Genomic DNA, 144,179 nt, shown 5'->3' with positions numbered 1-144,179 from the left:
TTAATTATCGGGGAAACTCGTGTTTAAGTGCCGGATCAAAAGTATTCAAGCTGGTTGGTTTAGATTATATTTTCTTTTACTGCAAACACTACATTGCAGACAGCCAACACGGTGCTATGCCTATACGATCGACAACAACTAACCTGCTCTCGTTCACAACATATGTACGCGATGGATTTGCTGACGGATTGAAAACCCACAAAATCAACATATCACAATAGCGAAGCTGGACAAACGCAGACAAAATAGACAACTCCTACCTCGCTAGAAGGCACCTCCAAATCCGCTGTCTATCTGTCTATCTGCACCATTCTTCTCTACATCCGGCATCCCACAAAGAAGCCATCTTGGTCCAGTAATGTTCCTCCTCTACTTTAATGATGTCAACATCACATTACAAGGACCCTTTCTTTTACCGACGGCATGAAATTTTTTGACAAAGGTGTGACCAAAACAGAATCGCTTCAAACCCGGGTAAATTCTCCATCGTTACATTCACGCGGAAATGCCATCCGACTCAGTTTAACCACAAATTCTTCGACTCGAGCATTCCAAGACACTCTCACGTCGAGGATCTCGGGGACATCATGGGCTTGAATCTAAAAGTGCTGCTGGATCGAGAAGCAATATCATAAACGAGTGGATCATGATTATGAGCTTAGTGCATTGTTGGATGATTGCTCGTTGACACTCACGTTGCAGAAAACTATTTTCATATTTTGTATCGCCAAGACCTCCGCTGATAATTTGACTATTTAGATCGACACAAAATGCCGAAATGTACTCTCTAGAGAGAAATAGTGATTTTTTTCAAAAACGGTGTGTCTTATTGAACTATTCGTCACATTAAAAATGAATAAAGAAATTGGTTTCTGACTTTTCCAAACTTCTGCGACTAAAATATAGGCGCCGGAAGACTAGACCCGCCCATGTAAATAATGTTTAGAACAGTGGTACTCCTGGTTATAATCTATTTCACAAAACAAAGAAGTATTTGTTTTCGAATTTGTAACAGCACTTCGTATGGTTCCCGTTTGGAAAAGTCCATGGATCCTATGTGAAAAATTGGGGAAGCCTGGTTAAAATACTTCTTCAGAACATCTTAGTTCTAAACATAACTTAAACTCCCCTCAACCACATAATATGCACTTGTAGACTTCTATAGATAACATCTAACTGCCTTTCAAATTCGCATAAAGATGATTTATATCGTCCCAGGTACAGGCGGATCCGGTTTATTTATTTTTTTTTTGACGTCACCATCATCAAAGACTCAATGCTGCCGCCACGCCACGCTGAAACAAGTGTGTAGTACCTACATCAAATGTAACGCTCTTGAAAGCGATACGAGAAAAGAGTCTATATATTTTCTTTTCAATTTTCGCGCCAAGCGATAGCCGGAGCCGTATGCCACTTGCAATTCCGGTTGCGGTTTAGAAGCTTTTGCTCGCCCATATAGTTGGCGGAAAATCTCCGAAAAGGTACTCGATGCACTCGAAGGTCTAATACAGACACAGCCAATGCAAGAAGGAAGGCCGCAAAAAAGAGATTTATTGGCGTTGGATTCTTGATGGAGGTAGTAAATAACCTGCGAACAAGCATTCACCTACCGGCTGAGCATTGGAGTCACATAAAAATTGATTTTATTGCACCTTAAACAGGTGTTGTTTATAAATTTCTTTGGCACTATATTCAACGGGCCGCGCTACCCGTGCTTCTACTAGTTGCCTGTGGTGTGCCTACTAAAAAGATGCCTACCCCTGTTGAAGCAAACACTTGAAATGTGATACAGCACTTATGGGCTTGCCGCGCTCACCGCACTACCGTCGGACAGCGTAGAACCTGTTCGTCGCACCGTTCTAATGTTCATTGAAAGCGGCTCCGTACCACAAGAGTCTGTGATGGATGAATCATTTGGTTGAATTACTGATTTATAAACATTATAGAGGGATGTTGTTGATTTGCGGTAAAATAGATCTGTTCTTAATTTGAATTATTCGCATGCCAATTTTCGCTCTGTGAACCCTGAGGTAGTAAAAACGTTTGTGGTGAGTTAGAACAATTTCAATTTACAATTGAAATGCAATCTTAAAACGAAATATTTTAATACCCTGGGTATTTTAAGATTTTGCATTGACAGAGCTAGCACAGCCAGCGTCACTGAAGCTACTAAATTCAGCTTAGATTTGTACAACTCTCGTTCACTTGGAATTGGTCCGAGTTCAAAACCGTAAGTACCTTTTGAAGGCAAAGCTCATCTGTGTGTGAAGGGCAATTACAATGAACTAAAACTGAAGGGAAAATCGGTCTTCCAACCAAAAGTTTCCTTTGCTATGAAAAAAGAAATCGCCGCATGCAGATAAGAGAACGCGTGAACTACAAACATACGCCGCCGTCGCAAACGTCGTCGTTGTAGTAAACGGAGTATGAAATATAAATTCTACAAGACACAATACGCAAATAAATTCAATCGCAATAGATTTATTGGTGTTCTTCGTTCAGCCGTTCGATTTGTGGCATAGTCGCAACAGAGTCCTAAATCAAATTGGCTGCTGTTTGAATGTCTTTACATATTGTGGTCACGCTTTTATCCGGCAGCCGCCTGCATCATATACATATGTGGGAACGGAGGTAAACGTACTAACACTTGCGCGATGTATTTTCCTATTTGGGTGGGTGTTGTAATACTTTTGAGGCTGGAAGGGTACGTAGCAAAATGATCCTTGCGTTTTCCAGAACGTTATAAATTATAATATTATACCAAATTATTCGTTATATTTCAAGACACACGGAAAAAAATAGTTCCCAAATTAGTGAATAAAGTGTGATGCATTCGGGAACAATCACGTTTCAATAGTTTTCCTGTACGTTCTTAGTTTAGGCACATTGTTTATGATCCAACTATACGACGCACCGTGGCCGGAGGCCGGACAAAACCAAAAAAGTTATGTGTTAAATATTGATATTTTCTATTTTTCTTGGGTTTCTTGTGTATTGAGTAACATCTTCTTCAAATTTTGTGACCTCTGGAAGAGAATTAGATTTTTAATATCATTTTAAACGTCGCTCAGTCAGGAAATTTTAATGATTTGCATTTTCGAAATCGCAGCATCTATGCTTATTATTTCAAATGACACTCTTTCATTTGTAATGTTATCATTAACTTATGTCGTTTTATTATTACGAAACTCTCGCCAGTATTTATCAACCATATATGAGCGGATGTGGGCAATTTGCTGCATGATGCTATCAACATCTATCCATTGCTGATATTGTGATTACGAAAATGGTGAAGTTTAAAAAAATTTCCTTCCATTTTCACCAATCGCCGACTTCTCTGGTTAGTGACCTGGGCTACGCAATTCATAATCACCTAGAAATGAGAGTGTTAAAAAGAAAACTAGACGTTAAACACTCCTGAACACTTATCCAACAGCGGGGTCACCCCTGAACACCTCATAGTTTTAGCGCAAAGGCAAAGACACTTCAGCTTGATACTATAATTTTGTCACGTTTCCCACTGTCCGCCTATAAATTTACTTTCACACGGGTGGACTGCTGTCAGAGCGTTTCGTTGGTGTGTCACCAAAGTCACAGGAACTTGTCCTCTCGCCACAAGGACCAGTGGGCTCGGTGGGGCGACTACAGGTACCTATAGTATCAAGCCGGAGGCAGCTAGGTATGCGAATGGCTACAAGTATAGTAAGAACAAAGTTTAGAATTAATAACTTGTTGTCGTTCCTCTGAGACACCTCGGGAAGAAAATAGCGTTTTAACCCTTCCCTGGATTAATTTCAATTATTAAGGCGAGGGTAAAGTTAATTCAGAAGAAAGGCACTTTTTCTTTAAATGAATATTCATTCAATATTCATATCAAAATGCCCCAATTCAACAATATTTTCTCAGATTGTCATTGCAAAATACTAATAATGAAGCGAGTGACAGTGAATCGCTGGAGGTGTCTTGTCGAAAACTTGTTTTGCGTTGTACATCATACCTAAACGTCTGCTGGACCAGTTTTGAAATTTCGCACAATTCATCTTCGCATCATTCCCTGGTAACAATGGAAGCTTTAATTTTTTTTTCTATATTTTTGAATTTTTCGCAGTACTTTGAAGTCAAAATTCCTATTTTCGATAAAAAATGTCATTGGAAAAAATAATCAAAATAATCATTTAGAACAACGCTGCTATACCTGACCAATGATGTGAAAAACTGTGCGAAATTTCAAAACGATTATTGTTCAAATTTTGATATACTGTATGAAAATTGACTAAATTGATACTCTCAGTATCACCAAAAAAATTAAAGGACTATATTATACCTCTAGCGCCCAATTTTTTTTGCTTGAAAAACTTTTTATAGATGGTCTTTGTGATGAGAAAAACCGATTTAATCCACCTAGCAGTGAGATGAGACATTTCTTACACATATCACTGTTGGATCATTCATTAGTTTGCAGAACTCATGCGAAGTAGTAAATCAAAATTACAAAGTACACGAATCAAATTATATTAGCTCAATTAATGAAAATTTAGACTATATTTAGAAATAAGTATAAGATTAATAGAATGAATTGACTCAAACTAACAATTTGAATGAAATAAATAAATGGAATGACTGAACCTGAAATGAATAAAATTAAAGATATGAACAAAATGAATTAAATGAATCAAATGAATCGAATAAAACAAATGAATCAAATGAATCAAACGAATAAAATTAATCAAATTAATCGAATGAATTAAATGAATCAATTTAATTTAAGGGTTCAAATTAATAAAATGAATGGAATGAACAAAGAAAATAAAATGAATAAAAAATAAATTAAATGAATAAATGAAACAAACGAACCAAATAAACAAAATGAAGTGAATAGACAAAATGAATAAAAAAAGAAGAAAATGCATTGATTGAAATGATGAATTAATCAATGTTGTAAGGTTATACATTAATAGAAAAAATAAATTGTGTCAAAAGAATTATTTGGATGAAATGAATAAAACTGAAAAAATAGTCAGGTTAATAAAATGTTCTTCATTTTAAACAAAATGTATGAACTGGGTAAATGAATAGAATGCATTGAATGAAAACAGTGAATAAAATAAGTGAAATGAATGATATAACTAAAATGCACGAAATGAATAAACTGATCAGAGTGAATCCAAATGATGAAACGAATAAAGTAGATTAAATGAACGCAGATGAACAAAATTTCTAGGGCTTCTATCCTATTTTTGTTTTAGTCTTTTCGTTTTCACGCTTCTTTACTTGACGGCGTCGTTTTAAGATTATTTAGTGTTTCAACATTATTGATAGACCTTAATTAGTTATCAGGAACCTGGAACGTTCAATTTGCTTTGGAAATCAAAGTTTACTTTTTGGTCATATATTCCCGAAAAATATTGTGCAGAATAGAATTTGCTGGTCCAGTAATTTAACGCGCAATTGAATATAGTAAAGTGAGACAAGGTCACATGACACATTCTTTCGTGACGTTTACAACGATTTGACGAATCTTCATTCGGCAAATATGCCATAACTTTATCAAATGAACGCCTACATCAAAACTTATTACAGATTCGGAAAGTAGACAAAATCTCACGAAAGCCCTTTAAACAGAGAGCAAAAGATGGAGAATGCGATTCGTAAAAGAGACAAGTAGATATTTCAAAGTTTTCATTTGAATTAAAATAAATAGTGTGAAGTGTCTAGGCTATGTCGATAGCATAAAAGGCGTGCATTCAGTTGATTATAATGCAGTCTCTTTCCAGTCATCCTTATAGTTTGCATATTGTTTCGTTCGGAATTCTCGTTCAGGAAATATGGATAAATAAGCCCTGGACAATCCATTACTGTGAAAAAGAAATGGTTCAAACTGTCAGGATGGCAAAATGTAGTCAGATCAACTATCTGTCCAATGCATAAACTCTGATTGTAATCCTCGTTAATTTACTTGTACAATATGGAAAAGTCGAACGAAACGTGTGCTGAATTATACAATGCCTCACTACTAATTGTGACTTCCATTGAAACTTCACGACGACGATAAGTTAGAAGACACCTTGTACTTGCATCCCCCATTGAGAGTGGGGACTTTGGGAGACTTCTTTTCCCGGATCTAATTCGTGGATATTTTTGGGCTTTGATCCGTTATTTTTCACGAAAGTTCATACCAATATAATGTATGTGCATTTTCAATAATAACATCACAAAAAGGTGTTCTTAGTTTTCACATGACATATTTGAGCATATGTTTTATTCAAAATTCAATAGAGATACGAAGAGTTGAAATATCGCACGTGGAATGTCCCGCCTCCCAGTTAAGTCACATATTTTTCTGAGATAGCCATGAATTTCCTTTATTATAGTGTTTATACAAGCTTTGAATAGAACTGAATTAAATTTGAGTTGACGTAGTTTTCGATGGTCACCTGTCTACCCATAGTGCAACGTTTCGAAATACCAATTTCACCTTGAAAATAGTTATAGTTTTCCCATAAGGCAAATAGTTTGCAAATTTTCTCGGACTACAAATATTTTATATGACATGTAGGATGTATTATTAAACTTGTTTCCGCGAGTCTCTTTTACACTAAAATGCAAAGAAATTAATAGGGTAACAGACAAAAAATAGTTTTGTTTTCTCAAACCTTCACAATTACATCGCACACATGAAATCAGCTTGAATATTAATAAAGATTAGCGGAGAATCTTATCACACAACTTAGAAATGGATAGAGAAATAGCAAGATAGATGTAAATCGTGAAAGTTGCCACCAACATGAAGAAAGAGAGAGTGAGATAGAGATGGGGAGGGCATGTGAGGCCATGCCAGACCTTATTTTTATAGGTATATTATGCGATATATTGATTCCTTACATCCTTATTATAAATAATGTAAGTAGTAATTTTTGCGCCATAACCAATATAATCTAAATTTTGCAAAGAGCTAAATTTTTGCTAGAGTTTTGGGATTCAAAAATGCAGTTTCTTTCGGTGATGCCACGAGTATAATTGTATGAGAAGTCTTATCTCACTACTAGGTGAATTACTTGATGAACTATATAATTATATACCATCTAATATTTACTTCATTTACTAATCCAAGGGATAAATACATGAACTCTAGAACAAAAATCACTATGAACGCATTATTTTGTTTTTGAAGTGAACTTACATATTGATTTTTGAGAAATAGTTCAATTATTATATAGGTAATTCACAAAATGCTTTCATAATCCTTGAATCACGTAGATGTGTTTTCATACCCCGATGTTCAAAATCGGTTCAGTTTTGCCCCTAAAACACCAGTAAAGCAATACTCTATATGAAACGGTCTCCTTTTTAATTAGTGAAAATTGGTAAGCGAGGAATAGAAATACAAAATGTCTAATATCTCCGTCGCTCGTGAACGGATTTTGACATTATAAAGCTTGATAGAAAGGTATTTTACAAGGTCTCAAATTATGTGCAGTTTGTGGGACAGCGTTGCTTTGTTTGAAAGTTATTTACTAAAAACCTGCAATGTTTTGACAAAATTACCTATATCTCAGAAAATAAACAACAAATCGAAAATCAAAAATAATAGTGTCAAATGGCAACGGTATGCCTTTCATTTGAAACTAGTTTCATTAAGATCGGTTCAGCCATTGCTGAGATAATTACATGACATTTTGTACATGTATACATACACACATACACACACACATACAGACATTGTCTCAATTTGTCGAGCTGAGTCGATTGGTATATGAAACTCGGCCTTCCGGGCCTCGGAAAAAGTTTTCAAAGTTTGAGCGAATCCTATACATTTCTTTCGTAAGAAATGTAAAAAGGTATAATGAAAAAATGATTTTTGTGTGCCTCCCACAAACAACGCGCTTTATCCCAACACCATTACATTTTGGAGAGTTTGCATGTTTAGCAAGTTTTCTCGTAGTAGAATTTTCTATAAGTTTGTCATTGACATTATGACTCTATATCGAAAGTTAGTGGAAATAAATTGTCTATCTCACTTTTAGGTGGATTATTCACAATTCAATATACATCAAAAGAAGAGGGCTTACATTCTGAAAAAATGTTCCTAACACACCAAATCGCTAAAATCAACTCCTAGAGAATCATTAATTGAACGCACGTTTTGGTACCGTTGCGACCACTGTGATGAGTGTAATATAAATATGAATTATATGAAATGTTATTATAAATTTCTAGGAGAGTCATGTACTTTCCTAGTAGCCGGATATATTCTTTCCTCGCGTGATCTGGAGAGTTTCATGAATTTACACCATCTCATGAAGGTTTAGCTTAACTTAGGAGGAACGGGACATGATGTTGCGGCGGCTACGGTGCTCAACAAATTACAATTCGGAACAGCCCACATATAGCTCTGCGAATAATATTAGAAACCACTATGTTTTACACCCTTTTCGCAAGGTGTTTACTCATCATCTTATTGAATGATGGTTTTCCTTCATTTTCATAAACAATTATCAACAAATTGATCGGTGATTTGGTTTTAAAAGTTATTTTTTACCAATGTTGACAGAAAATATAGGCACTATCACAGAACAGAATCAAATCAGTAACACTTTGCTTCCAGCGCTATCTGTGAGCGGTTTCAACGTAGAATCGCCAATAGCTCCGTGCAGCTTGCTAGCTATCACCGTGCTAGCGAGAGCTCTCGCTCATCGGTGCTCGTGCTACTTGCTAACTGTAGCTCATCGGAAACCAGCACAAACACTAGCTCAATGAACTTAGCTCTGACACATTATGAACCAGTGCACAGGAATAGGACACGGTGCAGCACTGTTCTTGTGCATGCCTGCTTTACCCTATTACGCTCGAAAACTCCATATCGCTTAAAACGGGTACGAAACAGAATGTAATGCAACATAAGCACATTGGAGAATGTATTACACAGTACATCAAGTGCAAAACTAGACACAACGCCATATGTCTAAAAAAAATACCTTCCTTGACGGTCGCAAGCACTCAAATTCGACTCTATTTCCGTGTAAGTTCTCACAATAAGATAGCAACATATACTGTCAGTCATACAACGTGAGTGCCTTTGCGAAAAAATGTTCTGTCTTCTTGCTCTCTTGTTCACTCAGTTTGACTGAAACCTCTCGATGACAGTCAGTTTTGAAAATTATTGTCATTAAGTCCGGCAAGGGAAGTTTTAAATTCTGCACGGATTTTTTGTGGATTTTTAAAATCCACAATTTTTATTAATGCGTATAATTTTTCTTATCTCGAGTATTTTCGAAGATATTTGACATTTTTTGAAAAACAATGGTTTTTTTTAAATCATCTATAACTCTACTGGAGACAATGAAAGACATGTGAACTCTCTTGAATTTTGTAGTGCTGAGACAGCATATCTAATTGCAACTAGAGCTGATTTTAACAAAAATACCCAATAACTTCTAAGTCGCAAGAGAAAGATATGTATCTTGATAAGATGAACAGCTCTCTTGAACATGCTGAAACTTTATCTACGATATATAAGAAGTTATGTTGAATGAAAGCTTTAAAGGGGCCATTCACAAACAACGGTCTATACCTTCGAGTGTACTATAAATAGACATTTTTGGACTGAAGTAAAGATGTTCGCAAAAATAAGTTTTTTCACACGCTGAATACTTTACCTGGTTTTTCACACTTTGAAAAAAAAACTATAGTAAATATCTCACTTCAGGGAAGATTAATTCATTATACCTATATCATCAAAATGCAGGTGGATCATCATAAAACATTCCAGAAGACATCATTTCTGTAGGCTTTACTGTTTTCGTATGTATTTAGTGTTTTTCGCACGTTTTTGGCGAAAAAAACCACTGTGCCACGCAAAGACTTGACCAAGGCATGGGAGACTTGACCAAGAGAATTTTGGAATATCAGAACAAACAATAAAAAAATGCTCTAAACCTTTTTGTTCCCGTATTGTCGAGGTTACTGGTACTAAGTAAAAGTAAAAAACGATTGTATTTCATGAATTTTGATATGTTTAATGCATTTCCTTTAGGATTAACTGTACTGATTACATTGCTATAACTATAACGAGATAGGCTGGTGTTTAAGGTGGGATTTATTGTAACGTGATTAACAGTCACAGCAGGTACCGCATAATAGTAAATATCTGAAATTTTGTGTCTTTCTTCAGCTTATTGTCACTTGGTCAAGTCTCCTCACAAAATCTTGGTCAAGTCTCCCCAACATAAGTTCTTACGTTCAATGGCATGCTAATTTAATTAATAACTATTTCAATACTACGATTAATGTAGAATCATTTACTACTTACATGGTATATGTGTTTTTTGAAAAAAAATTATTACTCTAGTAGATATGTCCATATAAAGTTTGATGAAAAATTACATCATTTAACGCAAATTCTTGAATTACGGAATAGTTTCTAGGAGGAAAGGATTTTTCACTTCAAACTTTTAAAATTACCTGATAGGATCGAAACAAGTATAAAAATATTTTTTAAAAAATTTTTAGAACCAAATTGAACAGGTTATTGATAATTGTGGAATCTATGAGTAAACGCTTAGTCAAGTCTCCTCATGTTCCCCTATCCTTGAGATTGCGCTTCATTTTCGCTTTTAGAAATTGTTCCACATCGTGGACTGCAGGTTTAATATGAGTAAATCAAATGGTTTTATTTTTTGTAACTCGCTCATTTGACTACGCAGCCGGATGTAACGATACTATATTATTTGTGCAGTGGATAAGCAACAAAGTGGTACGCAGAAGTGTCCATTTACTTTACTGATAGCTTTTGCTTTTGTACTGTGCAAGATGGGAAATTATTTATCCTTCCCAGAGGCGAAGTTACCACACTGTACTACAAATAGTGATAGGTTTATATAGATATGAGTTTTACTATGCCACGTCATTTATGGATGAAAAAACAAAGCCTTGGCTCTACACTCCGCTGAAGAAATTAGTTTTCTGTTTCGTTGAACTTTTCCACTGATTTTTAGTATACAGGACGATCGATGGGCTACTGCTACGATTCTACTGCTCCCCAAGAATCTTTCCTAGATAAACTTCAAATATAACACGAGTCGTTTGTGAGACCAGTCCATTGCCTTTGTTAACCATCAGACCAGGGCTATAAACTAGTACGAACACTGACTATATGTCCAAGTCAAAATACGTATCTTTAATAGTGAAGTGCATGAGAGTTTTGAAATTCCAAATGTATGTGAAATGCAGTAGAAATGTAAATTTCAAAGATCATTGAAGTTTTTTTAAAATACGACTATTCTGCCCATAAAAGCATAAGAGTCCTAAGAGTGGATTTTTGTCGAAAATGAGTTATCTGTTGGATTGTATTCTGTATCACCATTGAATCACAACACACAAATAAGATTACCACAAGTCGCTTAGCATAAATCTAATTGTGCTCATAAACAAACAGCGTGGTAGCTTGTGCCGCAATGTGCCACGATGTGCCATGGTGTTCAGTAAAACAAAAGCAATGGTTGCTATGATTATTTAACTACGATTTTTTGACAGTTTTTGAGTTGTCAGAAGTGTGCCTCATTGTGCCACACATTGTGGTAACGAGTGAAATGATCGTGTATTACTGTGAATCGTATTCTTATATCGTGTTATCATAGGCGATACAGTGTGTATGGCACATTGTTGTAAGCGACTCATCCCTTGGATTACCAGGTTTGTTTAGAAAATATCGAAAAAATAACAAAACATGTTTGTCCCATCCATAAGGCTCAATGAAAATGTAAATCTTGAACAGCGTTTTTCTCGGCTTGCTGTTTTTCAATATGGGACTCTTATGCTTTTATGATAAACCATACATAACAATAAGAATCCATGTTCGTTAGTGGTATATTCCTATTCAATATTTGACCATTACCCCACCATACAACGAAACATGGGATGAAACATTAACTCACACCGGACCCAAACCAAGGATTCCAGTAACTCCCACCGTGGCCATTTACGCACAACGAAAGTAACAAGGCAAGTAAATAGGCGCTGTTTAATTTATACTTATGCCGGTCGATTATGCAGATTAACGCGCTCTATGATGAATATGTATTTGCTGCCCTACGCTGATGTTAGCGTATGAGCAACGGAAAAGAGTAGTGCATGAAAGAGACACACGTAATCCTCATCGTTCATAATAACCACGCGAAGACAGTCGTCAACGGACAGTTGGTGTGTCCGATCCGCTTCGGATAATACCACGGCAGCAGCAGAAGTAAGTCCTCACCAATAAAAACTCACGGACGATTAAAAATGAAATAAACATATAATTTTCACAAGCACTTTACGAGCGACATACAAGCAAGTTAGCAGTTAGCAGAAAGCCACCCAAAGGGGCATCCGAGGGGCGGCTAGTTAATTGGACAGCAGCGAAAATATGTTTGAAAACGGACAAAGTTTTGAAATTGGCGATTTGTTGCAAAAATTAAAAAGGCTTCTCTCGCCAAAAGAAACGCGTTGGAAGTATTTTATGAGAACACTTCGGAAAATTGGGCTTCCAAACTTTTGCTATTGTTGTGTGCCAAACCCGCGCCTGAATACTTGCTAATCGCCGATAACAGCTGGCTTCATTGTTTTTAAACATTTGACGCCGAATGGCTTATTCGGGGTCTCATTAAAAATACGATTTTATAGTTGTTATGTGTATACCATTCATCCAAAAAAAATCATCAGCCTGGTATCGGATGTGGACATCGATTATCTCAATTATCCAATATGTATTTCACCTTGACTTTAAAGAACCCTAAACAGGGTGCAGGTTAATGCGTCTCTTTTGCCAGGAACTTCTCTTGCTGAGCTAACTACTCCAAACTACAGCCAAACGGAAATCTGGTGTATCTCTGAATACCTACAAGTGAAGTGAAGTAATAATGGAATTAAAACATTTTAAGCGACAAATCCTTCATTGGGATTACGTGCAAAAAAAATTTACTAAAAAGTTCAATAACAAACAATTTTGTTTTATTTATTCTAATTATATTCTTTGAAGAAAGCATAAAAAACAAATCGAAATTGCCCTTCCATAAGCCAATGAAACTTTTCTTATTTTTATCAAATAGTTAAAAATAATAGACTCCAACTCACGCTGTAAATGATAATATTTCTGCATGATCATTAGTGATTCGAAAGGAGCAGTAAGGGTAGACGCTCTAATTCAGCTTATCTATATGCTCCTCTCTCTGGAGTGTTGTACTCTAATTTCTGCTTCACTCAAACAGAAGTATTTTATTTTAACCCCAGTTATCTTACTGTACATTATGAAGGAAGCAAAGATAATGATAACGATTAAAGCGCAACTTATTGATTGACTAATGAGACAAGGTGACTAATGAGGTCCTCTACCCTACATATAACATACCAGCTCCGCAAACGCGAGTTACTCCACAACGAGCACGCATTTCACGGAAGCTCTTCACGTTTAACTAAACCCCCAGCGGGAAAACACTTTGCCGAGTTTCAACGAGTCTCACTTTACCACTAGAATGCCCTACAAGCATTTTTAGCGCCACCGTTGCTTCGCCGAGGAGTGAAAATATATCTCAACGCCTTCCCTCGCATTGGCCCCAAGTGGCAAGTGACTCTTGAAATTTGGTCTGAGAACATAATCACCTCACTTCAGTGCCCTGGTTGTTAGTTATTATGTTTACTTGGTGGTAGGTATTTATATTTATCCCTCAACTTGACCATTCGCCACAGTTCCCACCATAATGTGTAGCGTGTGGTTCCCACTCCCTTGCTGCTCGGTTTGAGAAGCAGGGAAATAGCAAGTTTACGCTGTTTTAGAATTGCGCAACTTTTGGCTTTGCACCTTTGTCAAGCAGATGGTTACCGGACAACCAAATGATTCCATAAAACAAAATATAATTGAATCCACCTAACATTCTTACATCACTCTTAAAACATTTTAAAGATATTTGAAAAGTTCACACTTTTTGCATTTTAAAACTGCTTTTTTCGGAAATCTGGCAGATTTTTTAGCAGAAATCTGATTTGAAATCAATAACCGATTCTAAATCCAGGTCGTTCAAGACAAATGAGGACATTTTTTTTATTAAATGTGAAGACATTTGAAAACTATACCTGGTATCCTTGCTTCTTTAGAAAAACTTTAAACTTAAGGAAATTCTATAAAATTGATAACAGTTACGTTAAACTTGTTTGCATTAGCTGCGAAAAGATTTATTCTTACTGTGGTGATCTGGCGAGATGAGTAAATTTCATAAACAGAAAGAGAAGCTCCAGCCAATACAAATTTTAGGTCTCTTCCTATTAGACCGAATGAGGACTCTATCGAAAATATGTTCCATACATATTTTTCTTACAAATCATATTGAAATTATAAGTACGGCATCAAATCCTTTTCAAGCATTAAGGAATAACATTTTTATTAAATTTTTTCCATGTTCACTTTATTCAATTTCATAGCAATATCCAAATGCACGTATCTTTCTCTGGACCACTGCACATAAGGTCTTGTACAACGTTTGGGTCAACTCGTTTTTGAGTGGAAATCCATTTTTCCTCAGTTCTGCTTTACGCTTCCATATAATACTTCCGGGGTGACTGTCTCATGACGACTCAGTATTTCTCAATCGATTGCTGTTTTTTCTTCAGCATTTTTATTATTACGACATGACAGTCGAGCAAATTGTGATGTTTTATACATCAAAAACAGCCTTTTCTTATGTGTTCAAGCAAGCTATCACGATGCAATTGCACACGCTATGTCCAAATGATACCAAATCGTCGCTGTTGTGCTATCTTATGACAAACGCCATTTTGGGGTAAACTGAGTTAGATATGCCACATTACTTGTTTGAAAATTCTCTACAAAGTGGCGTTTTCTGAATTTTGAAGTTCTACTTGGTTACTTAGATATATCAAGAAATATAATGAGAAATTGCGAGTTTTTTGCTTCAAATCACTGTATCTAAGGATTTGCTCAAGTTATATTGAAATTTTAGATGTTTTTATGTGTGAAAATGTCTGAGTAACACAATGGCATAAACATTTTCAAAAGAAAATTACACGAGTTGTGAGAAAAACACAGTTTTAGTTTAAACTGGAAATAAAGGATATTTGGCAACACTGTAACCAAAAATAACATTTTTTTTCTAGATTCCCTGACTCATTTCCTTCAAAATGCATTTCACCTATTGTTTATAGACCATATGAACGCAAAGATATGAATAAAAGTTAAAAATTGATGATTTTTTTCTATGGAAAATTTTCCATTCACAATTATGACACGTCATACAAATTTTGTCATCAATACACGCCTATGACACGTGTGAGTGCGACTTTTGTTTACATTCATAGTAAAAACTCGCAACATAGTCAATCGATCTTCGTAATATTTGAGAGATTAATGCAGAATAGAAAGAAGCATCAATTGTCTTCTTTGGATTGTTTATACCATTTATAAGTTTCAAGATATTCAATCTCAAACTTTAAAAATCGTTTTTCTCGAAATGTGCTAAATGGCGCTTGTCATAAGATAGCACAACAGCGACGAAATGTCATCTCTCTTACAGGCAATGGATCAAGAGCCTTTGGCATGAAATTGACCATGGTCCTGTGCCACTCCAGAACATGTTTCGAGTAATGGCACGAGACTAAATCCAGCCAGAAAAGAGTAGGATCATCGTGAAATTTCTGATGTGGAAGTAGACACTTTTGGACGCTTCTTTCAAGTCCACCTGCCCATTGAGCGTTTTGGTTGTCACGAACGGGGTTTTCCAAATCATGTTTTTGTCTTTCTAATATAGAAAGGTTATGCAATCACTCTGATTATCGCCACACCAATCCCGGCCGAGTGCCGAAGACCATTCGACTCAGTTAGTCGAAAACGAAAAAAGTCTGTATGTGTGTGTATGTGCCAAAAATGTTACTGATTTTTCTCGGAGATGGCTGAACCGGTTTGCACAAACTTAGTCTCAAATGAAAGGTACAACAATCCCCTGCTAGTGCATTTTGTATCGATTGGAATTTCGGTTGCGGAGTTACAGATCAAGGCGTGCAACCGCACAGCAATTTTCCATATAAACTGGTGCCACTACGCCATCAAAATGATGCAAAACTTACTAACATGGGTACAATTTTAATTGGATTTGCCAGTCTAGATTACTAAGGACAAACCATAGTTGCTTTGGCCACCTACAACGGTTCCTGAGTCCATAGAAGCAGCAACTGAATAAGGGGCAGTAAAGGAAAATTTATGCTTTGAATTTGAATTTTTGATTTCAAATCGTTGCTGTTGCGCTATCTTATGACAAATGCCATTTTGGGGAAAACTGAATTTGGAAAGGTAAAAAAATCTCTACAAAGTGGTGTTTTCAGAATTTTGACATTGATGATGAGATGTAGCGAGAAACGTACTGAGGAATTGTGAGTTTTTTGCTAAAAATGAATGTATCTAAGGATTGGCACAAGTTATCTTGATGTATTAGATGTTTTCGGTGTAAAACTATCTGAGAAACAAAATGACATAATAATATTCAAAATAAAAATACACGAACGGTGAGAAAAATGCAGTTTATGTTTTAATTGGAAATATAGCATATTTGACAACACTGTAACCAAAAATTACTATTTCTCTAGATTCCCTGACTTATTTCCTTCATATGCATATCTCACCGATTGGTTATAGATCAAATAAAGGCAATGATATGAATAAAAGTTAATAATTCAAGCTTTATTTGTATGGAAAAATTTCCATCCACAATTATGACACACCATACAATTTTTGTCATCAATACACACATATGACACATATGAGTGTGCGACTTTTGCTTACATTTTTAGTAAAAACTCGCAATATAGTAAACCGATCTTCGTAATATTTAAGGGATTAATACAGAATAGATAGAAGCATCGATTGTCTTCTCTGAATTGTTTCTATTATTTATGAATTTCAAGACATTCAATCTCAAACTTTAAAAATCGTTTTTCTCGAAATATGCTAAATGCAGGCCCGTAGCCAGGATTTTGTTTCGGGAGGGGCTTAAAACTAGTTGCATAAATGTGTTGATTCTGGTGACTTGAGATAGTCACTTGAAACAGAATGTCATTTTGAAAATTTCTTAGTGAAAATAGTTCCAAAACTAAGGCAATAGACAATATGTTGTCTGATACAAGAAATGGTATAGTACATCGACGAATTCTTGCTTTTGAATTTGGTTTTTATTATTAATTTATAAGCTATCATTTTCACCGTTGGAATTTGCAAACGTGGTCTGGTGGGTGCTCTCATCATACAACTTAAAGCCAACGAAGTGAGGCTGCCCAGCGCAGATTCATACGATATGCGTTACGTCAATTGCCTTGGAACGATCCGCTGAACCTGAACCATACGAAGATCGTTGTCGATTATTAGGACTACACACTTTAGAAGATCGTAGACCCGCGTCGTAAACTACCTTCGTGTCTAAGCTTCTTATGGCTGTATATGCTGCACTCTACAATGCACAACACTAACTACGCTGCCAACAACGGATAATAGAAATGATCCGTCGTTTCAACAATTATAACGACATCTTCGACTTCGTGATTATTTCCGCGCATGCCACTTTAGGTCATTTCTTTTTATCATAGTTCATTAAGACTCAATTATTTAAATACAAATACAAGAGAATGTCGAAATTCGCTCCAAATCTTCTGATTAGGCAGGCGATTTGTAGATGCGCAGAAACGGTTTAGCTCCTATTCAACTCAAATTTATAATAATTTTCAATTTAAATGATGGTACATTGAAGACTATTTTCAGCCAAGTGAGAACAACTAATTATTTATCTATTTAAGTATTCAGATTTTTCACAGATCCTATTCTTTTATGAAATTGATACGTTTTATATCATTAGACAGGCTTATTTTTCTAGGCAATTCTTCAACTAGATTCTTGAAACTATGGCAAAATGCTAATACTAAGGCTAATGCCCGAACTTCCACATAATAACAAATGAATGCTTTGGTTGGTGAAGGAATATATATTTCCTCTGCACTCAAACATTCGATTCTACATTAAATAATTTTAGCATCACACTTGCTTCCTAAAAATCAAAGAAACCACATCGCACTTGCTTCTCCTGTACCGAAGAGATTTTGTTTCAGATTTCTGTGTTTTTAATTTATTGTAATTTATCCGATTTCTGTGAATTTTTTGCAAATTTTTTTGTCAGCGGCAGTTTTCGTGATGCGAAGATGCTTGTAGTTACACTTTTTAAGTCAATTCAAACAATCTGCCCAGTAATTGGTTCGTTTTAAATTAGCTCATGTTTTTTTACAATTATCATCAAGATTAGAAGAGATGCATGAAGAAAGCTGTAATGCTTTTTGATTACAGGTTTGTTTTACCAAAATTTAGGAAACAATTTCAATCAACGTTGTTCCACCTAATATTGAATGTTGTGCGGATAACGAAGACGTTATGTGTTTTCTAAAATGCCGTTTTATTCAAACCGAATTGAGAGGATCAGAGCGAAATTCCGAAAGCACTCTGCACTTCTGAGTGCACAGAAAAGATAGAAGAGGTGCTCTTGAGGCTTCTTAGATTAGCTGATTCTTTTTTCCTCCTCCGTGATTTCTGATCATCTCTCATTTTAGCCTAACACGAATAAAAAACAGATCGTGAGACTGCTATATACTGAAGACATAAAATCGAAATTATTGGACTAATAGATTCAACCAGTCACAACATTTTAGTCGCAACAGTGTCGCGAACTCGCATGAACGGAACGAATTCCTCGCATGAAAGTAAAATTAAGTGCCAATGAAAATGATGATGCGTTAAAATGACGCCAAAGCAAAAACTGTCGCCTCAGCTATATCGTTCTCAGTAAATCGAAATATTTGTTTGCCTAGTACGCTTGAATGTGATGTCTCGTATTTATACTAAGAGTACAGAGTGCACAGACCTAATACAGTAATTCAAATTGGGTACAATTCAAAAACCTGTCATTTAAATTTAAAATAGAGTTGCCAATATCGAGTACTACATCTAAGTTTAAACGGGACCATCACTTGCAATGATGCGTTCACTTTTGGAGAATTTTAGTACTCAGTCGTCCATTAAACTTCTTCTACTATATTTTAAATAATTCATAAGTGAACTCGGTTCAATGCTTTAGCCAATCGAAACAGTGGTTCTGTTATCTATATATATATATATATATATATATATATATATATATATATATATATATATATATATATATATATATATATATATATATATATATATATATATATATATATATATATATATATATATATATATATATATATATATATATATATATATATATATATATATATATATATATATATATATATATATATATATATATATATATATATATATATATATATATATATATATATATATATATATATATATATATATATATATATATATATATATATATATATATATATATATATATTTCCAACAATAAAAATAATAAAATGGGTTTTACTGGTTGTCTAACAGATCTCACGCAAGCTTACGCAATTTCGTAACCATTGATTTTGGTTGTTGGAAACAGTAATCTTCTAACTTTATCTCAAACCAAACGACCTTCAACCTAAAGTCGCTGATAATAATGATTTTGAAATCTATTTTCAAAACATTTCGGAGGGGGCTTTAGCCCTCTAGCCCCCTCCCCCCCCTCTAGCTGCGTGCCTGGCTAAATGGTGCTTGTCATAAGATAGCGAAATGTCTTCAAACTGCATAAAACGTCGAGATTTGATGCAACCTTGAAAAAATTTTTGACCAAGATTATTTTTTTTTTGGCTTTTTGTACACTTTAGCCTTTCTCATATAGGGGATAGTGGGTACAGTTGATGCCACTTGTTTTTTTTTTCTTATAACTTTTCAATGAAATAAAAAATGTTATTGCAAAATCATGCCAAAACGAGGTTTTTGTAAAAACGTGTGGTATATTGATGCCCTGCTTACTAGTGCTAAAGAAACAAAGCATACTATGACTAATGAACACGGAAATTCAGCTAATCACCTATCCTAACAAATTAATTAATAAGTAGAAAGTCAAGACAAGTATTTGCGGTGAATCCATACTGTTAACTGGCTTTTCCAACATCAAAAACTTACACCATAATTTGTTCAAAGAAAAAACATTTTAGATCAATTAGTAGTGCCAGGTACTTTATAAAAATGATATTTTTCTATTTTTATAAATTTCGAAAGTGTTTAAGAGAGCTAATGGTAGGGATCAAGACTTGTGAAACTTTTTATTCAAAAATCGTGTGTTTCTAGACAAAAGCCCTTAGAAAGTAAAATATTCATATATAATTTGTTTGATGATCTCATACAACCGTTCAAAAAAATTGTAAAAAAATCTTCGAGATGGATTTAAATTCACATTAGATTTGTTTTTTTTAACATAATAAACATTTTTTTACCCCATTTAAAATTATAAGAGATCACGTGCAATACTAACGCCTTGAGCGTTTCAAATAAACAGAAAAAAGTAACAATTCAACATAAAAGTTTCCTTTGTGAATATACGATTCTTGAACCCAAGCTACGAAAGCCCATCTTTCCTACAGATGATGAGATGGATTAATAAATAATAATTCATTAATGCTGGAGATTCACTTTTGATTCTTTAACCATTGTCAAACAAAACGCTACCCATTTCATCACCAGGAATTAATCCAACGGTGTAGGATAGATTCGTCACCGAGTACTATCCGATTAGTTCAGGCTAAAGCTGGAAGCTGAATGACTCACTTAAGTGTACATCGGTTCTAGGAAAATTTCTGCCACTACATTCAGTTACACATCGAAAGTAGAATAACACGTTAGCAGAACCAGATTGCACGAAAAATATAAATGAGCAGCACCAAGTCGGAGAAGAAATCCTGTGAGAGTGGCTGTGGAGAGATGGAAGATGGTTAAATTCTCTGGAACATCACGTCCGGTCAGGTTCCGCTAGAAACGAAAACAGTAGACAAAGTGATTGCACATACATGTCTTGCGGTTGGCCGGATTGGCCCAACCAAGGGCGCCAATCTTAGGAGGGCGCTGAAATCTTGATCTACTTTATAAAATAAGGAAAAGTTTCATTCAGCTTTGTGTCATAGCTTCCTCGAGCTGTTATATTTGGCGACCTTCGAGAAAAAATTTAAGCCTTTGCAAGTAATCTGCCTATAGCTTTTAGGAGCAAGAAAAGTTGTTCCCGCATGAGAATAATAATTTTTCGTGGTGAGTGGCGTAGCTCTTTTTAGTATTTCTGCAAAGAGTGCTTAGAGAGTTTATTTTTTCTCGGGCGATGTATGCACGCGGAGAATGGCAATAGATCATGTGGGCTCTCCCCACAATAACCATACTTTTTAGTATTCCCAATGCAAAAGTCATCCCCATGAGTCTCTGCGCATTTGTCACACCGAACCTTATTGCTGCAATGGCTTATTTGCTTATATTTAGTGTAATGTGCAACGCACGAAGCGCGGTATAGACAGCCGAAACGGCAAACGATCCTTGTTGGAAAAAATCTAATACGCAAAGCAGTTCCGCCATAGGTCATCCGATACGAGTTTTAAAAGATCCATAATGTAGTTCCGGCCAGTGCGATTTCCATTGAAAATCGTTGCTCACTGAAGCAAGCGGTCCTTGAAGCAGCTGACCGCGTGCTTCAGACGATCAAACTTAAATCGATGAAAACACCGCCGATCTATACTTTGTGAGCAAGCATGGCGACGCTGTAGTTCTTCATAAAAAACTTGTCGCTAGCAACGTCATTTCTTTAGTCGAACTTTCAAAATGGCACGGCTGAATATTTCTGTTGCAGTTTTTGTCGAAATTTTTGGAATAATAAGCAAAAACGATATGGTCCGACTGAGTTATTGAAGTTATGATTTTAAGTGAAGTCGGAGTGAGAGTAGATACTCCTTGACGTAGATCTCCCCGTTTACACTCCCGGTAGTCACGAACGGCGCACTACGTTTGACACATGAGGAAATCGCTCGCCAAATCATGTATTTATTGGCAAACTTTGAAAGTTTCTGCTTCCTTACTGAAACATCGAACTTGTGTTGGGCGGTGAAGAACAGTAGTCCCGGAAGCTACCGGAAGACCGACTCGACAAAAGTCTCATCATCCATGATGAGAGTACATGTCTAGCCCTTGGTTTTCCGGCCGTATTTTGCGTTTCGTCATGATTTGCAGCTTTCTGCACTTTGTACGTATACAGTCCCTCCCAGTCCTTGGCTCTTTGAACGAAAGACTTGGACAAATTCAACTTTTTGGCCTCATCTCTGACCTAAGCATTGCGTTTCCGCTTAATCGCTTTCACTACGCATGTATCCTGATCACTACTAGAACATCCGTTATGACCGCGCATTTCTTCTTTCGTTCGATGCACAGAGTTAAGTAGTAAAGTTCAATCACACGATTCACCTGCACGATGCCGAGTTGTTTTCCGATGTCAGAGTTGAGGATTTTCCAGGTACTTGCACAAAATAAATTCGCGACGTTGCTTTTCGGGTGACGCCATTTTTTCCAATTTTTGAAAAACTAACAGCGATAAAAATACAGTGTAAATAATACGCTCAAAACTACTTCTATCCAAATTATCAAGAGAAAATACCTAATGGGTTCACAATATATACGCGAACGGTGACCTTAGCAGAATGTATGTACTTTACATAGGTTTTTCTACCATTTAATTCCAAACATAGTGGAATTAAATGGCAGAAAAACCTATGTAAGTTTTTTTTCCGTGATGCAATTTGATTTGGGACACCCTTTACGCTCACCATCCTCACTCAATGTACCATTATTTCACAAAAAAAGTTTAATTCGTTGGAATCTAGTACTGATACACAACCATACACTGCTAGGTCCCATGCAAAACTGACTTAGACATTGTTTCGCTAAAAGTTCATTAACTTCTTTTAACAAGGCCGAGTTGACTAGCAGTCCTCGACAAAGTTGTAGACAATTATCTTTCTTATTTTCACTTACAGTGATAATACGATGCATACAGCACACTCAATTCGGCTCGGTGATTTCCCAACAGCAATGTAGTCAGCAAATTTAGAAGGATATCTCAATAAAGTGAGATTTATTTGCTGATTTTCGGTGAAATATTTTCAGCTTCAAATGTCACTTTTACTGAGATCTCAGCAAAAAAAATGTTTGTTTAAGATTTCGGCAAAAGATGCGAAAAAATCTGAGATTAGGTAGAAAAAAATGAAATGTGAGTGCCATCTAGCGGTAAAAATGAGTATTCTCCGTATAAATTAACGAAAAATTTCACATAAACTTCAGGCGCTTTGGTCCGGCTAGACTTGTCCGATTTGCTTCAAATTTAGAGCAAGTACTGCTTTTGGGACTAGGAATCGATTCAGGGGTAGGCCGAAAATGAACCACCTCGGTTATGCAACTAAGCAGGCTTCATTTCGTTATATTGTGAATTACACATATTTCATCGAATTTTTTTTAAATGATCTTCGACTTGATGGCATTGTAAGGGAACACGTATCCACCGATCGATGCCAATCGAGCTGACATTTGTTTAGACTCAGCACACCAATTTTTTGTTTGTTTAGTGTTTATTTGACCAACTAGGAACCTTATGGGGAATACGCATGGTCTTGTATGAGTGTATGATGACATTTGCATTACGTATAATGGTTGAGAATTGACAATTCGCAAGAAAAAATCAAAACCAAGCTGCCAATTTTCGGCAGTCATATCAGCACGAAGAACAAATGTTTTATTGTCATATTCATTAGTTTACTTTTAGTCCATTAAATCACCAATAAATCATATTAATTGTTTTTTATTATATTGAGTACTTGCATATGCTTTGGAGTAGTACGTGCACTATATTACTGTCCCGTAAATTATATTTCTTCATGAGTATGAAAATATTGTAGTTTGATTATTGACGCGAAAGGTGACAAACTAGTTTCTTTTCGTCCTTATGGTTTTCAATCTTATTCTAATAATTGACGTAGAAAAACCGTGTACATGTCATCGGTTGTATATCAGACATACAATAGATTTAAAAAAGATTAAATGTGCCTTAGATTGCATAACAACACGCAAGGGGCCATACACTAATTACATACGGGAATATGGGGGGAGGGGGAGTTTCAAAATATCTTACAAATTCTTATCTGAGGGGGAGGGAGGGTTTTTTTCTTTCTTACGTAATATCATAATAAGTTTAAAAAATTAAATTCATAAGGAAAATATTCTTTTTAATAAGAAAAGGGAATTATTTTCATTTGTACCATATAATCCCTGTATATTAAACAATATGAGTAATTTTTTGGCTCTTGGTTGTACATTGTTCTGTTCGGGAACTGTCAAAGATCTTGAATGTCGAATATTTCCAGAGTGTTAAATGTATTTTAATTCAAGAAAATTCGAAGATGGTTAACTCGGAGCTATGCGTACGATAAGCGTCACAGCTGGAACTCAGAACAAAGTCATGCCAGAAGAGGTTATAAACTCTTTTAAATTCTACATCACAAGAAAATAGATTCAAAGGAAGTGGAATATAGCAAAGCAGATCATGCGGACCAAATTGGAGTTACTGAATATCTGACAGTTCTTCTTTCTACTGGGCGAGATTGGCATGCAATTAAAATTCTGCAGATGATTACAGTTAAATTTTGTCATTAGTTTTCTTGTAATAATTCTATACATATCGTTTCCGCTATTTTATTATTTGATGAATTAACAATTCGATTTTTTAATTACGATAATCATGATAAGATCTTATGTAGGGGGAGGGGGAGTTCACCAAAATCTTACGAACTCTTATCTGGGGGGGGGAAGGGGGAGGTTGAAAGGCTCTAAAAAAGCCTTACGTAATTAGTGTACGGCCCGCAAGAATAATTATAACATAAGAATCAATCGTCCACGGTGTGTCTATTACGAAACCTTTCAAAATTAATTCAACAAACGATAAATCTATCATAAATTCTCGGGAGCCGGCTGCCCAGAGCAATAAACACATGATAATACTATTGAAAGTTGCATAGATCGTACTCATCAAGGTGAACCCAGATCTCTTTACCCCATCCTACTAACAAAAATCACTTCCCGTGGCAAACGTGGACATGCAGGTGGTATAACGGTCTCCATAACAACGTTTGTTAAACTAATATTCTTTTCCTTCCCCGATGACTGTAAGGACGTGGCCAGCGCTGATATTGACATTTCAAAGTATAGAACTCTCGAAACGTCCACATTGAATCGCTACTCCATCGCTAGCCCCATCTACTGATTCTCTGTGCAATTTCACTTGTTCTGGCCAATCACGGAGTAGTAACTACGAATTGTGCGGTCATCATGCTCATACTCATGCTCAAGCTCAAAAACCATATGAGAGCACATGTTCCAGAGCCAATTTAATTCAAAAAATAATTGTTTTCCCAAAACTTGTAAATTCCATCTTTTTCTTATTCTTGAAGCTATTGCTATATGAAAAAATAGTTTAGGGGACTATAAACAAAATAGAATTCTCTGAGAAATCTGCAAATTATATAAAAATATAATTTTGAAAATATGAAGTTTCTGTCTTAAGTTTACTCTAAAGTTCATCCATACAAACCTATCCTCAATTAAGTTGTTGCAAAATGCTATAACGTTTTAGAAATTGTCATTTTTTCAAGGTTAAATACGAAGATTTTTCAATGCATCGATTACAAATCGAAAAGGCATATCCTAAAGCTCTTTCAGAAAAAAACTAGACTGAGTTAGATTTTATCAAGTTAAACCAAAGTTAGAGAGATTTAAAGTTACGACCCATTTCTTCAGGCCAATTTCTTATGCCCGGTTTACCCTACTTCCTCTAAAAGTAGGAATTTAATATGTGATCTAAGTCAGTCCCACATATGCACAAACAAATGCTGAAATTTTCGTCCAAATCGAAGCACATCAATACGACCTATCGAACAAAGGGATACCACTTAATGAAATACTGGATCTTAATTCATATTGAATTTTCATCACCTTTACACCCCTTTTGACCAAGGTGCTTAGAGCTCTAAGGTGATTCGTCTTTGGCAGTAACTAGGCGAGGAGTGAAGTAAGCGTGCAAACATAAATTGAGATGTTTATATATAAACAATGTTGTTAGCTGTCGTTCCTAAAACCAACATGGCTGAACTGCGTTTTTGAGGATCGTATCACCTGAGAATAAAAGCTTCTTGCTTTTGACCATCACTGTTTGCGAAAAACGATTTCTTAGATGAACTTGGTTGCGCAAACATTTTGTTCATCCCTATTGACGGCTATTGAATTTCCGAAAATACGAGTCGATTAGTACGGTCTACTATGATATGGGTATTAGAATCTTTCTAAATAGGTATAAAATTTAGTGAAATTTCAAGTCAACACTATTTATTTGGAGCAATTTGCCATATGTCAGCTGGAACCACACATTGTCAATATGGATTGCAACGGATTCATGCGTATCAAGATTCATGGAAAATTTAGGTAGTTTCAATGAAACTTGTCTTCCAGTAGCATCACAAATGTTGTATATCATAAAACGTATTGTATACAAAACTATATAATTCGTGCGCTGATGTATGAGAAAAGCACAATTATATCATTGGGTGGATTAAGGTGCGATTTTTTGATCCGATGACACTTCCACGAAACAAACCACACATGTATCGCCCAAAAGCGCACCAGTTAATAAGAACGGATCTCTAGGCATTTGCATCGTTTATGGGTTCATGGTGACCACCAAACATGTTCTTTGACAATAGACCCCGTGAGAAAACTACAAAAAATACACGCCCGGAGACGTTCTGCTCTGACGTAATAAATCAAAATGTTAAATTAATGTAAGTGAAATTATATCCTCTGCGAGCTGGCGGCGAAGGCGAAGGTGTAGTGGATGAACATAACGACCTAGTACGAAACAGCGCATGTTTCCAGACGGTTGAAATGTGACCATAGGATTACGCGTTGACTTTTGGCATCAGGACGGGCGATTGAAGATAATGGTCTCTTTGTAGTATTTTATGCTAGCTGTTTCTTTTGGACTACCTTGCAGGTGGTCTACATGTGTACGAAATAATTTTCATCACGATCGGCAGTATGACGAGTGGCGGACCCGTATCGTTCAAGGTTCTCAGGACTCAGGAGGATGGAAGTTTAAGTTTTTGGTGTTGAAATTGTCAAGAATGACATTCCATGATAATTGCTTGCACTTTCCCACAATTTCGCAATTCTATTAATCAACCCGAATATACTAAACAAACATCATTCCATCCGTGGCAGCAGAACTAGACACTAAACTAGTCAAATCCGATCGCCGCGACGGTGATCATTAATTTCAATTACTATGGTGACGATAAATTAAATTTCGTATGCAACGTTTACTCTCTATTCGTTTCAGGATCGGCTTCGTTGGGTGGGTGGCAAGCGGCGAACGGGAGACTGCGTCTAGTCGTCTCCTTAAAACATATGTATAATTTATGCAGCAATCACATGTTTTGCGATCCATTCGGTATCCACTCGCATGCACATGCTCTTGTTTCACCTTTCCTTAGCGTTGCGCACATTCAAACGTGCAGTCGTAAAAGTTTGTCTGATCCACCAACGCCATCCTGGCCGCGCATACGCAAAATTTACATAAATACGATAAGTTATATCGGAATCTGAAAATTGTCTTGTAACGCTGATCGGTGCGGACCAGCCACGGACGCTGGGAATGTAGATACATAAAATCTGAGCCAACATGATTGTAAACCGCTTTGGAACAAGAACATGCGAAGACCACCACACTATCGTAGCAACCCAGCGGCTAATATTCGAAACCCTGAACTGCCGGATGCTCTTTCCCAGGGAACGGTCCGAGGTGATGGACAGATGAGACCACCGAAATTGTTAACTAAGGTTAAATAGACTAGAAAGATTGCGTCTAACCTTTCGCGGCTAACCGTCAGACTGTTTATGATCTGTACACCAGTGTTTATAGCCCTTTACGCTGTTTATTACAAACGGTGCAGCGTGAACTCATAATGGGGTAGTTGTCGGGGTGTAAATACCGTGGCTGTAATTTTTTTCCACAGCTCTGCGTTGACATGAACAAATGAGCAATTACTCGCCGATCATCGCTTGATTATCACATAAATTGAACAGTTGAGGTCGAATTGAATGATACCAGCTGAAGACATAGTAACATGATTTGTAAGCATGTTAGCTAGCATACTCCAAAATAGCACAAAACTTCTTCAACATTGGTTCATTGTATTTTAAAAATACAATACTCTTGTGATTCATATATGTAGCTGCAATATATATGCATTATTTCAGTATTAATAATAAGCTACATACACGATACACAAACTGTTCTACAATTGATATACAGTGAAGACCCATTTTTATCAGCCCCTTGGCGTATTTTAGGCTGATAAAATGGTGACATTGATAAAATCGGGACATATAATTTTTCTGTCTTTTTAATAAACCGAAGCTCTTAAAATATTCTTCTTTGGTTCTTAGATATAACCCCGCAACCTTTTCTGATTATTTGCTTTAAGTTCCCCTTAAGAGGGTCTGACAGCGCAAAATTTAAAAAAAAAAGATGTTTTTATTTTTGCATATTTCGGATCTCTAAGATAAGAAATATATGTCCAAGAAAGGATTTACTCGAATTCAACTTGGTTCGTCTGCTAGAGCCCATCAAACTACCAACTATCAATTTTCATATGATGCTGATAAAAACGGGTCAAAAAGCTGATAATATCGGGGGTAGATAAAATCGGGGGATGATAAAATCGGGTCTCCACCGCATTATTTTATTACCATTTTAAGGACCGATTTCTTCACCCTCGCTTAACTTTTAAACCAGGTTCACCAGTACGCTTAAACCTGGCTTAGGCGATAAACGGGGGTGAAGGAATCGCAGGGGCGGCGAAACACTTTACGCCCGAGTGGGTAGAAAGCATAGGGTGAGGGGTCCATTAGTAAGGATTTTTTTCCCTTTTCGCAATGCACATGCTTACAATACATTCACATTAAATCACGTTCGTTTATGCAAATGGAATTGTGGTACATCAATGTTTTCAAATGTGTGTAGTGCGAGATACATGCGTTGCACATCTAATTTTTTTGAAATGGTTCAAAATTTCGAGTGGATAATTACCCACTCGGTTATTTTCGAGTAGGTAGCACTACCCATACAACCCACGCTTTCCGCCGGCCCTGAGGAATCGGCCCTAAAAGAATCGATGCGTTACCTTAAGAGGTTATATGCAGTCTTCCCATATGTACATCGCACACAATGTTCGCTCTGGTTCTGTGCTCATATTAAACCCATACTTCGTATACGAACTGAAACACGCTATTTCGTACCTAAACACGTGCACGTGTTCGCCTGCACAGCCGAACCCATGTACGTACACGGTGTGCGTACACGTAGGTTCTAGGCACTAGTTTTTCTCTTTCTCAGTCTCATCATCACTAGCGTTGACTCGTTTTGCCTTGTGCAAAGCGTTCTCGTGTACACACCCGGTGTATGTACACGGACTTTTGAACTAGAGTTTGTACACCGTTCGCTTGGGTTCAATGTTCGAGGCGAACCTGTACATCGAGACGAAGCATATTTGCGGTTGAACGCGTGTATGAAATTTTGTACACAGGTATAAAATTGTCGATGTTCATGGGAAGTCTGGTTATATGCACTTAAGTGGGTCGAGAAGTTCAAAAGAAATTGTATTTTACTAATATACCTTCCCTCAAGCATGTTTCTACAAAAATTTCAATAGAATCTGACTATCAGAACTAAAGTTTCGGCTCTAAATAGCCGAAAATGTGTCTAAAAATACAGTTGAATCAGTAGCATGAAGGTTTTGTGACATGTAATCGAAGGACAAGAATATAAATCGAGTATGGGAATTGAGTTCGATAAGCCTATCGAAATTTGCAATTACTAATGGGTTCAAGATTGCATCGGATGAGCAATCGATATGAGAGCTCCCAAAATCGAACGCAACCCAAAGCAATACGCAAACAACAATACTGGATTCGCTCCAGTTTGATGAAATCTATGTTCGCGGCGTAGCGGAAACAGAAACACCCGCTCCATTACCGACAACTGACCGGCCTTGTTTGGTACAGCCATGTTCCGGTTAATGTACAGAGAAAGTTGATCCTTTGTTGGCTTCTGTTTTAGATACCTAACGTGACATCCCCATGTACCTTAAAAATTGGACCATCTAAAGTTGGAATCTGTAGCGACTGGCTCAAATGGCATGTTCACCATGTTGATCGGAGCACCGGCTCGGCCCTCCAACAAAGAACCGTCAGTATAACAAACTACGTATCCTGCAAGTTATTGTTCCATCCATCCAGACATCCATCCTCGCCAGGATAAATTCTCACATTAAAAGTTTTAAAAGGAAAACTAGATGTGAGTGGGAGCAAGTGTATACTCATCCCAAGTAACCATTTGTTTGGTTGGTTGCACGATATATTGAGTGACTATTCCAAAGCCCAGTAACCTTAAGACGGCACGCACAAGAAAGTGTTTTTTTGTTTCAGTAACATATATAGTAGCTTCATGTTCAGGGGTGCCTCTGGAGCAGCAGTCGCGTTCTGTCGATAGCTAGCGGGGTAACCAGTCGTCCCGGAAGGCCTTACACGCGGCGGCCTCCTCTGCGTACACGTCTGAGAACTCTTTATCCCACCATGGGTTGGGAGACCACCCGCACGGTACGGTACGCGTTTAGTTTGAGTTTGAGTCGGGGTGTCGAGAATCAAGCCAGCCAAACACCCATGCTCTTTCTCCGGAGGAAGCTCTTGTATGGACTCGATTTGGTTGGATATCGCAGACGCGTAACTCTTCCGAACAACATTTCGTGTGAGGTGAGAGGAAATATTAATTGTATTCGGTGGCCCTGAACCGTTAGCAATAATAATTACGATTGGCAGATGGTGCTGCCGTTAGGATCAGGGATTACCTTCCACATGCAATGCGGCCGAAACGATTTCGAGCAGACGAACAAGTCTAAGTCATTCGGGCGCGCTGGGGGAACCGGAATCCGTGTCATTTCAGCCGTGTTCAAAATGGTCATTCTTACTGCAGGGAGGAAACTTATCAAGACGCTTTTAATAGGGCCAGAATTATTTAAGCTGTAAAAAATCGGTCCACAGAATTAGCGCTGGTTTCTTTCTCGGGTTAGGATACGGGATTGCTTGGGGTTTTTGATGTTCCAGGAAGTACTGGGAACTCCTTTTCTGAGCTTAAGTTTCAGAGACTAGGAGCTGCTTTCTTCGTTTTTGCATCCGCACTTCCTTTGTGGAAGGCCTTGAAGAGACACCTTCTGGCCTTTACAAAGAAGCATAGGTGAGTAGATATTTTTCCTTTTTCTATTGCATCTACACGAAAAAAAAATCCGTTCATAAATTCATGACAACAAGATCACGATTTCGTGATCCGAAGGATTTACGAAAATCTTGACCAGTTCCTGAGTTTCTGAAATTATGAATAATAAACCTCGTATTCATGAAATTATTTGTGTTACTGTGGTTATTCCCTGGACATGTTTAGTTTTTGTTGTGATCCTTGTTTACAATTTGGGAATACACAGAGGACAGTTAAACGATGTTCATGATTGCAGGAGTTTGCTATCGGATTTTCCCGTCAGAGTAGCGTGATTTATGTTCATGATTGCAGGATCGTTGTCACGATTTTCGTTATTGCTATTGTCGTTCTATTTCGGGTATTTTAGTCATGACTCATGAGTAGGGTGAGCTATGCTCATGGTTTCAGGATACTAGTCACGATTTTCGTGTAAGTAATGTGATTTATATTCATAAATTCAGGATCTTTGTCACGATTTTCATAATTTCGATACACGTGATCGTGATATTTCAGCCACGAATAGAATGATTTATGTTCATGAATTCAGGATCTTAGTCACGATTTTTTGATATTTTAATCACGAGTAATGTGTTTTATATTCATGATTTCAGGATCTTAGTCACGATCTTTTTAACGTTGATATTTTAGTCACGAGTACAATGATTTATGTTCTTGATTTTAGGATCTTAGTCAAGATTTTCGTAATTTATTTTCACGTTATCATGATATTTTCTTCTAGAGCTTGCTTTCGAATTCGAATTTAGTGGAGTGATGTGACTAATGTTCACGACATTAGCAATTTTATTATGATATCCGTAATTTCTGTTCGCCTTATCGCGATCTGTCATTTTTTGGTTATTATCGGTTTTTGTACTCGGAGTATCGCAACAATATAAACGGGAACATAAATTTGTGACTAATAAGCAGAATCTTGATCCATGAACTATATCACGAACACGATTTGTGGCTGTATTTTTGGCGCTCAGCGCAGTTTTCTTTTTCTGTCGAGACATCACACTGAACCTTATCAAATGAATAACGATGTTCTAGGTCCTAATAGTTTTCTCAAATCTACTGCTTGTGCCTCTTGCTGGTCGCTAGCAGCTGGACATACATGATATTTCAGGGAATAGTTCATGAAACAAAAATGATTCTACAAATAATACTCTAGATTTTGTGAAATAGTTCCCTTGAAAATTCCATGACCATGTTACATGAAATTGAAAATGATTAGAGATATATTCCAAATATCACAAGAAAGCAAGATAAATCCTAGGTCAAGTACTAGGAATTATAAACTAGCTCACGAACCCATGAATAATATTTCATGATTTTATGAAATATTTCACGTGTTCGAATGGTCAGTCGTGACTAGGAATCATAAACCAGTTAACGAATACATGAATAATTCATGATTTCGTGAACTATTTCACGAGCAGGAATGGTTAGTCGGTACTATTATACTAGAAATCATGAATCAGTTCACGAATACATGAATAATATTTGATGATTATGTGAACTATTTCTCGAGCACGAATATTGGATCGTGACTAATTAGAATTAGTTCACGAGGATTGTATAGATTCAGCTATCATTAGCATGTCTGCAAAAGCTCAGCTTCATGCCTTCGTGAAGAGAACGCTCAAGTTTCGCCTCGCGCTGTTTGTGCGCGAGACATGTCGGTAGATCATGTGGATTTCTCCCACAGTAGAGACACTTTTCAACATCCCCTCCACACGAGTCATCCACATGATTCTCACCGCATTTCACACAACGAACCTTATTGCTACAATTGGGGGCTGTGTGGCCCAGAGAGTGCAGTTCATGAAAAAAGGCCAACCGGTAAACGAAACTTGTCAAAGTGCAGGTAATTAGGTAGGGCACCCGATAAGAGTCTGAGTTACCATATGTCCTCATTCCGGCAGCTGCGATTGGTGCTGAATGCAATCGTTCGCCCTACATTATCTTCACTGGCTGAAGCAAGGACTCTTTCAAACAGCCAACCCCGTGTGTCAGCAGATCTGCGCAGTTCAAACTCGAGTCGGAAATGACCCCACCTATTTCAATCTGGTTAGCTGGTACATATGCTCTGTACTCCTTCGTAATAGACTCGTAACTTGCTTCAAATTATTTACCACCACACTTATCAGGGCGAATTTTCATTATTTATATCTCGGATGAATATCGTTATAAAAACAAATAGTTATGATAGCCTGAAATGTTAAAAACCAATAAAAGTATTTCCCATCTATCTATCTATCTATCTATCTATCTATCTATCTATCTATCTATCTATCTATCTATCTATCTATCTATCTATCTATCTATCTATCTATCTATCTATCTATCTATCTATCTATCTATCTATCTATCTATCTATTTATCTATCTATCTATCTATCTATCTATCTATCTATCTATCTATATATATATATATATATATATATATATATATATATATATATATATATATATATATATATATATATATATATATATATATATATATATATATATATATATATATATATATATATATATATATATATATATATATATATATATATATATATATATATATATATATATATATATAAAAGTCAAAGTTTGTATGTATATGATTAATGGACTCCCAAACGGCTTAACCGATTGCTGTCAAAATTTATACATAGTAGGCGTTTGTTTTGGAGCGTGTTTGTATGCTATTAATTTGGGATTATCTGTCCGACGCTTCGGAATAAATTCTGTTTTCCTCCAATTTCGTTGAAAGTCGCAGCAACGCGCGGTGGGTATTGGCTAGTTCTTCATATCGGGTTGTTTGCAAAATACGCGTATCCGAGCTATAATTGACCATTGAAGGGAAATACAAGGTTTTGTTAGCAATAACGGAACCTAAAATGTGATCAAAAATGCATACGAGGCAAATTTTCAGTATCTATCGACCCGTTATCATCGATACTAGTCAGATAAAAGTCGTATTGGGACTAATATTCGACCAACTATTCATTTGAACAGTATTGTTTTTACGCGTAGAACCGTTCGCACCCTCTCATGCTCCACAAGGCTGATAGAACCCATTCGTCGCCGATCTAAGAATCAAATGTCATCAAGACTTAGACTAGGACACTTGTAAGAACTATATTATCTCACCGTTTGACAACCCACATCAAGATGAAAACACATAATTTAAGGAGAAATATACTAATGCTTTTATCTCTTGCAAAATTGGAGCTAACCTCGCAAATATATTTCTTGCCAAACTTTTGACGTTTCCGAGAGCCAACCAAACCCACCACCACATGTATGTATACAGCAGGAATAAAACATCTAACCAGAGTCAGACTCTCTCACATCTGGCGAACAGTGCTTGAGTTACAGCGGAAATTGGCTGGAAAAACAACATCCAGCCTCAATTTTCCCACTGCAAGTGCCCGTTTGTGTCGTGAATCGTCTGGCCAGATCTACTACGAGTAATGGGCATGCGTGTCTGCCTGATTGTGTGTACAAGCCGTACCATTGCGGCGGGAAACGTTGCCATTTCGCTCTAGTTTAGTAAAAAGAGTGAAGAGAATCAATTAATTTCCATTTGACAGTTATAAATTTAATCATTTTATTATTATTTCATTAGATAATAAATACGACAAACGGCTGTCTATTTTCTTTTTAACCCGGTCGCCATACCGGACGTCTGCCGGTTTGTTTTCTACTCACAGGTGAGCAGAATCGAAGAAAGTGTCTGGTTGGAAAAGCTAGCAAGGCTAATAAAAAAAAATTTTTTGGCAAATTGCTGACCACGCGGTAGTGAGTGATAGGGCATGGCATATGACACATTCCAACGTATTCTGTCAGATGATACAAACAAAATTCATTTTCCGATTTAAAATAATGCTGCGGAACATTTTATTAAGCTCATGTTGTGACAAACTTCTCAAGGTTTCTTTCGCACTTTCTTACTCTCCCAGCCAAGAAGAAATAATAAACGATCGCGTTTTCCGATGTCAAAATACAAATACTCGATACCCACACGCGTCAAAGACGGCAGGCACGTTGGGTCAGACTCGCGTGGCCAGGTGATATGTAAATTTCAGCCACTTGAAACAAGAGCACCAGCAGCAGCAGCAGCTTCATAATAATCACCTATACGTTTCCTTCTTATCACATGAACGCAGGGTGCAATTCTTCCAGCTCTTCACTCCCCGGGTACCGTAGGTAGTACACCTATACCTGAATCGGCATGCTTTCGCAAGGTGTGTATGAACTTGTTGTGGGGGAGGTGGCCGGTGGTTGGTGGCCATCCTGTCCTGGCGCAGTCAAAGACGAACGGACAGACTGCTGATATTGGTGATAAGCAGGTACCAGGCGCTGGTGGGAGAGCATCTGCTTGGTTTCCTGCTGGCGACGGCTGCCGCGTTTCGTTACATTGCTGATTAAATGCGACCAAACGACTTGAGTTTTGCAATTTGTGCGCCTCCGGATCAACCTGGCACGGTAAATGATACATGAACCGGACCAACGCTGCGGCGGAGTACGCTGCGCATTCTTCGTCGTCCCCGTGTTATCTTGTTCCTTAGTTGTTAATGTTATTAATGTTTCCTTATATATACTATTATGTAACAACAGATACAGCGTTAAAAAGTTGGGTTCTATTGCATATCCTCCTAGATTTAAATCGTCTTGAAACAGGTTGAAATTCAATTGGAACACAATACTACACGAACGACTATGCTCGATCGTTTCGAAAGGCATCATCCCCACGCTTTGAAAGGAACAGGAAAATAAGAGAGAGAGAGGATGGCAGTAATTATTTTTCAATGACACATTAATGTCAAAGCAGTTGTATATTGCTGTCCCGAGAAGCGTCAAAGTTATAATGGGGGTGTGGCGGTGAACGGAGCTGATGGGGAGACGGTCTGATGTTCATGATCCACCAGAACAGGTTGATGTGCATGAAATGTTTTCATGGTCGGGCGCTAACTTGCGTTGCTGGTGAACATGAGTATCATACTTTAAAAAAACTGTGTCCTGAGACAATACGTTACAACTGAAAATTAGTAGCATTATTTAACATTGAGTCATACATTTCAGTTCACATTTAGCGGTAGACGGGCTGCAAAACGAAGGCCGCAAGCTAGTGGTAATGCTAACTCTGGAATATTGAAAAAAATACTATTCTGAATTAACTAGAAAAACTGACTTGAGAAATTTCACCATTTAAAAAGACTGATTAATTCCTGAATGTTGGGAATCTTTCGTTTTCTAAACAAGAGTTTTCAATAATTCTAAAATGTTCACTGGCGGCTCCAGGGAGGGGCACGCAGGGGCACGTGCCCCCCTATTCGACCAGAAGCTGTTTTGGTGAAAAGCTTTGCATTTCACTACTTCAATATGGTAACATTCTAGAAGTGATGAAGAAGGTGATCAGTTTGTTTTTTTTTTTTGTAATATTGTATTTAACTAAGTAAAAGCTAATTATTTTAATTTTTGCAAACAATAAGCAAAATATTGTTTCTGTTAGGATTGTGACACCAGGAATGCCGACAACAAAAACCCGTGGAATACCCATCCACGTTTGGTACCGAAATATTGGTACGGAATAAAAATAAGTAGATACCGGTAGATTCTGCATCATGCATAACTTTTGATAAAATTATTTCTAATTTATATAGCCAAATTAGAGCTAAAACTTGACGAGAATCAAAATGCCATATCTTCAGAAATATATCCGGTAATAACGAGAGTCAAATGGCACACACAACAGTAGATCCACCTTTACAAGATCACTTAAAAAGTACCTTCATATTTTTTACTTTGTAGCACCGTGTTATCATTATCAAAATGCTACGCATTGAAGGCTAGACCATTTCGACATGGGACGCTTTCAAATTCATGTATTTTTTACCCTTTTTTCAATCAATAAACTATCTAAGGTTGGGTTGGAAAATAGATAATAATAGAACTGGTAACTATTTTGCGGATTCAGCTAGTTTGAGATGAAATGACTGCGATGTTTTTGTACAATTGTAGCACACAGCCCGTGCGCACGGATAGGGTTTGGGGGGCTCAGACCAATCCCATAAGGATTTAGAATAATTACCTTTAATCATGTCTTAACAAGAAATAATACTGCGAGCCGTTTGAAACATAAAACGTCATTTGAGTTCAGACAACCAAGAAACAAGCCATTGAAGAAATCAAGGAAGAAATATTAAGACAGTTGCTGGAAAGGGATGTAAGTCAAGCTGGTCGATATCTCTGGATCTGTTCTTGTTTCGACAAGTTGCGATACTAGCAATAGTCGTGAGTAGCCACAGAAAAGGTCAGGAGGAGGAACCAGTCACACCAAGAAATTAGATTAGAAAAGTCTTGGCAATGGAGAAAACATGAACGATTGTCACAAAATAAAAAAAGCAGGAGCACAATCCATCCTGAAGTAATACCAAACGATGGATCCGGGGGATGAGGATTAGGGTAAACTACAAACCACTGCAGTAAGAACCCGCTACTATCACGAGCTAGCAGGCAGTGATGTTTGTTGAAGAATCCTTCTCGATAACAGACATTGACTCAATTTGTTGATCTGAATCGATTGGTACTCGGCCCTCCACGGCTCGGAAATAACCTTCACAGTTCAAGAATTTCTGTACCTTTCTTATATGAGAAACGTAAAAAATCAAAACTTTGCTTTCCCTTGAGGATTTTCTTCGCACGGGCCTGATAGCACGTCTTTACTGTTGTAGCAGCTGACTAGATTTCACCAACACGTAACTTGAAAATTAATGAAGCGTAAAATCCGTCTATTGAAGCACTCCCTTTTAAATACTTCCAAATTCATAGCCTAATCCGTCACACAAAAAACGGTTTTCTTGCTGAAGGAACAGATCGCTCGCCAAGTCATTTTTTCCGTGAACTCACGAAAATAAACTTGCATCTTCTAGGAACCTTGCCGTGAGCAGGAGCCTTGTAGAGTTTGAACCCCGATTTACTTGAAATTCCCATAGACTTCATCGTCGATGAAGACACATCCGTCGAGTCAGTACCTCGTCGTACAGTTTTTTCGCCAAACCATAATCCCAGGTATTGAGATCAGGTTTGATTTTTCGAATGACCATCTACCACAGTTGACGAGAATGGATAGCAGTATTGAGAGATTCATTGTACTGTTTTATAACTCGAGCTAGAATACATTCAGGATAATCTAACGTAACAGTTCCCGAGTCGACGCTGCAGGATTTTCGAGTAACTGTTCACAGTTATTGTTGTTTTGTTCCCCTAGCTAAAGAAAACTGTGAAATAAATAGACCGAGCAAAAGTGTTTACAACAAATAAAAGGCTTTTAAAAGCTTACTGAGATGAGCTCAAATTTCCTAATTTCTCGCGTATCTGCATTCCGTTGAACGAGGAATCTGCCCAAAATCTTTGGAATGCAAAGACTACTAATTTAAGGTGAGTGAAATTTGTTTGACCAAATGGTAGATTGGTCTTTTCCCCCTTTTTTCAGTTCAACAAGATATCAGAATTCATGCACAATATAGTAACATAACTGTACACGCTGTTATTTAGAAATTCAGAGTTTATATTTGATATTGAGCGTACTTGAGTAAAGTCTGATAGCAAAGTGAAAACTAAACTTGATGTTGTGATGTTACCGGCAATGATCACTCAGGTTGATAACGTTTTGTTCAGTTTAGCGGTTAAAAGATCAAAATCGAGAGCAAGAAATTGTTTTTTGACAATAAACAGATCTGCTATAAGTGCGAGGAAATTGGAAACTGTTGAAATGTTTCAATAATAATAAAATAAGTACTCAATTTATTTATTTTGCCAAAAATATGAAACACAAGATTTTTCATGAAAAAAGCAGATCGTGAAAGCACAGCAAAATGACATAAAATATTTCAGCATATTTTCTAGAAGTGAAAATGAAGTTTAGGCTTATGGAAGTCACCTTACTTCAGTATCAACACCTATCCAATGCAGTACTAATATCATTAAACTTATTAGACCAAGCAGATATATTCGTTTTGCAGAACAACTTAAAATACATGGCTGAAAGTTACAGCGTTGGAATAAAGATTCTCGTGTATATAGAAAATGACAAGGACAAATGGTAAGGTTATATGAGCTATCAACGCGTATCCCGTAAACCAAATGCAAAATACACGTCATAATTCGGAGATGTAGAATCCGTTTCACCTGATATTTGAAGAAACTTATTCCCGAGTATGACTGATGATGTTCTTGTAGCGAGAAAGCGGGTCGAAAGATCTATCCCCTCTTAACTAGGGTTACTAGGGTCATCTTAGCACCTCTATTCATCCCACCCATTTGAACCCCTTTAGTTAGAGCAGTGTCTGCTATCTCTATTCAACGCATTAGCTTAAATGATAGGATGAATAAGGGTGCGTTGTACTCGACTTTTCGCTTCGCTTTAACACGAGTATTTTACATTTTCCAAGCCAGATTTTATATTGATTATATTTGGTTTATTGATTTTACTCGGTGAAATTAAAAAACGAAACCTTTCTTCGTTGTTACGTTACGTTTCAGCCATCGACGGACGCCTACAAACATTTATTTCGAATAATTATTCAATGTTTGTAGGCGTCCGATGATGGCTGAAGCGTAGTAGGCCGAAACGTAAAGTAACAACGAAGAAAGAAGGTTTTGTTTTTTAATTTCACCGAGAAAAATCAATAAACCAAATACACAAAATCTTCAATGTGCCTTCTGAGATGTACCAAAGGAAATTTTTCGGATCCGGGATTGAAAGACAATTCAAACCAAGGAGAAACTCTGGTAATCATTGTTTCATCGACATTAATTTGTTCGGTTGCAAAGTTTCTTGCAAACAGACTACAGCTCATTCATATGCTACATACATACGAACGCCTCTTTCTCTTTTCAATTTCTATGTAAGTTGGAAAATGAAATAACGTGGTACTATCGAGCGAATTAAAAAGGTATCGGATGGTACAATTGGGAGATTCGAGTGTATTAAGTTTTGTTTGTCGTACTCTGGAGCAGAGTGAAGAAAGCGAAAACTCAAATAGAAATATAACGAGCGTTCAATAAAAAAAGATAATGATTTCAATACCTTTCTGTCAGTACAGTAAAGAGTTTTTTCTCCAAGAGAATTGCTCTCTGTACTCCCTAGAAATGGGCGGCATGTTTCTTTTCTTTCGGGTGCTGTCAGATCAATCGAAGATGGCGTCGAAACAGAAAGCACTCCGCGAGAATGTTGTACGGTTTTACGAAACGCATGACCATCGTGGAAAAATGTTTACGGTAGACCACTTTCGAGACGAAAACGTGCCCGTGAGTACAGTTTACCGGATCCTGGCATCCCTGTACGTGGAGTGGAAGGTCTGTAGCGGCCGTCTGGCGAAGATAATAACGAAAACAAGGACGGTACGAGTTTTCGTGACGCCGGCCGAAAATATCACTGCCCCCATACCTTGATTCACCGAACCCCTTAAGATGGAGGACATCATCTATCGGAAGAAAATTTGTTCCCCCGAGTACACGGAAGAGCAGATAGCGATCGTTCAATCGCAGTGCCGGTGGATGACGAAGAACAACCGTGAGATGTCGTTCGTGCTGGACGACGAAAGTTACTTTCCGCTCTCGAAGACCCACATTCCAGGAAATGACAGCTACTATTGCAGCGACAAACAGGCCCCACCCCTGGAATAAAAGTGTCTTGAAAAAATTCCTCTGCGATTCTTGAAAGAATATCACGCGGATGGGAAGTACGTCTTCTGGCTGGACAAGGTGTCTTCCCATTACACCAAGAAGACGCTGGAGTATCTTGAGCAGAAAATTATACCGCACGTGCCGAAAGAAAAGAACCCGACCAACTTGCCCCAGTGCCGTCCCATTGGGGATTTCATCGGCTCCCTCAGTGTCCTAGTGTACAAAAATAATTGGCGGGCCAAAGATACGAAGCAGTTGACCAGCTCCGAAATTGTATCCGGAAGATGGACGTCAGTGTCGTCCAGCGCTCTTGTGAGAGCATCGCGACTAAGTTGCGTCGTACGGCTGACCAGGACCCCCTCTCCAACATTCATCGCCATTTTTTGGAGAATAAACATTACGTTTTTAATCAAAAATACATAATTCGTTGATTTTTTTTTTATTTTTTAACTATTGTCTATCCCGAGATAAACTAGTGTTTCGTCGATTTTTTGCTATATGTGTCGCACTTAAGTGCAAACGAAACAAAAATAAACGTCAAATCGGTTTTTCGCCTGCACTAATGCAAAGTGAACAGGCGCGTAATTCAACGCACGGCTTGGTGGCGCATGGCTGAAATGTCACGATGTGGATTTTAGAAAAGATTCGCAATACATGACTGAAAAATTCTTATTTTATTATTTTGAACACCTGTTATTAGGCTTACAGGAGAAAAACCAGGACAAATCAAGTTTTTTCCTTGACTTCCCAGGACACCAAGACAGTCATTGTAAAACCAGGACATGTCCTGGGAAACCAGGACGTATGGTCACCGTAACTTGGGCTAACATCCGCATTTTCGCCCAAGTTTAATCGCCCACTATATTCCGAATGTAGTGGGCGATTAAACTTTCCGCTGATATGAGAAGGACGGAGACAGACTGATCAATCTAAAGCTTTTGCCTTTGGGCAACCTTTGTTAATGAATTTTACAAATATTTCCCACCGCGCTAATGGAATGCATCCTAGCTGTTGCAAGAAGTCAAGTAAGTCCTGTTATCAAAATATGCTTGAAATTAAGTGTTGGAAAAGAACTGGAATGATTCCATCTTTTCCCGGAGACTTACGTAGCAAAACTTGCATTCGCTCATTTGATCGATTTGGTTCCCACAATCCTATGAGCCAAACCCAAGAATCAGAACTACTTATAAAGAAATCAGGTGCAGTCGTCGGTGAGCCTTGAAAGTGTGTGTGTCAAAAACACATGAAATCAGTAAAATCTAACAAAATTTGCCCTTGGAGATAGAAGTAACCGTATGCGATTACAACGTTACAGAACAGAATGTTTGATACGAAACTAGGCCAGGTATGAATCAGAAACATTGTCATTCGTCAATGATTTTTTTCAGCACAGTTCCTCGGACAAACAAATAAATTCTCCTCGCACATAAAATCAGAACTTCTTGTCTCACCTGATATCCCCATATTATACACTACACATACCTGAATGCATTAAATGAACCCTTTTTCTTGTCCAGCACCAGGTACGACCACACGAGAGCTGCATTCAAATCGCGGGGGATTATTTTTGCGCAATATCTCGCGAAAAAATGGCATTACGTTTGCGACTGGACCTACAGCGTCACACAGATCAAGAGCGGCGTCGATAGCCAGGCCGGGTCGCAAGTCCATCGATATCATTTCGTTCGCTAGCTGCGGCCCCCGTCGATCGGCGTGGGACAACTTTTGTGGGGGCCTTCAGTCTCGTTTGGTCCGCCTGACCGGGATCGAACCGTGCCGTAATGAAATGTAACCCAAAAGCAGTCATCTGCACTCGAATGGGACACTTGAAAGTGCCAATTGCAGACCAAACCCAACGCCGCGACGGAGATCTCTTGAGAAACAGAAAAAGCTAATAATAATATTAACCGTAGGTATCCGCTCCCACACTCTTATCAACGACATGTAAAATGCACATAAATAATGTATCGCCTGTCAGAGAGTGGTCTGTCTGCCGTTGTGGGATTGCAGCCAAGTGTCTTCTGACTTATGTTAGCACTTTGCTAGCTTTTTTCGTTGCTGGCGAGTGAAACATATGACCTTCTTTTTGTCATGCAAGTAAAGATTGGTAGGTCAACGAAAAGTAAAGGTAAGCGTCCGGTTGTGGGTCGGATCTATTTTTTTTGTCCAAAAAATTCGCTTCAATCATTAAAGTTATAGGTTCTATATATAGTCCGGAAGGTAACAAACACCTTATTTTCCGCCGTTGAAAGCTTATCGATTCAGAAAAAAAACGATAAAATTATCAGTAATTTTTAAGAGCAGATGATTTTTACCCAAAAAAAAATTAATCCACCTAGCAGTGAGATGAGACACTTCTTACACATATCACTGTTGGATCATTTATTAGTTTGCGGAACTCATACGAAGTAGGCATACGACAGTCCTGCACGCATAAAGCCTCGAATAAACTGAATAACTTATAGAAAAAAATGTTTTTAAATTCATAAAATGAATAGAATGATTAATATAAATCAAATTAATAAAATACATAACTCAAATTAGATTAGCTCATTAAATGGAAAATTAGGCAATAGGATTCCGTTTTTGGCAACAATTTTATTTTTTTCAGTTGCCAAAACCGGAACCGTGCCAAAAATGGAACCTTATTTTTAAAGTTAGGATTTTCAAATTTATGACTTCAAAATGTTTCAAGGATTTTTAATCATATGTGAAACGGAATGAGATGAAAGAAAAAATAAACAAACTCAATTTTATTCATGTTTTTATCAAATTCAGACGTCGTACAGTGGGGCCGAATGTTACCTTCGACGCTCAAAACCACTAGCGCCCTGGGTATATATTCTGGAGGATTAGTGTCTAGCAAAGTATCTTAGATGGAAATGACAATTATTTTGACAACTTTGGTTTTGATCTAGATAAGTAGGAACTGACCTAGATCAGTTCTATCTTTTTACAGAGGCGTTCTAGCAAAAAACTTACTTCGGTAAAGTTGTTTGTTTTGATATTTTTTACACATGTACCGAAGACATTTATACTTTATAACCTATGTAGACGCGCTACATTACATTTAAAACAAATACTTGAGAAATCTTTTTTAACATTTTTTATGAAAAATATTTCTAGAAATAAATGTTTTATTCCCAAATCTTCGGAAATATAAAATATTAAAAAAGCTTCAAAGTGTGACAAAAGTTATCATGACATTTAAAGACTGTTTTCTTCAAAAATATTAAAAAAATTGTCCACAAAATTTGTAATAACCCACGAAGCGGCAGATGGAAATTTGTTTGATTTGTCCGTTGCACTGATTTGATTTATCGTGCGCATTGGTTAAACTGTCAAATGAGCGAAATGTTCTGCACAAATACCATCTTTGAAATACCTAACGAACATATCATCGAATCTTGAAGTGAAAGATATTTACATGTAGCAAAGTAGATTGAAAAAAAGTTGAATCCTGAAGGTAATGCATAAATTTAGAAAAGGTTTTGTAAGAAAGTGCTTAAAAATTCAACTGAAGTGGATTAATTCAAATCGCTCTTACGAAACATTTCATACAAAGAATAAGCACTGCCTTGTGACTGAACTACAATTTGGAAAACTGCAGAAAGGTCTAAACACAGCAGGCATTTGAATTAGATTACTGAAGCTCAACTTAGCAGAAGTCAAACATTAAGCAAGCATAATCATTTGCTACGCCAAACAACTTGAAGTACGTTGTCGAATGTAATGACATTTTATACAGCATCCCAACATACGTAGACCGTGACACTATTGAAGTTAAGCTACATGACTTGAAACCACGTACTAATCCCGCTGTTATCAAACAACTCATGTCAAAATATGGTGAAGTGGAAACCATTACGGAAGACACATGGAGAGAACTTCTTCCCAGGTCTTCGCAACAGAGTTCTTGTGGTGAGAATGCGGCCGACAAAACCTATTCCCTCATATCTGACCATTTATGGCAAAACACAAGATGTTACATTCAATCAGCGAACATTGGTCACGAACCCAAGGCAGATTCCTTCGTGCCAGTTCTGTGATCAAACGCTATACCACGGAAAATCTTGTTCGGAGGCTGCTAAAGAAAGTCCATATGCTACGACCAAGACCGGTACACAGTCGTCGTATGCTAAACCATAACCGGTTGTTAAAACAAATACGAAAATCCGACCGTGAGCAAAATGAATGCAATACCGATGACGACATGGACGTGTCCAAAAATGCGAGAAAAGGCGAACTGAATGACCCATTTCATTCATTTGACAACGAATTCACTGGATTCATTAAATTCATTCGCTCCATTTGATTCACTTGATGCATTTGTTTCTTTTGATTCATTTTTTTCCTTTTTGTTTTTGTTTATTAGATACGGCTCAAAGCTTTAGCATAACTGAGCCGCGGGTCTATTTTGATTTTTACAAAATGTAAAAAATAAAAGTTAATTTTCACTGTGGCTATCCATCGGGTTTTGTTGACGCAGCTTGCTGCTGCGTGTTGAGATCCTCTTTCTTGGCGGTGAAACAGCTGCGTTGTCTGTCGCAACTAGATTGCGATTATTGATTACTAGACTAGATGAACTAGATGATTAAAAATACTGAATCAAATAATTAATTAAAATGCAATGATCATTTACTTAAAATGGGTAAAATTTTCAAAATGAATAAAATAAACGAGACGAAAGAAATCCATGAAATGAAGAAACTGATAAAAATTTACTATTTAGAATGACCATTTTTAAATACAGCAAATGAATAAACCGGATTGTACGATTTTGAGAATCGTTGAATCAGAAAGTTATGAATTGTTTTTGAAAATCAAGTTGTTAAAAGTTACGTGGGGATGCCGACAACCGACCACTTTCGCCTATAATTATATGAGAAATCTTTTAGCTCACTACTACTCACTACTTTTTTATCTTAAATATGTTTATTCAGACCCAAATGCGGTAGCTTAACAAGGCCGATAATTCATTTTTTTTAATTACATGGTGCATGTTAGAGGAGGAAGGGAAAGCCGTATTTAGGGGCGGCTTGCTCCCCTCTTATGTAAGTAAAGGAAAAAGGTAGGAAATGGGATACATATTGTGTATTGACATTGTCATTTGCTGGTTGATCATTGTAGCGGATTTGCACACTTTGTTGTAGTGGTTTCCAGCCTGTAATCGCAGGGGCGAGGGGAGGGTCGATATTTCTGATAATTATTGGCACTCCGATGCTGTCATGATGTTCTCTATATCATCTGCATGTGAGGTATGTCATGATGTTCTGGATAGACGGTTATCAAGAGGGGTATGTATCGAAGACTCGTGAAGCAATGCCATATTGTAGATACAGGGATAGGTTGGTGAGGTTCTACTGTGAATGAGAGAGAGGGAAAATGTATTAAATTTGGACATCAATATTTTTCAAAAAGATATAGATAAGAAAAATCTAGGGGTGATCACGGTTTGCCAGGACGTCCCGGACTGGCACATAGGGTGATCTACCTCAGGCCCGAAGGGAATCTATTAGTTGGGAGCAAAACAGTACTCTGCGCACAGCCAAACAACATTCTCGATGTCGTGATAGCCGTTCTAACAAACACAATGATTACTTTCAGCAAGCCCTATACGACGGAGATGCGCATCAAATGTGTAATGGTTGGACATGAGCTTTGATATCGTACGAATAAAGTCCCGGTTCACATCCAAGCCCTTAAACCAAGCATTCGTTGATACCTTCGGGGTAATGGAATGTAGCCACCGTCCCAGATGTCCATTGCTCCATGAAGTTTGCCAACTATCGAGCGTCCTCTGACGAGTGATACTGAAAAATTCATTGAAGCAAATTAGTCTTTCGTAAGTGTCGCCTTCAAATGCGCCCACCTTGGAGTCCGCCTTCTCATTGCCCGCAATAGAACAATGTGACGGGACCTAAACCAAGGTAATCTGGTAAGATTTTTCAGATAAAGCACTCAGATATTCCCGTATTTTCCCCAGGAAATACGGTGAGTGCTTTCCAGGCTTCGCCGCACGGATGGCCTCAATGGAGCTGAGACCATCCGAAATGATGAAGTAATGGTCTGAGGGCAGGGTGTCAATGATCCCGAGAGTGTACTGAATGGCAGCTTATTTTGCGACGTAAATTGAAGAAGGATCATTAAGTTTGAATGAGGCAGCGAGATTTTCGTTGAAGATACCGAAGCCCGTGGACCCGTCCAGAATTGATCCGTCAGTGTAGAACATTTTGGCGCTGTCGAATTGATGGTACTTATTATAGAAAATATTTGGGACCACTTGTGGGCGAATGTGATCCGAAATTCCACAAATCTCTTCCTTCATGGATGTGTCGAAAAATACAGTTGGATCAGAAGTATCTAAGAGCTTAACGTTATACGAAGATGAATTGATGTTCTGTGCTATGTAATCGAAGTACAAGGACATGAATCGGGTCTGAGAATTAATCTCGACAAGCCTTTCGCAATTTGCAATCACCAATGCGTTCAGAATATCACATCGAATGAGCAATCGATATGAAAGGTTCTAGAATCGATTTTGCAACGGGAGAATGCCCGCCAGCACTTCGAGACTCATCGTATGGTTCGAGTGCATGCAACCCAAGGCAATACGTAAGCAACAGGCATTGTAATTCTCTCTCAATCACGCGAGAAGAAGCTTATCCGATGTCCAACTTTTCCGAGATAAAACGAGTCGTAAGATTCTCCGCCTCCATAAATAGCGTGAGAATGATTTTCCGGACTAAATTTATTTGACTTTTTCCTTCTCACCGGAGAAGGTGATACAATTTTAAGGTGTCAAAAAAAAATAAAATAAAAAATAAAATTTTAAGGTGTGAAAGGGTAAAATTCGCAAACGAAAAAAGCAGTTTTTTCCACACCGTAGGCCAGATCTTCATAAAAATAATTCAGCAGTACTGTAACAACATTCTACATACGCTGATTGATTTTTATGAAGATCTGACTTACGGTGTGGAAAAAAAAAACTGCTTTTTTCGTTTGCAAATTTTGCGCATTCTCTGTCCAACCTTAATTTCATGGAAATCAATTAAAACTTCAAAAAATATACTTAATTACAAAGAAAAGCCGCAAAGAAGTATAATGGACTTGTTTTTTCGCGTTTTGGAATAACGACAGCAAAGCAGCGAACGCAATAAGGATACCGTGATAAACTCATTCACTCATTCTCCGGCTGTTTTATTTATCCGGAGAAATAACACGTTGTATTTATCCGGAGAAGTTGTGTGAGTGCCAATAACTTTTCTTGTAAAAATGTGAGTTTTTATTGTCGCAGTAGCAAACTATCCGGGCCCATTTACTCATATGAGCGATAAATGCAATGCCTGGTAAGCAACGATACTGGATTCGCTCCAGTTTGATGAAGTGTATGTTCGCAGCGGAGCGAAAGCAGAAACATCCGTACCAGTGGCGTAGTAGCGGGGGGGGTTTTGGGGACGAAACCCCCCCCCGAAATATTTTGATGAATTTTGAAAAAAATCAATATGTTAAACAAAACTATGCTTAAAATTTTAAATGAAATGAAAATTTCATTTGCAAAAGTTATCTTGTGAAAATATTTCCTTATAGTGAAAATTGGCTGCAGACTGGACACCTACCTGACCGCACGTTGTGGAGGCTAGCTCAACCGCCGAGGACTATAACAAGTAGATCGCGGCGAAGCGAGGAGCTGGGAGCTTATTGGTTCACGAAACGGATATCGGTACCGAGAGAAATTTCGCCACATTCTGTAGTCCTTGACTGACGGCGAACATGGACTGGAGAGTGTGAGAGAAGTATCCCCATAGAGACCACCAGGCGATTCTGCAGCACGAAGAAGGACGGGCCGCAAGCTAAAGTGGAAGACGAAAGCCTTTAACGAAAACCTCTTTGTTGAGTTACTTCGGCGAACAAGTACGTTGATGCGCAAGAAGGATTGGGACGGTTTGTGACGTTACAATGTCACGAAAACTAGGGCCATGTAGTAGACGGCGTGCAGATTACGGGTTAAATGAATAGCTCAGTACACTACACGCTGCTTGTCTTAGATCCAGAAAACGGGCTCAGAGCGTAAGATCGGAGAGTGAGAGAGGAGCACAAGCGACGTTTTGAGAAGGTAGGGACTCTTTAAAATGGGAGATCAAGCTTAGCAAGCCAATTGCCATAAGTAGCTGTGCTGAGAAATAAACGCCAATCCCTGGGGGACGCGTACTGAGTCGTCATGACGAAGACGAGGGTCTGCGATACCAGCTGAAATATACCTGGGTAAACTAAAGATAATCATTGAGGGTCTCTTCCCGAATCACGATTCAACTACCTGGTCACCGACACCGTACGACGAAGAAAAAGGAGGTAACACAGCCGAGTGGTAAGTGACTAACGACGAGCTCAAAGAAGCGTCGATGTGACTAAAATCAAAGAAAACCCCCGGTCCGGATGGAATACCAACCGTGGCGCTGAAAGCTGCGATCCTGGCGTATCCGGATATGTTCAGGATGCTACTGCTGAAGTCTTTAGATGATGGGAATCCCCGAAATGAGGAAGGTGCAGAAACTGATGTTTCTGCTAAAGTGTGGGAAGTCACCGAACCATGCAACCTCGAATAGACCAATGCCGCAGCGTGGCATAAAAGAATGAGCCAGATCCTGAAGAGCTACTTCCAGAGTAGAGCACTGCTGTACCAGACGAACAAACGGGCAATAGGCAATGCGAGTCACAGCGGGCGTTCCTCAGGGCTCCATTCTCTGTCCAACACTTTGGAATGAGATGTACGATGGGGTCTTAACACTGCGGCTTCCCAGGAAGTGAAAATCGTTGGTTTCGTGGACGATGTGTCACTAACGGTGAGACACTTGAAGAAATGGAGGTGTCGGGGACGGAGACAATGAAACCGCGAAAAGCTGAACAGGACGCTTCGACTGCTGGTCGTACGAGTTGCGATTGTGTACCGGAGGCAATATGCTTTGTCGCCGGGATGATCCCTATCTACATTACCCTGACGGAGGATATCAAGTGCTACAAACAATGAAACGCCAGAAACGTGAGGAAGATGATGAGAATCGATTCGATGGTGACGTGGCAGCAGGAATGTGACAATACGGAGAAAGGAAAATGGACCTACCGGCTCATCCAAACCTGTCGGCGTGCGTCAATAGAAAGCACGGAGAGATGACCTTCCACCTGAAACAGCTCCTACCGAGCCACGGCTGCTTAAGGAGTATCTTCATCGGTGTGGGTACGCAACGTCAACATTGTGCTTGGAGTGTGAGATCGTCGAGGAGACACCGGAGCGTCTTTGAATGTCCGAGGTTTGAAGTCTTTGAATGTCCGAGGAGAGTCTTTGAATGTCCAAGGTTTGAAGTGACGTGTAGGGAGCTACTTAAAACGGGAGGACCGGACATCAACCCGGATAATGTAGCCTACAGAATGACAAGCGACTTAAAGACGTGGAACACAGTAAACAGAGATATGATGTAGATCAGTGATTCTCAACCTAAGGTCCGCGGACCCCTAGGGGACCGCGGAGTCATTTCTGGGAGTCCGCGAAGAAAAATATATTTTCCGAATGCATATTGAAATTTCAAGTCATGTTTCCTAACAAATTGAAAATAACATATTGATAGCATACAAAATTGATCTTTATCTATGGGGGTCCGCAGGAAAAAGATTGAGAACCGCTGATGTAGATCATGACCGTCTTACAACGTAATGGACATCGAACAACGGTTTCGGGAGAGCAATCACCGCCAGAGAACTCCTCGCAGGAATAAGCTAGATTCACCGCCGATGACTAGTCGAGTAGACTGCAACAGAGCAGCGAGTTTGAGTCGTCGAAACGCCAGCGAACCGGACGTCACGCTCCATGTGGATTCGTCAGACCGACCACGGCACCCCACCGGTTGTTCCGATAGAAAAATAGCGAAAACCAAAGAAGAATCGATATCGGGAGAACTTATTTCGTCTGGGATCTCTCCGTCAGCGTACAGTCAGATTCACCGCCGGGAACGAGACCGCGTAGATCGCGACGATACACCACCAGCCGCGCCGGGGCTCCAGCAAACCGGATGCCCTACTCTACCGGAATCGCCGAACTGACCACAGCACCTGGCTGGTTGGCTCGCTTTCGAACTTCTCTCGCCGGGGAACTTTTCGTCGGAGTAGGCTAGATCTATCGTCGGGGGCTAGACCGAGTAGTTCGCGAACCAGTCGGAAGCTCAACGAAGAAGTGGTACTGAATTGCACAAGGGAACTGAAGGGCTCAGTAAATTAGACAGTCTGAAGTTTGCCGCCCAGATTGTCCTCGTAGGGGAAGAGCATTAATTCTATACCAACAGCTAGCTTTCCTACCCTGACTACCCAAACCCGTTCCCTGAGTTGTTGGTTTTGAACATTTTTTTCCTGCTCAGAATGTTTTTGAACATTTTTTCATATATATATATACAAAAAAAATTCATATCCCCCCCCGAAAAATTTTCTTACTACGCCACTGATCCGTACTCCATAACCGATAGTATCGTTGTTTGGTACAACCTGATCAGGTCTCCTGGATGGGAAAGTTGATTTTTTGTTGGCACTTCTGTTTCAGATACCTAATGTAACATCCCCAGTCGAACCATACCCCGAGATATTTGAATGTTGAAGCCTGGGCAATAGTTTGATCCATTAATTGAAACTGTAGTTGCGCTGGTTCACGCTTCCTAGAAAATACAACTAGCTCAGTTTTTTCCGTGGAGAACTCGATACCCAACCGGAGAGCCAAAGCAGACAAATTGTTCAAGGTATCTTGCAGTGGTCCTTGCAAGTCGACGGCTTTGGGACCTATGATAGAGACCACACCGTCATCTTTAAGCTGCCTTAGCGTGCAGGAATTGACAAGACATTCGTCAATGTCATTCACGTAAAAATTGTAGAGAAGAGGGCTTAGACATGAGCCCTGGGAAAGGCCCATGTAGCTAAATTGTGAATTCGATAAATCACCATGCGAGAAATGCATTTGTTTTTCAGACAACAGGTTTATTAAAAACTTATTTAAAATTTGGTGAAAGATCATGCTGGTGCAACTTCTCATAAAGAATGTTGATAGAAACTGAATCGAAAGCCCCCTTAATATCCATACTGATGCCATCTGCTCTTTGTTAGCATAGGCCATTTGAATTTCTGTTGAGAGCAGCGCAAGGCAATCATATGTTCGTCCCTTTGCCTTTGCGGAAGCCAATTTGTGTATCTGACAGTAAGCCATTTGTTTCGACCCAATTGTCGAGGCGAAACAAGATCATTTTTTCGAATAACTTCCGGATACAGGACAGCATTGCAATCGGACGATACGAGTTGTGGTCGGAGGCTGGTTTTCCTGGTTTTTGGATGGCGATGACACTCACCTGTCTTCAGTCATGTGGGACAATGTTACCCTCAAAAAACCTATTAAATATGCAATAAGCGTCTTTTGACAGAGTCTGGCAAATTCTTCAACAAGTTGAATTTGATTCTGTCTGGCCCCGGGGCTTTATTGTTACATGATAACAGAGCAAGAACACCACCATGGAAAACGGTCTTTCGTTCGCGGTATTGTGGGGGGACGCGGCGCGGTAGATTTCCTGTGCCAGGGCGGAATCCGGACAAACCTTCTTGGGTGGATTACTTGATGGTCCGTGAATTAATATACCCTCCACCATCTACCTCACGGTTGAGCGCAACGCCTAATTCAAGGGATAAATACATGAACTCTAGAAAAATTTCAATATGAAGTGAACTTACACATTATTTTGTCTTTGAAGAAAAGTTGCATATTAATTTTTAAGAAATAGTTTATTTGGAAGTCGTGTAAAAAACATGCAAAAAATGCACGTAAATTCAACTGCCAAAGAAGATCGCACTTTAATGCACGTGGGTTGTACCATTAAATTACATATATGCATAAATGCTATACGCAAAAAATAATAATACTTTAAGAAACGGCAGGAAACCAATCGCACGAGCTCCCCCGAATTGGCAAACGTAGATACGTTACTTAAAACGCCATAAACATTAATCAACTCGTGACAACAGGTGCATCGTTGTCGTCTTCGCAATTGCATCATCGTCCCATTCGATGGGTTTTCCTTCGCAGCGCATCCCCATGTATAGCGCGCATAAACATGTAGACCAATCAAAATGTAATCAAGAGATGAAAAAATCAGACTGGGCTTATAAATATTTTCTAATATCATTGCCACGATTGTTTCCAATCACGTTAGAATAACCGATAAGGCTATATGCTATTATTACTAATTACATGCAAGGTTTATTCCAATACCTACAGAAACTGGAAGTACACAAACTAAGAAGAAGCTCATTTTACCACTTTGTTCATTTTGCCTCAACCTACTTCTAACGGTTATTTCAACATTAGGTTTGTTCCAGTACACGGAAGTTACTAGCAAACAGGAGCAAAAAATGCTCCTTTTTGCTTTGTTTTGCTACCAGAAAAAGAAAAAGGAGATGAAAAGAATGCTGAAACGATTTTCTCACTATTTGCTCTTCCAGTTTCTCCTGGTACTGGAACAAACCTGTAACTTATCACTTTTGGCTTCTGACTTCCAACTTGCAACTTCTAATCTGTGTTCTAACTTCTAATTTCTGCCTTCTCCTGCCCGCCAACTTCTAACCTAATTTCCGATTTCTAACTTCAGCCTCTGCCTTCCACCTTCCGTCTTCCGTTTTCTGCCTTCTGTCATCGTTCATCAAACTTTGCACTTAAAAACTGTACTGCACGCCACGGTAGCTGGCTTGGCTTTAAATAAGACATAATCAATTCGGCATGAATTATGGGTGATGTTGTTCATATGCAATTAAGTGACATTAGACATTCGTGGGTGCCGGCATTGGTTTATTCTCTAATTAAATTGGACACTCGAGCTACATGCGATAACTGTCCGATACCAGCCTGCCCTGGGGCAACCGTTAACATGAATGACTTTGACACATGGTACCAACAACATTTTACTCCTCCCTCACCATTACACGCGCTGAAACATTAGCCGAAGTGAGTGCGCTCATGTCTTCTCATAGATGCTGCTCAAATTATAACTTCTGCTGTCCCCATCGTCGATGTACCGCACAGCATGATTTGCATGTTAGACACGGTTATACGGCTCGGTCCCTTCACGTGACCACGGATGTTTTGATTTGCTGGCAGACGCCTGTTTGGATGAACCGAGATGACAAACCTAACGTCGAACATGCATATATCAAACATAATAGATCAAGTCGCATATTCTAAAAATGAATGACCTAATAATAAACCTACTTAATATGCACTTCATATTTTGCACTGATAGACGCAATAAGTGAGACAAAAGGAGAGATTCGAAGCCTATAGTGGCCAGTTCATGGGGATTTAGCCGCCGCCCCCTCCCCACGCCCTCACAAATAGTGTTTTCGTTTTTTGGAGCTAGTTTCAATTCGACGCTAGCATAGCCCTGTTGCTAAGTTAGTGTCGGATTCTGATGAGATGAAGTCGAAACGTTAATTCCGTAACTAATTAGGTTCTTTATGAACACAATTAACCTCACTTTTCTTGACAGTTTACTTGTACTGTTTACATGGACTTAGAAAAATTTCGATTCGCTCGAAGCAATTCGCAAAGAATTTTTCTAAGTCCATGTAAACAGTACAATCGAACTGTCAAAAATGAACACTTGAGTTAATTTGTCAATTTAGCTTTAGGTTTTGTGCTCTTCACGCGCAAAGATGGTTTTAAGCAATTTTCTCCCTAATGGAGAAAAAATTGTTTTTTCTAAAAAATTTCTCCACTAAGGAGAAATATAACATAGTACTGTTTACTCTATCTCTATCGCTCTCGTTGAGCGCCCATTTGTTTCATACTTATATATCGAATTTCCGAACATCGACGATAGCAACAATCCTAGTCTAGTGTCTACTTCACAGTAGGTCACCTAGTGTTGATAACCATATCACGTTATAATGGGCTGTTTAGTTTTAAACAACTTTAACGCTCGAAATGACATCTATTCCCTAAGGGTTGAATGTTCCAAACAAGCATTGCATTTATCACTCATATGAGTAAATGCGTCCGGATAATATTCTAATTCGACTATAGAAAAGTTATTAACCCTCACACAGTTTCACTGGATAAATACAACGCGTTATTTCTCCGGATAAATAAAACCGCTGGAGAATGAGCGAATGAGTGGTGTCTCTTTTTCGCTTACTGCCTTGCTGCCGCTATTCCAAAACACGATAAAAGAAGTCTATCGTACTTCTTTGTCGCCGTTCTTGGAAATGAAGTGTATATTTTGATACTTTTATTGATTTCCACGAAATTAAAATATTCCGATGAGAAGGAAAAAATCAGATAAATTTTACCGGAAAAATTATTCTCACGCTATTTGTGGAGACAGAGAATTTTGCGACCAATCTCGGAAAAATGGGACATTGGATAAGCTTATTCTCGCGTGAGTGCGTGAGAATTACAATGCCTGGTTCCAACTAATGCGCAATGTTCTAAAAAATTAACTGAATCTGAAAGTCGCTTTACTGCAGCAATAAAATTTTTATCTCCAATGGTTCTTGTTTTATTTTAAAAAACAAATATAATAGAGTTGTATTTAAAAAACTGAAATTATCCAATCATCTTTTTATGAATCAGTTCCTATAGCAAACTGGACAATTCTGAATTTAATTTTAAAAGCCGTGTCGTTTGTTCGTTTATGATGACACTGCGATGACATTTTTTTATTTGATTCATGCAGTTTGATTTTAGAAAAGTCATGTCATTAGCATTCAACTCTTCTTTTAATAAAAGGAATAATAACTTGTTAACTTCAGCAAAAATAATTATTATAATTACAACTAGAAGTTCTGAACAAAACTGTAACTCTTACAAGAATAGCGGAAGGAAACATTTGCTTAGACGCCATTCTATCTTATTAGATTAAAAAAATCCAAACAAACGAAGCATTAGAGGTAGAACTTGTGTTTCTTCAAGAAAATTAGTTCCAATTAATTATTTTACAATTTTTAGAACAGATACCGGCTGGTATGCCGTTGAATGTAATATAAAAGAATCGCATTGAAAAATGTATCAATACGTGGAAGCCATTATTATATGCTGCCTCCAAAATCTGTAGCCCTTTAATAAATATTACAGTAAGAAGTAACTGGTTGGCCTTTTTGGATTTAATTTCCTTTGTAAATGTTCACTATAAACCAATGTTTTTCAACCGGGGGTGAATTCACCCCCAGGGGTACGTCAGATTATGAATTATTCCGGGTAAATTTCAACTTGTTGTCCTAATATTTCCATCAAATTATTGACACTATAATATAGAGTCAATAATTCGATGGATATATTAGGGTGGAAGTAAGAGGAAAGCGATTCTAGTTTCTATTGCCCGTATACAAGTTTTTATTTAATATACAGGTTCTCAGGAATAAAGCAAATATTGACACTAACGCATTGACCATAATTCATATGCATTTCAACGATTGTACCTAGGTCGAGTAATTGATGATATAGTGCGGCACCCTAACAAATAGAGCCAAAATCTGGTCATTACACTATCATCAATATAAAAAGCCTGCAAATGTATTTGGTCCTTCGAAAGTGTTGGTAAAAATTCACAGAATCTGCGTAAAACAAATATTTTTTATATGAGCGCTGAGGGAATGTATGCAAAAATGGTTCTACGTAATTTTGGTTTATTTGAGAAAAACTAAAAAGCGTTCTTCAATGTTTTAATATATTATAGACACAAATACAACCTTTCAAATGCAATCAAAATAAACAATTTTCGTTTGCCCCATTTTGAGATATCGACATTTGAAAAGGGCGTTTTTTTCAGAGAAAATTATGTATAACTTTTGAACCAGACAAGATAAAATTTTTCTTCCATTTGCAAAAGTTGCCCCTAATCATGTTCTAAAAGTACCCAGAAGTGTACTTTTGTGCGAAAAATCACACTAAAAAACTGTACGGAGAAAACTGCTTTTTTTTGAGAGACACCCTAAGTTATGGCATTGAGTTCACTATAAAATGAAAACTGTTTGAGATACAAAGTTAAAATCTTCAGCAAAGTTACTCAGAATTTATTGTTCAAGAATATTGCAGAAGAAAGTATCATTCTATCTCAACTAAAATTTGAAATAATTTCTACAACTTTGACATTTTAATGACAACCCTAAAACCGTTTCAGCCAAAAGATGCAGTTTATCACACACAATAAATGTTTCTAAGACATCAAATCTCTAAATTCAAAGAGATTTTCGCTTCCTGGAGCACTGCACTGAAGTAAATAGATCTTCAACAAGAAATAAGATCTTTGCGGCTTGGCGAATGACCCTATGCGGTTAAAGCTCAATAAATAAATAAATAATAATAATAATAATAATAATAGGATCTTTACTCAAACTAAAAAATCGCGTACACAAGATCCGATGGATATACAATAAAATTTGGTTTATTTATTTATTTTTGCACATTGATAATATTAAAAGATCCGCGGCTCAGGTAATGCATTGAGGGTTGTCAAATAAACGAAATAGCTAATGGACGATTAACATGCCTTCACGCCTGGACGCTGAACAGCGACTAACCGCCGAGTATGGCATCCTACATAACAGGGAGTATGGAATGTCGCGCTCAAACCAGTGCTGCGAAATTTCAAAATCAGATATTTCTGCTTATTTCTGCATGTATTTTTCGAAACTAAAATTCAAATTCACCGCCTCCCTCATTCATTAACTTCCCAACTGACTGAAACTTCATGCAGAATGGAATGCTTGAGTGCAGAGGAAATATAAATTCCTTCACCAACCAAAACATTTATTTGTTTTTTTTGTGGACAGTTTGAAGGCAGAAGCTGGCATCTTCTACATTTTCGAGCATAAGTTTACTGCATAATCTATATCTGGTGGACTTTTGCTCAATAATCCATCTCATAGGTAGAATGGAAACAAAACTTAGTTTACTTCTGAAACCGAACATGTCCGAACCTGAATGCGCTGTGTCGGGAGAACGAATGACGAGGAAAACCAACCAAACATTTCATTCATCGCGACGAGCATGAATTGAATTTTGTTTTCTTTTAAGTTCACGCAGGGATGTCAAGTTATTAATATTATTTACACCAAGCTATCCGCCAGTTTGTATATAACAAGCGATTAAACGATTTTTGGTAACAACGGTAGGTTTTGCAGCTCTCAAATCGAGAGATAATGGTTGTCATTGGAGATTGCCAGGCATAGCGCAGGGAAGCTACTTGGGATCGGTGATGTTTCTGATTTACGTCAATGTCGTGTTTTAGTACTGAAAACTCCTCGCCGATCCTGCACAGACCATCTCAGCATTAAAAGTTTGCTGATGGTGGTGTACCAAGAACTGCCTTTGTGAAAATCCGAAAAAGTTCTTGGTGATCGACTCCCAGAACTTTTTTACTGTCTGCTAGACCCCAGAACTTTTTAACTGCCGAAAACATGCGGAAAAGGCAACTTCGATTGAGAGGTAACGGGGGAAAGCAGTACCTTTTCGACTGTCCTGGTTTTTACTCGTCTGATATAGTCACCCTAATTTAAAATGCAAATAGAAGTTTTAGGTGAACTAAACCATATACATGCTTTCGAGGAACACCCATTTCAGTTTGAGACGGTCATTCGTCAAGTTTTAAATTCAACTAAACCACAGATAACAGACGTTTAGGCTAGTACAAAATTTCTTCAAAAGCCTGTGTAAACTTTTAAATTGATAAACGTTGGAAATCCGTGTTTCACTATTGCCATCTGCGCAACTGTTTGCTAAACGTGTTTGACAGCTGCACTCTAATTGCATCGTATCGATCACTGCGCCATCTACAAACGTTTGCCAAACGTGTTTCAGACGTCTGGTTTATTCAGAATTCCAGTAGCGGGTATTTACACACGATTTAAATCGAGCCTAAACGTCTGTTATCTGTGACTAAACGTTTTGTTGTTTCAAAAAGGCCTGATTCGTCTGCGTATGTATACGAAAAAATTATTCTCTGAAAAAAATATTGTGTCATTTTCCACAAAAACAAAAATGTATGCTAAAAATTTGAATGGCAAAAAAATATTTTTTTTTATTTTTTTATATTTTGTCAACAAATCAACAAAAACCCAAAAAGAAGAGAAATGCTTTTACAATGAAAAATGAAGGTGGTTATATATCTAGGGTTGCCACCTCTGGAGAGGCTTTGACCCGGAGATTTTCACTGATCTGGGGGGTGGTGGATTTTGAGTGGAACTAGACGGAAATTGGAATCAAAGCGATTGCTCGGCATTTTAGAGCACTTTAATCGCTTTTTATTACTACGTTACAGCAAAGCTGTAAATTTTTCACATTTATGAACGGTTTTGTTGGTTTAATCTGGTGTAGTATTTCACTTCCCCGACTAAGTGCCAAGAACACAAAAGCACCAACTCTCGCTGTGGAGGATAAGTCGAACGAGCATTGCTCTCCTCCATAACTAACAGGAAAAGGAGAGCAAAGGAGGCTGCGGCATCATATGGAAAGCACTATGTGGTGTCGGTTATTCATCACCAGAGGTCACAACAAAATGGCAAAACTCACCTCCCTAGCCCACAGTTAAGGGTTGCTGCAGGAGTAGCAACAACACGAGAAGAACTCGTTTGATGTTGACCTAGTCAGTTGGCTAAATCTGCCATACCTTGGTGCAGTGGTCGATAAGCACCACTAACAGTGATGTGATTTGGTAAAATTGCACCAAAATGACTTTTTACATCATTTTGAGCGACTTAGTAGGATGCTACATATCAATTGTAGAATATAGCGAAATATTACTTTCCTTAATTTGTAGTAAATTTGATTTGTTTTTCATATTCATTGCTTTGTGAAAGAAATCAGCAATATTTGGTGAACTCATCTTCGCCACCTTGAAACGAAGAGTTAGTCGAAAAAAACTGAATCAGAGTAATAGTTAACTTAGACTTTTTAAATATTTTGTAAAGAATCAATTGATTCCAAAAAAATGAAAATATTATTCTTCCCACCAAACCCGGAGAAATTGATGTGAAACCCTGAGGCCCGGAGATCGCTCCCGAAAACCGGAGTCTCCGGGTCAAACCCGGAGGGGTGGCAACCCTATATATATCTTAACATTTAATAAATCGTTTTTTTTCCTTGAATTTTTTTTTCTCGAAAACAAAAATTTAATGTGAATTTGCTGTTTCAGTTTTTTTGCTGAACAGTAATATTGATTGTTACATGAAATATTATTGTAATTCTGCTGCGAGAACACAGCGTCAATCAATGTTGAAACAATAATAACCATAATATCTATTGCCAGCAATTGTCAACCTGCAGATCCCCAGGGAGCCGTATAGTAGTTACCAGCCCCAGCAACCAAAAGTTTGTATAAGGGAGCTGCATAAGCTTCTCGTTTTAAGTAATTTTACTATACGTTTTATGTTCTAATAGCGGTTTTTGCAGCTTTCAAGTTCCATTATAGCTTAAGCAGCTTGAAAGATCGCTAGGAACGTGATATGAACTTTAAATTGTGCTTTTTAAGTATTATCAGAACTTCTGTTTGCTTTGGAGGGGTCCGCGAAGAAGATAATTTATCTCAGAAGAAGCCTTTTTGTAACAGACAGAAAATATTTGGATAGTACACAATATGGATGTTAAGCCGTGGGGGTTGTTGCGGAACCCTGCGTCATTACGCAGGGGTCCGCGGGACGAAAAAGGTTGAGAACCGTTGCTTTACGCTATTGTAAAATTCTATTCGAGCGGGCTTAAATGTTAAGCGTGGGTGAACAAATTGGCGCTAACCTTCGTATTGAATTGAGTTCTTGTCGCCCGGTCTCACGAACACTTCTGCAGCTTCCTGGTTGAAAACAATCCCATTTGATTTTGCCGTCTTTGTTTATTATTTTCCACCAGCTAGTGATGTATTGCGCACTTCCCACCAACCTGGACTCCGCACTTTCAAAGTGCGAATGATCAAACTGCTACTGAAAACTGCGAGCTGTCAAAACACATGCATTTCAAGTGATAGCGATGGTACTTTCATAGACAGACCAGTCGAACTAACCAGTCTATGAGAAGAATTTAATAGAAGAGTAGTTAGTGCGCAGTGCGGTTAGAATCCAGTTTTTAATGCCACAAACAATAGTGTTTGTGTCATGTGCCGTGTACGTACATGAGCCGTAGAAAAGTCTATTCGCGTCATCGAAGGTACGGTGTCTCCATCTACAAAAGTTGTGCCTGTGGGTGATGCAAATGTAAACAAATGGTGTTAATTTTTCGTCAGTTTTCAAATGGATTATTTTCATATTTTCAAGAATATTGAGTTAAGTAAATACGTGAAAGGGGTTAAATAGACTTCCGCTAAAGCTTTCTACTAAGCCACCAAACCTTTGTCAAAGCTTTTTCGCAGAAAATATGGAAAAAGATTTTCATGTTTTGGCATAGACTTTCCTCTTGGTTAATTGCAAATTGTGATTTTTAATATATAAATATATTGAAACGTCATTTTAAAGGTATGAGCCAATAGAGCATCAGCCCAATAAAGCATTACGGATATAGTTTGGTAGTTTTTTGCTCGAGAACGTGAAGTAAAGTTCTTATAAACTGGTCGAATTTCACTGAAAGTATAACTATTAAAGACACTCGTGGCTCTGAACAGAAGAATGAAAATTCGGAATCGACCGAATTTTTACCGGTATTTATTGCTCCTGATGACAAGCGAAAACATCTGCCCAGCCAAAAACTGCCTAGATAGCGTTGAACTGCTCAAAACCCACCCGTGTTTCTTTCAAGCAAACCATATGCAAGTATATAGTCCTAAAATCTTATTTGCCATTGCTGTGATATCCTCTCCGTAGTTGAAGACATCCGTCTGCGTGGTTAAAAACTGCAGATAATCTGCACATCAGTATATTTTTCATTTTGTTCCATATACATTGATAGCTCCTGACGGTATAAATATGGCCAACGAAAAATACACATTTCTCCATAACAAACTAATTGTATTGAGAGAAATTTTTACCATAACTTGGATACATATTGCTTTTCAATCTGTAAATAAAATTTTTAGCGAAAAGGTAAATTTTCAATACTTTTTATCATTTTGAAAACTTATTTGTCTTTTGCTTCACAAAAATGCGTCATGTTGAGGACGCAAAATAAACATGTTCTAGGACATTTTTTACTCGTTTTTTCACCAAATTAGCTCGTTTGATGATTTTTGTTTTGATTTGTACTAACATTTCATATATTTATGAAAGAAACCGTTGAAAACGGCACGTTTAAAATGATTCATTTTCCATCATCCATTTGCTTACATGAACTTCACGCACACAAGCTGTCAAACTCAGCTTCGTAGTCGCGAATTGCATGCACTGTACTCCGACTCCGACAAAATGATTGCTACATAAAATAAATTTGCAGTGTATCAAAACGTCACCGTACCACAGCTGCCATGCAATGTCATTTTGACAGTAAACGGAAAGAACAAACCACGGAACAACGGACGGTGTTGTCTATTCGGCCGTTTTGTGTGTGTGCTTTTCTCCATCACCGCCGAAAAAGTAAAAAAAAACTTCCTGCCTTGCTGGCGGAAGTATAAAGTAGCATTTTTGCTGCAAATTCGGGTGTGCTTCTTTCGCTGTTAGTGTCCAATAAACAGCTAGTTTCGTCAACAGAAATGTGTCGCATTTATCGCAATTGAACAAGCAGCTTCCGGAAGTGTCAACTTCGGTGAAAGTTTGTGTCACTGGGCCTTTGCCGCTAAATTTGCAATATTTGATTCCCGCTCCTAGATATTGGGTAACCAAGCAGGTTAGCATTCCTGGGGAGAAAATACTTCGAAGCCTTACGACGATCAAAGAGAAGCAATTCTCGACCGAAAGTAACCTGCAAGATGGATGCTTTGCCGGGATTCGCACGTATTAGTAAAAACAAACCGATCGTGATTTGTAGCTAGCCGCGTTTTTTATCGGACGAGAGAACGGGAATCCTCTTTAGGTGGTAAGTTAAAATTTAATTCAATACGGTATTTTTTCGATCGGGTCAACAGGTGTATATTTTCGATTGATGAGATTATTATACTCATTGAAGGCAAGCTGTATAGCGAAGGCTCCCAACGCCATATGTATATCATTTATAATGGTCAATTGTATTCCGTGATTCTACTAGCTGAACTTTTTTTAGGATTAGACTGTAACAATTTGCTCTTGATTACTGTAAGTGCTAGTGATGGCAGAGTCCATTAGCTCCAAAACCATCTTTCACGACATTTCTCATAATATTGTTGCTGTTTGCATCACGCACGAAAGGTGCGTCAAGAATAGCGACAATAAGACAAAACAGCAATAAGAAAAACTAACCATTTCACGAAAACGATTTAGCTGCCGCTGATTGAGAGGTGAGCTCAGCAGACTAGCCAGAACATATATAAATCGACTCATGGATCTCTCAGGAAAGACGCGCACAGACAATAGATGAACGGTATGAAAAACTAAGCTTTGGTGCACAAAAAATTTGCCCCATTGCCTTGTGGACATCTTTTTCGAATGATAACTCAAAGTGTGCATTGGGAGGTATCAGATATGTACTGATATATGGTAGGTAAATGTATAGAAGAAAAGAGATTTGAAGGTCTTGTGCTGCCAGGGATACCTTTTTACTTTGCGGCTTACATTACTATCACATTTCTCTGGTGGTACAAGATATATGAACTCGTCGACAACCTCGTACCCATGTACTTTTTCTTGTCGGAGTTTATAATCCGTTCAATTCTCGCGAAAATGCACAAATGCCTCTTTCACTGCTCTGCGATCGACTTCAAGGATGTAGATATCGTCCGCGAAGCCAATCAGCGTATGACATCGCGTAATGTTTGCTTGTTTGTTTTTTATTGACGTGACTTTCATTCGCCATGATCGCGTAATGATAGTTGTGCTTTTCTGAAAACCAGATATTCATATTGCACATTCAAGCGCTAAAGCTAGGGAAAGCATCGCCCGTAGTCAAACAATGTCATCGTTTTGTACTGAAACGTATGCTGCCTTGAAATTCTCAAACATGATGAGTCCGCAAGGTGTATTACCGAAATTTGAATCCCACTTCAGTATTGCATTCTGCTGATACCTTAGGGCCGTTTTGGATAGTTATGCCTCCATAGTTTTTAAACTCAAGTTACAGATAGGTCGTGTGAGGTCATTCTACCAATCCGAAAGAAATCTTTCTTCCACCCAGATACTCGGGTGGAGTGCATTGTAATTGTCGGTCGGGATTCCGTCTTCCCAACAGTCTCACCTTACTTAATTAATTCGATTTACGTGACCAAAAAGATTTCATTCGTCACGACCAACGTCTTGCCGGTTTTTCACTTCTCGAATAGCCTTGTTAGTTTAGTTCTTTTAAGATTTTTTTTCTAAATTAGTTCCTCTAATTCCGACCTATCCATTGTATGTTTTAAAATGATTTCCGAGGTTTGCAAAATCTAATTGAAAGAAGCAGAGTGATACACTTTAAATATGTATATTTATTTGCTTAATTTGATCTAACGCCTAGAAAAGATTGGGAATGATGAATGATGTTGAATCCAAAAAATAATTTTGCCATCTTCTCCTCTCATTCACAGGTTGTAGAGAAAGTAAAATAGTGCAAATAACCAATTATTATTTTCGGGTTATCTAAACGAGAAAATCGCGTGTGAGTGGCGTACCCTAAAAGAACCCACAAAGAGAAGATAGTTGCTGGTTACTAGTTATCATCACCAGTCTCGATTTTTGAGTAGTTTGCGCGTACACATTCAAGTGATAAAACACAGTAATATAGCAGAACTCATATAGAACACTCCGTCGGTTGCAGCTGAATTTTTCGACACCCAGGATGGTCAAGGAGAAGCCGAATTCAACTCGAATCTACGACAAGGATGGGTACCGCCGACGAGCTGCCTGCATCTGCGTGCGATCGGAGGCGGAAGCAGAGGTGAGTCATACTATATATAATCCTTGTACATAAATACTGTTTTACAATGTGTTTTACTGCAAGATAAGCCTCCAAATAATCCTGAATTGAGACAATTTATCCAAAAACTAGCATGTTTATAAAATAGTTTTTTAAAAATGTGCGTATGGAAGTGAGATATATATCTGATAATATATAGGGAGTAACGATATAACGCTAGGGAGTCTATGTTGCCTATTGTCCGTCTGTGAGTGTGGAAGAATATTCTCGCTAAAGCGCAGACAACAAGCATTTAGATTATAAAGGAACAAGTGACATTATCTTGTCTCGCTGAGGAGGATAAATCGAACAATCTTTATTGTTCGAAGTTAATCGCGGATCAAATCGTAGCATTCATAAACCACACAGACGTAAATTTGAAATATTCGGGACCCCCCCGCTCCACCTTCCTCCTACTAAACTTAAATTGACTTTTACCAAAGCCCCACTCCCCCTCAACAAAAATCCACGTACAAACTACTGTCTATGATTGCATGTTTATCCCATTTTCTATGGGATTTCCTATCTTTGTTGGACCGATTTGCGATCATAGGCAGTGCATCTCTTAGATTGGAACAAATTCCGATTTTTTCTCTTTTGAATTAAATTTTCTTCTAGGTTAACCTATAATATTATTAAAGACCGAATTTTAAATATGTGTTGATATCACAATTTTATCTAAAAAAATCAATTTCCAGAAAAAGTCGGAAAAAAGTTACAATTTCCCAAATTGTTCCGCCTTTCTCATACAGAACGATTAAGCAGTTGCTCCAAAAACCGACTTTTCAACCGAGACCTAGTAGCATAGGCCCATATCTACAGTTTCATCAATCAACAAATGACACTCATATCCGCAACATACAAACGCATTTGGCCTTCACGATCATCCACGCTAACCACCGCTACGTAAATGTCTTACCACTTTTGAACATTCAAACGCGGACTAAAAAGTTAACCTACAAACTCCCGTGTTCGCACGATCATAATTCGATTATGTCAGAAAGTCCTTACACTTGGCCCTAGCAACCTAGGTCCATGCTCCCAGTTGGACCAATCAGAAAAAAATTACGCTCTTATCCACTAGACAATACGTCCTAGTAATATGGGAGAACTCACTCTCTTCTAGCATCTGAACTGTATACTGAAAATTAAGTATCAGATCCACGATCCGCGCGATCATCCAAGAACACGCGAGAATATGCCAATGGACACACGGTTATAAAATCGGAAGCGGGCCATTTGGCATAAAGTCATTTGACATAATGGACATTTGGCATAGCGGTCATTTGGCATAATATGGAGGATTGATCACACTGATGGTCATTTGGCATAATGGACATTTGGCATAACGTTTATTTGGCATAATGGTCATTTGGCATAATTTGGAGAATTGATTACACGAAAGGTCATTTGGCATAACCGACATTTGGCATAACGGTCATTTGGCATAATTTTGAGAATTGATCATACTGAAGGTCATTTGGCATAACAAACATTTAGCATAACGTTCATTTGGCATAACGGACATTTGACATAATGGACATTTGGCATAACGGACATTTAGCATAGAGGGCATTTGGCATAATTTTGCTAAGTGATCTCACTGAAAGTCATTTAGCATAACAAACAAATGTGCAGTTTACCAAGGATATGACCCATAAGGTTAAGCACTAAGCAATAATAATAATGTGTTGCTATTTATTACTTAATATAGATTATATTTCGAGTGAATTTTTAACATTTTATAACTGATTTTGCCTTCTTTTAAATATGGGCAATAGGGTGTCGCAAAATGACATCATGTCAAAAATGTCATCGGGCTCACTTCTTAAATGAAAGATTAGGGTATCATGAGCACTTTCTTCTTCGAAGAGAATTTGATAAAACGTTTCTTACAGGTGGCGAATTTTGATTTTTTGAAAAAAGAGCTTTGAACAGATGCAACAACTGCAGGAGTGCAAATTTGCCGAAGAAAGTGTATAGCTATCGCTAACAGGGTGGAAGTTATTAAAGTTTTTGTAAAACTACTTTATGACAATTTTAGCATTCTTATCAAAGAAAGAATTCTAACACCAATAAAATGCATTCTTATACTTCATAACGCAACCGATCTTTTTAGTCTAGTAGACCTTGGTTTTCCATGCAATATTTTATCATCAGTTGATGTATTCAGTTGATTCAAGCGAAGAAAGTTTTTACTATTTGCGTCCCAATTAGTTTGCGAATATTTTGAGCTTAGATAACTCTATTCGTGACCAAAATTGAGTAAATAATAACACAAATAGAAGCAATGGCTCCTAAAGTAAAGCTGCAGGTGCATCGTCGGTATTCCGAGAAAGCTGCTTTTGACAGATCATCTACCAGCAATGATGGATGTTATTAATTATTTCCGGTACACGCAAAATGTCACTCGAGCAGCAACTCGAAAGCCCTACCAAGGAGCTTTTATTCTCAGGTGATACGATCCTTGAAATCGCCGATCCGCCATGTTGGTTCTAGAAATGACAGCTAACAACATTGTTTACTACATCCCCATGCATGTTTGCTTGGATTTCAGTATGTAAGCAAAGTTGTTCGCCGTCATCTCTCTACTCCGCAGCTTGCTGCACGCTTACCTCACTACTCACCTAGTTACTGCTAAAGACGAATCACCTTATAACTCTAAGCACCTTGAGCTCTACGACATTGTTGCTCTCGAAATTATACGTGTTTGGAATACTGCTGGACTCATAGAGATAAAAGGAATGTAGTGCGTTGTTTGGAAAACTTGTTAACGAAGTGGAAGCGAATAAACGCATTCATAAAACAGTTTTACGCGTTCAAGAGTTCAAACGTAAATTAAACTCGATTTTCGACATCTCGCCTCATGATATCAATGAACGACTTCAGAATGATATTCCTTGTAATCAATTTTGGCAACAACAGAAGCACACATCGTATCCTTGTATATTAAAATACATTCCGGAAAATCCGGCAGCCCCACCGACGGAGTCATTGAAGCAGGTTGATTATGGAGAAGAAACGGACGACGAAACTGATATGAAAATACCATCCGATGATTCGGATCTAGACTTCAACATACGCGATGAACGTAGAAAACGTAAGAAAATTCGACTACTGAGCGAAAAAGTAGCGGAAAACTTGGATAGGGAGAAAGTCTCTAATCGCGGTTCTGTCGGAGTAATCGGCTCTGTGGCAGCCACCCTCGGTATCGATTTGAAAAAACTCAGTATTAGCAAGTCCATAATACACAGACGCAGAAAGAATGTAAGTATTTCAAGTTCACATCAAATCATTTTTAGATTACGGAAACATTTTAAATACGACAATAAATTGCGGAGGAAATCAAAAGATCATTTGGGAAAAACAACTCTACCGTAGTACATTTTGATGTACTACGGTAGTAAGACGGCAAAGACGGGAGATACTGGCTATGGTCGTGACAGGAAGTGATAGATCAGAATAAATTTTGGCCTGTGAATTTCTTCAGAACGGCACTGGAAGATCAAGAGAAAGTATACAAAATATATTTTGGTACTCCCCTTATAACATCTAGGTACGATGATCGCCCTATAGCTCGAGACACGTACTCGAAATTCAAAAACCATTCATGGTACTTATCGGAGCTGAATATCTGTCTGGCTTTCTTCGATGATAACGTGGAGACTAGAGTAAAGCGACAAATGGTGGAAAGACTCGCGGTCAGAAGTAAAGAGATGAAACTGCTTAAAGCACAAACCGTTGATGTAAGATTTACTTTGCCGGACTACGTCACAGAAAAATCGTTGATGTTTTTCGAGATTATGCAACTTGATGCACGCTTTTTATTAACCGTTGATTGGCAAGATGATGTTTCTTACATGAACGCGAGAGCCTGCTGCAATAAAATATCGGTTACGAACGACAGTGCAGAACGAGCGATTTCACTGTGTGATGAGTTCAAAGACTTCGGTCCACAGAATGACACTGAAAACTCGCAGCTTATAATTGTCGCAAGGAATCGTAAACTACAAAATAGCTCGTTGAAATCCAGTGTTGTGAATTACATGCCAAATTAAGATTGAAAATAAATTAAGACAAAACCGGCACCTAATATTTTTGCATTTTTTTATGATTTGCTAAAATTGTCAAAAAGTAGTTCTACAAAAACTTTAATAACTTCCACCCTGTTAGCGATAACTATACACTTTCTTCGGCAAATTTGCTCTTCTGCAGTTGTTGCATCTGTTCAAAGTATTTTTTCAACATATGAAAAATTGCAGATACCTAGTTTTGAAGAAAAACTAATGAGAATCATCGAAAATTGCACTTTTTGATGTGTTTCAATGGCTGTAGCGTTCCTATATCCACATAATTACACAAAATAACTTATCAGATTTCTCCATATGGATCTCCAGAAAAATAAAAAAATGTTGAAAAAATTCTATGGTAGTTTAGTGGCACTTCAAAACCCGTAAATTTGAAATTTTACCCTAAATCAGCTCTTTTTTCAAAAAATCAAAATTCGCCACGTGTAAGAAACGTTTTATCAAATTCTCTTCGAAGAAGAAAGTGATCATGATACCCTAATCTTTCATTTAAGAAGTGAGCCCGATGACATTTTTGACATGATGTCATTTTGGGACACCCTAATGAGCAGTTCATTCATGCAATTATGGATTCTTTGCTATGACATATGTTTTAGTATAGTATAGTGTAGAACTGCAATTCACCCCATAAACCCCATGCAATTGGTTTTCCATAAAATGTTTCAATAATTAAAAGTATCCTTATTATCTTTTTTATATCATGTTCTTTCGAATTATTTACTTTATCATTTGTGGATATCGTCATGTTTTTCAAACGAGGTGGCCGCCGACCCGCCGTCGGAAGCGGCGGCCTCTCGCAAGCAAATCTGTGATCCACTCGTTTGCCCGGATTACTCATTGCCCCGGGGCTAGAAATTCGTTTAAGTCCGACTTAGCGACAGCACGCGACTTGATGCGATGTGGCGTAGCCACATTAGTCGTAAATGTTTTTATTAATTGGTAAAGAAGAATAATCTGATAAATTCTGGTTCAAGTTCAATTTTAGTACTATTGGTAAACCAACTCATTTAAAGTCATTTAAATATTTAGATAGTTGCCGTTATGCTCAAACATTTGATCTACATGTCAGCTGCTTACAACTGCATAACTAACTTTCCCTCGAACGGTGAGCGTTATTGTCAGCATGCAATCAAAATACATAATACATACAAGGAAGGATATACTCAAAAAACATCCTGATAAGGGACAATGCATAAATGACGTAGCATTTTTTCGGAGATTTTCGACCCCTGCCTCCCCCCTCGTAGCATTTGGTCACAAAATTCTAGCCTCCCCCTTGTATATAACGTAGCATTTCCAATGCGCCCCCCCACCAACGAGGGAGGTAAAAGAGAGGGTAAAAAAAATTAAACATGTTTTACAATTCTTTCAAATATATGTCCTTACAAAATGTTTGACTGCTTTTATAATCATTTTCATTATAACAACAATTTACGTCCAAAATAAACGCATTTCATGACCAATATAGTGTTGATAGTTTGTTTTGAATTTTATATGTCATGAAGCATGAAGAGAACTAATCTCAGTTCACAACCAAGCAGCTGTTAATGATTCTAAGAAGCATTCGTTCAACTAAATTACTGTATTTTGTTTGGTTGAACCTAAGAGAAAATTTAATTTAGCTACCAAACTATCTCTACTAGTTAGAAAAATTAACTAACTAATGTAGCATATCCCCATACAAAACCTTTTTGTTGCTAGCTTGCAATTTTGTGAATCGAAAACATACCACATGAAAATCCGCGTGAAAAGTAACTTGTGCGAATTTAAATTTATTTCTCTTAGGAATGGAGGAACATTATATTGTTTTATCTAATAAATGGGTTTTGAAGCCCGCCAAAACAACTTAATGCTACGTCGCACAACCTTTGACCGTACCCTCCCCCTCGTCACACTTCATCACAAATTTGGTATACCCTCCCTACCCCCCAAAATGCTACGTCATTTATGCATGACCCCTAATCAATAAATTTGTCACTACATATACCTATGCCAAACGACCGCTATGCTAAATTATTGTTTTCCTAAACATAAAAATATTTGTACGGAAAGATCTTCAGCAGTAGCACGGCTTAAAATTATGCCGAATTGCATGCTTTCTCGCAGTCTTAAATTATGTGTTTCTCTGTAGTTGAAAAAATGGTAAATGACCTTCAGTATGATCATTTCTCATTATGTCAATAATCCGTTATGCTAAATGACCGTTATGCCAAATGACCTTTATGCCAAATGATATTCAGTGTAATCATTCGGTAGTCAGTTCGGTAATTGACTGTATTACAGATCGTTCGGTAATTAATCTTTTCGAGATCTGTCAACAAATTACCGAACTATTCTATAATTTTAGTAAAAAAGTTACTGGATGTTTTCGGTACTATCAATTTGTGTATGGGATTTAATACTTTAGAAAGTATTTAGGATTTATATGTAAACAACGCTAGGATGCAATTTATTTCTCTATTATCGCTTAAATTTTTGACGCAAACTAATTTCCGTAAAAGCGACCTATCATTTCACGGAGAAATGCCTGAAAAAAGTTACTGCACTACTGCGAAAAGGCAGAAGTAGCAGTAAATTTTATTACATAATTTAGACTTACTGCTAACGGGAAACTTCAATAAGGCGCTCGTCTTTTTCAAGCTGTTATACAGATATCTTTTGCTCACTGAAATTTGATTATACAACACACATATAAATATCCTAAATCACTTTATATAATGGCAAATGGCCGCGGTTTGCCAGTTAATTTTCATGAAGAAACTGATTCACCGAAATTCGGTAATCGATAGTTATAATTATAATTCATTTGGTAATGCAGTTTACTTATTTGGTTTTACCGTACATATTATACATAGTTTGGTAGAAAAGTTTGTATATAACGAACTGTTCGGAAATCATTACGTAACTTCCGTCAAATAAATTAATTTTACCGAAAAATCGGATATTTATAATGTTTACCGAAAATTTCAGTTAAAAAATTACCGAACAGCGAATTCTATTGTCGTCAAACAAGAGTAGACCGTTTTGTTAAATGATCAAATAAGTATACTCTTCAAATATAAATACAGTGAAGACTCGTTTTTATCAGCCCCTTGGTGAACTTTAGACTGATAAAACGGGGATATTGATAAAATCGGGACATATATTTTTCTTTCTTTTTAAGAAACCGAAGCTCTTAAAATATTCTTTTTTAATCCCTGGATATAGCCTCATATCCTGTCCTGATTATTTAGCTTAAACTTCCCTTAAGTGGGTCTGACAGTGCAAAATTCAAAAAAAAAATTTTTTTGCATATTTCGGATCTCTAAGATAAGAAAAATAAGCTCAAGAAAGGATCTACTCGAATTCAACTTGGTCCGTCTGCTAGAGCCCATCAAACTACCAACTATCAATTTTCATATGAATCTGATAAAAATCGGGTCATACAGCTGATAAAATCGGGGGCTGATTAAATCGAGTCTTCACTGTAATACTAATAACTATACTAAATACTATCTGGTTTACATTGCCCTACTTTTGGATGTTTCTTATTAGCGAATGGAATGGAAATATTTTTTAAAATTTGCTTTTTGTCATTGTTAAGTCCGGTTTCGTAACTGCCGGGAAGGCATATTAAAATTAAGTTTAGATAGAAGAGACCATTGCATATTCTAGACGCTCTTTTAGTGCTAAAAAAAGAGCGTGAGCTTTAAAAGACGAGAGAGGAAATCGTGTCCAATCTGAGTTGCGAATTGCAATCAATAAAAAATGGCTTCGTAGGGGAGACTGAGGAGACTTGATCCCCTTTTTTATTTTTCAGTCCAACTCCGTGGAATGATAAAAAAAACTATGTATTTTTCTGTAGTTTTATATTGTTTCTAGGGATGACTAATAATCATAAAAAAAATACATGGAAATATTATACTGGACATGAGCTATGAGCATTTCTGGAAAACAACAAAAAAATGGAAAATTCTTTGATTAGTGGAGACTCGATCCCTAATTTGGGGACACTTGATTCCTTTATGAAAACGTGTTTAAAAGAGCATGTAGGGTAATAAGCCTATTTTTGCCCTGTTTCTACTATCATCCTACCCATCTGAAGCCTTTGGTTAGAGCAGCGTCTGCCATCTTTGCTCAACGCATTGACTCAAATGGTATTGCGATAATGGGGGTACTCGATTAGATTTTGCTGCGCTCAAACAGAAGATTTTCACCATTCTCAAGACAATTTTGTTATTATATTGCCTCTTAATAAGAGGCGAATGACCTTAACGTTAAAACCTCTATAATCGAAATAAAAAAAATGGACCTTAATAACAAATCAAAGAAGCTGAGATAATAAAATTATTGTAGTAATAATGTGGTACCCTTCTTAATAGGGCAAAAACGGGTACATTACCCCATTCAATTTTATAAATGGATTGTAGTATTGATTAAATTGTTATGATTAAATATTGTTATTTTTGTTACTACATATTACGCATCTCTCATCTGATTTTTTTACGAATTCCCCAAATCTCCGTGCAATTATTTGAAAGCTGTCTTTATTATGGTTGAGGAACGTCAAATGTGGGATGAATGGTTGCTACGTATACTGTAGTAAACAATTACAGTTATGTTTCTTTACGATGAAGCGTTCATTTTTGACATTTTTTTATGACAACAATGACTTCAATTGTTCTGTTGTGAATTTGGTTATTTTCAGTGGTGTGTATGAAGTATGGCGAAATCTCCAAATCTCAAATCTCCACGAATTTGAAGGGATCAAGTGAACCCATAGCATCTATTTCAGCAAACTTTAGTAAAAATATAGTTGAACAAAAGAATCAGCTCAATCATAACGTATTCATATAATTGACATTCTCCTGTAATTCTGTATGCAAAAGTAGAGTATGTAGTGGGTGATTTTATCAATTTTATAAAAGTTTGAAAATTTGAAAAATAAATCTTCTTCAGTTCTTCTGAGAGTTTTTTTTTAAATCGGTAAAAAATCGGTTACACAAAAATCCAATTTCTTTTTCCTGTGTTAATTAAATTTATGTTTAGATAAAACTACGCAACTTTATAGTATATTCGATTAATGTATTCTGATCCGCCTTTGAGTTACAATTATGGGATCAAGTCTCCCCGAGGATCAAGTCTCCTCAGTCTCCCCTACTGATTCTATTCTTTCTTCATGTGTGACTGAGAAAGGTTACCAAACTATGCTACAATATTCCAGTATTGACTTTACATACGAGATGTATAATGTTTTAATTGTTTATGGATCATTAAAATTATAACTAAAACGCTTTATAAATCCAACCATGTTATTTGCTCTATTGATGATTGTGTTGTAATGGTCAATGAATGTTAATTTTGAATCTAGAGTGACTCCCAAATCTTTAACTCTTTCGCACTTTTGTACCACTTGATTTCCTAGAGTGATTGAAATGTAGGGTGTATTGCATTACATTTGTTTACGTTTAGTTACAGAAGGCTTTTGTTTCACCAAAGATAAAACATGTATTTCTTCCTGTAATAACTTTATGTCTTGTTCGTTCCTTATTTCCAAAAAGAGCTACATGTCGTCGGCATAGATAAGAACTTTTATGATTTTGAGAATGAATGAAATGTCGTTCACGAATAAAATGAACAAAACAGGGCCTAGATGTGAACCTTGAGGAACCCCTGAGGTGATTATTCGATTTATTCCCTTTGAATCTAACTATTTGTTGACGGTTAGTTAAATATGATTCGAGCCATTTGAGAAGACCTGGTTCTATTCCTAGTTTTTCCAGTTTGAATAATAGCAAAATGTGGTTTCCATTATCCATTGCAATCAATGAGTAGTAGTTCGAGTAAATTTGTATTAGTTGAACGTCCTTTGAAGCACCCATACCGCATGTTAGTAATTTTGTTTTTGATTTGATTGAACAGTTTCGTTAACGATTGCTTCAAAGAGTTTAGGCACACAGGATATAATGGCAATTCAACTGTAGATACATGTGTCAGATTATTTGCCACTTTTAAAAATGGGTACTAGGTACGAGCTTTTCCATAAATTGGGGAAAATGCCAGATTCAAGCTACATGTTAAAAAACCAAGACAGTGGATCTGTGAGTTCCAAAGGTGAGTTTTTCATAAATACAGGCAGAATCCCGTTAGGTCCGGAACCTTTGGAGGCATCTAGTTTGTCTAGAGCTTCATGTCTTGCACTTTGACGCCAATGTATGTAATGAATTCTGGGAAGAAATCGAAATATTCGCGATCAAGATCTTCTTCAGAAAGTTAGTGCTTGTGTTAGTATTCGATGAGTTAGAGTTAGCAAGTAGCACGAGCCACGACGAGTGAGAGCTCTCGGTAGACGACGCGTTGGTGTGAGTAACAACGCTCGTTCCTTACGCTCGCTCATTGCAACCTCACCGAGCTAGCTCATGGCGACTCATTGTGCTAACTCGTTGTGTTAGCTCTTCGAGTCCTAAAGTTCGAGATCGAAGGTTAACTAGCACGAGCGGCCTAAGTCCTTATTGCTTTTGGTTCATTCAAAGTGGTCGCTCAGCTCGTGTTAGGCTCTCGTGCCGTGCTTCATGCATCCCTGCTCGCCACAATTGACCTTAAACAGTGTTTTAGTTGATGACATTTCCCGTCACATCTGGAATTGTAACGAGTGACTGGCAGGGAGTCCTTCCTAGTACCAAGCTCTACCGCTCCAGTAGGACAACACACAAAAAAATGCACACGCGATCGAACACGTTAACGTACAAACGGTCGAGCCCTTCGCGATAATACATGCGCTCGCGAAATCTCGCCGCCCGCACATATCTGAACCGTACAATGAATATCACATTCAGAATCACGGTCCGCTGCAATTGGCCTTAAGCAGTGTTTTAACGAGGCGACATCGGCTGTCTCGTCTACAATTTTGACGGGGAGCCCTTCATAGAACCTAGCTCTACAGCTCCAGTAGGACAACTCTAAAAAAAAGATAATTGGACTAGATTTTGAGAGCTGGGCGAACTCCCCAGTATGCTGCATTACGCAGCGGAACGTTCACGCTACGCGCCGAAGTTTTTTCGTCGCTGAATTTTGCCGATTTTTTTTTTTGGCTGGAGGTTTGCTGAGATGTAATAGGTTTGCCTGCGATGTGAGATGATCGCGGAGGCAGCACCGACTAGCATGGAACAAATCGCAAACCAACAATATCCACAAATACTGTTATGTGTTGAAATTACAATATATTTTGCATACATGACACCCGTCCACGGCTGACTACCTCAAATATCTCCTACTCTGTACTAATCACTCGCCTTCATTCCTGGCTGTTCTAAATTGGCTTTGTCTCTCATTTCTACACACGGATCCGCAACACGCCCGCCCGCCTTAGCATGACATCCCGGGTTTCCTCCTACCCGTGCTCTTCATCACCGCTTTCATGCTCCTCACCACAGCTTTGGCTTCGACTCCTGATGACGTCAACGTGTTACCGGTGCACAGAGGTTCTCCTCCTGCCGTTCTCTGTTGTGCTGCCAGTCGCTCGCTTGACCTTCGTCCTCGTTTCCGTAATGACCGACTAATCCGTTAATAAATCGTCCTCCTGATCAGGCAAATCTGAGAAAACGGCCCCTTTCCGAGGCTGTTTTCCGAGATGAGATTGTACCGACCCGTTGTTAATCTTCAAAGTCGTCTTCCTCGTAAGTGTGTGCTAGGCGCCGTTTGAATCTTTCTAGGTCCCTCGGCTTGGCTTATTAGCTGAATAAGGCTCCCGTGGCGAACCAGGAGAATGTGTTGCTTGATTGCAGCTTATGCGGGTGCAAGGTAGCGTCCAGATAGTGCTGCCGTGGTGCCAGAATGTCTGATTTTTCTATCAACTAACTATAATGTCTTTGTTTTGACCATTATCATACGTTTATAAACATTGATTCCCATGACAAATGTTACAGAGACTCTCAGCAGATGGTAGTTCGTTGAAGTTTTACTGGGTTTCGATTATCAAACTCCGATGTGTACAAACGAATTTGCCCAGAGGCCGTGTGGTATCCGGCCAAGAATTAAGCTACTGGGTTCCTACTCCCATGTCGTAGGAGGCGACTAAAAGTAGGAGACCCTATGTCAGGGTGTAGTTCCGTGCCGAGGACTTGATGACTGGATTCCCAATAATACTGAACCGTCCCTATCCGATCCTAAATAAAACGACTTGGGTAACCCCGTGGTGGAGGGCTGAGCTTGAAAGAATGAAGAAGGATATAAGAAGAGCTTGGAACCGGCGTCAGCGTGATGATTCTCGCTCAAGCAATCTAGCTTAGGGATATTCCTAGATATTGAGGGCGCTCTGTCCTTCCAGTCTATTCCGGAAGCGATGCGCGGTCATGGGATATCTGCATGTATCTCGGGGTGGATAAACGCAATGCTTAGTAACCGCATTCTTTGCTCGTCACTGCGACAAGCTGAAATACTGAAGTTGAGTATTTGCGGTTGTCCTCAGGGTGGCGTTCTGTCACCTCTGTTATGGAACTTGATTGCCGACGGCTTATTGAAGAAACTCAATAAGCTTAGATATCCAACCTACGGGTTTGTTGACGATTACCAAATACTAATTACTGTACTTTGCATCGGAACAATCTTTGACTTAATGCAATAAGCATTAAGAGCTGCCGAACAGTGGTTAAATTATCAGGTAACCCAAGCAAAACTTCAATGGTTCTTTTCACGAAAAAACGATAACAACCGGGGTTCGTCCCTTGCAGCTCTCTGATTCTGAGCTACTGTGTGCAGATCAAGTCAAATACGTTGGAGTTATATTAGATTCCAAACCGAATAAGCCTGTTCACATTGAATTCAGAGTCAAAAAAGCGTGCATTGCATTCGGGCAGTGCAGACGACCTTTTGGAAAGACCTGGGGTCTCAAACCTAAATACATCTATTGGATTTACACGACAATGTACGACGAATACTATCATACGGATGTCTTGTGTGGTGGCAGAGGAAAAAGGTAATGACAATCCAGTCAAAGCTAAACCATCTGCAAAGAATGGCGCTCATGGCGTTGACTGGTGCTTTCACCACAACTCCGACTGCTGCTCTTGAGGCACTTCTAAATATCAAACCATTACACATACACCTCAAACAAGAAGCACTATCATATGCATACAGACTGCAGTTGACTGGGCTTTGGAACAGTAACCATGTTGTCTGGCTATATGGAAAGACAACAACAAACGCAAATGTGTCTACTGTCGTGAAATGAGATTGGAGCAATCTCACTTACTAGGTAGATACTGTACTGTATTCCAAGCAGAAATATTTGGGATTATGTGCGGGGTACAATCGGCCCTTCAACTGAGTTTGTCCGGCAAAGTTATAAACTTCTGCTCCGATAGTCAGGCTGCAATAGCGTTCACGTGCCGAACCCAAATCGAAGAACTAAGCATTATCAACACTATCTACCTTGTCTGGGTGCCCGGACATTCTGGTATTACTGGAAATGAATGGACTGACGAATTGGCCAGGGCAGGTTCAGCGATTGACTTCGTTGGTCCTGAGTCCGCCCTGCCAATTTCGATAAATTGGATAAGGAAAAAATACGGTCCTGGGCTTCTTCCGAGCACCGTATTTATTGGAGAAATCTGCAAACGTCTCGCCAAACGAAGGCGTTTCTAGAACAAGTTTTCCATCATGCAATCACATTCAAAATGTTTTTTTCTCTTTAAGTTTTTGTTAATATAAGAAAATTAAAAAAGAGGTTTTTGTAATATAAATTTTTAACATAAATTTTTGTTTTGTGAACAATTGCGTGCACTGAAGAGCATATTTTGTTCGCACAGAAGTATTCATTCCCTGTAATTCGTTCTCAGATAGTTTTGCTGTTTGAAATACAGTAATCGAACAAAAGTATTTTGAAAGTAATGCACGTAGAAACCTCTACGCCATTTTAAAAAATTGCTCTTGAGTCAAAATGATCATAATGACTGTGGAAAATGTTTAGTCTTCCATGCCGGATTTCATCGGAATCTAAGACCGGTCGGTAACGATTTTAAAGATTTTCGTACGGATCTTCGTGGAATTCCTCACTAATATACACGTTTTCCACTGGTGCATTTAATGTGTTTCACTGATTACACCATTCCCATCGGTCGCCATTATTTTTTTATTGATCGGACTTTCGGTTCCAGAGTTACGGGTTGAAGAGTACAATCACATAGCAATTCCCGATTTTAACGATTTCTGCGATGAATGTTAAAAAAGTGAACATTTTTCCAATATGTGACCACAACCGCTTCGATTTGTAGTATTAGGTCACTAACAGCTATTCAAAATCTCTTTGGCCACATTGGTCAAAATTATCGGTTCCGGAAGCTCCAGCGAAAGTATCCAAATTCAGGATAACTGTTATATCGGTTTCTCGGAGATGGCTAGATCGATTTCACAAACTTAGTCTGAAATGAAAGGTGTTGCGTCCCCAGAAACTGATACTAAATTTGATCCCGATCCGATTTCCGATTCTGGAGTTACGAGTTGTGGAGTGCAGTCATATAGAAAATTCCGATTCAAATCGATATCGCGATTTATGCAAAAAGGTTAAAATTTTGCTAAAATGTGTGCCAAATAGCTTCGTTTGCAGTTCTAGGTTACTGGCGGCCAACCGAAGTCTCGTTGATAACATTGATCACCATAGACGGTTCCGGAAGTGCCCGGGAAAAGTTGCCATCTTTCAAAATTAACAAACTCACATCAGTTTCCCGGAGATGGTTGGGCCGATTTTTGCAAACTTAGTCCCAAATAAAAGGTATATTATCCCCGAATTTGTATTTTTGATGGAAAAAACCTTTACAATGTCTGAAATATCAAAATTTTATGCTCAAGAAAATTTTTTTTGAAGAAAATCGACTTTTTGGGACTTTGCCGATTTTGCACCTTTTTGCTTTTCTCATATAGGAAGGTTATGCAATCGGTCGGAATTTCGACTTTTTAACTGCGGCCCACAGGGTCGAATGTCTGATACCATTTGACTCAGTTCGCCGCCGTAAAAGTCTGTATGTATGTGCATGTGTGTATGTATGTATGTGCCAAACAATCTCACCGATTTAAACGTATACTGCGATGAATGTAAAAAGGTGAAATTTTTCCAAAATGTGACCTCAATTGCTTGGATTTGTAGTACGTACTAGGTCACTAGTAGTCATTCAAAGACTCTTTGGTTACATCGGCCACCATCGACGGTTCCGGAAAGCTCAGCGGAAGTATTCAAATTCATAATAACAGTTGCATCGATTTCTTAGTGATGACTGAACCGATGTGACCAAACTTAAATGAATGGTGTTGCCTCCCCTAAAACTGTTATTAAATTTTATTTCGATCCGACTTTCGGTTGTGGAGTTACGGGTGGTGGAGTGTGGTCACAGAGAAAACTCCTATTCAAATCGATACTCATGAAGACAACATTGAACTCACGCCGATTAAGCTAATTAAATATTATATTTTTGTTTGTTTTAACTTTCCGGGAGTCACGCTAGTGCACTGAGTGCATGCTGCTCTGAAAATCTAGCGAAATTGTCTTAGAGCAGTTGCGGCTGCTCGATTAAGTGTGTCAGCGTCGACATTTTGCATATCAGGTTCGCGACAAACGTGCACTCATATATACTCACCAAGTGTAATAAGAATGTAATAGATATTTCCATAATGTTGTATTGAACGTAACCAGCTATCAGATCATAGCTTTGATAAATGAGAAAGGCACAATTGCACAACTAGGTGGATTAAAACAGGATTTTTGTTTAACGAAACGATTATAATTTTATAAAAAAATGGCATCGAAGGTTTCTGCAAGAAACATTGCTCGAATCAATCCACCCTGAAATGATATTTTACTTACCTGGTTGTTAAATTCATATTTTTAGATAAAATATATGAACAATTAAAATTGTATGGATAGTTCTGAAATGAAATCTGTGTGGAACTTTTCGTAATGATTCATGAACTAGTTCATATTAGAAACCGAAAATGGCACCATGACAATCCGAATAAATTTGCTCTAATTGAACATTCCCTACGTAGTTCGTATCAAAAATTTTATGAGAGTTTTGTGCAATATGATTATTTTGGAATAAAATCACCATTTTGGTAAATGCGGAACACTTCCCGGCCCATTCTACCATGCTGGACAAGATCTTGAAACACGGGATTGTACCGCCTAATCCTACTGGTCACTTTAGATGCGCTTCTACAAATATAGTAAGGGTGTGAAGGTTGATTTTTTCGATGAGTTCTTGTGTTAAATTATGTTCCTGTGTTAATTTGCGGATTTTTTAGCACTTCAATGGACCTATTGTGACTTTTTTTTATCAAACACGAGGCGATTCGAGTGTGTATCTTCGTCGCGAGCGGTTGACTCTCGTAGAGCTCCCTTCAGTCGTTTCATTTTCATCATTTTCGGCACAGTTTACTGCCTTTCGGTTATCGAAAGTGTGAATAACGGTGCAATTTAACAATTATACAAAGTGAAGTGGCTTAGAAAAGCATTTTCGGCATATTTTAGACCGACGCGAGTGGTGACAGTTTGTGAAAATCGAATTCCGACAAACGAAAAAAAATCTTTTACTCGCATTACGGGCTGGCGATTCCCGATGCAAGGACAATAAAAGTGTACAGAAAACATCTAGAAATACATTGTACATTCTAAAAATAGTGAAAAAAGGTTCTTCAGAGAAAAAAATTCGACCCGAAAAGTGAAAAATACGGCAATAAGAAAAATTGGCTTATTGAAATAATTGTCGTTTCACCAGCAACTAGCGACTACCAGGTGTCGCCCCAAAATTCTTCGCCCGAAAAATAGGTGGCAAACCAGCCGGTCGGTGTTCAGCAGTTTTCGTCCACGTCCCTTGTCACCTATTTTTATTGGGGTTTTCATCGGCGGTGCTATCTTTGAAAATGAGCCGCCTTGGATATTCAACTGTATTTTTGCTTTCTTATTTTATTGCAAATGAGTAGAGGTTTTGATTCTTTTATATTCGAGATTTCAGATATTTTGTCGTGTGTAAATTTTGGGTGTTCGTTGATGTGATGGCACTGTAACGGAATACGTATCCGCCGGTCGGCCAACTTTTCTTTGGACTGAGCACACTAATTTCTATGTTTGTTTAGGGTTTGTTTTTCCAACGGGGGAACTGATCCACAGAGTATTCAATGTGCATAGGGAAAACACATGGCCTTGTTTCAGTGGAATGATGACTTCAATCATGTATGAGGTTTGAGAATTGACAATTCGCAAGAGGGTCGGGGACCGGTTGGCAATCACCTCCAGTTATGTCAGCACGAAAAATAAGTGTTTTGTTGTCACGTTCATTGGTTAGCTTTCAATTCTATCTCATTCCTATACGCGAGTCTAGGTCTATTGATGATATTTGGTCCTTAGACCGGCGACGACTGGGTGCTGTCGGCCATCTGTCAATAATGGCAGAATGAGAGGGTGCAAACGGATCTAGTCGAGAACACAAAACCGTAAAAATGAATAGTTGTTCAGAGGTCGGCTCCAACGGGACTTCGATTTGACAGGTATCGATGATCGCGGGTCAATACGTACTCAATACGCCGCGTCTGTTTTAATGAATCTAATTTCAAGTTCCGTTATTTGTAACAAGCCCGTGCTTCAGGTTAACGATCCTTTGTATTCAATGTTCGATACAATCGTAATTTCACGAACAATTCGATATGGTAAACAGGAAATACTTTCGTTGATTTATAACATCTCGAGCTTTCATAACTCTTTGTCTATATAACGTGTTATCACTCGGTAGTTTGCAATCCAAAAATATATCGTAGAGAAGTAATAGCGAAATTAGTCTAAATAATGTCGCAATAAATAGTGATCCGGCCCATTACGCAGATAAGATTAGCTTTTCTTGGTAATACTCCCACGGTCGGCTGTGTGGAGTTGGAATTGCTTTTGTTTAGAAAACATAGGATACTCTCGGTAGCCGGCTACCCAGAGTTTAAAAAGAACAAAAAACTAAATAAGATATTCTTTTTCGAGCGATCGTGTTCTCGAAAAATAACTAAAATACTACCTAATAAACTATACTTTACAGGTCGCATCGCTTACTTGGAGCGAATCCTAGACCCTATTCCCTTCCAAACCACCAACTCCGCGACACCTATGGAAGACTCTGATGAATCGTCGTCCGTCCGTTAACACTTCCCATCTACCTAATCCTTTATCCTTCCCCGTGAACGACGGAGATGGGGGCGGTCGGCAAAGATGGCTATCATGCTGTTAAGGTCTTAATATGTGTCGTATTGGTAAGAATTCCTACTTATCACTTCCTAAGAAACTCTTATTAGATAATCAGCAATCAATCATGATGAAGTCAGTATACATTTGCCAAAATCATCTTCACAACGCAACGAAACAACGGAAATAGCTCATTGCATTCCTGTTTTCACACTTCTTAATAAAGTTTAATATTAATAAAAACCCCCCTTACTACGAAATCATTATACATGTGCAATTCCAACTATCTATAAGAATAGTACTCGACACAAGAAAAAAATAAAGACGCAGGCAAATACCTTCTGTATAAGATTCCGCATTTTATTCAAACGATCGCCGGGAAAAATTAGCACCGACACAATAGAAACCACGAAAAAAAATCGTCGCGTCATTGAATATTATTAAAAAATATAAGCAGTGCTCTTTATAGCCGGCTATCCGGAGCTCAAGTTGCTTATTTTACTACTCGTTTAATACAACAAATGATAAATTTCCCAAATTCTCAGCTGCCGGCTGCCCAGAGCAATTATTACATGATAACGCTATTGGCACACTTACTAACAACTCCCCCGTTTCCCGTGATACATGTGGAGATGCAGAGGATTCCTCGGTCTGTAGTAGCAACAAGTATCGGAGCAACATTCCTTCCTTCCCCCAGAAGATCTGCATTCGGACGTGGCCGGCGTCGGTATTGATCAGCATGCAGGGATCAGAATAGATTGTACAATGTGGCTCATCATGTTATTCCCAAGCATGTTGTTCCAATGAACATTTTGCAACCTAATTTGCTTCTGGTCAATAACGGATTAGCAACTACGGGCGATTTCTTATGCTTATGCTTTTTTGATCAAACACGAGGCAACAGCATTCCTAGAAGCCCGTTATCGGCATTAGCTCTCTTGAGAAATGAAAGTTCATGAAGGGAATTTCGGGTTGGACGACACTTACGCTCAAATTTTTTAAAAAAATTGAGAAGGTCGATCAATTTTCTAGAGCACTGATTTAGCTAAGAAATCGAATTACTTTTGTATGTTAAGGAAATATTACTTCTTATAACTAAGCCAACCATTCCTACTTGAAATCATTTGCCAATGTCTATGATTTTTTGTCCTGCAGGCAAGAAAGGATTAATGACCTTCAATGTTACACCTACTTTGTAAAATTACTCGCACCATACCTTTCTGAATATTACTTTATTAAATCGCAAAGATGATTTCTTGTAACTATGGTAGCAGTTCCGCCCCATGCTGAAAAATATACAAGTTGATATAAATTGCCTAATATTTTCAAACTGGCTTAAAATGTGAAATCGGTAATATTCGGTAGACCTTTTTCACTATTATAACAAGAAAGAACTGGTCTTTCACAGTGGTGCGCTAAGATTTTTGCCGCTCGGGGCAAAAAGTTAAACTTGCCGCCCCTTACATGTAAATCACGGTGCGCAAAGTGAGGCTACGACTCTGTTCACACGATCGAACTTTACCGTATGTATCGAACAGGGTACTCCTTTACAGATTTCAATCTAAGAAATTCCAGTACTCTTTCCCAAGCTAGAAATCGCTACTTAGTGACATCTTATCTTTTGGGGGAATTAAACTAATGAAAGAGTAGTCGGGGGCTTTCACATTTTCTTTATCCCGTAACAGGCTAGCAGGGTACCCCGAAAACCTATAAAGTTGTATTAGTATTTATGAATTGTTTCCCAGCACTGGAGTATCCGTCTGGCGATATTCCAGTAGTGAGAACCAGGTGCATCTGTTGGGTTCAGTTTCGCAGATTCTAAAAATGAAGTATTTTCCGTTTTCAAAACATCCAAAAGTCAGTTAACAATTGCGTTAGATATGGCCTTTTAAATTTGCCGGTACCCGCCGGGTACCCTGTCAGCCTGTTTTCTTTTTGTTGGACACATAACGGTTAACCTGTAGGCTATCAACGCCTTCTGTAGCGAAATGAGAAGCCTCCGACCACATAGAAGGGCATCGAGCAGCCTTTATAGTGTTTTATAGTGCTGGACAAGATTCGTCCACGCTGAAGCAAGTAACTGCGAGAGAATGTATGTAGTGAGAAGCAAAAGCCCGTTTCTTCAACTAATGTGTCATCAACGTTCACTGCCTACACAAAGCGAGACCAGCGAACGAGAGATACGATCGTGCTGCGGAAATACGCGCAGCAGCTGGAGACGTGCCGGTGATAGTGCCTATCACCGGAATAATAGATCGGTGTGGCCCCCCTTGAGGATGGCTGGAGCAACCTATAAAGCACCATAGGTAGCACTGCTGAGCTGAAGAGAAGAATACAGCATAGGCGAGATAGCGGTGTGCAGCACCGTACGAGTGTGAACGAGAAACAAACGTGTTGTTGAATCGGTCTAGCCATCTCCGAGAAACCGATGTGACTGTTATTCTGAATTTAGATACTTCCGCCGGGGCTTCCGGAACCGATGATGGTGGCCAATGTGGCCAAATAGACTTTGAATGGATGTTAGTGACCTAATACTACAAATCGAAGCAGTTGTGGTCATATTTTGGAAAATTTTTCACCTTTATACATTCATTGCAGAATTTATTAAAATCGACATTTTCTGCGTGTTCGTACTCATCACTCTGTAATTCCGGAACCGGAATCCGGATCCATTAGAAATTTAATAGCAGCCTATGGGAACGTTGCACCTTTCATTTGAGACTAAGTTTGTCAAAATTAGTTCAGCCATCTCTGAGAAAAATGAGTAACATTTTTGGTCACATACACACACAGACGCACATACACACACATACATACATACACACACAGACATTTGCCGAACTCCGGAACAAGATGTCGGTTGAAAATGAAATTCAATAGCAACCTATGGGAATATTATACCTTTCATTTGAATCTTAGTTTGTAAAAATCGGTTCAGCCATCTCCGAGAAACTGATGTGGACCTTTTGTTAACAAATCCGCACATACACACATATACATACATACATACATACACACATACATACACACATACATACATACACACAGATTACACACATACATACATACATACACACATATATATTGGCGAACTTCATCTTATTTCGTTATACGATGAAGGAAATGCGGGCGTGAGGGTGGTCCAAGGGGAGGGGAGTGATGAAGGAGGGAGGTGTAAGGGCAAGGCGGGGAGGGGGGTGGGGGGTTGTGCGGCGACGCAACACTCAACTGCATATTTTGCCTTCCATTTGAGACTTGGTTTGAGAAAATCGGTTCAGTCATCACCGAAGAACCGATGTGACTTTATTTGAGGAATATGCCCGGAATTCCGGACTTCCGGAATCGTCGATAGTGGACAATATATTCAAAGAATGTTTGATTGGCAATCAGTGATCTAGATCTGCGATTAGAAGTAATTTGGTGACCATTGCAATAGTTTTTAGCCTCTGAGGTATTACGATTGTACCGATTTATATGGGAAATTCCAGTGCATCCTTACTAACACCCCTGTAACTCCGGAAGCAAGAGTCAGAACCGAATGAAATTCAGCAGCAGTCAATGGTATTACTGTATCTTTCATTTGAAATCAAGTTTGTGAAAATCGGTAGAGAATTCGTTGGGGAATGGGTGTGATATTAGCTTAGGAACTTGGCGGGTTCCCCGGGGGCGTCATGATCCGTCATAGGTGGCCAATGTGGTCAAAACTGCTTTGATTGATCATTAGTGATCCAGACCCGCAAACTAGAGTAATGTTACATAAATTTTAATATGTTTTACATCATTTGAACATCATGGTGGTACCAGTTTATATGGGAATTTGCTGTGTGACCGCACTCTTCAACCCGTAACTCCGGAACCAGAAGTCGGATCAACTAAAAATTCAATAGCAGCTTATGGGAGCGTTATACCTTTCAGATAAAACTAAGTTTGCGAAAATCGGTTCAGCCATCTCTGAGAAAATTGTGTGAGTTTAAATGACACACACACATACACACACACATACATACACACACACAGACATTTGCCGATCTCGACGAACTGAATCGAATGGTGTATGACACTCGGCCCTCCGGGCCTCGGTTAAAAAGTCGATTTTTACAGTGATTGCATAGCCTTTCTTTATATGAGAAAGGCAAAAAATAAACTAAAATCAAAAACAAATTAATAGCTTTCTGTCTGACTGATAGGTCTTTTATTTAAAATTGGGTTGGATAAGATCGGTTCTGCCATTGCTGAGAAACACGAATGAGAGTTTTTTTCCGTTACATACACACAGATATTGTGATCAACAGTGGTAGGAATGGAGCGGGAGTAATTGTTGTGCACGAAGAACCAAAATCATCGAAGATATTTACTACGTACCTACTCGCAACATTTGGATTTTTAATGTTTGTGTTCGCTAGAATCTGAGAAAGTGTTTTCTCAACGCATTTCCCCCTGTTTGGCGTGAAAATCTTATTTCAACAAATTAGTGTTTCGGCGTATTCTGCATTTGTAGTGGTAGATTGCTGTCTGCAAGTGGTACATTGCTGTCACTCATCTTTACATTGTGACTGAATGAGTCAGCTGTGGTCACGGAATAAGGAGAACAACAGAATGTCGAAAACTGATAACAACAAACGAAACAAACCGGATCATGATTCTCCAAATAAAGATATGTCCAATAATGAGTTAGCTGCGATGATAGCTGCACTTAGCCAGTCAATGCAGAATAATTTACACAAGCTTGGGACTGATTTACGAGGTGAACTGTGCAAAGGACTGGATACGATCAAGGCTGATATAGCTAACCTTAATATCAGGATGTCTCAGGTCAGTGTGGAGGTTAAGAACAATTCGAGTGCAATTGTTAGGTCGCTGCTCTCTAACGATCTCATTGTTAGCGCCATACCGTACACGATGAACGAAGATTTGACTCATTATTTTCGCTGCTGGTGTCGAATTTTGGGTTATGCTGATGCTGCTGTGCCGTTGGTAGATATTCGTCGATTATCTCGACCGCCCTTTCGTGAAGGAAACACTAGTTTAATTCTAGTTCAATTCGCTATAACTAATCAACGAAACGACTTCTTGGGAAAATATCTACGTGTTCGCTCATTTACTCTAGCACAAATTGGGTTCCAGTCTGATTAGCGTGTTTATATCAACGAAAATTTATCACCGATGACGAGAAAGCTGAAATCCAAAGCTATAGAACTGAAGAAAGATGGCAAGCTGACTAATGTTTTTACTAAAGGAGGAGTTGTTTATGTGAGATTGCCGGATGCCAGCCGAGATAACTCTGTGAATACTGAGGACGAATTACTTCAAATCATAAAATCTAAGTAGCCTATTTCCTACAAAATCTTCTCTTCCTCCCTCTCCCTCCTTATATTCCGTGTATCCACTCCTAAAAGTAAAAAATCAAAACCCCTTCCACGAACATTATTCTTTTTTCCTATCTCTCCATTCCTTGAGCTATCCTCTGATTCCCCTCCTGAAAGTTATGGAGCCGAAAGCTGCTGTTGTGGTTGTTGCTGTTGTTGCTGCTGTCGCTGATGGGGTTGCTGCTGGATAGACCGAGAAGACAGATTATGCTCATGCCGATTGAAGATTTGTGTTCTTATGATGATTTTGGTTGTAAAAATTATTGTTAAATATTGTTGTTAAAATTATGTATTTAAAATTAGCTTTAAACACCGTTTCGAATATGCTCCACACACATTCCTTTTCGCCCCCTACTACATTTTTAGACAATGGCTGATGTAAATAACAATACCTCTACAAGTATAAGCATACCTGGTATAGTGATGAGATCTGCATTTATCAAAGAAAAGCTTTCCGTATGCTGTTTGAATAGCCAAAGTATTTGTGCCAGAAAATTTTCTAAATTAGATGAATTGCGAAATCTTGCTTCCGTTTCTGATGTTGATATTATATGTGTTAGTGAATCATGGCTTAATGATAGGGTCCCAAATGATACACTAGATATCGATGCTTATTCCACAATAAGAAATGATCGTGTGGGTAGACTGGGTGGAGGAATATTAGTGTATATGATAAAATATTTATCATATAGAGTTTTGAGCAAATCGAACATCGAATCACCAACTGAGTTCATCCTTTTAGAAATTATACTCAATGACACGAAGGTGCTACTAGGAGTTTTCTACAATCCACCTCAAATAGATTGCTCCTATGTTTTGAGTGAAATATTTTCTACTATGGAATATCAATATGATAATATTTTGCTTCTGGGCGACTTCAATACAAATATTCTAGATTTAGAATCGGAAAAAAGCAAACGCTTTCAAAGTTTTATGTCCAATCTGTCGTTTTATTCAGCTGGAGGTATACCAATGCACTATTACAGAACAGGTGCATCTCAGATTGACTTAATGCTATCTAATCGTAAGGATTTTGTTCTATGCTTCCAACAGGTTAGTGTACCATTCATGTCGAATCATGATATGCTATTTGCTTCTATAGATGTATGTACCCAAACGATACCATCAAAACCTATTAAATATCGTGATTATAAGAACCTCGATCCAGCGAAGGTCATTTTTATGTACAATCAAGTCAATTGGGAAGAATTTTACAGCCTCGATGATCCAACTATGCTTGTAGACTTTTTCAACTTGCATATTAAGCATATACATGATCTATGTATTCCTATAAGAACATTTTATAAAAGAGCTAAATACAACCCTTGGTACAATTCAAACATTTCTAGTGGAATTGTAGATCGCAATCTCGCTTACCAGAAATGGAAAATTTCAAAACAGGATCATGATCGCGAAGTATACAGACGTTTACGGAACAGACTTTAATAACCGAATCTAAAAAAAGATATTATGGTGAACAATTTTCTCATAATATATCGCCAAAATATCTTTGGAAGCAATTCGCTACTCTTGGGCTAAAAAAAAACTAGTGATGCAATAAGCACAATTCACACTCCAGACCAAATTAATCAGCATTTTGCAAACAGTTTTACTCATTCCACTAGTACAAGCATTATTGATACTAGTCACTCTCTGACTGATCAATTTAACTTCAAACCAATAGAAGAATATGAAATTATAAATGCCATATATGATATTAAATCTAATGCAGTAGGCCTCGATGAGCTTCCAATCAAATTTCTTAAATCAATTTTACCACTAATACTAAAACCAATCAAATATATTTTCAATCAAATTATATGTACCAATATATATCCAAATTCATGGAAAATGTCGAAAATTATACCAATTAAGAAGAAAGCAGCGATTAATAAACTTGATAACATGCGACCAGTTAGTATCCTGTGTACTTTATCAAAGGCGTTTGAAAAAATTTTGAAAAAACAAATGGTACTTTTCATTGCTAGTAATAGTTTATTACATCAATTCCAATCGGGATATCGCTCGGGTCATAGTACCAAAACAGCTATGATTAAGGTATGTGATGACATTGGTGTGATTCTAGATAAGAAATCATCAGTCGTTCTTATTCTGCTCGATTTTTCTAAAGCATTTGATACTATATCGCATAATAATTTGTGTCAGAAATTGAAAAATAATTTTGGATTTAACCGTAATGCTGTTGAACTAATTCGTTCATATTTGACAAGACGTCAGCAGACAGTTTTTATCGATAGTAGTTTTTCCGAATTGCTGCCAATTGTATCAGGTGTACCACAAGGATCTGTTCTTGGCCCTTTACTATTTTCGTTATATATTAACGATTTGCCATCCAAATTATACGGGTGTGGTGTTCATATGTTCGCCGACGATGTTCAAATTTATTTTGATTGTTCTAACATGAGCCGGGATCAAGTTTCAGATCTTATAAACAGGAATCTAAATAGAATTTTTCAATGGGCCGGTGATAATTCTCTTATACTGAATAGTAGTAAGACGCAAGCAATATTTATCTCTCGTTCGAGACGTGATGCTTTAAAACCTGATATTTTCATCGATGGCAATCAGATTCAATTTTCAGATACCGTTTGCAGTTTGGGTGTAACAATTCAAAAAAAATTTCAGTGGGATTCTTTCATTGCTAAACAATGCGGTAAAATATATGCATCCTTGAGAACCCTTCGATTTAAAGCTTGGTTACTCAATTCATCAACAAAATTGTTATTATTCAAAAGCCTAATCTACCCACATTTTCTCTATTGTGATTTTATTCTCACTCAAGCAACAGCTATTAGTTTAAATAGATTAAAAGTAGCTCTCAACTGCTGTTGTAGATTTATTTTCAATATTAATAGATTTTCAAGTATAACACGTTTTCAACCTGCTTTGATTGGATGTTCGTTTGCCAATTTTGCAAAGTGTCGCACTGTAATATTAGTACACAACATCGTTACAACAAAGTGTCCGGCCTATCTTCTACAAAACTTTGTACCTTTAAGAAGTCAAAGAGGAAAAAAGTATCACATTCCCCGTTGCAGAGCTTATTACTATTCTAGTTCATTACTTGTGAGAGGTATTGCGTTTTGGAATTTGTTACCTAGTGCATTACAGAATAAAAATTCTTTAGTAGGGTTCAAAAGGGAATATATGGAGCATCTAAATTGTGTGTAAATGTTAGTTTTTCATTTAATTTAAATTTTTGGTTTTTAATAATATTTTTAGAAACGCTTCTTCCTATCATTTATAACTAGAACATAAAAGGCACAGGTCTTAAGTTCATTGAATAAATTAAATAAATAAATAAAACAGACACACACAGACATTGTCCCAAATCGTCGAGCTGAGTCGATTGGTTATAAGACTCGGCCCTCGGAAAAAATCTTAAAAGTTTGAGCGAATTCTATACATTTCTTTTATAAAAAATGTATCAGTATTCAGTATTTTATAAGATTAGAGCAAAGCTCATTTCAAATTTTAAGGATTCGGTTGACTGGTTGGCCAAATAAGAAACCTACGAAAAAAGTTTCGAGTGATCAAAGTCCCCCGATGATCAAAGTCACCCCGTTTTACGATACCTTTGGATGTGCCTTGTGCTCAACTTTTACGCTTGAGTTGAACGTCTGTTCTCTGTGCCTGTGATGTTGCTTCTTGATTTTGCACGACCCAGGGAGAACTTGACCTTATTCCCACTGCTCTGTCATCGATGTTACGTGCCCTTCCGAGATCCTAGCCCTACATCTCCAGTAAACAACTTTCGAATAAAAGGAACTCGTTATGAGTTATTATGTGCCTTATATACATTGTCTTAATAGCATTTAGTCTTGAACAGTAAAAATATGCAGAACATGAGCTACCAAAGGTACAGTTTGAAACCCTTCTTAGAACCCGTTTTGTTTATATTGGAGTATGAAAGTCGGATGTGGATTACAGGCTCCGAGGTCGGACTGAGGATTAATCCTTCTTCTATTAAACGCTATATTTGCTATATACACAACTTTTATCATATTAGTATGTTACATTTTATTCCTTTTAAGCATTTCATAACTTTTATGTTCAGCATTTGAACTATATTCATATTCGTTATTCATTTTTTCGGGATATTCATTCATTTCACCATTTGGGCAGGGAAGGCATCTAGTCAGAAGATAATGACATCACTTACTTCCTAATTCTTCGAAATTATGTAGTTATTAATATACGTATCTGTCACGGCATATCGTTTGACGCGTTCTTCTCACCCATATCATCAGGAAAAGCCTTAACGAGTATGTCCCTATTCGGACGACTGGATTTTATTATTGGAAGGAAATTCTTTGTTCCAGTGGAGTGCTCATAAGAATTTCTACTTATGGATCCAACCCTTGTTGGCCCTTCATACAACGATAATTGTTCACTAGCTAAATTTGGCTTTGCTATAAGCAACTGCATCCGCTGACATAACCCTTGCACTGATGGCGGGTTTACTACATCACCATTCAAACAAGTATTACACCAACACCATTTTACTGAATCAACTTTTCATACAACGAATTAAATTTCTTATAGTGTTTTTAATGTTGTATGCATTTATTAAATAAAATAAAATACTGAACATATTTTTCCGTAAGGACCTTGAAATTAACTATGTGATGATTTTGTTCATCGCTACTAGCTCATTAATCTCAGCACGTACCAACATTCCCAACTCGTTTTTTTTTAAATTCATGATCATTAATTCGTTACAAATATTTTTAATTGATAATTGTAATGATAATATGCGTTTTATAATGAAATAACGTTAGGATAAATTTCATTGATAATTTTAATATATTTATAAATTTTGTGCCAAATAGAAATCTTATGTTAAACATTCTTCACATTGATACATTTGACTGTACTGGTTTTCCTTAAATCAGAATTATGGCTGAAAGCTAGGATGCTGAAACCAGCAGAAATTCTGAATCATATTCTGGATGGTTTTGGTTGGGATTATTTTTTCGCTTTAAGGATTAAGATGAAATAGGGAGTTGCAATACGCTGAACTAAGGCTCTTTGAGGTGAAATCAAGAACAGGATACTCACAACTTTGAACACTTTTAAACTTTTTTTTAGTACTAAAGTTTTAGAGTTTGAGCTTTGCAGATCAATAGTCTTTTATGAAGATGAATAAGCGAGTATCTACCCTATTATTTGGTGTCACATAGTGTAATTATTCTATCAACATGAGCTAGTACTTTTGTATCCTTTTCTCTATAACCATTCGTAAAAAGACGTTATTTTTCATACTAATAGAATCATTTCGTTATTACATTTGTTATAGGTTTTATTAGTAACATCGTCTCGACGTCCAGAATTATGGATTGTCCCGGGTGGTGGTGTCGAACCAGACGAGGAGTCCTCACTTACTGCTAGTCGTGAAGTTCTCGAGGAAGCTGGTGTAGTCGGCGAGCTAGGTAGATGCCTGGGAATTTTTGAAGTGAGTACTAATTATCACGTCATAATTTGATTTTACAATATCTTATATCATAACAGAATACAGAACATATGCATCGAACTGAGGTCTTTGTTATGGTAGTCAACCGAGAGCTCGAAGAATGGGAGGATTCGAAAACCATTGGTCGTAAACGACAGTGGTTTTCGATTGACGAAGCTCTCACACAACTAGCATTGCACAAGCCGACTCAACGCCATTATCTGCAGCAGCTGCGCAACTCGAAAAATAACTCATCTCTCACAGGAAACTGCATACACGTGGTCGAGGACGACCCGGACATTGAGCCGGAAGGAGAACCGACAGGTATAGTCGATGGAAACAGGACAACGCCATCACCATCAGGAACTACAGATGCAGTTGAAGAAGAAAATACCACAATGAAACCAGATGTACCAACCGAGATGAGCTCTTAAATCTTTTGTTTTTGGGTTTGTTTTGCATCTTGAATCAAGAAACGCTGGTAAGGAAAAGTCTAAAACCTTATTCCACTGAATGTTGCCTTCATTTCCGCCCTTTTATTGTCAACCAGGACCAAACGTCCAACGTTATCATCAGTCATTTTGCACACCAGCACAACTATATTCATCGCCTTGTACTCATATTATTTTGAAACAATCCAATTTACTTCAGAGCGCAGTCTTATGACATTCTGTAAATGTTGAAGTGGCCAAATCAGTTGCAAGTTTCAACTAGAATCTTTCGTTTGTCGCTGCAGCCAATCTGAACTTCATCAAAACCCAATCATCAACAAAAAAACTGTAGCAATGCTTTTATGCAGCACAAAAATACTAAAGGCCCACTTTCGAAGAGATCAAGCCAGATAAATTTTAGTTTTTTTTTTGTCATCGTGAAGGAACACATATTAAACGAATTATGTTTTTATATTAAGTGTATCCGATATATTGATATTTTGTAACAACCCATAAAACATAATACGGCCGGAGTTTTCGTACGATTTCAACTCAGCGAAAATCATGGATGGTGGTAATCATAACATCAAAATTGCAAAGGCCAGTAGAGAAAGATTACATTATAGGGTGAAATGGCACATTTCATGAAAAATCTCCGTTTATACAAACCATATTTGATGAAGTTTAAAGTAATAAAAATATTGATAACACGAAACTACCTAACTAATAACAAGAGATGATTAAATGCAAACACAAGAAAAGTAACATCCTATTCGATAAGTTGTAAAACTAGCGATATGCTGGAACATAGATGAAGTACATTAAGGCTAAACAGCAGCTTCATAACAAGGAAAAAAACTAAGAAAAACCGCACTCGCTGAGTGTGTTTTTTACAAATGGGATAAAGAACATCGTGAGTTGGTTTCTAAAATAACAACATGATCCCGCCTTTTTTGCACTGATTTTATGTTACACAATAAATAGAACTAGAATGGAGTAAGCGCGTACTTCTAATTTGCGAGCGATGATCAACGGGCATAAGACGGAGTGAAGATATCAAATGAAGCACAGAAACAATGCTGTACACCATTTCGGAGAGCTTAAAGGTCGAAGAACTGCTGATGAAAAATAAAGAATATGTGAAATTATGGTTGGAAAACATTTGAAAAAAGATAAGTCGTGCGGAAAAAAAACAACCGGAGAGTGCTGAATATTAGAATTTCTAAAATATACTTTGAATACTTATACGAATAATACATTATGATAATTTATTGATATAAAAGCGGTATAATGTAATTATTGTCAGGAGAAACCAAGTGAGGAAGAAAAATTTCATTAAGCAAAAAATGCATCAAATGTATTTGAATTTATTAAGAAAATTTTTGGGTTTGGTTGTTATTTATCCGAAATTCATCGCGTTTGGCGAGAAGGGGGGAGGGGTTGCTTCTCTAATCTTCCGGCCATCACATCACATGATTTGATATATGTACTTAGTATGTATAACAAACATAAAGATGTGACACAAGGTGTTAAAAACGCACAAAAATCTTGCCAATCCTATTTTTCATTGGATTGTCTGCTCTAAAGATATTTCCAAGCGCCGTTCATAAATGATGTCGCGTATTGACAGTGGGGGAAAAGCCATGAATTAGCGAGAGAAGAACTAAAAATTTGAGACGCACTAGTGGAACGGAATTAATAAAACCAACAATTTTTAGACTTTTTTCTGTGAGATATTGTTTATGAATGGACCCCGAAAAAAATTCCATGACGAATATCACGTAACATCGACGACAGAGCAGTGGGATCAAGGCCAAGTTCCCCCTGGCTCGCGCAAAACTGAGAAGCAACATCAATTTCGGCACAGAGAATAGACATCCATCTCAACCGTAAACGTTGAGTAAAAGGCACATCCAAATGTAATTGATAGGTTACCACCAAAGGTTCTGTCGTCATTCCATTTAGTGCATGTTACTGAATTGATATCCAAGTGAACGTTGTAATTATGGAATATGCCAGTATGGTGGTCTAGCAGATATTTGTTCAAATGACAAAACAGGCATTTTAAACTTGTTTGTTTGAAACTGGATGTCTGTTCTCTATGACCACAGAGAACAGACATATAAGCTAGAACAAACTATCCCAAAAAACCTGTGTAAACATTTAAATGAAAATACGTTGAAAATCACCATCGCATACAGGGACACATGCATAAGTCACATTGTATTCAAGTTTGCATACAAGTTTCGTATAGCGATTGCTGGCCGATCGAAGCGCCGAAGAGTGGCAAGTTGCTACTTGCTGTTGTCATTTCAAAGCGACAGTTTAATTTCTCATACAAGTTGAAAACTTTACTTGTATGTCAGTTCTTAGTGCTATGACTTAGTTCTAACAATTAAAATCTTAAATTATTTCTGATTATCAAACCAAACAATCATTAATACACACTAGAAAAGGAATAATAACTGGCAGAATACATAGATACAGGGAAATTAGCATTCGTGGACATTACGATTATCAGCGCTCTCTGAATTAGTTAAGTCTATTGATCGGCTTCAGACCTAGGGGGCCCAAGAAGAGATCAGGAACAAGACAGAAGCGGAATCAATGCGAAGTTTTAATTGCATCACTGACGATTTAACATGCGTTGTTAGGAGCTAAATACATTGGACTAGACAAAATAGAGGGCTTGACGTTACACACTTCGAGACAAACAGGCACAAAACTTAGTCCTCCTCCCGAGGACCGGTGTTTACTTGGCAGACAGTTGCTAATTCGTCCGATCTTGCAAATTTGGTCTCGCGGGACGGACCGAGATACCCTAAGCTCTAAACTGCAATCCTATCAGCCCGCTAAAAAGAAATCAAAGGGCATCGTCTTCAGTTTGAAATTTAATCAAGCCTTTTTTGATTGTATACCATTTCCACCGTCCCCAGAATTCCATTCCCCAGCAGTGTACCGTTCCCCAAAATCCCATCTCGTAGAATGCCCCATTGATCTTCTAAAATGTACCACTCGTTCCCGTCCGTTGGAGGACATAATTCGCGTACGATTTAGTCATTTGGCATCCGGCTTTTCATGAGCGTTATAGCAACTCAGATGCTGTCTTCCCATGTTGGTCAGGGATACAATGTTCCTATACACATTCTTACATACAGACATACATACGAACTTACATTCGCTCATACCTACCTACTATTCAAAGCACGGGCAACATGCACGGACAGATCAGGGCTCTAGTGATTAGCATAAAATCCGCCGTAGCTGCCGAATGTGAACAGATGGCGTTACTGGAGAGAGCTGAAAACGCCGCAAAAACACTAAAAACCACGAAGATAGCGAAAACAGAAGCCGAAGGGTGGCCGGTATTCCCGTTCTGCGAAAAAAAGTAAGAAGAAACCAAGAGAGGAGCAGAAACCGAAAAGGCCATTAAGCACAGACTAACAGACATAACACTCAAAAACAAAGCTTCGCCCGCTTTAACGGTCATTTAAAATATATTTGTAGTTGGGACTGTGGCCACATTTGAAATTATGGCGCCACTGACATATGAACAAGCATATGGGGGATAGACCACTAGTGAAAAATTGTTCCCAAACCTGAGGGGTAACCCACCAGTAAATGAGTGATTGGGACTGTGAATAAAAGGTGGAGCTAGAGTTCTGGGAAAATTGTCGGATCGATGTTTTTTGAGGGAATTCCCTCATAGTGTTATGTCTGTTAGTCTGTGCATTAAGGTCGGTGAACGACAGCGACACAGCCGAAAAATGGAAAGTGAACGGCGAATCGTAGTAGAGAGGATAAAAACAGAAAGAAAAGGAGGAAAAGAAGAAAAAAGACCTTCGGCTGCGCAGGAGGGGTATAGGGGAGACGCTCTAGCCATCAAAGCAAACGACAGCGTGACGAACGCTGCGATCCTCCCTCAGGAGGATCTCAAGCTCAAGCAGCTGGGGCAGAACGCAATAAGAACTAGGCGTACTCAGAAAGGCGAGATACTGTTTGAGCTGAAGAAAGATCCATGGATCAAGATCTCGACTTTTCGGGAATTCGTGGCAGAAGCGATGGGAAGAAAGGCGAACGAGAGAGCTTTAGTTCAATAAGCAGTGGTCGAGTGCATGAATCTGGAGGACATAACAACGGAAGACACAATCAGGAGTGCTCTAATAGAGCAATATACAAGTATGCAAAACGCCTACCTTGTCTACGGCTGTAATATTGTTGCCTACTTTCTCCTTTCTCATACGACGCTAATGTCGTTCGCTACTGCAGAGCGCCCTGTTAACAAAGCAGTAACTGTACTGCCCCTAGTACAGCCATACGCGAGCAGTACAGCTTCTCTTTCTTTATTTTACACTTTTTAATATTGGCAATGTAACCTGGAGAAAGAGCAGATTTCAATCAGGTTGAGGAGGGCGTATAGTGGCACACAGACAGCAGCGATACACTTATCGCCAGCAGCTAACCAGCTTATGTTGACCGGTAAAATCAAAGTCGGATGATCGGTGTGCTCGTTACGATTGATCCTTAGAGCCACTAAACAAACGAAGAGGTGTTTCAGGTGCCGCCTTGGTCTCGGCCATCAAGCAAGAAACTGCTCGGACAGATCTGATCTGTGCAGAAAATGTGCGGAGAAGGAAAACATTTCTAAAGACTGCACAAAGCAACCAAAGTACATGCTCTGCACAAAGGAGGGCGGAAAGGACCACACGAAGAGAGGCTTCTTGTGCACATTGTACAAAAAGGCGAAGGCAGATCAATGATGATGGAGATAACCCAGTGTTACGTTTAAAGTGGGTAAAGGGTAATTATAAATGCTATAATGAGGTGTTAGACGGGAGTGCGCAGCACACGCGTAAACGCACCCCACCCGCGATGGTTTGTCGGAATAACGACAGCACTGGAGCTGTCAGAAAAGAAAACCGCATGATCAGAAAGTTTGTAAGTCGGCGAGGTACGGACGTGCTCAACTTTTAGTGAGCAACACCGGATCGACCATCGCCGTTCATCGTTCTTCGGACCTCCATCACACCATCAAGAAGAATGGTGTCGGTAGCGGCGGCGTGAAGAAGAGCAAGTTTAATTAGGCTGTACCATCGTGCTCGACTGCACTCGATTTTCAACCTGCCTGAAAGGAAGACGGGCCAATGTTGTAAGGCTGCAACCACTTCCATCGATTCTGAGTACCGGACCCAGGAAAGGAGCGGTAAGTCTGCACATTACTCATCTTAGCTCAGGCACTCTGTTCGCTTTTGTTAGTGGGTCAGCGAGCCTTTTTTCTCCCTAGATAACACCAGCTTAATCTCATTCATTGCGACATTGAACAACAACTGTTGTGGCAGTCAACAACTGAAACGAAGTGCAACGTTGCAATTATTACAGAGCCGTATTTTTCTGGTGAATACCATACACGAAGGCTCGTGATCGCCAGGATCAACAGCATATTCATATGTAGCTGTTATACTCCCCCATGGTGAGTACCAGAGCAATACAATTAGAAGCTGGATGCACTAACTTACTCGATGGTCGGACGAACGCCAATTGGTATAGTAGATTTTAACGCTTGGGCCGTGGAGTGAGGCTGACCAACACAAAAGGTTACAGTTTATTGGAAGCCCTGGCGAAGCTGGATGTAAGGCAGTGTAACGAGAACCTTCGTTAGCATATTTCGTAGACTCATCATCGGCATAACATTCTGCAGTGCGTCGCTGATAGATAACATGAAATGGTGAATTATTGAGCAGTACACACAGCGACCACCAGGCAATCACCTACGCCATTGTTGGGCGGAATTGCATTGTAACGTGGAGAGTGAAGACTGGCGAGCGGAAGTGGAAAATAAACGATTTCGACAAGGGCTTTTTAAATGTGTGAAAGTGCTTATTAAGTCCACCTGCTACAAGAAGCTTTGTAGAGAAGTAGACACTAACCCCTGGGGTAACACTTGCCGTGTGGTGATGGGCAAGATCAAGGGTCCAACGACACCAGCTGAAATGTGCGCTGAAAAACTAAAAATGATCGTGGAGGGTCGTCCCGAAACCCAACCGCATGGCCGCCTACACCATACGTTGGATGCAGACGATGGAAATACTAGTGACAATCGAATCTCCAATTACGAGCTCCTTTTGGTGGCAAGCGAAGTAAGCTCCCGGTCCGGATGGAATCCCCAACGTGGCGACGGAACACCGCGATCCCGGCGTTTCCAATACTCTTGGTAAACTGCTGGAAAGGGTTATCTTCAACAGGCTGACAAACTACGCTGAAAGTTAGAACGAACTTTCGCAGAGGCAGTTCGTATTCCGGAAAGGGATCTCGACGGTGGACACCAGCCGCACAGTCATCACGACCGCGGGGAAAACGTTGAAGCTACTGCGTCGTGGTTACGATTAACGTGTAGATCACGCACAACAGCGCGAGCTGGGCGGTTATCACCGTAGTGCTGCATACAATGCCTTTCATTTCCGGTTTTCGTTTTCACTTTCCGGTTTTCGTTTTTGTTTCCGGTTTTCATTCCCAGTTTTCGTTTTTATTTCCAGTTTTCGTTTTCACTTCCGGTTTTCGTTTTTGTTTCCGGTTTTCATTTCCAGTTTTCGTTGGCACTTCCGGTTTTCGCTGTCATTTCCGGTTTCAATTTCATTTCTGGTTTCTGGTTTCGATTTCACTTCCGGTTTCGATTTAATTTCCGGTTTCAATTTCATTTCTGGTTTCGATTTCATGTCCGGTTTTCGTTTTCATTTTCGATTTCATTTCCGGTTTTCGTTTTCACTTTCCGATTTTCGTTCTTGTTTCCGGTTTTCATTTCCAGTTTTCGTTTTTATTTCAAGTTTTCGTTTTCACTTCCGGTTTTCGTTTTCATTTCCGGCTTCGATTTCATTTCCGATTTGATTTTGTTTAGATTTAATTTCTGCTTTCGGTTTCATCTTAATTTCCCGTTTCAATTTCATTTCGGGTCCCGATTTAATTTCCAATTCCGATTTCATTTCCGGTTTCAATTGCATTTCCGGCTTCATTTAATTTCCGGTTTCGAGTAAATTTTCGGTTTTCGCTTACATTGTCATGTCCGGTTTCGTTTTCATTTCGGGTTTCGATTTCATTTCCGGTTTAGATTTCATTTCCGGTTTCGAGTTAAAGTCCGGTTTATATTTTCATTTCTGGTTTTTGGTTTTACTTCCTGTTTTCGTTGTGGTTGTTATTTCCGGTTTTCGTTTTCATCTTCATATCCAGTTCTCGTTTTCTCTTTCGGTTTTCGATCTCATATCCGGTTTCGATTTCTTTCCCAGTTTCGACTACATAATGTAGTCGATTCCATTTCCGGTTTATATTTTCATTTCCGGGTTTCGTTATCATTTCCGGGTTTCGTTTCAATTTCCGGATTTCGTTTTCATTTCCGGTTCTTGTTTTTGTTTTCATTTTCAGTTTTCAATTCCGGTTTTCATCTTATCTCAGTATATCAGCTTGGCCGTTGACATCAATGTAGCATACCGTTTATAAAAAGTACGTACCGTTGCACATTCTTTTCATAAAGGAATGATTTATATGTCAATTGGAAAAATCTACGTGGGCATGTGTTGTACCCCATCTCCCTCCTCGTGGACAAGCGTGTACATTTTCGTAACCTTTCACCTCCCCTAAATTGTCCAAGTGGTATGTTGCCGTGATACATATAACCGAGGAAAAATACTGTCCCATGCGTATCACGGCAATATAGTGTTGTACACTAATGCACGACGAATGTTTTTGCCTTTCTCATATAAAGAAAGGCTATGCAATCACTGTAAAAATCGACTTTTTAACGGAGGCCCGGAGGGCCGAGTGTCATACACCATTCGATTCAGTTCGTCGAGATCGGCAAATGTCTGTGTATGTGTATGTATGTGTGTGTGTATGTGTGTGTGTATGTGTGTGTGTCATTTAAACTCACACAATTTTCTCAGAGATGGCTGAACCGATTTTCGCAAACTTAGTTTCATATGAAAGGTATAACGCTCCCATAAGCTGCTATTGATTTTTTAGTTGATTCGACTTCCGGTTCCGGAGTTACGGGTTGAAGAGTGCGGTCACCCAGAAAATTCCCATACAAACTGGTACCACCATGATGTTCAAATGATGTAAAACATATTAAAATTGATGTAACATTACTCTAGTTTGCGGGTCTGGATCACTAATGATCAATCAAAGCAGCTTTGACCACATTGGCCACCTATGACAGTTCATGACGCCCCCGGGGAACCCGCCAAGTTCCTAAGCTAATATCACACCCATTCCCCAACGAATTCTCTACCGATTTTTACAAACTTGATTTCAAATGAAAGATACAGTAATACCATTGACTGCTGCTGAATTTCATTCTGTTCTGACTCTTGCTTCCGGAGTTACAGGGGTGTTAGTAAGGATACACTGGAATTTCCCATATAAATCGGTACAATCGTAATACCTCAGAGGCTAAAAACTATTGCAATGGTCACCAAATTACTTCTAATCGCAGATCTAGATCACTGATTGCCAATCAAACATTCTTTGAATATATTGTCCACTATCGACGATTCCGGAAGTCCGGAATTCCGGGCATATTCCACAAATAAAGTCACATTGGTTCTTCGGTGATGACTGAACCGATTTTCTCAAACCAAGTCTCAAATGGAAGGCAAAATATGCAGCTGAGTATTGCATCAGAGCCCCTCCGCCCCCCCCCCCGCCTTGCCCTTACATCTCCCTCCTTCATCACTACCGTCCCCTTGGACCACCCTCACGCCCGCATTTCCTTCATCCACCCCGTATACCAAAATAAGATGAAGGATTTCTGACGCATCCTCCACTCCCACTCTACTAACCCCCCATTCCCTCCACTTTTAAACCCATTCCACCAACATTTCAAAATATAATCACATGAAGATAACATTGAACTCATGCTGATTAAGCTAATTAAATACTATTCTTTTGCCTTTCTCATATAGAAAGGTTACGCAATTGCTCCAAAAACCGACTTTCTAACCGAGGCCCGGAGGGCCGAGTCTCATATAACATTCGACTCAGTTCGCCGAGATCGCAAAATATCTGTGTGTATGTATGTGTGTATGTATGTATGTATGTATGTGTGTGTATGTGACCAAAAATGTCACTCATTTTTCTCAGAGATGGCTGAACCGATTTTGACAAACTTAGTCTCAAATGAAAGGTGCAACGTTCCCATAGGCTGCCATTGGCCATTGAATTTCTAATGGATCCGACTTCCGGTTCCGGAATTACAGGGTGATAAGTACGAACACGCAGAAAATGTCGATTTTAAGAAATTCTGCAATGAATGTATAAAGGTGAAATTTTTTCCAAAATATGACCACAACTGCTTCGATTTGTAGTATTAGGTCACTAACATCCATTCAAAGTCTATTTGGCCACATTGGCCACCATCCTCAGTTCCGGAAGCCCCGGCGGAAGTATCTAAATTCAGAATAACATTCACATCGGTTTCTCGGAGATGGCTAGACCAATTCGACTAAACAAATGAAAGGTATTGCGTCCCCGTAAATGGCTATTTAATTTCATCCCGATCCGACTTCCGGTTCCGGAGTTACAGGTTGTGGCGTGCGATCACATAGCAAATTGTGATTCAAACCGATACTCCGATGAAAGCAAAAAAGGTAAAAATTTCGCTAAAATGTCTCTCAAGCAACTTAAATTTGCTGTTCTCGGTCACCGACGGCCAACCAAACTTTCGTTGACTACATTGACTACCATAGATGGTTCCGGAAGTGCCCGGGAAAAGCGGCCACCTTTCAAAATTTACGAACTCACATCAGTTTCCCGGAAATGGTTTGGCCGATTTTCACAAACTTAGTCCCAAATGATAGCTATAATATCCCCACAGATGTCTATAAAATTTCGTACGGATCGCTTATATGGGTCCGGAAATATAGACTAAATCGTCCGGTCACATATGAAATTCCCATATAAGCCGGAACTCAATTTTTTTTCAAAGGGGGAACCCCATGAAATTTCAGAAATCGAATTCGTATTTTTGATGCCAAACATCTTAAAAATGCATGAAACGTCGAGATTTTATGTTATCTCGAAAATTTTTTTTTTAAAAGGATCGACTTTTTGGGACTTTGCCGATTTCGCACCTTTTTTCAGTTCAATATTACCATGGCTGTTTTTTCTTTTTCAAAATTTTAGAACTCGAATAATGATTTATTTTCCTGTATATAGTTGTCATGTGATGTATAATAAAATGTAATATATGCATTTAAAAGTTTTTAATGAATATAAACAACGCACACATTCTCGTGATTCATGATTGAGAAAGGCACAATTGCACCGCTAGGTGGATTAAAATAGGTTTTTTTTATATATTCATGTATTTCGTTATATTTCTTCACTTTAAGAAACCGTATGAATCTACATGTCAACGTAAAAATATATAAACATATCGTAGTTTAGCAGTAAAATTTAGAAAACGACTATCGAATGGTGTACCCTGTGAGAAGATATCCGCTGTTCCCTGACATCGTAACATCTGGATGTGTGCGATTGGGTAGAATCTGATACTGGCGCATCCAGTTGGAAGTGAGCCGCAAAAAAGTAACATTGGCGCTAGCTTTCAGTTCCATATAGCACTCAAGTAATATTTCCTTCACCGTACCAAACACCACAACAGGTCGACTGGGTTTTACAAAGGGCAGTAACGATTTAATGATATTGCTCGGGTGTTCTTTTGCGACAACAATCAGCGAATCGAATTGTTCCTTCATGAGCTCACAAGCAGTCGCATTTTCCAACTCCCATTCCTGCTTCTTTTGTTCATCAATCTTGGGATATTTCGCTTCTGGTCCATCATCAACAACTGAATCAATTTTACGTTTGTGATTCACATCTTCTACAGATTCCTTTCCGTTGTCTGTCTCAGAAGCTGGTATTTCTTCTCCGTTTTCAATTACGCACTTCTTTCCTTCCTGGTAGTAATGCCGCAACGCCGAATAGATATTGACAGAAACACATCTATTCAAATGCTCTGGAGCAAAGCCCATCGCTTGAACAGCCTGCTTCTGAGCCACGTTTCCGGGATGCATGTGAACAAGTTTTGCTTCCGTGTTGGCTCCAAGAGAACTCAAACATGCTGCCGGAAGTAGACCATTGGATCCAGACTCATAAAGCAAGAATCTACCTACCCCACAAACTCCGCTGTAGGAAATAATCTGCGAAAGTGTATCGAACCGAACTCCCATAGTTTTGTCGGTGTCTAGTCGCCAATAAATGTCGGCAATAAGTCTAATTGAAGGTCGCTTGATCTGAACATATTCGAAATACTTCTTTTCCTTTCGCTTCAAATACTTCTCCTGGGAGTATTCGGTTTTGGCCGCAAAACTCTTCGAATTTTCAACCAATTTTCCAATAACTTCCGAGGAAGAATCACATTCTTCTCGAAGCTTTAAAATTTCTTCCGTTGACAAATTCTGGGTGCTACGGTTATCCACAATATTACGATTGTCCACCCCACTTTCCTTTATTAGCAACTCTTTCAAATTTCGAATTTCTGAAGCAGTTATAGGATTCAGTGTAAAAAGCCGTTTATTTCTGCCCTCCTTGGCAATCAACTGAAAGGTGGTGTGGTATGGTTGACCCTCGGCACACCGTAGTTCTATTTGGTCTTTTCCCAAATGGATTACAGTTTCCAAGTTGGTAAACTTTTGTAGTTTAGTATATTTTTGGCGCTTGACCACCAGATACTCGCCCACCTTAATTGTATCCATTGCTATTGTTGCCTGGAATGGAATTGATTCTTGGAACAAAAATATATAGAAAATAATAAAGCACCTACCTGCACTTAGAACGTGCTGAAAAACAATTCAGTGTTTCACTTTTATGTTTATGTGTTATAATTTGTTTAAATATGCCTATTAATTGCAAACGGTATTATTTTGTATGGAAATTAAGCGGAGTCCACATGTGAGTGAATGATGCAAACAGTGAAGGTAAACAAATTAGCAAAGACGATGTTTTTTTTTTTGTTTGGAGTGTCTGAATTGACAGACGGCTAAGACCAAAGACGATGTTTGGCATAAGGATACGCGGAGACGAAAGAAGAATTTGACTGCCCAGTAAAGTTCAGCCCGAAATGAACTGGAATTCTGCCTGGTTCCAGTTCGTATACGGGCTCCCGGTCAGCGTCGCAAGCACCCGGTAAAACCATTCGGAATTTGATTCGGAATCCTGAATGGAGTCATTATGGATTCCAAATCAAATGCAACAACCGATTCTGCGTCGGAATCGGTTGTTGCATTTGATTTGGAATCCATAATGACTCCCCACTGAGACGTTCAAAAAATTGTTGCAAAATCGTTCAACACGGGTCCAACGAAGGCCTTTCGTTGAACGGTTATTTGGACGTTGTCCAAATTGGTCCAACGAACGTCTTTAATTGGACAATTTTGAAACCAACCGTTCTTAGAGGGTCCATTCAGAAATCCGAACCGTTTCCGGAATGAGTTTAACTGCCCTCTAAGAACGGTTGGTTTCAAAATCGTCCAATGAAGGACGTTCGTTGGACCAATTTGGACAACGTCCAAATAACCGTTCAACGAACGTCCATCGTTGAACCCGTGTTGAACGATTTTGAAACAATTTTTTGGACGTCTCAGTGGGTGGGCAGAAAGTTGAGCAAAGCGAAATTGATGCTGGCAGTTTCTGCGAGCCTTTTGCGCGATTTGTGCGAGATTTCTGGCAATGAATTCGCTCAAATGCAACAACCGTTTCTGTCAGAAGCGGTTAAACAAACCGATGCTGCTCTTTTATCCAGAATCCAGCCAGAAATGTACGGCCAAGATCTCTGCACGCTTCCTGCCACACCTTTGTCAGATGTTTTGCTCGATTCGTGCTAAATTCTATCAGGTAGGAATTGCTAGGATCTTTGCACAGTTTATGTCCTTTATGTTTATGGTTTAGCTCGGTTCCTGTCAAAATTTGCCAGAAAACGCGAGCGAAACTGAGTTCGCCCTAGCTCAACTAACCCGACACGATACGCGCAGAAATCTGACAGGGCTGCCAAACCAAGACGTACAGAAATTTAGCAGAGCGGTCTCTGCCAGAAAATTTGCTCACTGGGAGCTCCAGTGACACAACCGATTCTAACTAGAATCGGTTGTGTCACTGGAGCCGGAATGCGAACTGGAACCAGCCAGAATTCCGGTTCATTTCCGGCTGAGCTTAACTGGGTGCATCCTGCATGGTTGTTTATTTTGAACCTGGTAACCTACACTAAAAAAACTAAACATTAATAATTAATGTTATATTATTCTATTTGCCTCAAACCACTTAAAATCCATATGAAGAAGAAATGCTAATGTTATCACGAGCACACATACCTTCTATGTGCCAACTGTATAAACTATGTATGCGCACACATAAGTTATATGGCTGCGTATTCAAATTCGCACTTTATTTTGACAAGTCGTCTGTACAGTGTCAACTTTGACACATCGACAGTAGTAATTAGTGATGTCTTTTTTATTCGATTAACACAAATAATCGAAATTTCTAAAATAATCGAAAAATCAATGATCGATTACAAGCTTTCGGTATAATCGAGCAAATCGAGTAGCTGCTATGAATTAATCGAGAGCATAATCAATGAAGGGTAAGCGTTGAAAATGAAAGTCGTAGAAAAAAATATGACAAGACTTCTCGAAATTTTTCAAAATGTGTCCAATGACCTTTTTTTCTTGACAAACTAAAATTTATGAAGTAATCGATTATTGATTTTAATCGATTATCTTGGTCGATTAATCGAATGAATTAATCAAGCTCTCAAAAATTAATCGATTAATGGATAATCGATTATTTGCAAAAATCAGACATCAATGGTGTCAATTTTGATAAACCGTCGCTTCAGCTTGAAGTTTCACAGCGTGCACCCTGAGTACATATAAGGAGAGTGACGACACTGTCAAAATTGGAGCAATGATTATTTGTCAGTGTCAAGCTTGGGCATGGAAATTTTGATAAGTAGCTTTGAAATCTATAACAAAAATAAAGAATTGTGAAATTTTCATCTATGGAGTGATGCGCAGCTATGTTTGAATTTTTTACATTCACAAAAAGGCAAGCCAGGCCTGGCAGGCCCGGTGTGCATGCAATATTTACTAGGAATACCACGAGTTTTATACATTAATATTTATCTGAAAAAAACATTTTGATGAGTTCATCTTCATATTAGCAGGAATTTTTTTTCATGTTTTGATTGATTTTATCTTTTTACCTTTTCTTTAAGAAAAAAATCTTGAAAGTTTGAGCGAATTCTTTTATAAGAAATGTAAAAATAGCATACGATAATGACGTGGGTCATATTTTTTTGGGTAAATACTCTTATTTCACCCACTGTGGTCTACTTGACAATTAGTTGGATACAACATAACCTAACTCTGTCGTTATTGTCTATTTTTGTTGTCTATTCTTTGTGTTATAGTTGTAATTATTCAAATTGTAGGATCTAAAAGCAACAAAAAATTGAAATGGCTATAAGACGATATGCCCATGTTTTCAATCGTCTCAAAGAATCTAAAATAATGGAAGAAATTCGAGCAAATTCAACAGCAGACGATTCCGAAACTGATTTGCAAAGCGAGGAAGAAGTATGGTGAATGGTATTGCTTCCGACGATGAATCTTATGCAGACTCGGCAGAAAAATCTGAATATGTACTCCGGTTAGGCATCAGAAGAAATTAATAGCAACCCAGAAACATTTATTGGTCGTGTTCTAACGAAATGGAGCTCAGAACCAATCGACAGTCAACGTGATCTTCCGAGTACTCACCTTTTGGAAAAATTGACCTTTTTACATCCATCGCCTTATACGCTGAAATCGGGATTTGTTGCGTGTTCGTACTCATCATCCTGTAATGCCGGAATCGGAAGTCGGATCAATTAGAAATTCAACAGCAGCCAATGGGAATGCTGTACCTTTCATTTGAAACCAAGTTTGTAAAAATCGGTAAAGAATTCGCTGAGAAATAGGTATGACATTATCTTAGGAACTTGGTAAGTTCCCCTGGGGCATCAAGAACCGCCATAGCTGGCCAATGTGGTCGAAGTGTCTTCGGTGGGTCATTAATGATCTAGACATGCAAAGCCAAGTAATGTTGTACTTATTTTAATATATAGTGCATCATTTGGACATCATGGTGGTATCAGTTTCTATGGAAATTTGCTGTGTGATTGTACTCTTCAACACGTAACTCCAGAACCGAAAGACGGATCAATAAAAAAAAATCAATAGCGACCGATGGGAAGGCTGTACCTTTCATTTGAGACTAAATTTGTACAAATCGGTCCAGCCACCTCTGAGAAAAATCGTCCATACATACATACACACATACACACACATACAGACATTTTACGATCTCGACGAACTGAGTCGAATGGTATAAGAGATTTGGCCCTGCGGGTCTCGGTTAAAAAGTCGAAATTTCGACCGATTGCATAACCTTTCTATAGGAGAACGGCAAAAAGGAGCTTCAATTTAGACGGGCCTGAGAGGCCCGGCTTGCCCTTTAATGTTAGGATTTTAGCTTGCCTTCACAAGGGTTAAGGATGTCAATAGGGATCTTTAATTTGGATAAATTATGCCAGTTTTTCATATGTATTGGTAGCAGGTGTCCTTACGAGTACACTCATATCATTCTTAAACCTTAATTCTTCTTTTATGATTTTTAAATTAAAAAAAAACAAATTAAATTCGACCAGCAAACTGACAGTTGTCCTACTAAATGACGTATCTGCAAATATCTCGTTCGCCTCATTGTTAACCGGGACAGCACCCCACACAGCATGATCTGGTACTTTGTCAATCCGCTAGCATCCTGCCATCCCAAGTTTCATCTGCAAACAATGGTAGATCTGATAAGGCAACCTATAGGGTCGTGCAAGTCGCATGGGTTTCGATGTGTTATTGTCCTAAAAGGAAACAAACTAAAAAATGTTTTTTCAATAGTTTCGGGCCAAAAAATTGAAAAAGGACTGAGATATTAACTCACAGTTCTAATCTACATCTGAATATGCCTTAACCCGCACACCCCTAAAGATCCCTATTGCTTCGCGTATACTATTTATAAAAAAAATCATCACATGCGAAATGACCAGTAATAAACTAATGAACCTTGCATTTAAAAGCAACCGGGAAAGCATCTTCTAACGATGCAGTACCTTAATAATATCTGTTCACATCTGTGCGATTTTCAGTATAATTTTGTACCAACATTTATCACCAGAAACTCGACAATTGCCAGCTGTAGCTGCGTTTACCGAATAAATTTCTTGCAATTCACCTGGCTTATCAGTTTCGTCTAAAATTAGTGTCCTTGATTGGTTTCTTTTGTATAGCAATCTCCCAATTACATTATAGGTCCGATTAATAGCCGTATTGAACACTGTTAGTCAACCGATTTTCGTAGACCGATTGCGTATTCGTACTTTCGAATAGTAGATGTTCTGTATTTTCCTTACGGGTCGAGTACCGCTGTTGAATATGTCGGATGGATGCAGTTAATTGTGTGAACCTGTACCGAAATCAGTTTTTTTTAATGGAAAAACGTACTGACGTTAATTGAGAACAGACATAAACGCCTACAATGTTCAAAACCATGAATCTGTAGGACGGTTTGTCAAATTTGACACGACTGATGATTTGTCACAATTGACATTGGACGAACGACTTGTCAAAGTGGGGTGCGCATTTGGGGATGCAGCCACCAACGAAAAGCTGAATAGTTATGAAATGTGAATGTAAGGTTAATACAACGTTGATTAGATATTGCGTGAGTTTGATTTTGCATATGTGGTTGCAAATGAACTGTCAGAATTCTTAATAATGGTCAATTAGGCCATCCACGATGATATATTATGTTTGACAATTGAGCATTGTAAGATGACGTCATATGAGTAAAAATGCTCGAAAAAATGACAGTTCAGCGAGCTTGTTTACATGGTATTAGAATTCGAACCAAGTTTTTTTGTACTGGATGGAATCAAAAATTTTCTAAGTCTGTGTAAACAAGCTCTCTGAACTGTCAGAAAAGTGAGGTTATACAATTTCATGCACTGTTCTTTTGAGTTCTTGTCGGCGGGTCTCACGAACACTAATGCAGTTTCCTGGTTGAAAACAATCCCATTTGATTTTGCCGTCTTTGTTTATTATTTTCCACCAGCTAGTGATGTAGTATTTGTGTCATGTGGCGTGTACGTAATAAAAGACCTGAATGACGATATAGTTACGTGTATTGTTAAGAGAGACATGAATAAATATTTAATTTAATTTTTAAATGCAGCTAGCATTGTAAATTCTTGGTAGAGGTGCGATCTTTTAGGTACAATTATTTTCGGCAATTGTAAGAAGCATTCAAAGGGAATCTGGCAACGATTAACGCTTATTGTCTTCAGATTTACGGCAGGGCCAAGTCGAGAAAATTAAGAAGAGCAAGAAGCCTGTTGTCGTCTCTTCTCTTAGGTCATTAAGAGCATGTTCAGGAGAGTTTCAGTTTTAGATTTATAATTTTGACAGTTCTATAATATAAAACTGGAAATTTTAAAACAGGAACTTTCTGTCCCCAGCAGCAGTTTTAGCGGGTGTTCTATTTAGTTTAAAATTCATTTCTCGCCATGCCTTCAGCGTTACTGCATTCAAATTTATTTTTCCCCAGTCTATCGGGTCTAAGCAAGGGGCGTGACACTTTCAATAAATTATAAATTATTATAAAAATATAATGTTTTTGTAAAATTATAAACTAATTATAATTTTATACACCTATACATTCAACAACTTTCGAACTTATATTCGAACTTATTCTCAGTGTGCGGTGAATTTATAAGTGTTGTTTTTTTATTGTTGACAATGTTAAATTGAAAAAAAATCGCAATCCGCTTCAAAATAATTTCATCCGGAACCGATCTGATTGCATATGACGTTGAAGAATACTTACGGAACAGCAGGTAAACCAACTATTATATTAATCTGCAAACCAATCTTACTATTTTTCCCTTCTTCCAGAATGTTGAACAAACATTCTAAGGATCACAAATAAATTTAATCTACATACGGAATTCCATCCGGAATGTGAGCACTTCGTTTCGACCAACTTCAATTGGAAAATATTCCTGTAGAACTTTTACGGCAAGTTTGAAAATGTAGCGTTGAAGGCAAATACACTCGGATGCGATTCTTGAGGTCTTCTCGTAGCAATATTGCTGCAGTACAGACAGGTTCGTTGCCACGGGGGATGTTTCAACCTGTACCAGGATGCGGGAGTAATACTTGGCCCAACAGGATGTGGGAGCAATACATGCTCTGGTCGAACGGCGCGTGAAGTTTTTTAACGGACATCATAATTTTGTAACGTAATCATGTTTTGCCTGACTTGGGGAAACCAACATAAACTCAACATCATGAGAGGAAGGATTGCCTTAATGCACGTGAAACTTTTCTACTGTCCGCGCAGTGGCGATAACTGCTTTCGATTTGGTGAACTGCCGAGGCGAACAGGTACTTTTCCCGCTCGATGAATCGCAATCGAGGTCCTTTGGTTGACGAGGATCAATTTGTAGAATTACATCTTCTGAAGAATATCGCGCATCATTTGTTTCCTTTTATTTTTTTCGTCGAGCCGGGAAACTATCGAATAAGACGAATCTTTTCCCACTGAATCTAGGCGATTTTCGATGTTGTCTCACGAGAATGAAGAAAAAATTGCCGCAAATAGGAAAACACAAGATTTCTTACCAAAGTGGCCGGACGGCACAAGAGATGGTTTCTTTTGTGAAACTTCATTGGCAGTTTTTCCTCTATTGATATCTATCCCTGATTCAGGTAGTGTAATTTTGCGCTCTGGGAACACCCGTCATGATTGGATCTAAAATAAAATCTATTAGTCACGGTACTAGAAGCATGGACGAGATACTAACGGGAAAAACCGATTTTGGTGTGGAACTCTGTGTTACCGGAACTGCTGCCACTGGTACATAAGTGTTACAATTATTATTTCCGTGTTCTCTTTCTTCCGGTAGGAAGAATACTATTTCTCGTGCAATTTGCTTGTTGAAAACTTTGAGGGACGAAAGATCGCTATATCGGTCATTGTGGTGATCCCCATTATCCGCAGGTTGTTGACATCCCTCAGTATGTCCATTTGCTTGGGTGAATGCGTTTGATTTGCGACCGTTTGAATTTTTATCGTGCATGCTTCAAAAACGATCGAAGGAAATCGGCGTGTTGGTATGTCTCAGACAGCAACTAAAAATATCAAAAAGTCATTATGCTGTTTTTATGTTAACAAATATCTCACCCTGGTGCTACAGCCACAACGCCGTAGTGAACTAAATTACTGTCAATTCAATAGTGATGCCTCCTGCTTGCGGTGCTCCCGAACTGTATTGTATATGCAGTGTAGCTGTAGCGTCAAACCTTGTGGCAGAATCGTCGTTTTAACGTTATTGCTACCGACCGGTCGGATGATGGAACCTCTTGAATTTCTCCTACTGCTGTGAAATGTTGACTAAAGGCGCTGGAATAATGGTTGTTTGTTGCTGTTGTTGCGGTTGGGAGGGCTGAATCACTACCGATGTTAAGAGATGGTGTAAATAACTGATTAGAAACAAGACTGGGATTTGCCAAAACCCGCGTTTTTATATCTGGCTCCGCTTTCACTATACCAGGATAGGTTGTAATTCTTGCTGGCTCTAGTTAGTACCCGGCAGATACAAACTAAACCAGCAAGAATTATGAATAAATATTTGGCTACTTACCACTTCTCATTGATTCAATCCCATTTTTTCATTGTTTACAATCGCACGCGTAACTAAGCTGAGTACTATGGTAACGGTTGTTCGAATTTATTTTTCGAACGTTCAAAAATTCGAATACGTTTGTAACTTTTATAGATAATTATAAATAAATATAGATCGATATAAAAAATATAAAACCAGGTGATATATTTTTATAAAAGAGTGTCACGCCCTCGGATGTAGTATTTGTGTCATGTGGCGTGTACGTATAAGAGCCGTAGAAAAGTCTATTCAACGGAGGGTTTGGCAACAAGTTTGTTTTGCTCTGCTTCTGCGAACACAAAAACCCATCCGACAAGCATATCTATTCGATTCATTTGACGTTGGATCGAATCGGCGATTTTGTCGCATGCGCACCCGCCCGGTCAAACCATTCGGAATTTGATTCGGAATCCTGAATGGAGTCAGTATGGATTCCAATTCAAATGCAACAACCGATTCTGAATCGGAATCGGTTGTTGCATTTGATTTGGAATGTAATCCATCGGATTTCTGAATGGAGTCATTATGGATTCCAACCCTCTAAGAACGCCCTCTAAGAACGGTTGGTTTCAAAATCGTCCAATGAAGGACGTTCGTTGGACCAATTTGGGCATCGTCCAAATAACCGTTCAACGAACGTCCATCGTTGGACCCGTGTTGAACGATTTTGAAACAATTTTTTGGACGTCTCAGTGGGCGGTTGGTTTCAAAATCGTCCAATGAAGGACGTTCGTTGGACCAATTTGGACAACGTCCAAATAACCGTTCAACGAACGTCCATCGTTGGACCCGTGTTGAACGATTTTGAAACAATTTTTTGGACGTCTCAGTGGGAAATCAAATGCACCAACCGATTCCGACTCAGAATCGGTTGTTGCATTTGATTTGGAATCCATACTGACTCCATTCAGGATTCCGAATCAAATTCCGAATGGTTTGACCGGGATACTGACTCCATTCAGAAATCCGAACCGGTTGCGGAATGAGTTTAACTGGGCGCCCGAGTAACGTCAGAAGAAAATAAACAAGAAAAATATTTAATAATCAGCTAATCAGAAACGTCTCATGGATTGCCTAATTGCGGTAACTTATTTCTCGAGTACTTTTTCAAATGGACGTAAGTAACAATGAGAGATTCTCTTTGAGGTCTTTCTCTTCTGTTCATTACTCGGCCATTTCAACATTTACTACTCTACTCTTTGCATAATATTGTAGTAAAAACCGTCGGCTTTCGATATGTACTGGAAAATTAGTACAAAGTGTTGTAATGACGTCGTAATAAACGAAAGAGAAAGTAAACAAAGAGAGGCTCTCAATGTTACTTACGTCCATTTGAAAAAGTACTCGAGATTTTTGCTTTTTCTTTGCGTAGACTCTTCTTTATAAACTGTGCTAGATTCACTTCTACTGATTATAAATTCCAATTCATCAATGTTTCGTTATCTGATAAATTTGTCTTACATTGGAACTCAGTTCAGGTATTTATCAGCATAACAGAAGAAAATTTTTATGCTTCAGGTTATAACATTTTCAGAGGCATTCAAAAAAACCTCATAAAAGGCAGTTTGGTGTCAGATGACACAAGCTCGGTCGAAGGTGTTTTGGAGATTGCATTGAGAAAACTGCACCCAATCAACGATTTCAAGATTAAATTATCTAGTCGGTGAGTATGGTAGTATTAGAAGTTTAGAACAATTTTCGATAAAGGAAAATTTCAAGCTTGGAATGCCCTACTTGTCGACCTTTTTATAACGAATACGATTGATACTAGAAAAACTCAGAGCACTGCCACTATACTCTAATCTGTTAGTTTAATACTTGACTCCAATGTCACCGTTCGTGATATATCTGAAACCGATCTGATAATTAGCAATACTTGCAGCAATTAATTATCAATCATGACTGCCAGATCTAGACGAGTAATAAGTAATTTATAAGCAGCACTTAAATTTGTCAGTTCCAAAAACTTTGTGTCAAGTCAAGGAGTCAAAGTTAGTTGACCGGTACAACTCACTCAAAACATTATTTTTTTCTCAGGACCGATGCCGGAGTCCACGCTCTTCACAACACGGTTCATGTCGACTTGGAACGATGTAATGGCCGACCTTACGACGAGGAACAGATTACCCGACGGTTGAACAGATCATTCGCGTCCCAGGCACTTTCAATTAGAATACTTAGCACGCAATTGGTTCCTATGACTTTCCATGCACGGATGTATGCCAAATCCCGCACCTACATTTATCGGTTGGGCTTGCTGAGGCAACAATTTTGTGTTGGTTCAGGTCAGCACCCCTTGAACCGCTTTGTGCCAATCGAAGAACATGACAGGTGTTATTTCATCTCGTAAATATTATCTAAACCGAGGTTTCGTAATGATTAAAATCAGCATTCTAATTTTAGTCATGAACACTTCGACATCGAACGATTAAAACGGGTGGCCAGTAGTTTTGAAGGGTATCATGATTTTCGAACATTTATGGCAACCTCACGGGGGAACGAAAGACAGTTGGATCCATCATTTACACTTAGGCGTATTCAGTCTATCACAATAGAGCGTGGGACATGCATGGCATCGGCATTCAATAGAGATTTAGCGGAAAAATTTTACGATTATTGGGATATTCGAATTAAAGGGCGATCTTTTTTGTACAAGCAGGTGCATGCAAAAGATCGATGATTTTTCTTTCGTTTTCTGAACCACAACTATCCAATTTTTTTTAGGTCCGACGTATGGTAGGCGCCTGGATAGCGGCAGCCGCAGGACGTATTACCGAGCGCGACGTGTACGAAATGCTAACAATTCCATCGTCACATTCGTGGTGCGATCAGTCGGTGGTAGTCCCGGCATACGGACTTTATTTGTGCCACGTTGAGTACGATCCAGCAGATCTATCAATATCCCTAGATGAGCTTCCTCGATCAACTACGGTTGAAGAAACAAGTGTTGCAACCAACTGAAACGACTGTTACGTACATAGATGGTAGTCGAAAAATCTTTCGAGGTGAACTGGAGCGAGCCGCTCCTGCCACCAAATTGGGATTCGTTGTGGATACCAGTCCCGATCAGGTTCCCGCTTGTATTCTGAGCCAGTTCTTGTATCTAGGTTCGCAAGACTGTGTGCGACTAGACGTACTTGAAAAATATGGCATAAACCACGTACTTAGTATTGGTATTGAAACACCACCACTCGGAAACTGCAAGGGCATCGAAACTCGATATATAGAATGTTTAGATTTGCCAGAAACCGATTTATCTACAGTACTAAAACAATCAAACGATTTCATTGAGAGGTGTCGCATAGCGGATGGCAAAGTTCTCGTTCACTGTAATGCGGGAGTGTCGCGATCTACCTCAGTTGTAATTGGCTATCTTATGATGAACCACGGCTACAATTTTTCACAGGCCCACGGATTAGTAAAATGCAAAAGACCTTGCGTGCAGCCAAATGTAGGCTTTATTAACCAGTTGAAAAGCTGCAGTAACAAAAATAGTTGATGATTCTATTCATTTCGGTATAAGTATCTTAGACTAGTACCTCAAAAATATTGATTTCTGATTTCATTTGTTCTTAACGACTAAAGAAGGAAATAATTGTTTGTCATGTTACAATTATGTAAACTAAAAAAAATAAATTCTTATTTCAGCTTAAATATAAATATGTAATGTTCGTAACGCGCCCTGTTTTTACGGAATCGTCCAGAAGACTAGGCTATCTGCGTCTACTGCTAATCAATACTATCAACATTTAAATTCACACTATTATTGGATTACTACACTTTTATTGCTCACATTATGAAGAAATATTTTTATATGAATGTACTCAACGGACATACTAGATGTTTCCGGGTAAACACTATGTATGAGATACTAATACGCAATTGAATGGAGTAACAAGAGGCATCCTGTCTCTCTGAAGGATTTTTACACTTAAAATTGAGACTGAGCACTGATCTATTTAAGCAACGGGAGAACAAAAGAATATGAAGAATTTACATATACTTGACACCATGCTTTTTAATTTGATTGCTAAAGTTCAACCTTTTGAACGATTCCGTACAAAATGCAATATACTTAAATCTTATGTGCATAGACAAGCTACCAGTGCCAATAGTTTAGAGAATAACATGGTTGTTGTCCTCGTTATCGTCATCGCTATCACTTAGTGGAAATAGATCACTAATGCGTCTTCTTACAGCAACTGGCTCTGCTGTTTGCTCATTCAACCGGTGCTCGTCCAACGCCAATGAACTTAGCTGATTAATCGCGTCGGCCAACTCTACATCTCCGCCAACGTTCCGCTCAATGCCACTAACAATGGAACCACTGGAGCTGTTATTCGTATCACTGTTGAAGCTACCGTCCAAATTAACCCGACGAATTTCCTCCTCTGTCTCTTCTTCCTCCGCTTCTTCTACGACAATATTTCTATGCATTTGCAATAGATTAGTTTCAGCTTGCAAATCGGCCGAACTTAACGCCCCATCTAGGTTAGAGCTGGGTGCAGCTCCTGAAGTTAGATCGTTCGTCTCCAATCGTAATCCTGCCACTCCCTTTTTTGGAATTGTCGTTAAATCTCTTTTGACACGACGTATTCTTGATGGATCATTTTGTCGAATTTGACATTTGTGCTCAAAATCTACAATATATAGGAACCCAGCTACCAAGATTTTGCAAAAACGTTCCTTTTTCTGGAAGAATTCTTCAAGCTCCTGACTGGTGCGTTCATCATACTGCCACCAACCGTTCCGACCTTCGTAGTACCACTGATATTCTGCACCATCATTCGCCTTTGCTGCCTTTTCCACTTCCTTCAAACCGTTTACTAATTGAGGATGCTCTAGATAGCTCGGGGGAATGTCCCGACGACACATTGCGCAACGACGATTTTTGAAGGCAACTCCCTGGAACAACAAAACATTCGTCATAGTGCACTTCAGCCAATAAAAAAGTATTATTGCTTACCTTGACGCAAAGAAAACAAAAAACATGGCCACAAGGAAGTCTTGCAGGATGGATACATGTTTGTAGGCAAACAGGGCATTCGAGTTTAACTGTGTTGTAATAGGTAACATAATTAGGATCACCAACAATTCATTGCATAAATGTAATAAACTGCTCACCAATCTCTGAATCAGATTTCTCCTGTTTGTTTTCACCGCCATTGCTCGTAGCTTCTGATGACAATGTCCCAGAGGCTGAAGTCGTAGCTACGGAAGTTGAAGCAACAGATGCGCTATTTTCCAGTGATTCCGCCATTGCTGGTTTGTCTTAGTTGAGATTTTTCAGCGCTATATTGCCGAAATTAATTAGAAATTATAGGAATAATATATAGAGCAGCTTTCCTATAAACACAAAACAGATGAACTTGACGTTTGGTTGATGCATTTTCAACTTGTCCAGGGTGGCCAGGTTTAATTACTGAAGATGCGCTCAAAAGTTTATCGGCGCTGAGAACCGCAAAATAATGTTTCAAAATTGTTCAACATGGGTCCAACGTCCTATACATTGAACGATTTTGTATCTACCGTTTTAAGGGGGTTGTAAAATATACCCAGTGAGCAAATTTTCTGGCAGAGACCGCTCTGCTAGATTTCTGTACGTCTTGGTTTGGCAGCCCTGTAAGATTTCTGCGCGTATTCCCAGTTAAGCTCAGCCGGAAATGAACCGGAATTCCGGCTGGTTCCAGTTCGTATTCCGGCTCCAGTGACACAACCGATTCTAGTTAGAATCGGTTGTGTCACTGGAGCCGGAATACGAACTGGAACCAGCCGGAATTCCGGTTCATTTCCGGCTGAGCTTTACTGCCCTCTAAGAACGGTTGGTTTCAAAATCGTCCAATGAAGGACGTTCGTTGGACCAATTTGGACAACGTCCAAATAACCGTTCAACGAACGTCCATCGTTGGACCCGTGTTGAACGATTTTGAAACAATTTTTTGGACGTCTCAGTGGGTGGGTTCTCTCGGGTTAGTTGAGCTAGGGCGAACTTGGTTTCGCTCGCGTTTTCTGGCAAATTTTGACAGGAACCGAGCAAAACCCTGGCATAACTCGGACATAAACTGTGCAAAGATCCTGGCAATTCCTACCTGGTAGAACTTAGCACGAATCGAGCAAAACATCTGACAAAGATGTGGCAGGAAGCGTGCAGAGATCTTGGCCGTACATTTCTGAATGGATTCGGGATAAAAGTGAGCAGCATCGGTTAGTTTAACCGCTTCTGTCAGAAACGGTTGTTGCATTTGAGCGAATTCGTTGCCAGAATTCTCGCATAAATCGCGCAAAATGCTCGCAGAAACTCTGCCAGCATCAATTTCGCTTTGCTCAACTTTTGCTAACTTTCTGTTTGCCACGCTGACCGGCCCGGAATCGGTTCCGGAATGGATTTGACGGATAGTTCCCTCTAAGAACGGTTGGTTTCAAAATCGTCCAATGAAGGACGTTCGTTGGACCAATTTGGACAACGTCCAAATAACCGTTCAACGAACGTCCATCATTGGACCCGTGTTGAACGATTTTGAAACAATTTTTTGAACGTCTCAGTGGGTTGGGATAGGTTGGTGTGGCGGCGCTAGTGTTTATTGTATATTAATTCAAATGTTTACACACGTTTTTTAAATATTTTTGTTCGATCATGGATGTCTGTTCTCTGTGCATATACCATCCTCTACCGTATATATGAGACTATAAGCAGAGACTAATCGAGACTACCAACTTACGAAGAAACACTCAACATTCTATGGCACGTTGCGTACTAGATTTTTTGAAGTAGCAGAGAGAGCACGGTCCCTTCAGTTTTGCCAACATTGAAGAAATTATCAAGTTATCTGCTGTTTTTTGTTTGTTCAAGTTGGTAGCAGTACTTATTATTTATGGTCGTTGCTACATGCATTCGATTTGCTTAGCAACCTTTTTGAATGTTGTTTACCCAGATCGTAAACAACGAGGTGCGGAATTGTTCAGGTTGGGGAAATACAAATAAAAATTTTCTTCGCAAGTTCCCAGGGGATCGAGCACTGTAAGTCCCAATTTAATTGGAATCGGTCTGAAAGAAATACACGTCTGTAACGCATTTTCAATTCCAGATGGGTCAAATACTACTCCGGTGAGCTTGAAGTCACAGCCTTGCTTATCGACGAATATGCTTAATTTATTATGAGGAATCTTGTTTTCGGAACGCTTTTGATCCACCCAGAGGCAAAATTTTTGACATTTTTTTATATTCTGACAAGATAATTTTATAAAACCAGGTTGAAGAAAAATACTATATGCCCTCTATGATGGAACCGAAATATTATCAAACGAATCGAAGGTAAATTTAAAATTTGAATGATTGACACTAATAAAACAATGAATTATAGATTAGATGATATCAATGTTGATAGTGTTAACCACTTCGATGAAATGTTGGAGGCTTCAAGAATAATAAAATTCGGAACTGAGTTGAACAACTGGAGACAAGGCTGAATGCTTTTTAATGAGATATAGCCCGTTATACACATATTTAATTGTAGTACTGTTATTTGTTACTGAATAAAAATAAGATGTATGTTAAACATAATAAATATCATGTATTTGTAGAAAATGTTTACTCGTGCTTTCACGCCCTTGGATAAATTCGGCAATAGTTTCGAGCAAGGTTCAGTTTGAAGTTTCGTCTTTTTTTTGTCGTATATATCTGTTATCTGCTATGCGATCTAGAGTGGTTTTAGGTGGAATATATATCACAATGTAATTAATATTCGTAATTGTAAGAGTACACAGTACAATCTGACATTGTTGTTCTATTTTTAAAGAACGATGCTAATGGAACTTGCCACGTGCCTGTCGGTTTTAACAACTGTTCGCTACATAGAAATATATGACAAGTTTAGTTAAAAATGTCACTATTGTATGGAATACAAATAGTTGTCTCACCTGCACTGATTAAAGTATAACTTTTCGCCCTAGTACCTCTAGACTCAATTTGGATAGAAAATGCCCCGGCATCTTTAGGGCTATCGCTGAAATAAAGTTCCAGGGCTCCAAATATTTAGATTTAATCTTTTTTAAGATTTGCACTCTATCGAAGGCCGAAACCAGGAAAATACACATTCCTCAGCTCTATATGTCTGCTAAAATAATTATTGATGTCAAAGAAAGATTTTCTCTTTAGTATCGTCGTCAATAAATAAACACGCAATAATTAAAACCAGGAGAAGCAAAGCATGCTTGGTTATCGAGACGTGTTCTGTTTGACATTTCGAGGGACCTCTTGTACTACATGAACTAGTACCTCTTGAGCCATGAAAAACTCGCGAGTCCGCCGTCTCAATTAGTCTCTGCTATAAGGGATTATAGACCAAACCTGAAGAGAATATGGCCGAAGGTACCCAGTGAGCAAATTTTCTGGCAGAGACCGCTCTGCTAGATTTCTGTAAGTCTTGGTTTGGCAGCCCTGTCAGATATCTGTGCGTATCGTCGGGTTAGTTGAGCTATAGGGCGAATTCGGTTTCGCTCGCGTTTTCAGGCAAATTTAAACAGGCACCGAGCTAAACCCTGGCATAACTCGGACATAAACTGTGCAAAGATTCTGGCAATTCCTACCTGGTAGAATTTAGCACGAATCGAGCAAAACATCTGACAAAGATGTGGCAGGAAGCGTGCAGAGATCTTGGCCGTACATTTCTGGCTCGATTCTAGATAAAAGTGAGCAGCATCGGTTAGTTTAACCGCTTCTGTCAGAAACGGTTGTTACATTTGAGCAAATTCGTTGAGAGAATTCTTGCACAAATCGCGAAAAATGCTCGAAGAAACTCTGCCATTCAGAGATGCCATATGTGAAGACATGTCTTCATTTTGAAGACATTTGAAAGGTTGTGAAGACGGGTTTTTCATTTTGAAGACAAATTTGTTTGACCAATTTCTGGCAGAATTCTGGCTCAAAAGCTAAAACCGATTCAGAATCCTGGTCGGTGAAGACAAATGAAGACATTTTTTCATGCGAAATGTGAAGACATTTGAAAAATATACCTGGTATCCCTGCTGCCAGCATCAATTTCGATTTGCTCAACTTTTGCTAACTTTCTACTTGCCACGCTGACCGGGTACTGGTTCTGCCCTCTTAGTAAAAAACTGTAGTTTTCGGTAAAAATAAGATAATATTAATAGTTTAACCCCGATCGTCTGTGAATCCGTAGGCAAAACCAAAACAGAATTTCACGGAGAACTTTATTCTATCTGCCTCTCGTTGCTTCTGTGTTATATTTTATGCATTTAACATGCTCTATCTATCCACTCATTGAATACTTACTAGAATTATAACGCAAGAAAAGCTAGAAAATGTATTAAAATTACAGCAGAATACAAGAGACGGAAATAGTAAATATCTCGACAAACATATGATTACGGCTGAAAAGCCAACTGTCAAAATTCTCTTTGAAAGGAAATTCCGGACAAACCGTTACTGGCTAAACACAGTTCATATCAGTTTTTTATATGATAATGATGATGGTCCCACCTCATATACTGACTCCATTCAGAAATCCGAACCGGTTCCGGAATGAGTTTAACTGCCCTCTAAGAACGGTTGGTTTCAAAATCGTCCAATGAAGGACGTTCGTTGGACCAATTTGGACAACGTCCAAATAACCGTTCAACAAACGTCTATCGTTGGACCCGTGTTGAACGATTTTGAAACGATTTTTTGGACGTCTCAGTGGGTGGGCACAGATACCTACCCACTGAGACGTCCAAAAAATGTTTCAAAATCGTTCAGCACGCGTCCAACGATGGACATTTGTTGAACGGTTATTTGGACGTCGTCCAAATTGGTCCACCAAACGTCCTTCATTGGACAATTTTGAAACCAACCGTTCTTAGAGGGCATTTACCCAGTTAACCTCAGCCGGAAATGAACCGGAATTCTGGCTGGTTCCAGTTCGTATTCCGGCTCCAGTGACACAACCGATTCTAGTTAGAATCGGTTGTTGCACTGGAGCCGGAATACGAACTGGAACCAGCCAGAATTCCAGTTCATTTCCGGCTGAACTTTACTGGGTAAACTCATTCCGGAAACGGTTCGGATTTCTGAATGGAGTCAGTATGGATTCCAAATCAAATTCCGAATCAAATTCCGAATGGTTTGACCGAGGTTATAGGGCCACTTATGTGCAGCTATAGTTAGGAACTGCGTCATCAGTCAACCATTGTACTTCATGCGACGAGCAGATTTTATTAAAAGTGACTAAAAACTAGGAAGTTGACCGTATTATTTTACATAACCTGTTTTTACTGAAAAAAAAGACTTCAAATATTTTTTACGTAATAGGAGAAGGGTGATAAAGAAATTTGTGACAGTTTGTTACATGGGGGGAGGGGGGAGTTAATTTTTCGATGCGTTATTTATGAATGATCGCATATATCGCATAAAGTATCGCAATTCTTTTATAAATTTCAATAAATTTTATTGGAATTTGGGAAAAAATAGTCTACCGATATTTGGAAATACAATCTGGCAACCCTGTAGACCTTCCTGTTTCTTTTGACGCTGTTTATTTTCATAACGTTGTTTACGGGAGCGATTTCATCAAAATTGATTTGAACAATGGCTAAGCATCATCCGGATTTAATTTTTTGCCGAAAGCAACCGGGTGTTGGTAAGTATCATTCAAACTTATACCTGTTCTTGAGAAACAAGTTAAATGGCATTTTTTCTATCCTAACAGCCATTGGCCGGCTCTGCGAAAAGTGCGACGGAAAGTGCGTTATTTGCGACTCATATGTACGTCCGTGCACGCTGGTTCGGATATGCGATGAGTGTAACTACGGTTCCTACCAAGGACGATGCGTAATCTGCGGCGGCCCAGGCGTTTCTGACGCTTACTACTGCAAAGAGTGCACTATCCAAGAGAAGGATGTGAGTAGAAAATTTGTTTACCGAAGTTGTTATCTCTAAACAGACTATTGGCGATTTCGCTTGAACCTGAAACTATGTCAGGTTCTAACCCCAACCGCTGTCAGTTCATACATTTTGACAGCAGTTGGGGTTAGGAACTGACTCAGTTTCGCCCCAAACAAAAAACCACATATGTCGGATTACCACGATGTAGAAGTTTAATGGCCAATGACGATCGTCTGCACCGTTAACTATTTTATTTTAAAATCTGTCGAGCAACTTCCTTGTCCTAATTACCAGCGTACACTAGAAGGCTGTCGCTTGCAATGAGATTGCAATTATGTAAAATATCTGGATTGCTGGACAAAGATAAAGACATGACTATTACAAACAAAAATGGAGCATTTTTCGGAAAAATGTTTTCATATCAACAATCTAACCAATTTTACATGTTGCCTTTCAGAGAGACGGTTGTCCAAAGATTGTTAATCTTGGTAGCTCAAAGACGGATCTGTTCTACGAAAGGAAAAAGTACGGATTTAAACAGCGTTAAAAATGGAATAGAATCATGGAAACAATTGTAAACAAATACAAAATAATTTACATATAATAAAACGGATTTTACATCAACATTCAATTTTTTGTGAACGCGAATTTGGGTTCTAAATGAGCGACTGATAGTTAAAGTAATTAGTATAGAATCTATTATTCCTAGTAACCTTATTATATTATGATGTTTGATAAAACGTCAGCATCCGGTTATGTCGACGAACCTCTGTCAGTCACGAGTCAATAATGTTGATTATTAAAATTTCATTAATGTTCTAAAATAACGTTTGGCGTTTGTCAGTATTTTCCCTTTTATTGTATTGAAGTACTAAGCTTGTTTGAAGTCGGCCGATTTTCATGTGCCCGCGTTTTAGGTTAAATATGAAAGAATCAAAGAAACGAAAATGATAAAGAATTTCGTACCAAGGACCCTTTAGAAATTACCCTAGGTGGCCGCGGACCCCCACGGATAAACATCGATTTTGTATGCCATCAATATGTTATTTTCAGTTTGTTAGAAAACAAGACTTGAAATTTCAATATGCACTCGGAAAATATATTTTTATTCGTGAACTCCCAGCGGCAATTTCAGGGCCCTCTAGGGGTCCGCGGACCCCAGGATGAAAATCACTGAATCTAGTTAAATCGAAGCAGTTGACGAATAATAAAATATACGAATAGATTAATCTTTTTCTAAAGTCACACATCATCACACATCCAATTTCAATTATTTATCATTGACAGTGATTGCCATCGGCTCTGGCATTCCCTGATTTTCAATCAAAATGTGACTCGGCACAACGCGCTCAATCTTCTGAGTATAAACCCTTATTCTTGTTTACGACGAATGCGAGATTCGTGCGAAGTGGGTTCGAACAAATAGTAAGCCCATTTGATTTTCCTGTCGTAAACGGATCGACTTTCGTTCGAATCTCGCATTCGTCGAAAAGAACAATAAGCGTGATAATTTACTGTGTCAATTAGTTGACACGGTAAATTATCACGCTTATTGTTCTTTTCGAGCCCTTTTAAAATTAAATGTCTTCAGCTGAACTTTCACTTAGTAAGTATTTCAGTCATACTAATTTTTTTAACCGCATCAGAATTTGTTTTACATGCAATTTTCATATGTAACCGCCGTTTATAGTTAGACAATCGGGCGGTACTAATAATGCAATAAAATATTCGCTCGCCGGTCGAACAGTAGTGTCAGATAATGACTCCACATGGCTCCTTTCACAGATTCAATTTTTTCGTTATTCAAACTAATCGTACAGTCTATGGAATTAGGTACAAAATTGATGTGTATATTTCCGATCAGATTGTGCAAAAATCTGTTTATGTTGTTCAATACGATGGCAGTTCAAAAGCTCGGAAACTATTACGACCGAAACCAAATTAAAACGTGACCCCAATATACTGCAGCTATATGCATATCTCTCCAATGTGCTACGGGATTTGCTATACACATATGACACTTATGCGAATAGCGGCAGTATAGTAGCGGTAGTAGTATTCTACTTCAAAGTTATAGGATGAAATAAATAATTTCTCTGTGCAGACAGTCTTATCTTTGGCCCGATACAACAAGTTCCGTTATCTGTATCAGAAATCTCAATAAACGGAAAAAGTGACAACAGCGTGTAACCATACTTGAAATTAAACATTTCAACTTCCCTATTTGTCAGTTTGGTGGCGGTCATTAGACTGAGAAAATGTGCATTTTACAACATTGTAATTGATCTACTCCTTTGCGAAATAAAATCAGCTGAGTTTCAATATGTTAAGTGGAGCAGGATTTATATTGTCTCCACCAGGAATATTGAAAATAATCTCATTGGTACGTAGATAAAAGATAATTTCATGGAACATAAACACATTGCTTTAAAATCGTATTACAAATCGTAGCTATGCATGATCATTGGAGGATTGATATTCGTTACTTCTGGTGATTGCACTGAATCGCACTTTTGGTAAGTTTCTTCTTCGTTTGAGTTGGACAATCGGTTGATGAGACCTTCTTTCTAACAGGGCTGTCACGTACATAATATCCACAACCGTGAGTGCCGTCCTAGCTATGCTATCCTACACTGTATATGCACTGGATCTAGTGAAATCGCATACTACAATAAAGATACAACACATCGCTGAGATAACGTTCGCATATGCCGCCTTTTTGCTGCTGCTGATCGTCTCTGTTATCACGATGACGCAATGCTCTAATAAAAAGCTTGCAATCGATCACGTTCCTGAGGTACGTAAGGGAACTAACATAAGTTTAATATGTGCTACTACAATCTACAACTAACGCTTTTTTGTTTCCTCTAAACAGCCACTGACAATTATCGGAGCCATTTTGCTTGCAATTGGAGGCACCCTCCTTTTTCTGGACTGGCGCTCCAAGGAGCAAATGGATGATATCCAGACGAATATTCCACACCAACAACCCCAGCGTTCAGATCCATATCTTTCAAGAAAATCAATTCTTATTTAACAAGTTCGATACATTTTATTAATATTTAATATCATTTCAAATGTCCAAATCCTTGGAAACGCCGTAGGCACACATAGACATCATCTGATCTTTAACTTTGTTATAGTTTGCAACAGCAATTGGTTTAGCTTCTTGCCAGCCGGCTAGTTCCTTGTAGATTGGACGAACAAATTTCATGCGGAAGTTGCTATTCAAAAAGCTCAGAATTTCGTCCATTTTATCCATCATCCTAGCGCGAATGTACAAACGAACAAATCTGAAGCGCAACTCAGAATTTCGGGTTGCATGAAGGTCGTATGTTTGACCAAGCAATTCGATTTTCTCCGATGTTAAATCTTTGATTTTCTTTTTATCCAGTAACTGCGCCAAAAATTCGATAGTTTGAATACTAGTCAGTTTCTCCGTCAGTATTGAAGAAGATTTGATGCTGTCAAGTTCGTTATCCGCCCACAGTGTAGCATGCTTTTTACAAGCGTCCAGTAAGGATCGATCATAGCTAAAGAATCAACTTGGGATTATTTAGAAAAGCGGCAAGCGATGGATACTTACTTTGGAATCACCGGTGGCAAACCCTGACCAAAAAGCCACTGGTCCCAATCAATGCGCTCCAACAAAACTTCATTAGCTGGATCGGCCCGGAACCATTCGTACAAAGCCGTCCTAAAATCGCTAGTCAAAACCGATTGATACTTGAACTTATTGAGGTAAGATCTAAAGAAGGGTTCAAACTTTGCCGGTCCATCAAACAAATCTTCGAGGTAACGCAAAAAAGTAGATCCTTTAATGTAGGGTACTGTAGAAAAGGCATCATCGGGAGAACACTCGCTTAGATCCACTACCAACTTCGTCAGTTCCGGAGTTGCCGACAGTTGCGTTTTTATCTATAAGTAATAAAATTATATTAGCAGCTGTTCGTAGAAAATAATTGTAGTTTCCTTACACAATCTGTCAGCTCACTCAATCCATGTAAAGCATGGAAGTCCCGTACCGCACTACCGAACAACCGCCCAACAATTTTTTGCTCGACAAAAACCGTAAATCCTTCATTCAACCAAAAATGCTCAAAGTTTCTATTAGTCACCAAATTGCCCGTCCAGCTATGGGCAATTTCATGCGCAACCACCGTTGCCAGTGACTTGTCGCCAGCCAGAAGAGTAGGTGTCACAAACGTGAGACATGGATTTTCCATTCCACCAAATGGGAAGCTCGGTGGCATGACCAGAAGATCATAGCGCCCCCACACGTATGGTCCACATATTTCTTCGGCTTTGGAAATGAAATCCGCTGTTTGGGAGAACTCTTCCGCCGCCTCTTCAATTTGCTCTTTTTCTGCCCAAACGCTGGAGCTGGAAGGAATCAATCATTTAATAAAAGTTTAATAGGCGAAACGAACAAGTTAGTTTACATGGGGCCGATTGTTTTCTCCACAAGTGCACCGACAACAATGGCCAGTAAATAGCTTGGAATGGGTATTTTTTGTTCAAAGTACGAAACTTTTGGTTTCGAAGCTTTTTTAACCGCGCTCATCAAACCAATAACGTTCGACGGATGGTGAATCTGAAACGTAACGATGTAGTGATAAAACCATATTTAAGAAAAACTTACCGTGGCATTGTAGGTGAATTTAACGGCTGGTGAGTCCTGACAAGGTAGTACTGATCGAGCATGGATCGCTTGACATTGGCTAAACAAATACGGATGCTTTTTCCCGCATGTTTGTTCAGCCGTTAACCACTGGAGGGCGCTTGCCTTCGGATCCGTCTCGTACTCAACTACTACCACCAGTTCACCGGACGTCTTTGAGGGTAAGTATACTGTAAGTTTTGAGCCAATATTCTCGACGTGTGCTCCGATATCCCAACTCAACGGTATCTCACCTGCAGATGTTTTGACCGTTATGGATATGATTTTCAGCTCGCTAGAATCTAGAAACTAATGAACGAAATAATTAATATTTTTCGCTGCACTATTGCTTCCAGAGGCGTACAATTTCTTCAACGTCATCTTTCAGAGTTTTGAAATGTAGCGCAGCCTTCCCAGAGATAGTACACTTTTCGAAGTTAACCTTCCAATCAAGGTCCACGTGATGAATAATCAGCTCATCTGCAAAGTTGGTAAATCATTACAGAGAACGACGCATTCGATAGTATCCAAGTGAATTGTTGATAACGTTTTGTGCCGAAGTACTTACGGGCATTTGAATATGAACTGGGATCCGTCGGGCTTAAACGCATTTTGATGGTGATTGATTTCTGCAATTAGTGATACACAAATGAATAAAATGTTAGGACCACACGGAACAGGCCATACATATAAAATTTATATGAACATAGCTAATCTTTGAACAATTGTAGCCGATAACGTAAAGGGGGCATTAGAGTGAAATATACCGATATCGGGCGTTTCCAGTGTTCATAAAATTGTCAGCTATATCAATACAATAATAAAACGTAGTAACCAAAATAAGTATAATTTTTAAATCTAAACTATACTTGACATAAATTAAACATGTGGGTAATAGGCTACCGGACATTTAACAAGTTACAAGTTGGGGTAATTCACTTTAGGCACTTTTTCCCTTGTAAGCGGAAAACATGTTTTTCTTTTAAAAATATGCTAGTTGAGTGTTGTAGATTCATAAAAAAAGGGCGGAAAGCGAAAATTTTAATAATTCATTATTAAGTTTAGGTTATCTACCTACATTCTATTCTAGTCGTTTTGCTAATTTACTGATTAATATTTGAAGTTTTCGGCAAACTTAGAAGTAATATAACTAAACAGTGGATTTTTAGTGCCGAAAAGTTATTTACCAAATGCAATAATTCTGTATAATTAAATTGAACTATATAGACAGAAGAACCTGTGCTACGCATTGAACATTCCACTGGCGAGATGGATCAACTATGGTCTTAGCTGGCAACAACCCAAAAAAAAAAAAAGAACATTCCACAAAGTTGATGATCTCATCTAAAAAAAATAACTGCAGACCACCTGTTTGCATATTGTCTCACGATGCAATATAATAGCAATATAGCAGTTGGTGTACAAACCTTGATTTTATTTTAAGTGATGGAATTCAACTTACAAGAATTATTATCCAGCGAATAAGCTATATTATTTTGGGATTTTGCTGAAAACGGACCTATCTTTAATTGCAACAGATAAAAACTGATTGTTCAATACACGGCAGTTATCAAATTCATACCAGCAAGCCGCAAGATAAATAAAGAACGTCGACCACACAGTAAAATATTATCACGTTTAATTCAAGTGATTTTGTACTTACGTCAGTTTGTCACATATTACTACCAATTGAAGTAAATCACATAACTATTATAAAATCGACGTCACCTCAAAATTATTGTTATATAGCGCATTGCGCACATAATAAGTGCGAATGAAAGTGCGGAAACGCGAATAGAACTGCGCTTTTACATTGAATCACCTTGGTGTCTATTACGCACTTATGTATTACCCAACGAGGAATAAGTGCGCCTCATACATGAAAACGATTCAATGTAAAAGCGCACTTTTATAAGAAAAATCGCACGTTCATGAAGTCCAGTTTTAAATGCCACGAATAATATATTCCGTTCAATTTCGCATGAATTAGTATTTTTTCTGGTAATTTTAGAAATTTTAAACAATTTTCTATCAAAATCAATGTTGCTAAAAAATCGAAGAAAATGCAACAAATTTCGACAAACATATGATTACGGCGCAAATGCCAACTGTTAAAATAAAAGAGATTATAACTACTAGAGGTCGCATGTCGCTGCTACACACTTAAAATCCATTACCTACCAGTAGGTGATTTTAATTTGCTGTCCTTATTTCACTGCCGGAAAACATGGGAGAGGGAATGATTTTTTTACTCAAAATTAATGGGATGAAGTTTAGTCGGCTTTGGGGAATATCTCATTATTTTTGGGTAAATTTGGACTCCTTCTCTTTCGTTTTTCGTTGGAGGAAGTAGGATGTACAGTAGGGTGTCCCAAAATGACATCATGTTAAAAAAGTCATCGGGCTCACTTCTTAAATGAAAGGTTAGGGTATTAGGACCACTTTCTTCTTCGGAGTGAGTTTGCTAAAACGCTTCCTACTGGTGGCGACTTTTGATTTTTTGAAAAATGGGCCGATTTTGGATAAAATTTCAAATGTATGCCTGTTGAAGTGATCCTGAACTGTCTAAGATTTTTTTCAGCATTTTTTTATTTTTCTGGAGATCCAAACGGAGCAGTTTGGTTAGTTAGTTTGTACAAATTTTGAATTATAAGAGCGGCAGAGCCATTAAAACTTAGTAAAAAGTGAAATTTTTTGTGCTTTTCAGTATTTTTTCTTCAAAACTGGGTATCTACAAAATTTTAAAAGTACAGAAAACACTTTATATAGTTGAGCCGAATTTAGGGGCGTAATTTTGCTGAAGAAAATGTATAGCTACGGCTAATGGGGTATAAGTTATTTACGTTTTTGTTAAATAACCTTTTGACATTTTATGATATTCATAAAAATAACACTGTTCTACAAAATAAAACAACTTAAGTGGGCTTAGTCCGCATATTATTTTTCGGAAAATAGAAGGAAAATGATGAAAAATGGCGTTTTTCACTTGTCTCTAGTACATCAGAATCGGCGTTTATGAGCATTTGACGATTTTTTTTAAAAAATATTTTCTATATTAATTGCCTCCTAGCGGGCTTGAAAATCACTAAGTTAACGGCAAGTTATGGCGTATATTTGAAGGCTGAATTGATTAACGTACTTACATTTTGTATATAAAATCTTATTTTCATGTTAGGAACTTTGAAGTGGAGAAAAATGCAGAAGAGTGAGGTGAGTGTTGAAAAACTGATATTTACTGTTTAGATCACATAATTCCGATATAGTCAAATTTGGGGCAAATATCCTCGAAAAAGTTTTACAACAGAATACAGCGCATCTTCTGACACAATCGTTTTGTTGAAGATGCCTCCTAGAAGTAATTATGGAGAATTAACTCTTTAAAAAATAATTAGAGACTTGGCGTCATTAGCAAAGTTATTATTTTTATAATTTAAGTTACAAAAAAAATCGTCGGATGCTCATTGAACCTCGTCCTGACATACTAAAGACGTACAGAAAACGTCATTTTTCATAATTTTGCTTCTCTTTTTCGAAAAACAATGTGTGGTCAAAGCACATTTGAACTGATTTACTTTTTGGAACAGAATTATTTTTGATAAATTGCTAAAAATGTCAAAGGTTATCTAACAAAAACTTAAATAACTCATACCCCATTAGCCATAGCTATACACTTTCTTCAGCAAAATTACGCCCCTAAATTCGGCTCAACTATATAAAGTGTTTTCTGTACTTTTAAAATTTTGTAGATACCCAGTTTTGAAGAAAAAAGCTGAAAAACACCAAAAATTTCACTTTTTACTAAGTTTTAATGGCCCTGCCACTCTTATAATTCCAAATTTGTACAAACTAACTAACCAAACTTCTCCGTTTGGATCTCCAGAAAAATAAAAAAATGCTAAAAAAAATCTTAGACAGTTCAGGACCACTTCAACAGGCATAAATTTGAAATTTTATCCAAAATCGGCCCATTTTTCAAAAAATCAAAAGTCGCCACCAGTAGGAAGCGTCTTAGCAAACTCACTCCGAAGAAGAAAGTGGTCCTAATACCCTAACCTTTCATTCAAGAAGTGAGCCCGATGAATTTTTTAACATGATGTTATTTTGGGACACCCTAATGTACAGATGTAAAATTACCTACTGCTACGAAATGCAAGTTTTCTGTGAGCACTGATAATTTATTATCTCGCTCTTACATATGCTAGGCCAGGCCCATTAGTTTGACACATATTTCCCCGGGTACATACATGTCAAAGTAATGGGATACAATATGCTAGAGCGAGACCCCATGTTTCAGTCCGTGATTACATGGAAACAGTAGCGCTTTGCTCCCTCTAGTAGTTATAATCTCTTTTGTTAAAATCCACTTTGAATAAATAAGCCGGACAAACGGTCGCTCGCCAATCACAAATGTTAGTAGTAAACAAAGGAGAAAAGTTTTCTCTTCTATTTAGGCTGTGAACCATTTGGAGATTTTTTTAACCTTTAGTTAAAATTTGACAGTTCGAAAGTTATTTTGTCTTGAATGGAAAAAATTAACCGAGAGAGCGAACCATTTCAAAAGTTGACACAACGACACGACTAGACACTTGCATTCCAAAAGTGTATCGCAAATACCCCTCAGTGACTCAGGTAACTCGTACTGTCAAATTTTCCATTTGATTAGAAAATGCATGAAACTATGAATCTGTTATTATTTTTTCCCAATAGCCGTAACCTCTGGTTACGCAAAGGAAAATAATGAGTATAAAAACAAACCGAAAATTTTACCAAAGAAGCAATGAATTTGGTTGACTTAATCGAAAGGTGAGCAAATTTAGATTGTAGTGTTAATTGATTTAAGTAACACTTTATGTTTATTTCAGCAAAAAAAAATCATGTACCCGGTACAGCACGACGAAACCAATCTGGTAGATCCGATGCATGTTATCGTCCAAACTGTCATAATCAAAAGTTCCCTGTAACAAGCAACGAAATAGCTGAATATGGTCGAAGGATCCAAAAACGGTGAAGTGACCCAGCAATCATTTGCGCAAAATCGACCAGCTAGAGAAAGCTTTCCTGAAGTGAATCTACAAGTGAAATATCATGCGACGATAGCTCGGGAATGGCGATGTGCTCAAGGAAAGAAGTCTGTTTTTTACGGCCAAGGTATTAGTTAACACGCCTGGCAGAATCAGTGCACCGTTCATGGATCCCATGTTACAAAGGTTTATTCGACAGTTACCCGCTGCTTCGTGAGTTGGATAAAACAAACTGGCAATCAAGACACAAAATCATCGTCCGATAGATTTAATTGTACAATAGAGAAATCTCAATCCATTGCAGACCGAACATGCGAAATCGTTTTCGCATCAGCTATCCCTGTATGTGGGGCCCTATTCTCACAGCCACGTCACCTAGTGATGAGGGAAATTTCCTTCTAGTCACTAGGTGATGACTGTGAGAATAGGGTCCGTGATGGTCCAGTACGTCTACGTGCACCTAAATGAAACATTCCTGCCGATGTCGTATACCATTTTGCACCAGAGAAATGTCACAAATAAAAAACCTTTAAACTTGATCGTGTGCCTCGACTCGGCAGACGTTCTTTATTTTTTATCTGTGCGATACAGTTCAACCAAATACAAATTTATTATTATTAATTATTACATATTTGTATTTGGTTCAACTTTATTCATCAAAATATACCGCCAAACTCTGCAGACGTCGCAAAAATGGCTCATCGAGCTGGCAACCGCTAGTGCTTAAGGCTAGTTTACAGTTCGGGAAATGGGCCACGGGATTTGATCAGGGAAAATTTTCCGCCGAAATCTCTCCAAACTGTCAAATCAAAAGCTTTGCTGCTTCTAAAAAATACCAACATTATCCCCGTCGGAAACAATTTTTGTTGGATTTTCCCGGCCGGATTTTTGCGTGGAGTTTTAAAATCCCGTGACGTTTCCCGCGGTTGACTTCGACACAGATCTTTCATTAGGGCCTAAGTCGCAATGTTCTCAAATGAAGAAAAATCAGTTTCAATATTCGGCGATGCTCTTCTAAATGTAGTTTTTATTGTAGGTATAAATTACTTCTCGACAAACATATGATTACGGCCTAAAAGCCAACTGTCAAAATTCACTTTGAATGGAAATTCCGGACAAACCATTACGCACCAATCACAGATGTTGGTAGTAAACGAAAGAGAAAAGTTTTCTCTTTCATAAACTGTTGTGAACTGTGTTCGACTAGTAACGGTTTGTCCGGAATTTTTATTCAAAGTGGATTTTGACAGTTGGCTTTTAGGCCGTAATCATATGTTTGTCGAGACTTTATGACCATGTTTTTCCGGAAGCATCTTTGTTTAAACTTTAGGGCATATTCAGGAGCGTTTTATTTTGTATAGGAGTAGAACTGGAACTGAAACATTCACATCCCCAGCAGAGCGTTTTGTTTTATAATTTCGAACAGCATTGTTTTAAAATTTAAAAGTGTTATACGACGCCGTGCTATTTGTTGCTGATTTTAAAACACGTTTAGAACTGTATTTTTAATACATGCAAAGTTTTCAGCACAGACACATAGACCCGATAGACTAGGAAAAAATAAATTTGAATGCAGTAACGCTGAAGTCACGGCGAGACATGCATTTTAAACTGAATAGAACATCCGCTAAAACTGCTGCTGGGGACAGCAAGTTCTAGTTTTAAAATTTTCTGTTTCATATTATAGAACAGTCAAAATTATGAATCTAAATCACAGTTCTAAACGTGTTTTAAAATCATCAACAAATAGAACGGCGTCGTATAAAAGTTTTAAATTTTGAAACAAAACTGTTCAAAATTATAAAACAAAACGCTCTGCTGGGGATGTGAATATTTCAGTTCCAGTTCTACTTTGAAACTCCTATATAAAATAAAACGCCCCTGATTATGCCCTTACGCCCAATTTGCATCCCAGTCGTGATTTCGCCCTTCAGCAACCACCATTTGCGAAAGGGCTAAACCGCGCACAAAATTTTCAGAAAGGCGCGGTAAATGGGCTAAACAGTCTCTGTCTTGCTGGGTAGGGCTGGGTAAATGGGCGAGCTTGACAGTATACTTTTTAATAGGGCTCAGCAAATGGGCGCATAGAAACCCAATGTAAATGAAAAGGGACGTGCATCTTTTCTTCAAATTTCATGAAAATATCGAAATATTCGAATGTTTATGTGCAACAACTATCGAGTAGACATGATCATAGTAGATATTGCTTATCATTTATATAATTGAACCGCCGTTTAAAAAATAATTTTGTGAATTATAACCGTACGGCGGGTTCTGTAAAAAAATGTAAGTTTAGCCTTTATATTCCATATGAGAATAAGGGCCTAAGTCGAAATCTCGAAGAAAATGCATGTTTCGCCGTTTTGTTTTCTTTAATTATAAATCGAACTAAAACCATTTTAACTAATTTTCACCTCAATCTTGTAGTATTTTTGTCGCATAATATCATAATAGCGAAAACGAAGTTTGTTTACGTTTGCGATTTAAGCCCTTTAAATCCCGTGCTCTATTAAAAATACACAGAGGCCATTTTTTTCTTAAAAAAACTTCACCAATCTGACACTTTTCACTGTAGGTTTAGTAGGTTTCATAAGATTGGGAAACTTCTCACTTCATATTCCTGCGTTATAAACGAAACGAAAATGTGGCAATATAGTTGCCACTGCCTTATGAAGGGTCAAACAGTTTTCTATCAAATCGAGTATTCCTTAAAAATTCGAAAAAATTACAATAAATTTATCCAATCCCAATCCAATTTCGCTCGTATTCCGAACCATTTGATGTAACTGCATGGTCTATTTTCGAACCTGGCGATAATTCTGGTCACAAAATTTATGTTTTTGTTTTGATTTGTTCTTGCAGTTATGCTGGCAATGTTTGTTTTAATTTCATCGAGCACTGAAATTGTTAAAAAGTGAATTTCGAGCGATCCATTTCAAACTATCCTCGGCCATCCCAAATCATTATCAAGCAATGTTGGAAATCGAATCCATTCCGAACTAATCAATGTCAATCATTATCAATCCAATCATAAATTTGAATTATAAGCTCATTTCAACAACAGATCACGAAGTGTCGTTCACCTCGATATTAAACTATCCTCGGCCATTCCAATCAATTATCAAGCAATGTTGGAAATGCGAATCCATTACGAACTAACCAATGCCAATCTTTATCAATCCAATCAGAATTTTAAATTTTAAGGCTCAAGTTACCTCAAGGCTTGGTAGTATGCGTAAGAAAAATTGTGTTCAGCTTTGCCACCAGATTATCCATTTAAACCTTTTCAAAACTCTAAAAGAAGAATATCAGTCGATTTATTAGATCATCACGATTCAATTCATGCAAAATACCTGCTGGAAAAACCATCGGCTTAGCTTGATGGTGCTTTTGAAAAAGTGGCTGTGATTTTTTATCACACTACCACACCGAGCTGGGGTACGCAACACAACTGCGCAATGAAAAAACCACAGCCACTTTTTCAAAAGCACCATTTAGCTAAGCCGATGGTTTTTCCAGCAGGTATTTTGCATGAATTGAATCGTGATGATCTAATAACTCGACTGATATTCTTATTTTAGAGTTTTAAAAAGGTTTAAATGGATAATCCGGTGGCAAAGCTGAACACAATTTTTCCTACGCACACTACCAAGCGTTCAATTCTAACACATGCTTAAAAAAGGTAACTTGAACCTTAAGTTCATATCATCAACAAATCACGGAGTGTCATTCCCCCCGAATTAAAAAGGCTAGATAAACGAGAATACCGATGATGCTGTATGATTTGACATAATGACATCTTAGCTGACAGCATAGCCATGTTTTGATTCATAGCGTTCCAAAAATGCGGTCTCAAAAACTTGATTGGAACGATTGGAACCAAAGCAGCTAATATTATTTATCTCATTCAAAATCAATAGCTGGATTCTTAAAAGATACATTTTCAGGTTTATAATCGTACTCTTTAATTGAAATTGATGTCGGTAGCAAAGCGCGTGCAAGTAAGTAACCGGTTTGAATATCGTTTAGAATATTACATAATCCTCTGGTATCACTCCAGCAATGGGCTACATTTGCTCGTACATGGCATATCTACGACTGTACTTGGCAAAACCCTTTCGAATCAGCCACACTGATTCGAAAGCATCTGATGGGACTACACAAACCAATTTATCACCCAATGAGTAAGTAAAGATGTTTCCAAATGAAGTTTGATATACACGATACATCATCTTCCGCTACCATAAAGTAGAAGTTATTTTCGTTCAATTTGTTTCGATACTTAAAACTAGATCCAGATATTCACCGTCGTTAGTTCACACATTTTCACTGGAACTGCATGACGCACTGTGTCGATGATGGAATCATGTATATTGTGCTTAATAGTGATAGATTTGAGTAAGATAATTAAGAATCCAAATCATTTCGCAGATGATTGTGGTGACCATGTCGTAGTAATCAATACTGCCGAAATAGCCTTACCCGGCGATGAATGGAAGAAGCGAGCATATTTCCACCACACAGGTTATGCAGGTGGTGCCAGTTGGACGTTGGCTTGGGAATTACATGAAAAGGATCCTACTATGGTACGTTGAAATGTTTTAACTGTCGAACAATCTTAACATGCATCTTTGCTTCTTTGCGTAGATAATGAAAAAAGCAGTCTACCGATCGATGCATGGAAATCTTCAGCGTCGTTACACAATGCAAAGACTCCATTTATTCAAAGATGAAAATGTTCCGAAAGAAATGCTGGAGAATGTAACTAACCAAATACGGCAACCGAGACGAGTTCCTGAGCGGTTGGATCATATTGATCCTGAACTGGCTAAAAACTTTCCCCAAATTATGGATTATCCGAAAGATTATGTTTTTCGGTAGACATATTTTTTTCAAAATGGATCAACATTGTTTCATTAGTTTACTCTGTGTTTATTGAATTACAAGGATAGTAGAAACGGTGACAAATCGATTTTGAATTCCCTAAAAATCAAAAAGCTTATGCACACTTCTAACACGGAAATCCTTTGCAGGTTTCTTCCCGCATTTTCATACAGCAGAAGCCAATCTCGATTTCAAGTGATTCCAGATTCCATTCCAGATACCAGTCTTATTCTATATTACGACAGATTGCTTCTTAGAATGATTGTTGTTTGCACTCTCAATAACAGCAAAATTATGCGAGAATCGGGTTTGATCGAACCACATTTGTTCGAAAAATCAATCTGCCGTAATGTAAAATAAGGCTGTATATCTACTTTATAGCTTTAAGTACATCTGAGAGAATTTCCTTCGCTTCCGGGAACTTGTCCTTACGGGGTGGACCTCTCGGTAGGCCAGACCACACCAATACACGATCTGTTTGTTTTGATTTAGCAGCGAAAATTTCAAATGCTCCTCGACGCGGTTTACCTGTTTCATTCAGCACTAAAGCAATCGGCTGTTCCGGTGCAAGCTCACACAGTTCTTCATGGATCTGCATGGCCTTGCGCTTGAACACTTGTCAGGATTTGCAGTGTTCGATGAACAGGATAGGTCCATTCTTCACGTCCAATCCATCCGTGTTTGACGGTTCAGATTGCAGAGTGTGGTCGGAGCTCTTGGCCGTTTTTTTAGCAGGAACAGGAACCTTAAAAAAAGACAATTTTGATTCATATTCAATATACAAAAATTTCTGATCACATTGGAAATGCGAAGTGAAATATGTAATACTTTCACTTTGTATTCTCAATAACGTCAGCAATATCAAACGGTAGTCGGATTCTATCGAACATTATAAATCAATTGTATTGGAGTTATCGTACAATAACTTCTTACATGGGTTTCATGTAGGTATATCAATTCGATTAGTAAAAATCTGATAATTGAAGTATGGCCTTGACCAGAAAAAGTTTCATCTAAGTGCTAGGTTTTTTGTTAGCACTTACAAAATTTTGCATTTAGTAATTTGTAGTTTTATTGCATACAAAAATCTGTTAGTTTACACTGTACATCAGGTCAAGGAAAGTTGTAACTTTGCTGATGTATTTAATCACGCTGAATAGTTGCATAGTTCATCTTATAAACTAATATCTAACAGACAGGTAGTTATTTCTAAACAAAATTATAACGCATTTTACATTAAGCTAACCATGTTCGACTTGATACGAAGTTTCTGTAATTGAAGCTTTCGTTCTGCTCATAAATTACAAATTACCTACCTCTAGTTTTGTAGCAGCACGTTTACGGCGAGGTGCCATTTTATACAATATGTAATGTCCCACCAAATCTTAGATTAGAATTAATTAGACATCCTTATTAGCAAACTGATTTAGTTAGGAGGTGACAAGCGCGAGCTGATTTTTGATCCAGTCCTAACCGTTCTAACATCAACACAGAATTCCTGATAGGTCGTTCTTGTTTTCAGCTGCTTAAATATATAAATTGGCGCCAAATTTGATAAAACTGCACGGTTAAATAAAACAACCTGCAGAATAAGTTCTTTTAACTTACTTTTGAGTTGTACGTCGCTTTCGCACTTATTAGTGTTGTCAAAAACAAAACGAGAGATTCGACTCAGTCGAGGTCTTCCGTGGAGGAAGGTATTTTTGAGCTGTTTGGGGCTGAGTGCATATAAGGAGAGTGACGACACTGTCAAAATTGGAACAATGATTATTTGTCAGTGTCATTCCAAACGAGTCAAATCCATATATTTTGAGAGGTCGTTTGTTCGTTTGGAATATTACTGACAGATAATCATGACAGTTGTCTTCACTCTCCTTACATACACTCTGGTTTGGGGTATACTCGAAATTACGTAAATTCAACCTAAATTTGAGTATAAAAAACCTATCAATGAGTTGTAATTTTTGCCGTGATTAAATGGAAACTACCTTCAACACGGTTTACCTAATTTTAAGTTCCCCCATCACGATACCACGAGTGAGTTTCGAAATTCAACATTTTTTTTGAAAAGGGCCAATAAGCAAGCTGTCAAAATCAACTTTGAGAGAAAATTCTAGACAAACGATTAATCGCCGATTAAAAATCACACCAGTAAACGAAAGAGAAAACTTTTCTCTTTCATAAAACAGTAACATCCAATCTCGACGAGTTACGGTTTGCCTGGAATTTTCTATAGAAGTGAATTTTGACAGTATGCTTATAGGCCGTTTACAAAAAAACACGATTATCTAGAGAAAATTTTCAATAGGACGTAACTAACATTGAGAACCTCTCTTTGTTTACTTTCTCTTTAGTTTATTACGACGTCATTACAACACTTTGCACTAATTTTCCAGTACATATCGAAAGCCGATGGGTTTTACTTGAATATTATGCAAAGAGTAGAGTAGTAAATGTTGAAAATGGTCAAGTAATGAGCAGAAGAGAAAGACCCCAAAGAGAATCTCTCATTGTTACTTACGTCCTATTGAAAATTTTCTCTAGATATATACACGGTTAAATAAAACAACCTACAGAATAAGTTCTTTTAACTTACTTTTGAGTTGTGCGTCGCTTTCGTACTTATTATACGGAAACGAAAAACTACCTAAAATTGAGTTCCTTTGACTCAATCTCGTGGTATCGTGGGGGAACTTAAAATTAGGTAAACCGTGTTGAAGGTAGTTTCCATTGAGTTTGAGTATACCCCAAACAACTCAAAAGTGCCTTCCTCCACGGAAGACCTCGACTGAGTCGAATCTCTCGTTTTATTTTTGACAACACTAATAAGTGCGAAAGCGACGCACAACTCAAAAGTAAGTTAAAAGAACTTATTCTGCAGGTTGTTTTATTTAACCGTGTAGTGTTGTCAAAAACAAAACGAGAGATTCGACTCAGTCGAGGTCTTCCATGGAGAAAGGTACTTTAGAGTTGTTTGGGGTACACTAAAAATTAGGTAAATTCAACTTAAATTTGAGTATAAAAACAGTAGATACAGAACACTAGATTAGGATTGTCGCTGGCATCAGTGGTTGGAACATCATTGTTTTGATTCCGGGATATACCTGTCAAATGGGCCAAATAAAAAAAAGCAAAAAAATAATCCTCTATCGTTGTTTCATAGCGACCAATCATTTTTGTTTCTTTTCGCCAGCAAAGCAATGGCCATTCTCGGTTGATGTATTTTCACTAAATAGAATGTACAAATTGTCTAAATCTGTACTGAATTTTAATGAATTTTCATTTCCTTGTGCGGTATATACAAACTCTTCCATCTCATAACAATAGCAGTCGAAAATGTACGCCGAGAAAATTGAATATATTGATTTCACACATATTTTTTTGCAACTTGTAGTAGCAAATAAAAATTACCTGTCACGCATAGATATCATGTGAAAACTAATGAAATTATAATAGTATGCCACATAGAAATTTGTTTCAAAGCAGATATCACGTAATTTTTCTGTTTGCCTCTCGTTTATTCTGCTGTATATTTTATGCATTTGACGTTTTCGATCATGAATTTATAAAAATCACAGAAAAATAAACGAGACTGAATTGAAGAAAGGCAAACTCTGCCTTTTACTAATTCGAAGTTCAACTAAACGGTTTGTGGTTACAAGCAGGCCATATTTTTCTGCGTGTACCAAAAGTGCGGACCAAAGACTTTTACTAGAGAGACTTTCGATAACTTGACAGATATATACCGAAAGCAAAACAAACATGTTCCGAGGCGAAAACAATGGGAACACCAGCGACAATCCTTATCTAGTGTTCTGTATCTACTATAAAAACCTATCAATGAGTTGTAATTTTTGCCGTGGTTAAATTGACATAGATCTTTCATTAGGGCTTAAATCGAAAATGTAAACAACGTTTTCGCTATTATGACTTTATGCGACAAAATTACTACAAGATTGAGGTGAAAATTAGTTAAAATGGTTTTTAGTTCGATTTATAATTAAAGAAAACAAAACGGCGATACATGCATTTTCTTCGAGATTTCGACTTAGGCCCTTATTCTCATATGGAATATAAAGGCTAAACTTACATTTTTTGACAGAACCGGGCGTATGGTTATTATTCACAAAATTATTCTTTAAGCGGCGGTTCTATTATATAAATTATAAACAATATCTGCTATGATCATGTCTACTCGATAGTTGTTGCACATAAACATTCAAATATTTCGATATTTTCATGTAATTCGAAGAAAAGATGCACGCGCCCTTTCATTTACATTGGGTTTCTATGCGCCCATTTGCTGAGCCCTATTA

At 38.2% G+C, this 144,179-nt stretch overlaps 9 protein-coding genes and 1 long non-coding RNA gene across 12 annotated transcripts; 5 read left to right on the top strand and 5 right to left on the bottom strand.

Annotated features, from left to right (window-relative positions):
• Positions 1-62,557: 62,557 nt before the first annotated feature.
• On the top strand, positions 62,558-95,991 carry LOC131679812 (diphosphoinositol polyphosphate phosphohydrolase 1). Of its 2 annotated transcripts, XM_058960563.1 has the most exons (5): positions 62,558-63,080; positions 64,699-65,048; positions 94,029-94,184; positions 94,241-94,662; positions 94,732-95,991. In XM_058960563.1, the coding sequence occupies exons 2-4, from the start codon at positions 64,950-64,952 to the stop codon at positions 94,613-94,615; spliced, it is 630 nt and encodes a 209-aa protein (XP_058816546.1). In that variant the 5' UTR covers positions 62,558-63,080; positions 64,699-64,949; the 3' UTR covers positions 94,616-94,662; positions 94,732-95,991. The 2 variants fall into 2 exon arrangements, with proteins under 2 accessions (XP_058816546.1, XP_058816545.1); XM_058960562.1 differs by having other exon boundaries at positions 94,241-95,991.
• Positions 95,992-104,965: 8,974 nt separating this feature from the next.
• LOC131679809 (tRNA (adenine(58)-N(1))-methyltransferase non-catalytic subunit TRM6) lies at positions 104,966-106,601 on the bottom strand. The gene is made up of 2 exons (XM_058960559.1): positions 106,425-106,601; positions 104,966-106,368 (listed from the first exon to the last, which is right to left on the bottom strand). The coding sequence occupies exon 2, from the start codon at positions 106,354-106,356 to the stop codon at positions 105,067-105,069; it is 1,290 nt and encodes a 429-aa protein (XP_058816542.1). The 5' UTR covers positions 106,357-106,368; positions 106,425-106,601; the 3' UTR covers positions 104,966-105,066.
• A 6,682-nt stretch (positions 106,602-113,283) lies between these two features.
• Positions 113,284-114,466, bottom strand: LOC131679818 (uncharacterized). Its single transcript, XR_009303852.1, has 4 exons — positions 114,396-114,466; positions 113,936-114,205; positions 113,556-113,883; positions 113,284-113,503 (listed from the first exon to the last, which is right to left on the bottom strand). It is a non-coding gene; the product is annotated as an uncharacterized LOC131679818 (long non-coding RNA).
• A 923-nt stretch (positions 114,467-115,389) lies between these two features.
• Positions 115,390-117,526, top strand: LOC131679811 (tRNA pseudouridine synthase-like 1). The gene is made up of 6 exons (XM_058960561.1): positions 115,390-115,510; positions 115,770-115,894; positions 115,951-116,079; positions 116,454-116,762; positions 116,820-117,075; positions 117,141-117,526. The coding sequence occupies exons 2-6, from the start codon at positions 115,848-115,850 to the stop codon at positions 117,375-117,377; spliced, it is 978 nt and encodes a 325-aa protein (XP_058816544.1). The 5' UTR covers positions 115,390-115,510; positions 115,770-115,847; the 3' UTR covers positions 117,378-117,526.
• A 330-nt stretch (positions 117,527-117,856) lies between these two features.
• Positions 117,857-119,800, bottom strand: LOC131679810 (E3 ubiquitin-protein ligase rnf146). Its single transcript, XM_058960560.1, has 3 exons — positions 119,541-119,800; positions 119,383-119,471; positions 117,857-119,321 (listed from the first exon to the last, which is right to left on the bottom strand). Exons 1-3 carry the CDS (start codon positions 119,674-119,676, stop codon positions 118,533-118,535), a joined length of 1,014 nt encoding a protein of 337 aa, XP_058816543.1. The 5' UTR covers positions 119,677-119,800; the 3' UTR covers positions 117,857-118,532.
• A 5,116-nt stretch (positions 119,801-124,916) lies between these two features.
• Positions 124,917-125,922, top strand: LOC131679817 (PHD finger-like domain-containing protein 5A). The gene is made up of 3 exons (XM_058960568.1): positions 124,917-125,053; positions 125,123-125,313; positions 125,756-125,922. The coding sequence occupies exons 1-3, from the start codon at positions 125,002-125,004 to the stop codon at positions 125,843-125,845; spliced, it is 333 nt and encodes a 110-aa protein (XP_058816551.1). The 5' UTR covers positions 124,917-125,001; the 3' UTR covers positions 125,846-125,922.
• Positions 125,923-127,450: 1,528 nt separating this feature from the next.
• LOC131679815 (uncharacterized) lies at positions 127,451-128,355 on the top strand. Its single transcript, XM_058960565.1, has 4 exons — positions 127,451-127,681; positions 127,750-127,814; positions 127,873-128,095; positions 128,174-128,355. Exons 1-4 carry the CDS (start codon positions 127,622-127,624, stop codon positions 128,333-128,335), a joined length of 510 nt encoding a protein of 169 aa, XP_058816548.1. The 5' UTR covers positions 127,451-127,621; the 3' UTR covers positions 128,336-128,355.
• Positions 128,331-131,548, bottom strand: LOC131679807 (leukotriene A-4 hydrolase). Of its 2 annotated transcripts, none has more exons than XM_058960553.1 (8): positions 131,421-131,548; positions 130,527-130,587; positions 130,323-130,438; positions 129,941-130,267; positions 129,741-129,892; positions 129,276-129,681; positions 128,885-129,216; positions 128,331-128,831 (listed from the first exon to the last, which is right to left on the bottom strand). In XM_058960553.1, exons 2-8 carry the CDS (start codon positions 130,567-130,569, stop codon positions 128,372-128,374), a joined length of 1,836 nt encoding a protein of 611 aa, XP_058816536.1. In that variant the 5' UTR covers positions 130,570-130,587; positions 131,421-131,548; the 3' UTR covers positions 128,331-128,371. The 2 variants fall into 2 exon arrangements, with proteins under 2 accessions (XP_058816536.1, XP_058816537.1); XM_058960554.1 differs by lacking the exon at positions 131,421-131,548 and adding an exon at positions 131,386-131,404.
• A 7,235-nt stretch (positions 131,549-138,783) lies between these two features.
• LOC131679814 (large ribosomal subunit protein uL13m) lies at positions 138,784-139,913 on the top strand. The gene is made up of 4 exons (XM_058960564.1): positions 138,784-138,980; positions 139,040-139,163; positions 139,411-139,565; positions 139,627-139,913. Exons 1-4 carry the CDS (start codon positions 138,957-138,959, stop codon positions 139,858-139,860), a joined length of 537 nt encoding a protein of 178 aa, XP_058816547.1. The 5' UTR covers positions 138,784-138,956; the 3' UTR covers positions 139,861-139,913.
• A 311-nt stretch (positions 139,914-140,224) lies between these two features.
• Positions 140,225-141,436, bottom strand: LOC131679816 (selenoprotein H-like). Its single transcript, XM_058960567.1, has 2 exons — positions 141,180-141,436; positions 140,225-140,608 (listed from the first exon to the last, which is right to left on the bottom strand). The coding sequence occupies exons 1-2, from the start codon at positions 141,216-141,218 to the stop codon at positions 140,234-140,236; spliced, it is 414 nt and encodes a 137-aa protein (XP_058816550.1). The 5' UTR covers positions 141,219-141,436; the 3' UTR covers positions 140,225-140,233.
• Between the last annotated feature and the right edge of the window lie 2,743 nt (positions 141,437-144,179).

Source organism: Topomyia yanbarensis, chromosome 2, assembly GCF_030247195.1.
Source record: "Topomyia yanbarensis strain Yona2022 chromosome 2, ASM3024719v1, whole genome shotgun sequence".
NCBI lineage: Eukaryota > Metazoa > Arthropoda > Insecta > Diptera > Culicidae > Topomyia > Topomyia yanbarensis.
This window is presented reverse-complemented; position numbering and strand designations above follow the sequence as displayed.

Excerpts from the sequence above, each read along its gene's own strand:
- LOC131679812 (XM_058960563.1), top strand. The coding sequence starts at position 64,950 with ATGGTCAAGGAGAAGCCGAATTCAACTCGAATCTACGACAAGGATGGG. Across the intron at positions 65,049-94,028 it reads GATCGGAGGCGGAAGCAGAG|GTTTTATTAGTAACATCGTC; the intron begins GTGAGTCATACT and ends CATTTGTTATAG. Across the intron at positions 94,185-94,240 it reads GATGCCTGGGAATTTTTGAA|AATACAGAACATATGCATCG; the intron begins GTGAGTACTAAT and ends ATATCATAACAG.
- LOC131679809 (XM_058960559.1), bottom strand. The coding sequence starts at position 106,356 with ATGGATACAATTAAGGTGGGCGAGTATCTGGTGGTCAAGCGCCAAAAA.
- LOC131679811 (XM_058960561.1), top strand. The coding sequence starts at position 115,848 with ATGTTTCGTTATCTGATAAATTTGTCTTACATTGGAACTCAGTTCAG. Across the intron at positions 115,895-115,950 it reads TACATTGGAACTCAGTTCAG|AGGCATTCAAAAAAACCTCA; the intron begins GTATTTATCAGC and ends TAACATTTTCAG. Across the intron at positions 117,076-117,140 it reads GATCTTTTTTGTACAAGCAG|GTCCGACGTATGGTAGGCGC; the intron begins GTGCATGCAAAA and ends AATTTTTTTTAG.
- LOC131679810 (XM_058960560.1), bottom strand. The coding sequence starts at position 119,676 with ATGGCGGAATCACTGGAAAATAGCGCATCTGTTGCTTCAACTTCCGTA. Across the intron at positions 119,472-119,540 it reads GAAATCTGATTCAGAGATTG|TTAAACTCGAATGCCCTGTT; the intron begins GTGAGCAGTTTA and ends ATTACAACACAG. Across the intron at positions 119,322-119,382 it reads TTTGTTTTCTTTGCGTCAAG|GGAGTTGCCTTCAAAAATCG; the intron begins GTAAGCAATAAT and ends TTGTTGTTCCAG.
- LOC131679817 (XM_058960568.1), top strand. The coding sequence starts at position 125,002 with ATGGCTAAGCATCATCCGGATTTAATTTTTTGCCGAAAGCAACCGGGT. Across the intron at positions 125,054-125,122 it reads CCGAAAGCAACCGGGTGTTG|CCATTGGCCGGCTCTGCGAA; the intron begins GTAAGTATCATT and ends CTATCCTAACAG. Across the intron at positions 125,314-125,755 it reads GCACTATCCAAGAGAAGGAT|AGAGACGGTTGTCCAAAGAT; the intron begins GTGAGTAGAAAA and ends GTTGCCTTTCAG.
- LOC131679815 (XM_058960565.1), top strand. The coding sequence starts at position 127,622 with ATGTTAAGTGGAGCAGGATTTATATTGTCTCCACCAGGAATATTGAAA. Across the intron at positions 127,682-127,749 it reads TATTGAAAATAATCTCATTG|CTATGCATGATCATTGGAGG; the intron begins GTACGTAGATAA and ends TACAAATCGTAG. Across the intron at positions 127,815-127,872 it reads TGCACTGAATCGCACTTTTG|GGCTGTCACGTACATAATAT; the intron begins GTAAGTTTCTTC and ends TCTTTCTAACAG.
- LOC131679807 (XM_058960553.1), bottom strand. The coding sequence starts at position 130,569 with ATGCGTTTAAGCCCGACGGATCCCAGTTCATATTCAAATGCCC. Across the intron at positions 130,439-130,526 it reads CAGTTCATATTCAAATGCCC|ATGAGCTGATTATTCATCAC; the intron begins GTAAGTACTTCG and ends CCAACTTTGCAG. Across the intron at positions 129,893-129,940 it reads AATTCACCTACAATGCCACG|ATTCACCATCCGTCGAACGT; the intron begins GTAAGTTTTTCT and ends GTTACGTTTCAG.
- LOC131679814 (XM_058960564.1), top strand. The coding sequence starts at position 138,957 with ATGTCGGTAGCAAAGCGCGTGCAA. Across the intron at positions 138,981-139,039 it reads CGGTAGCAAAGCGCGTGCAA|CAATGGGCTACATTTGCTCG; the intron begins GTAAGTAACCGG and ends GTATCACTCCAG. Across the intron at positions 139,566-139,626 it reads ATGAAAAGGATCCTACTATG|ATAATGAAAAAAGCAGTCTA; the intron begins GTACGTTGAAAT and ends TTCTTTGCGTAG.